The sequence below is a fragment of the Toxotes jaculatrix genome, chromosome 15, assembly GCF_017976425.1.
Source record: "Toxotes jaculatrix isolate fToxJac2 chromosome 15, fToxJac2.pri, whole genome shotgun sequence".
In the NCBI taxonomy this organism is placed as follows: domain Eukaryota; kingdom Metazoa; phylum Chordata; class Actinopteri; family Toxotidae; genus Toxotes; species Toxotes jaculatrix.
The window spans coordinates 3,740,246-3,884,424 of NC_054408.1; the positions used below are offsets into that span (position 1 = coordinate 3,740,246).

Sequence of the window (144,179 nt, forward strand, 5' to 3'; positions counted from 1 at the left end):
ACAGGGTTGTGAGAGCTAAAGGTGCGCCTCATTCAGAGGATCTGACACTGGGCCCCCTCAGTCCCTCCCCACTTGGTCCATCTAGTGACCCTCCAGGGTGACAGGGTTACTGTGAATCTGCACTCTTCTGTTTGTTTACTCATATGTATTGTATATCACATATATGAAACAACAGTGACTGAACTTTGACAACTCTGTCTTGGCAGAAAGATGTTCCCAGGTAATATGAAACAGCATAATGCTAATGTAATATTGGCAGGGGTCACCGCTGTATAATTTGTGCTTTTACTTAAGTCAAAAATCTGAATGTTTTTCCACCGCTAGAAAATTCTGCATTTTCAGCTGCACTAAGGCTTTACAAATTACTGTCACTGACTGAAGGGGAAGTACAGTTGGTCCCACACCACACTGGTTACAAATTACATTATACATTAACGGTGCCTAACGAAATTGGCAGACGGTCCCTGAGTCGGCAGGCTGAGTAGTTGATGCTGGATCACCGAGCAGCAGCAGTTCAGTCAGTCCGTCGCTGCGGTCCGACACAGCGGCCAGTCGTCAACATCCCCCTCCGCGTCCTCGGAGCTGTAACGCTATGTGGCTTTGAACTGACGGCGGACGGTTCAGCCAAAGCGGGGTACGGCGGTGTGACATCCGTGGACATGAGGACACCTGCCACGGGGACTCCTTCCAAAAGGCGGACCGGGAATCCTGACTGGCATCGATTTTCAGCGTCCAAATGAGAAAGGTGGTGATGCAGCACAGCGGCGTCCACACAAGAGACCGCCTCTGTCACTTCATTACCAGCTAGCAAGCGCTAGCAGCCTAGCCTAATAGCTAGCATCTCAGTGGGCTATAGGTTTCAAAGCCCAGTCTTCATCAGTTGGATAGCTGAAATGTCAGCGAGCTCAGACGCATATTGCGGAATATTTTTGATTTTTTTTTTTTTTTTTTAAAACCGATGTTTCTTCCCGAGCGCTGCCTGGCTGTTTATTTACCGCAGCTTATTTTTTTTCTGCTAGCCATCGTTAGCCGGATAAGTTAGCCTCTCGTTTGCTTGTTAGCTAGCATTTTGTATCGGCTAATCAGCTCCACACAGACTGGCACTGTCAGAGAATGAACTTGGTATTCAGTGTAGAGACGCCGACACATCGTAGCTCCCTACAGACCCGATGGAAAACTACTGGATCAGACACATTGGCTCAGACATTAATACATTAATATAGGCATTAACACGACCGTTTTTTGTGTGTGTGCTTAAAGGGGCTACTCGCTTGATTTCCATCCATCCTACACATTAGCACTGGGAGCAGCTGCTGAGCGGAATCAAACGTTTGCTTCGTGTTTTTCTACATATGCGGCCACCGGGGAATAAAGCCTGTGCCGTTTTAAAATACATCCACATGCCATAAGGATTCGAGTTCAGATGTGATACGGCACAGGATAGGGTGCACGCAGTGTATTTAGCTTTCGAGTCCTGCCCCTCTTGCAAAAGGTTTCCACACAACTGTGAATTGTCATTTCAGTCGACTTCGATGGATAAGGATGGCAGGAGGGTGTTTGTATGTTGGCTGATCTTGCTCTTCATCTCTCTCATTTTTTCATTCTATCACGATGTATAGCACTCATAGGAAAAAAAAACGTAGAAAGCTGGCTTCATTCTGCAACGTTAGTGCTGGAGGAGATGCCAGAATACACAGAGGGCAGTTGTTTGGTGATGGTCAGAGATATTTTTTAATATTTTCAGCTTTGTGATACCTTGTGTTTGTCATTTTTCTCATAACCAAAGGATTACGTGTTTTATGTGTGTGTATATGTGAGAAACTGAGTGAGATTCTGAGGTGTTTATTCCTGAGATGACATGATGTTAAATTTACCATAGCATGGGAGAGGATTGTTTTTTTTTTTTTGCTCTTAATATTTCAGCTATCACTTGATATGTGACATACCAGTTTCTTGAGTTGTCAAGACGTGCGTGTGATCGTAATTCACCGCTTTTAGGCTCAATAGAAGCCTGTCAGAGTGCTTGGCGAGATGATACTAGTGGTTACAAGGGACATGCTGCCAGGGCTGGAGAGATGACAACTAAAGGAAAGACTATAAAGGGTACCGGCTTTTCTATCCTGAAAGAACACAGAACACTGTCTCATTGTGGAGAAAGGGTGGTTAAAATGAAGGGAGGAAAAGATAAGATTCTTGTAAAATGGTGGCAAGTCTCTTGTAACTACACTGTGAATAGGTTTCTCTTGACTTTGTGACTTTGTGGTAAGTTGTCAGCTATGTGTTCAATGCTAACTCTTTACCCGTTCTTTGTTTTTTTTTTCTTCCAGAATCGTCATGATCGTTTCCCTGCTGACTAGTCACTCCTTCACTGAGGGACCTCAGCCCTTTTTGATTTCTGGACTTACCAGGGATGCAGGGATGAGATAATAAAGTCAACTGGCTGGTGCATGCTGCTGCAACAACTCTTGTGGCACTTGTGAACCCACCTCTCCCAGCCCCCAACCCCTCCCCAAGCTAAGTTAATCTCAACAGACAAAACATGACGACACCGGCTCTCCTGCCGCTGTCGGGCCGCAGGATACCCGCTCTGTCACCGGGCGCCTCCTCTTTCCCGCACCACAGAGCTACGTTGAGGCTCTCAGAGAAATTCATCCTCCTCCTCATTCTTAGTGCCTTCATCACTTTATGTTTTGGGGCCTTCTTCTTCCTCCCGGACAATTCCAAGCACAAGCGCTTTGACCTGGGCTTGGAGGATGTGCTCATCCCTCATATTGACTCGCCCAAAGAGGGGAAGCATGCTTCTGGACAGGTGGTCATACATGGACAGGGAGGACATGATGAGCACAGACACAGGTAAGGAGTGTCTCTCATGTCTTAAGATAATTTATTTCCTAATGAAAGATTGACAGGTTGACTTAATTGATAGTGAATATGCAGAGAAGAGAATTTTGCAATAAGCTTTGTTAAATGTTAGTAATTTCCAGATTTCTTTTACCAGTTACATCACATTTACACTTTTCCTCGAGACCTTGAAGGCAGGTGTTCTGCTGTTCATCACTTCATCATCAGTCTGATCATGTGACACCCAGGGGTGGGGCAGAGTTTGTAGAGTGATGTATGCTCTTCTGAGCATTTAGGTACACGTCAGCACAGGTGTTCCTTCCTTCCTTCTCTTTTTTCCCCTCATCGTCGCTCTGAATACTCCTGACCTTTGTGTCTCCTTTGGGTGTAATTGTTTAAGTTCTTGTACAACAGAAGTTTTTATCACCTTGGCTCCTGTGTTGTTGTACTGTCCCACGGGCAGACATGGTTGAACTTGATGATCTAGAACACACTGGCTGTTTGAAAAGCTTTAGTAACTGCTTAAACTGGCTCAGAAATTACTGCCTGCTGTGGGGCCAATACCAGTAGAATTTGGCTGCAGCTTCTACATTTGTCATTTGGTGTGTCCATCCTCTTTGGCTGGTAGCCAGCTGTCGTCAACTCCTTTTGTACCTTCCTAAATCATATTCATGCTCTAAGTGTCTTGGAATCCACTGTGCTGGGCAAGTTTCATGCCCTGTTATCAAATATTATTCTTAACTGAAGTCCAGTTACTTTAAAAGGAATTCTGCCACAGCGATTTTTAAACAAGCAACTGTAAGCCAGCGAATCAATAATGGAAGCTGTTTTGTAATGTAGTATTTTTAATTTTGCGACAGTTACAAAATGTTGACCTCATACTGAGGAATCATGAAGTTTTTGTTTAATTTGAAGGAGATTATTTCTCTAAACTGTTGAACATTATTATTCAAAAACACAGTTTTCACGTTTTTTTGATTAACTGCACTTTGAATGTCAGGCTCTGTGGGTTTTCTGACCCTGTCTTTATTGTTAATCAGTGCGCTACCTACGCATTGAAGGATTCAAAAATAGTACAGTCATTTGTTTGCCTTAACTGATACATGTATAAATTGCGTATTATTTTGTGGTGACAAAACACTCGGCTGAAATGGCTGAAACAAGATGCACAATATTCCAAAACAGTAGGTGGAAGGGATAACTTTATAGAAAAGGTCTGCTCCATGCGGGTGAAGGAGGTCATTAGTTTTACTGAGTGCTGGGCAAGGTGTAAAAAGCAATTTCTCAAACAGTTTCGCAGTGGGGACCATTGAGTGTTGCCTCCTTGTCCCCTGTGGTGCTTTTTCTTTTTTTTTTTCATCCTGAAAGCCTTCAAGGGCTTGGGATGCTGCCTGCTTGAAATAACATAATTATTATTGTCCAGTGACACAGAAGAGCAAAACGTGACTAGGCTGCACTTTGGACCCTTTTGGTCTTGGCTGGTCTTTCCTTTTTTTTTTTCTCTCTTGATGCGTATTAGTTTTCAGTAAATCCAAGCCAATGTCAGAGCACATTTTAAGTGATCTTTTATTGTTCTTGGCTAATGCATCTGAATTTGTTTAAATGATGTACCAATAGGTTTTGACACAGAGGCGTTCCTCGGGGTACAGCAGCAGATAGCAGAAGTTATTTCTTCCTTTGCGATAAACTGAATCATAATAAATAGGCTGAGTCTGACTCGTTTCATAGCCACTTTTCATTACTTCCAAGGACATGAGTGTGGGTCACATCCTTGGAAGTAATGACATGGGTTTTTATGAAATTCAGCCTTCAAAATTAAAAAAAAATAATTTAGCTTTATTAAAATAATGCAAGGATGTACATAGTTAAGAGCATATTCATTGGTGTCCATTTTCAAGAATGTTAAAAGACAAACATTGGGTGTAAGGGTTATGGACCAGAGGGCCTTGTTAAAGTGAGATAAAAGAAGAAGCCACTGAGATGTCCCTGGGATGACAAGCTAAGGTTTTGAGCAGGGAGAAAAATACATTTGAGATCACTTCAAATTAGTTTTATGCAAATGTCAAGTCTCAAAAATGCTCCCTGTGCATTTAACCTCACATAAGCATTCATGTGATGTGATTTTTTACTTCCCTCCGCTTATATCAGCTTATGGAAATGTGTTCCAGTTGCCTTTTGGTATGGCTGCCTCAGCTGATCTTAAAATCATCATAGTTTTGCTCCAGAGGACCAGGGTCCAAACAGTCGTTGGGAAATGATGTGCGCTAGCATTTAAAGAGACCCCCAGGAACCGAAGCAGACTTGTAATAACTTCGCCTGTACTTTATTTCGTCACAGAGAACCCCACAGAGCCGGTTCTCTGTTCACAAGTTCATCCTGTTAATAGTCTTAGAGAAGCTTTTGAGAGAGCAAAGGTTATTATTCTGTTTGCCATGGGGTAATCCATCTGTTCTGGTGAAATTTTGAGATATTGGCTATAATTCAAAATGCCTGAAAATATAGATAGAGGTCTCACTCTTTGGCTGTACTGAACTATATTCTCATTTTGCACCCGACTCTTCACGTCACGTTTATATTATTACAATTTCAAAATATACATCAATGATTATGTACATAAGACAGTTTCTTTTTACAGCTCATGTAGATATTCAGTTTCACAGTCATATCCTCACCCTCTCTCCTGTCAGGCTTCTCAAAGTCAGGTTTACAACCAAGAAAACATTTTCTTTTTCTTTTAGCATTTCAAGTCCTCCTCTCAGTGCCACTGTATATTTTGCCTGCTCGACATATGACTTTGTCTGGTCTGTATTTGTGGTAAAGATCGTTGAAGATGCTCATCGGGAAGTTTTTGTCCTCTGTAGTAGTTATGTAGCATGATCCAGCAGATGGGTTAAACAGGTTTTCACTGACAGGGAGAAACTTACTAACCTTTCAACATTTAGAGCTGCTTCAAGAGCTGCTACTTGTGAGTACATACATATCTAGTGCTTGATATACTGTTCAACCTTTAAAAAAAAGGTCAGGTCACTCGACTTAAGTTCCTTTGGGGACGTTTTAAAATGTCCACTGCTGAGTTTCCCAATGCAATACAATCAAGGTTTATGTCATTTGGTTTGTGCGCTTGCAAGAAATTCCAGGATAATCCTCAGACCTTCATGCCAGCCACCCGTATCACTGCCAAGTGAGTATTTCTGCGCAGAATGAGGTCTGCTAGAATGATTACTGGAAAGTGATTGTCTGTGCAGAGATTATTACTACAGGCTTGTCTTATTTTGTCTCGGTCTCCTCTTTTGGGGTGACAACATAAATCTTGGCAACAGAGATCTCAAAACCTCATTAATCACAGCTGAAACTATCTGTATTGTTAGATACCACAAGGGGTAACTGGGAAAATGTACAGTAAGAATGATTTTGCAGTATCGCTGTCTCTGATTTGACAATAAGGAACATCCATTGTGGAACACCTTAACTGGTTCACTGGAAGTGATTGAGGAGCAACAGAATGATAGATAGAAGATGTGATATCCATTCAGTATTGGCTCAGACAGAGTTATAGATATGAGGTAAATCTCTTACAGAAGTTCCACCTGTTACCTGAAGCACATTTATTAATTAGTTATGAGGGAAAACCTGTAATTTGTATTCTTTCTCCATGTCTCCAGACAACCATGTGTTGAATGACCAAAGCAAGAGCATGACCGGGTGATATTATGATATTATTATCATTTGCTGACTTCCAGTGGAACTGCATTGTAAATATTTCTGAGCAAACTGTCTGAGTTATAGATGTTCTGTCTGATGCTCACCAGTGAAACAGTTATTAATAACGTCATTTTGCAGATTATGTGATGTTGCACGTATTTGCCTAGAGCTGAAGTGATTAGTTGATTAATTTAGTCAAATGACAGAAAAATAATCAACTATTTTAATAATCAGTTAATAGTTTCAGTCATTTTTCAAGCAAAAATGTCAAACGTTCACGAATTCCAGCTTCTCCATTGTGAGGATTTACTGCTTTTCCCTCTGTTTTTTTAAATCATAGCAAACTAAATTGTACGAAATTGTGAGGACATTTAGAAGATTGAACAGTGGATCGAAAGAGTAATTGTCAGATTGATAATTAAGATAATCATTAGTTTCAACCTGACGTTTCCCATAATTTGATGTTTCCAATTTGGAAAATATTTTTGTAATGATATCAATTTAAACATATCACCCAGCGTTACACTGCAGTTGGTCTGACAATCCAAATCCTATATAAAACATTGTTTCTTGTATTCTGTGGCTGTAGAGGCGTGTCTGCTTAGACTTGCAGCAGCCAAGTGAAAATCTCTGAATTGTGTTGTTCTTCTCAGGTTTGGAAATTACAACATGAGCATTCACGCTGGGTTCTTGACAAAGTGCCCAGTAGGTTCGACAGGCATGCCATCTGCCACCAGAATTAACTAATATTTTGCTGTGTACTTGTGTTTTTCAGTGAATGTCCAGTTGCCGGTTAGTGCTGCGTAGTATTTTGTGTTTTGTTAGGACAGTGCTTTTCCCCACATTAATTCTTGTGGCCATGACAGGAAAATTTGCAGTTTTATTGTAATGAAGATTTTCTCTGCTGTGTAACTTCATTTTAATGTCCAGGGGTTTGGTTCAGCACCAAAGTACCAGCGTGAAGATTCTGCATCATCTTCACAGCAGAATGAAAAAAAAAACCCCCCAAAAAAACAAACAGCCTCTTGTGGTTTAGGGATTGCTCAAGTCAATACTGCAATATCCTGTTTTCTGAATGATTCTTTTGCCCCATGGTCCAGTAAATAACAGATCATCTATCTGTGGCTCTTCTAGAGGCTGAGTGAATGCCCGGACATCCAAATGGGTATGAATTGCTCATTCAAGATGTAATGGTTGCATCTCTGCTTCCTCCTGTCCTTTGTCATAAAATATTATTTGAAAAATAATAAGATACTGAAGGAGGCTCCTGTGTTTGGAGGGTTTGAAGGAACCATCAGTTGAAGGAACCTTTCATTTATTCCACCTAAAACCTTTGTACAAAAAAGTCTTTACCCACATGTCTAACCTCATACATATTGTGGGTTCCGCCCACATGACACCCAACACCTAAGTGATGGCAAGAGAGACTCTGGGGGAGCCCAGACTCCATCATATAAGATGACCAATTTCAAAAATTGCTTTGAGCAGTTTGACATTTAATACTGGTTAATCGATTTTTTTTTTTCAAAATAAAAGCTGATGGCACTTGGCCATTAAACAAATTTGGGTGAGCAGTACCATCAAAAGAGACGAGCGGAGCTGTTGCTGATCATATTTAGAGCCATCGTATAAATGTGCTTCAGCAGCTTATGTGCGTCCATGCTGCTGGCACAAAGTACAAAATCTGCTTCTATCCCATTCATGGCCATGCTGTCATTCATTTTCCCGCTGTGTTAACCCATGTTTTAACCGTGTTTGTTTGTTTACTGTGATGACACGTATTCACAAAGTTAGTCATATAATGTTCAAACGCTGCCAAAGGTAAGCACAACCTTTTCACACAGCATCCTTCTCATAATGGAGTTTAGTGCTGTGACCGCAAGTAACCTGGTTGCACCACTTATTGCCTTGCCAGTTATTGTTAGAGTTGCAGGGCTTTGCTTTGGCGCTCTGATATGGCCATAAATCAGCATCACAGCCCTCCGGATCATATTTAAGGCCTGGGCCAACATCAAAGTGCGATTATTTATCATATTTAGTTTGATCTTAGATATTATTTCTATGTTTCTACGCTTCATTCGCCTGTCAACCACAAAGTAAATCTAGGTTGGTGTTTGTGTGTGTGTGTGTGTGTGTGTAAGAACCTCACTTCTAACACAGGAGCACCAGCTTGTACGTGCAGCTCAGCCCATCACACACTCGGGCACACACACACTGTCAAGCTGACTCAACCTGGAAAAAATACTAAGGTGGTGCAGTCGGTGCAGAGGGCTCCTGAAACCGTCCATTCTGGTTTGTAGATTCAACAGGGGTATAGCCATTTAATATCAGCCTCTGTTGTTCAGAGCAAATGGAAGAGTCACCGACATAAAAGGGGCTTTTCACACATCCATCCAAACTGTTGAACAGCTTTCAGTTTTATGTCTAAAGCCAGACCGTGCAGCCGAATGCATCAAGCTCGAGGTTGGATTTTTGTGAACCTAAATTGGGGCATAACATCACTGCAATTTTGGCTTCGTCCCATCACCATGATTGCTTTTAAAAAGCCTAACCACAGTGGTGCGTTTACCTCAGTCTGAAGTTCAGCCGTGGGTTTGTCTTCCATCCCTGAAAATCAAAAGGCATCTGTTGCCTGTCTTGACACACAGCGTGAAAAACGCTGCCGGGCCTGATTGCTGCCACTGTGGGGACCACCTCCCTGCCCACGTTTGTAGCTCACTGTAGTTCATTGGGCAAGTCATGAAAGAATATACATTTCCCCAGGGTTGATAAATTATAAAATGCATTGTCCTTTTACCAGCCAGCTAGACTTTTTGAAGAGTAGAGCCCCTCAAAATGATGTCTGGTTGCTTGCCCAAGTGGTTGGCAGGGTGCTCTAAATTTCCAGCTGGAACAACGGCCTGGCATGGGGTACTTTTTTCTCATTCTGCTGGTGGTTTATTGTATTTTTCAAACGTGGTGTTTACTGCAGTAGTTTTGGACTTGCAGCCGGGGTTCTGATTTCCATTAAATTGTTTGAAAGGACTCCATCTTTGCCAACCAATGCCCACAAATTGTCACTTGTTAGAGTCAGATAATTATATAAGAAATGTGCAGTTTCAGCGACTGTCCTCAGATGTGACCTTCTGAACAGACAGTGCACTTTTAAAACCTTGTAAATTACATTGCAAAGTAAATTTAATGTGTGAGTTGGAACTCACACATTAAATGAAGAGTATTTTAGTCTTCTCAGCGGTATAGGGTAACCTTACCTTATTAGCCGACATTCATTTTATGCGTTAAGGATGATCACTGGTTGAAATAATTTTAGAACATAACGAGTTTAACACTTACAACGTCAAATGCAGCTTCAAGAGTATAAAAAATTATATATATATACAGTAATAAGGACCGGTATATAGTTTTACCGGTCCTTATTACTGTGTCCATTTAATCTCTGTGTTTTTTTGGGGGTTTCAGAATAGATATCACTACACAGAGAGTAAGATATCAAATATAAATTAATCTCTCAGATCAATGTTCATAGTAATTTCACTAAGACTCATCCTAATTAATTTGTCTGTTGTCAGGAGATTTCATCTGGTACAGTTGGTATTAGAGCGAACAGCCTGCAGAATGAGGAGTGGACTTCCATCAGGCTTAATCTCCTCATTAACACTGCTGCTTTTTATCAGATCTGCTCTCTCTGTGTCTCATTTCCCGTCTTTCTTTCTCTGGTTTTGTTTCCATGTTTTTCATGTGGTCATAATGTTGTTCTCTCTGCAGAACACAGCTGCAGCCTCTCAGATTGGCCGAAGAGGGGTGTGTGTATATGTGTGTGTATCTGTCTGTGATAGAGACAGAGAGAGTGCATGTTTTTGTGTCTGGTTTGTGAACCCGGGTTTTTACTTAAGCTTTCAGGGGCTGTGCCACAGGTTTTCACTCATTCTGAGCTTCCGTGCCAAATAGCACACACTCTGGTTTCACTGATTAGTCTTCATTAAGTAAACAGGAGGTCAGCTGTTGTTCAGTTCAAATCAAAACCTGCTTTCTTTCATTTAACCCTTCATGACACATTTTAGCACCTCTTTTGAGAATGCAGCTTCATAGTAGCTGAAGTGTGTCCTTAGCACTGAGTGGTGTAATGTTCTTTATCAATTAATCAGCTCATTTCTTTATTTTATTGGTTGATGAAATGGTTAATTGATGATTGAAACGGTTGCTGATCATTTTTCCTGTGAAAGGACTTACTGCTTCAGTCCTACTATCGCGTTTTCAGTGTCGACAATAAGTGCTTAGTCAGGTTCTAAGCCTTGGCACTTTTTTCATCAGATATCATCCAAATTAATTCATAGTTCTGTTTATTTTACACTGTACTATTTGTTTTAATAGTAGTGTATTGATAAAATGTACAATGGCCTTTACTTATGAATGAAAACAAGAAGGTCTTGGTCTCAGCAAAGTGACAAGTCAGATAAAGTATAATTTTGATATCTGTGTGTGTGTTAAAAGAAGTTTAAGGGTGTGCCGATGGCTGACGTCATTAGGTTATCACCGTGAGGCAGCCGCATTTTAATTCCACAACTGGCCTGCGCAGCCTGTCTTGTCCGGAGACTCAGACATAGGTGGGTGCTGCCATTCTTTTTGAATTGACAGCAGTGAGTGATGTGTGTCAGAGATCTCAGGGGAGCCGTCCAGATGATACTGATTCATATACACCACATTATCATACAGGAGATGTACTTTTAAACTGTGGGATTGTATGACTTCCAGGAGGTCAGGCAAAACTCCTGTGTAACAGACTGTAGGGGCTTTGATTGGAGGAAATAGTCCAGATATTTTATTGGAAACAATTAAACAAACTGTGCATGTTTGGGTGAATTGGTATTTTAGTCATGTTGAATGACTAACAGTGGCTTTTGTCCTGATTTTTTCCTCAAGTCATCTTTGAACACCCAGAAGTGCCAGCAGTCATATTTGTGCAGCAGAGGATCAAAAAGACTTACTACCGTTTATACCTGCATTCAGACTTCCCTTGAGCAAAATGAGGAATATAGCATTTAACATGTAATTGAAAATGGCAGCCATTAAGACCTGGCATCTCTTCACAAAAAATAAAATTAAAAAAATTTGTGACATTTTGAGACCTTCAAAGTTTGACAAAATAAATGAATAAAAAATAAAACAAGAATGCAAGACTGAAAAAAGTAAATATAACCAAGGACTTGTGACTCACGTGACCCATATCATCACAGACGACAATCCTGTAATTGATTTCCAGACTAACTAAATCCATGTGACTGGAAGTGCAACAAGTGTGGTTCTGTGTTACTGTTGTGACAGCAGCAACTGTAATCTCATCTCGTGTGTGTGTGTGTGTGTGTGTGTGTGTGTGTGTGTGTGTGTGTGTGTGTGTGTGTGTGTGTGTGTGTGTGTGTGTGTGTGTGTGTGTGTGTGTGTGTGTGTGTGTGTGAAGGAGGTGTAGAAATGTCTGTTTGCGATATAATTTGCTCTTTGAAGCTGCCCTGTGATCACTGATAGATGCATGCAGCAGAGGGAGATGTATCCAGAATTCTGAAGGTAATTGAAGACTTTGCAAGGCATGATGGGATAGAGGCAGATGTAATGAGCCAGTGCTCCTATTAAAATTACTTTTGAAGACGAGTTTCCACTTCTGTGGAGGAAGGGCGGCTGCATGGGTAGCACCTTGACGTTAGTCAGAAGTGGTGACTTACGTGGGAACCTTGTGTGAAAATAGTGTAAGGACAAACCCAGAGTGGTAATTTATGACTCTAAAACCTTGACTGGAGAATCTCAAGTAAATACTGATTAGCCTATAATCTCTGGGAAGTAAGTGATGGAAGAGGCTAGGTGGGGATGACAGATGGATGAGTGGAAAGCAAAAGAGACAGGGAAATGAAGGACTATGGTGTCCAGGAGTAGTGCTGAAAGGACTTGCTTTGGGTACGTCTTATTGTTTTTGACACTACCAATCAGCTGAAAGTAAACAAGTGAGTACAGGCGAGTGTCATCAAATGAGTAGCGCCTATTAGGAGTGTGCCTCACTCTGTCACCCATTTGTCATCTCTCTGGAGTGCGGCAGCGGTGACAAGACCTCTTGAAAGCCAAAGAAAAGGAAAAGAGAGACACTTGTTTGAGTTGGTTTGCATGAGAGCAGCACAGTAGGTTTTAGTGACAGATGAACAAGAGGAGACGCTGCCCAAAAAAGGGACAAATTCAAGAACAACAAAGTGGAAAGACAATCAGAGAGAGGAAGAGAGAGAGACACAGAGAAATACAGGGTGAGAGAGGCTCTCGGTCTTCAGGGACGATGTGACCGTGGTTAACTACAAAGCTTCTCACTAAATCCCATCCCTGCCAAACACTGGAGCTGCAGCCCTGCTCCACAATGGCTCCCTGTCAGTTAAAGCACGGGGATCAAAGGGAGATCCCTCAACGCCAAATTAAGAATTGGCCCTCAAGTTTCCGAGGCTTGAATTTCAAATAAACCTTTCTGAATTCACTGGCAATTTCAGCCCTCCTGCTCCATAATCAGCACAACTGCACAAGCTGCATCAGAACCATACGGGCCTAATAATAAATGTTCCCTGTACCAGAGCTGTAACACACCGGCTGGTGGATTTATGATTGGCCTGAGGATGGGAAATGAGATCTCTGCTTGTATGTTTTTTTTTGGTTTCTCTATGTCAGTGTAGATCCACCAGGAATGTCTGCACGATGGACAGAATCAGTGGGTATAAGAAGGTCGAGTTCCACGATTTTGGCTTGATATCGTGCCATCTGTTATTGGGAGCAAAGTGTTTTTTGGCACTTTTTAATGTCTTCACCTACATTTGCTCTGAATGGTATCTACTGAAATATATTTAAAATGTTTTTAAGTTGCTGAAGCGTTTGATGATTGTTTAAAATTTGCATTGTCATTACGTAGAACTGTTTGTGCCACTGTAACGCCATAAAAAGAAAATGAAAGAATGAAAGAAAGTTTGTTTTTGCAACAGCAAGAAGTTACAGAATATAACAAAGAAAAAAATCTGCTTGAAACATGTAGTTTAATGGAGGCAGCAGCTGCAGGTCTTCCATAGCCATATACCACAAGAGCCACTTTCAGCTTGTTCTGGCTCACTTCTACAACCATTCTTACCTTTTAGTCGGCTATAACCGAAGGTAATGCAAAGAAAAGAAAATCGTTTGCTGACAAAATGGCTTTTGTGCATTGTTTTTGCCAGGATAAAAATTGGAACAATGGGAGCATCTTTAAGAATTTTTCCCTCTGAACGGTTGGTGATTGAACCTTTCAGTCATCTCTCTTTTCCACACGTGGAAAAACCTTATCCAGCTGGACAGAAACCAACCAGGTTTAGCGTTTATTTGTTTCATGGGCGGCCTGTGCTAGCTGCAGGAGATGGACTCCTGTGTTTTGATAAAGGCATTAGTCAGCCAGCCATAATGTAGGTCAGAAGGGCTGGATGTCAACGTGGCTACAGCCTGAGGGCTCTCTGGGCTCAGGTGTACATCTGAAACATACAGCGAGAAAGGTGGATGGGTTATGTATGTTGTTGTTGCACACAGCAGTGACAGAAATGAAAAGAGGTCATCTTTCATCATCCATATAGATACTGATTTACAGATATAGATAGGATTATATACTGTTGTGTAGTACATGTTTTATTGTCATGTTATTCAGCCTGGTATTGTTTAAATTTAGGGTTTGATGATTTCATTTTTGTAAGACGGATAAGTAAAGGATCGTTAATTGATACACACAACACTTGACAAGTGGGAGAAAGGAGTATCGGACAAATGATTTGTTTGGAGAAAGGAGGACGGGTGCTGGGATATGCAGAGGTGGATGAGACAGCTAAGAGCAAGAACAGGAGAAGGAGAGATTGTGAATAAATTTGAGAGAAATGGGTGTGTGTGTTTGTAGCTAGCGGGAGGAGGTTGTTGGGGTAGAGAGAGAGAGTTGAAAGAAGAGGAGGAGAGAGAGGATGCACACCCACAGTTCAGCTTTGGAGAGCGGTTACACATACAGCATTGCAGCTTCCATTTGAGCCAAATGGGTCATGGGAAAAAGCATGGAAACCGTCTGATAGGTCTCGTCGAAGGGAACCCCAGGAGCTACAGGTCACTAGAAACCAAAATTCTGCCGCCCTACCAACCTCCAACGTGGTCCTAATCATTCCACTTATGTTCTTTATGGGCTAGCAGGAGGCAGACTTGTCCACGTAACTTGAAACTCAGGAGGACGGTTCCCAGGAGAGCTCTCTGGCGTAGAGATGCTTGACAAGAAGCAAACACTCTGTACTCACATGTCAGAGATAGAGAGAGAGAGAGACACTCCACAGGGAAAAGGGAAGACATTCTTGACTTGAGTTGCCCACACAGGGATAAACTTGATCAAAAACTCACATTCATGCACTTGTCCTGAGTACGTATGCAGTGGTAGTGCTTATTTTTTGCAAACCTTCATGCATTTATATTGTATTAAGACTGTATACAGTGGAAGCTTTTTGCAGTTCCCCTTAGACTTTATCTGTCCTGCATAATGCTGCGGACTGTTGTAAAAAGAGAGGGCAAAATTAGTTTCACCTTATTTTGTTCTGGAAATAGAGGTCAAGTGTTTTTCTTTTATGCTGAATTCTATGCAGCAGTGCTGAGCAGTTTTATTCTCGTACTGCATTCTGTGTAGCAAGGATCGACAAGGTGTCATTGATTATAGACCGTTTATTATGGACGGTTATCATGGCCGATCGTTCTGTATAGCTAATCACTGTTTGTAGTGCCAGTTTGTTAAATGTGAATGTTGTCATATTATTCAGTTAATGTTAAAGTTAAAAACTGGGGGATGTTTAAATGGTCTGCGTTTTCAGGTAGTAACCTAAGAAAATGGAAAAAATATAATGAATACATTTTTTTTTTTGTTTATATCTCAGATTTGAAACCTCTGGGAAACAATCAACCCAGAACCTTTTTCAAACAATTTGATAGGTGACCATTACTTTTTATTTCTAGCAGCTGAAGAGACAGTAGCTCGTACTCAACTTACTCAACTCTATTTGAATGATAAGTTTTATTTTTAGCTTATTTTTTTGCTAGGTTTTTTAATTGGATAGAGCCACTGTGTGGGTGTAGTTCAACTGTTATGTTCTTAAAAGTGGGACTTGTATGCTGGCAACAGACTGGCAGTTAGGGCAGTCACTTTGCGTTAGCTAAATGGGATTATAATGAAAAGAGCCTCTTACAGTTTTGTGTAGTCTAAACCAAATCCTTTCCAAATGGTCATAAGCTGCATGTTTATAAAATAATTAATTTTTCTCTAACTTTAAGCATTCCGCGTGTCATGTTCGTACCGTTTTGTCCCATCCTTTTGTCCATCTGCTGAGAAGTGGACACTGATTAGCCTGCAGAGCACCTCTCAGCATTTTTTAAAACGTCCGTTACTACCACTAGTTTTTATTCATATATTCTCCTTGATGTGTGCAAATGGCACCAACAGCTCCCTGCCTTTTGTACACAAAGACTCTTTCAGATGAGTGAAGAGGTGAGCTCTTGGAAATCAGTGGTTGAGCCAAATTCATTACTTGAAATCGACTTAAATGCTGAGTAGATTGGAAGTAAAATGAGTAAAAGTGAATGAGGAGGACACCATACCCTAAAAAAATAAAAAAAATAGATGGTAAGTTTGTCTCCTTAGATAGGACAGTGGTTTTCAGTCTTCATGTGAGCCGAGTACAAGAGGGAGAAAATTATATCACGGGCAACAAGGGGACAAGGTGCTGCTGAAGAGTGAGAATCAGAATGACCTTCTGTGATGGGGTTGAAATGGGTCCGCTCTGGTCAGGTGTATCCAGAGGCATAATTTACATTATCAAGATTGTGTTTCAGGTTTATAAGGGGCCCCATCAGCGTTCTTCACACTTTATACATTTTATTTTAGTAAGTTAGATCTTTCTTTAAATACTGTTTATATACAAAATTTCTCTAGTTTAGCACATGTCCGTGAGCTGACCGAGCGATAATCAGCTAAAATATATCAAGCTTTTGTAGAGCAGCACCCTAAAAATGGTGGAGACCCAAGTTGAACTGTAACAGAAATAGAGAGAAGGTTGATGGAAATGTATAAATAACTATAACATCAACACTGTGCTTTCTTCGTCCTCTTGAACTATAGTTGCAGACTCTAACCAAAGATAATGACCAAAGATGAACCTGTGACAGGTGTCTCATGTGAAAGTGGTTCAAAGTGGGTTGGACACGAGTTGGCGTGGAGCTGGATAAAATGGTCTGCTCTGAGCATGAAATGAGTCACTGTCACTTGAGGTAGCTGAGATGCTAGGAGATGATCACGCTTCAGCTGAGAGGGTTTCAATCATCCCTGCAGCACAAGGGTTTTGCAAGTATGCTGTTGTTTGCGTATGGTGTAGCGGTGGATGCTTTTTTCCGCTTTAATTGCTTAGATTCACAAATACACATTCATTCACATTTTCTATGCATAAACGGTCCGCTTGCTGTGATAAAAACTGATTTGCTTAAGTAACCGTAAGAGTCCAACACTGTGCCTGGGAACTTAGATCTTATCTGAACCGCAGCCTTCATGTCTGCATTTCCCCCTGAAGTTGGAATAGCACTGCGTTCAGACACTGTGCATCACTAATAGCCCAGCGGTCTTATTCCTTCGCATAAATGAGTCAATTAGGTAATTAAGATTTGACTTGCTTTCTATGACCTCTATGAGTGTGTGTGTGTCCCTGTTTGTTACCATGGATACATGGCATCCAGCCTGTTCTGCTTTCCCCAGAGCCTTATGTTTCCTCGGCTTCAAAAAACCCTCTCTTAGATACCCTGCCAGGCAGTCAACAACTGCTGCTTCTCTCCAGTTGCCATGGAAAGGGCTGGTCTTTGCTGAGCAGCAGATTTCATGACAACGCTGAAGAAGAAATTCCAGTGACAGGAGGGAAGGAATATATAAAAATAAGGAAATTATTACTGGCAGCGAGGCATAATGAAAACAGACAATCAGGGAGGCGGGGCTCTCCTTGCTTTAGTCAGATTTTGGGGCTGTGGGGCGGGGAACATATTAGTAAGCTAAAGGTGAGGGAGGGGCTTGGTGTGGTCACCTCGGTAAACAATAGACTTGGCCCACACTTGTCTTTGTCAAGGTAATTGAGTGAGGCAGCTGTTGATGTGCTCTTAATTGCGTGTTTGACATTATACGAGAGTCGAAGGGGAATCACTGGCAATGTTGAGTCTGGAGAGGAAAGAGTGACGTTGGATAAAAGACGTGGGAATGAGTTTTCACCAGATTTTCTGGCGTGTACTGTTTTCAAACCTGTGCATTTGTGTGACGGTGTTCGTGTTTCCGTGACACCACATTTCCATGTATGCATATACATACATGGAGCAGAATCAGCAGCCATTAGAAGTCATGGTGTCAGCTCAACCTCCTGATTTTCCTTTGTCACGCTCCCTGGCATCTCATAAACGCACACACACGTATGTGAGCACTCAAACAGACATTACGCAGTCATCCAACATCAGCACCATCTAAATATCACATTTAAATGCATGTTGCTGAGGGCACCGTCATTCACAGAGGCACAGAGGAGGTGTGTAGACACACATACATAGAGACACACAAATCCAAGAGTGCAGCCACTAAAACATTGCAACCTCATCACGCACCTCGAAATAGAAGACGCAGATACTGTGTGTGTGTGCATGGACATGCATCACAGAGTGGAACGTGTCACACACACACACACACACACACTGAAATCCACACACAAGCGGTATCACATAGACACGCAGTCCCCACCAAATAAATTACAGCACATTTGAAATATTCTTACAGACGCATGCATTCACTGGCACAAACATATACACACTAACTGCCATCTTGGTGTTGCGAAATATGTTTTCTATCAATTAAAGTCAGACACACACACACACACACAGTTGCGATATGAATATTTATGAGTTATTTCCAGGGCGATGTTGCGTAACTCGGAAGCTGTTTATTTTGGTCTCTGTTGGCCCCACATTCAGCGTCATGATAGAATTATAAAATGGATGCACATTGTGTTGTGTGAAGGATAATTAGTATAAAACATCTGTCTCCTTCCTGTTTGCCTTGCTCAGTCGTTTCTCCGTCCTATTGGCACATTTTATACCATACTTATTCTTTGTGCGTCTCTTACACATTGTTTTTCCCTCTTCTCACACGCTGCAATAGACCGGTGAAATGGCCTTGGCTTACTTTATCTCTTGCTTAGTGCATGCTGGTAATGTCTGGATAGACAGTAGATGGTTGATGGATGCTGATCACACACACGCGCACGCAGTTGTTGTCACACAGACGTATGGACGCACTCAGCCCTGAAGTCCTTTGGAGACTTATACTCTCTCATAGGGTTCTGTCTGAGTGCAGATGCTTTGCCACTCAGCAGGAGCAAAGCCAAGTGTCTTTTTTTCTGAGGTGCACTGAAATTTTTCCCCCTCACCTGTGCCTCTTTGTGAGTTTGGTGACTCATGATGCACCTTAGTGGAAAGAATGAATTTGTTCCCCAGTTTGCCCGTTAGGAGCAGGTCAGTCGAGGGCTGCCCAGGGTGCAGCCACAGGTGCTTCTCATTACTTTCTTTCATGTCTTCTTGCTCCTCTGGTAACCTGGAAATCGAGGAGAGAGGAGGCTGCCTGAAGGCGGCTTGAGCGATGACACACGAGACCATCCTTTGCAAAATATTTTATGTTGATGTTGCTTGAGATGACCGGTCTGGTGAAAGGGCATCTCCTCTCTCCAAAAATGTATTTCCTCTATTCTTCTCTCCTCATAGATTTTCCTTCCTAAATAATTTCTATGAATTATGAGATGCGTCTGACATGGGAGGGACTAAGACGCAAGGATAGGATGCAAGGAAGAAAAACACAGAGACATTTAATAGAAATGAGAAGCACCCCATGTCTTTTGAGGATTTGTAGACCACACCCACCCCTTACACCTTTTCAAACTTATAAAATCCCCTTATATTTATGCCTTGCTTTTATTTTTCATTTTAATTATACATTGTTCAATCACTGACTAATTGCACAGACAAGTGTAGTTTTATTATGGCAGTGATACCAGGAAGCCAGAGCTGACTTCTCAGTCGCATCTCTCATCCACAAGAACTTTCAGGTTATCAGGTGACTTTCAACTCCCTTTACAGGCATCCGAAGGTGGCAGATATATTTAATCACGTGAGTCATGAGCTTCTGTGTTTCCCTCAAACACTCCCAAGCATCCCTTCTATTTCAGGATCTGGAAGTGCTTCCTCGTTTTCTGAAGTTGGCTCAGGTTGTACCATATGGTCTTATCGTCCAGGTCTACAATAAAGACATCTGCTCTAATGTAGGCTAAGTCATGCCTCGCTTTGCTTCTCAGAGGGTGAAATATATAACTCCTGACCTTAAATTGCCACTGTACAGGTGGATAAACTATCACATGCAGTGGTTAATAAATAAAGAATCTTGTTGAGCCGTTTGGAGAATCTCCTTTTGGTCCACGGTGACAGGCTTGTATTAGAGGCAGAGGCATTTCTATTTCCCTCTGTTTGATACTAGGATAATTGGTCTGTGTTACTGTATCATTCTTGTAATACAAGAGTAATGTAATGTAATAAGGAAATGTAATACATTTCCTGAAACTGTTTCAAATTAAAAGCCAGCTAGCATTTTCAGTGAACAGAAAACCTTCATTTCTTAACAGGAGCTTTATTGTGACATATATGCGGCAACAGTTGCACAAGATTATAGGACGACAAATACAAGTTGGTCGGATTGAAGTGGAAATGCTTTGGAAACAAAGAGTCGAAAATGACGTGATTATATTGTTGAATTTGTTAAAGTGGTCGAAATGTACATTATGCTTACCTGGCATGCACGTTATATGACAGACACCAGGAATTTAAAATGGAGAAAACACTGGTTCCAACAGGCTGGAAAGGAAGGAAGGAAGGAAAGCTGACCAGGATTGCGCAGTTAACAACGATGAGGATCGGTGACATTCAGGCCGATCGAATGAAACTCACCACTTAAGACTTCATGTGTCAAAGTGCTGCTAATTTAAATCTAAATATGACCATCTTCTGTATTGATTCTTTGAAGTCTTTATTTTTTTTTTGTTGAAGTTTTGTTTATAGTGATTTGAGCCTGAATATTGTTCACCACACAGTAATCTCAGCAGAAGGAGTTGTTTTAGTTGTAGAATAGCCATAGCAGTTATTGTATGTATTGCAGTAAAAAGTAATACAATATAGTGCTAAAGGCTAAAGGTTATGATTACCATTTCTTTTAATCTCATGGCTATGGAACTACACTTCTACAGAGATATGTACACACACGCACATTCATTCTCAGTATTGTGTTCTCCTTTTCCCAGAGATGTTGTAGGGCTGTGGAGGCTTGCAGCTGAGTCCACAAGGATCACAGCAGGTCATCAGTTCCTCCCACATTTCCTGTGTTTATCACACGGAAGGTCATTAATAAACAGACTCGCATGTTTGCTCTCACACTGAGCACAGAGTTATTTTCAAGATTTCTCACATTTATTAAACTCGAACTCAAACACAGTTTAAGTAGGTAATTTACCATGACAGCTTAAGAAACACAACAGAACTGATGAAAAACAATAGGGACTGACTCAAGTGTCAAGGGAAATTCTTCTGTTTGTGTCCTTTTTTTTTTAAGTTTCCTTATACCTTAGTCAGCTCATATCATCTTGATGTTTGGTAATTTATTATGCAGCCTCGTGCAACACTTCAAACAGGGTAACATTAATATCAAAATTATTCATATGGATTTAAAACGTATTTAAAGCCGTAACAAAGCTGCAGTTTCCACAGTTTGCTGTTATGACCAATGTAAAGCAGACTCTTTATAAAACCATGTTTAAATTCACGTCCTTCCTCCCACACTTCACCTTCACCCATCTTCTGAATATCATTGATACACAGGGCATGACCCATACATGTGATGATTAGTTGGAGCACAGATCATCTGGAGCTGGCCTTGTGTATAATGTGGCTGTAACTGTACTTGTGTATGCGAGATTTAAAGGAGATTTATTTATTTATTTTACTTTATTGGCAGCATGAGAACAGAACAATGTCATTGTCCTCCTGTTGCCTCTGCCTCATCACCCTGCTGTGTTTGTTTTTCATTACTGACCCCATCCTCGTGGGACAGAGTTGCGTCAACACCCTGGGGTTTGTACCACCAAGTGAAACCACAGATGATGTTTCCATTTCATTCTGGCTTGCCTTCTCATTGTGTTTCTCTTCAGAGAGACAAATCACAGGTGCACCTGCACCAGATGCGGGACTGTGCTTGGCCCAGTGTTTGTCGTGCAAACTGCTGTTGGTTGCTATTACTTAAAATGTTGCTGTTTATTATTATTATTTATTTATTTATTTAGTTTATTTTTTGGATCAAATAGTAAAAAATGTCCTCCATAATTTTCCAGAGCCCAAAGTGATGTTTTCAAATTGCTGAAGATTTTTGAGTAACAAGGATACGAAGCACATTTCATTGCCAAAAATGATGTACCCTTGGACCCAGGGGGGTACTCTCATTCCTTTTCCTACCCACTTCAGTTTGCAGTTAAAATAACTTTTCCCAGGATTTATCTCTGACACAGTTGAATATCTGCTTCTCAGTGGGGTCAGTGTTTGTTCTCAAAGTTCATCTTTTATTCATTTCAAACAGAAAACCCTCTGCACACCTTTCTTTACCACACGTTTCTGCTTTTTTTCTGTCAGCTTTGGTTAAAATTACTCTGTATGTGCTGCTTGGGAAGACTAGCAGCCGCTTTGTGGAAGCTGATAGGGATCTAGAAAGACCAGGGAATAAACAAATCTTACCCCCTGCCTTTTCCCTGCCCCCTACAGGGAGGAGGAGGAGAGCCTGAGGGACAAGATTCGGGCAGACCATGAGCGAGCGCTGCAGGAGGCAAAGGAGAAGCTGAGAAAGTCACGTGAGGAGCTGCAGGCTGAGATTCAAACAGAGAAGAACAAAGTGATGGAGGACCTGAAAAAGAAGGACACGGGGCCTAAACCCTTGCCTCCAGTCCCCATGCCAAAAGTGGTGGGCGTCAGCGATGGAGAGCCACCAGAGCCTGACGCCAAAGAGAAGCGTGACAAGATCAGAGAGGTAAGATGACCTTTGACCTGTTATCGATGGGTACATGCGAGCCCATGTACTTGTCATCTGAACTCCAGACCTTATAAACATGTAAACTTTCCTTTCCTCAACTACTTCTGCGTCCTGATTTACATATTTGCATGTTAAGCAAAAGATCTAATTTGGGAAATTGATGATAATTAATGGCTTTTATTTAGTACCACTGGCACTCTGTGGATTTCATGAGAAAAGTAAGAGCTACTTTTTTTGTGCACACGGGATTTTTGGGAGTGAGTCCACTGTGATTGTTTGGCAAACCTCACATATAACCCTGTGAGGACCATCTTGCAGTATACTGTGGTGAGACGTTGTAGCCACAGGATTTCTGTTTGGTAAAAATTTAAATACCCAGCGTGTGTGTGCGAGGGCCAGTGTGTGCTTTATGCATATACTGTACATCTGAGTGCATTTCTGTTGCCTGCTCTCTGTCTCGGCGCCAGGTTTTTATTGAAGGCAACAGCGAGCCAGACAGACAGTGCCCGTGCAGAATGCAGATGGTGCTATCTGGTCCCGCTCTCTGTGGACACTAGGCCAACCCCAGCCTCCCTCCCTCTCCTTGCTTCTCACTCCCCCACACGCAAGTTCTCCTGCATAATTACCTCATATCGTCTCTCTTGAAACAGCACTTGGAGTCAGACCACTCACCGCGCACGGGAGCAGGCCTATTCACTCCAAACCCGCCTTTGTCTCTAAATGTCCCTTTTGTTCCCTTCATAATTACCATTCTGAGAGAATGCCATACACTCCCAAATGAGCAAGCAACTAGCAGCTGTATGGGCTACAGCACACTCCCCTTTTCCTGATTGCCTTGCGATTCCAAGGAGAAATCATAATCGTGCACTGTTGTGCGATTGTGACTGTAAGACTGGAGCTGTTTTTTTTTTTTTTTTTTTTTTAAATGCGGGTTAAAGGCAGCTATTTGGCCTGAATGTTGATGTCGTTAAATCAAGTCCAGAGAGACGTATCAGCATCCATCTTCCTGTCATTGTTTATGTTTCATGTAGACAATAAGTAGTAATTCAGGCAATAGTAGTAGTTGAGCCAGTATTGGATTATACCATCAGTCTTTACAGCATTACTTTTTAGGATTATTTTCATTTGGATCAAAATCAGGTCCCTGCACAGTTTATGACTGTGAAGGATCAATGATTTAAATCCTCTGGTTTTAATAATCAGAGCATGGCCAATGATCAATTTTGATTGTTTTTTCCAACTTTCTAGCTGTGAAGGCAGTTTTATACCGTAGCTGTGTGGTGGTTCTGTCATTAAAATGGTAAACCTTTCACACCAGCTGCTCCCTTCTCTTATTTATTTATTTTTTAATATATGTAGCGATTTCAGTGATTGATTTTTTTTTACTGTGCGGAGCTGTTGCCACATTTTTGTCAAGTTCTCCATATTTATTAGGGAACCCACGTTGGGCCCACACTTATAATTCTTTGGCAGTTTTTGGTTGTGTATTTGCTTCCCATTAATTGACAGTCCTGACAAGTAGGAGGAAAACATTTTATTTCTTTCTTGCTAACCTTGAGTGGATGGACAAAGAAATAGAGGAGAAACAGACTAGAGCTAAAATGTCTTTTGGTGCTGTAATACATAAAGATATCAAGCATGCTGGATATTTCTTGCAGTTTTCTGAATATTTCCCAATATTGAAACTGACGTGATGCAGCTGTGTAGACATTTTACCTGACTGCTTTATTTAGCTCGGTGTGGTCGCCATGATAGGTGAAAGTACTTATGAGTCTCATAACACAATCTCAGTACGCTTAAGCATCTCTAGATCATCGTCTTTATAGTCTTCATCTACACTGGGGCTTGTAATTGAAGTAACTGCTGGTTGCTGACTGTGTGAACTGTGGAGACAACAGTGTGGGAATCAGGGAAATTGATCAGATCAAGCAGAGAACGTTATGTCACTTCCAGAAACAGAAATGAACCTTGTTTTCATGCACATACTTCATTGACTGTACAGAGCACAAAAACCCTCCTGTTTCACCGCGTCCATTAGCTCAGAGCTCTGTGCTCTGTGGGTATTCTGCTAATTACACAACCCGGACATTAGTGGCCATTAAACCTTTGTCTAGAGATAGAGAGAGCTTTAGGGCAATGAAAGAAAAGAAATGGAATGAATTTGACTATTAACTGTTCCAGTTCTATTCACCTGTCACATCATGAAGTATTGTTAGCCCAGAGCTATTTAAATAAGCTGGCTGTTGCACTTAATGGGCCGTGGTACAAAGGCACAGTTCACTTTCAGTAAAGACTGTTCATCAATAATGTTGGAAAAACACTCGTTAGTCCAGAAAATAATGCAGAAATCAAAAGAATGTTTAACCTGATAGTAGAAGGTAATGCCCCCCCCCCCCAGGTTTTCATTATTGTTCAGTGATGAGTTCTCAATACAGCATCATTATTTATGTTCTGTCCTCTCTGATTTATTAAAATATCCTCTTGGATTTATATGTTAGATTGCTTATTGAAAGCACTCACTTAATGTGTCAGTGTCTTCTTAGTTATGCTTACAACAGCAGTTGAGAACCATTTTTTTTAAAAAATCTCGAATCAAAGAAGATAATCCACACAGAAGAGAAGTGGATTCCCAAACAGATCCAGATCCCTTTCTAATGGGGCTTGTTTAAAGTACGTTTTACCTTGACTTGACTTGAAGAAATGCAATGATAAAATAAAAAAAAAAACATTTAAGTTGTCACCGTTTTTTAAATAAATGTTTGTTGTTATAGTTTTGATCATCAGTAGATACAATACAGTAGTTAATTCATTGTACATGGTTAGTATGGGCAGCAGCAGCAGTGTTGACTGAGGCAGGAGGACCACCTTCAGAAGCTCAAACATCATTAATGACTTATCGCAGGGAAATGACGCAGACTGCCTTCGGTTGACAGCTGATTAGTGGTAATTGCAGCGCAGAATCACCACAGACTTGAAAAGGAGAGAAGAATCTCTCAGATCTAAGTCTCATGGCCTACTTTCGCTCGTCTGGAGGCAGTACAATGTTTGAAGGCCGTAGAACTGACTGCCGACTTGGCTCTCCAGTCACTCAGCTGTGACTGTTTGGAGTGAAAAGCAAACGATTACAGATTTGTGGCTGGCACTGGAGAGGCTGCGTTTGTGTTTCCCTACAAAGTTATGGACTGTGCCGGAAAAGCCCGGATAAAACGGCGGCCAAAGCAGCCATCTTTAAGTCAAGTTCAAGTAAAGTCAGATTTTATCTATATGGCCCAATATCACAAATCACAAACTTTCTCCAGGGGATTAACAGTTTATACAGCATACGACACCCAGCCAATCAGCTTCCAGGAGCAACCTCCTTTACACCTGGAAGACCTGGAAAGAGGACAGACATTCACATCATTCACCTTCCCAGGAGATTGAAACAAACACAGATCCAGATACATGAAATGAAAGAGACAAGGACAACCTGAACACAAGGGAGAGAGTGAGACAGGGAGGAGGCTGGGACTCCTGGAAGACATAGATCCAGATCTGGAATGAGGCACCGACAGCCAGGGGAAGGAGGGAGGTCCCAGGATGGCAGAAGGTCCAGCACAGAGAGCCTGAGTGAAAATAGAGGACAGGGAGGAGAAAATAGGGAGACGGAGAGAGGGAGAGGCACATGGTCTGGACGCTCATGTGCTTGAGGGAATAAACAAAAGGAATTAAAGGAATTACACTCATCCAGCCGCTCTTACAAGGCTCATAAAATCATCTCTTTTCTTAAGGAACGCAGTATTGATTTATGCGGAACATCCTCAGACAGTGCAGTATATCACTTGAGTCTGACAGAATGTCTGGAGAATGTAAATGGGTAGGTTAAAAATGTCCGTGGTCCAGATTTGGAGATTTGAGGAAAGAACTAACAAATATAATTCAATGTTAAAACTAAAACAATAAACTCTGGTTAAACTGTGGGCAGTGATCATCTCTCAAGACAACATTCCCAAGCTGGAACAACCGGAGTTTTTTCCAGTTCTTCCCATTCTGTGCCTATTGCGTGTATGCGGCATCAGAGCAGTGTTAGAGTGTTGCTAAGAAATACTGCATCACAAGTAACTAAAGTAATTATTGATAGGTTCATAGCCATAGTCAGGGACTACTCTTAAGCACAGCCTTTGTGATGGTTCAAAGACAGACACGCTTACGGCAACGAGAAACTGTGCAAATGTTCTGAAAGAATAAAGAAATACAAGCCAAGCTGAGAAGCAGAGCATATATTGAGACAGATTATAGATCTTTCAAATGCATTAGCACAATAAAGCTTTTTGAAGGCTTTTTCCTGAACTTTTCAAACTCAACTGAGCACATACTCAGCAGTCTCATCAAATTATCATCCGTATGTTTGCACCTGCTCTTTTTTAAAACGCATGTTTTTTTCCCTTTTCTTTTGGTGAATGGACAAAATTACCTCAGCTACTGTTATTTCCTCCTGTTTGTTTACCGAACACAATCAAAACCTCTCTCCGATTAAAAAAATAATAAAATAAAAAAATAAAATTGGCCTTGGTTTTTCTCAACTACATGATCATCTTAGGGTAACAGGAAATTTGGTTTGATGAAAGTATGATTAAAGCTTGAAGTTTGATTAAAGTACCCTTAGGTTCAGTCAGCACCTTACTGACACAATGAAAAAAGCCATAATATTTCTAATTGGAACACCCGAAGTGAATGGAGCTACAAATAATGTCATGGATTACACTTGTCCACAGTGAGAAAGACATGTTGTTTGGGATGGGTTTAGCTGTGAGTAGGGTGTGTGGCATGAGCAAAGCAGTGCAGCATGAGTCGTCTTCCTCAGCTGATTTCTTTTCTCCATTAAGAGGAGAGAGCTCGTTTTTCACTCTTTCTTGTGAATGCACCTCCGTACACACCAACAGTGATGCTGAAGCTATAATAGCCTCTTCAGCATCAGTGCCAGATCTCTCATAAGGCATGTAAATGTATATGTGCGCGCTCCTTATTGAGCCTGATTTCCTTCACAGTTTCTCAACCACGTATTGATGTGTGGAAAAAGGGCTGTTAGAAGGCAGCATTTCTCTGTAAGCACAAACCAGCTGTGTACACAGACATCAGCAATAACCCACTGTTTAACATATCTGAGATCACAGCCACTGAAAAATTAAATAATATGCTGTGATTATTCTCATGGGCTCTCTAAATAAATATTTCAGAGCAATATACAAGCCAAAGCATTTGTATGTGTTGTTTATTTGATTTTACCACGAGAGCAGAATACACCTTGGACAGGTATAATTCAATGCGTATTGTATATACACACACAAAATTTTGTTGTCCAACCCCATGGCAGTAGCTTATGTTAAGGATTTCTCTTTAACCCCTGATGAACGATGGTTGTTTATACCCTGAAATATTTGTGGGTGAAAGAAATGATCCAGTTCAGAGTCACGATTCCTGTCTTCTGTGATTCTGAATCGATTTGCAAACAGATTTTTGTAATAACGTCACATTGCGTTACTATAAAAATCTGTTGGCTAATCTAAACCTAACCTTATGTTGATAGAACAAAATAGATTGAACTCAACCACAAGGGCACAGTGTAGCACCTGGTCGGTGTACAGCATACAAGTATTAGTTTAAGTTTTAGTATTAGTGTAAGTCTAATCTTGTAGTTTAGCTTGAAAATAAAAAAAAATTGGGCACATTATGGATTTAATGACTCAATAATTAACTTTGCAAGACAGAGGTGAAGTGTTTTGACTGTAAGATGCTTCCTGGTTAATGCCGTTAAGTGAAATGAGTAACTTGAACGAGAAAGATGCTTACTCTCACAAGCTTTTCTCTGCTTTTTCTGTTAGTGTCAGAGACCAGTCACCTCAAGTTAAGCTTCATTAGCAGCTCAGAGAGCCAAGCACAAGAGTCACTAGTTTGGTGCACAGGAGTAAGAGCCAAAATATAGTGCCCCCCATTTCTTTTTTATTGACTCAAGATTCATTTTGAATCTGGATCCGACACTGAATTAAATTTTGACACCAAACTGAAGAGCTTAACTGTGTTTGAGCGGAGAACTGGTGGTAAATTCCTTTATTGGGTGGAAGGCAGAAAGCATCCCAGTCACTTAAAGAATAGGACAGGCATAATGAACCTGACCAATTAGATCTCAGGTGATGGAGAGGGAGTGACAGTGAAACTGGCAGAGGACGAGATCACCCTGTCCCTCTGAGCTGCTGCTGCTGCAGGCGACCAGCTCTGTCTCCAGCTTTGTGTCTTTTTCAACTGTTTGCACCTGCATTAAGTTGTGTTGAAAGCAAAACTTTTTACTTTCAGTGCTGATAAACACATATTTTAAGATTCGTCAGTGCTTCTCCCACCATAACTCCACCAAGCACCCACACATCTCCGTCAGCAATCAGAAAACATAAATACTGGAATCAAACTTGCCATTTTCTTTCCCACCCAGCTGTAATCAAGCGAGTGTTGAGCCAGTGTAAACATAACACTTCGATGTTGCTTCCTCACAAACTCACCAATTATTGCAAGGGGTTTATTGTGAAGCAGCTACAGCTTCGTCTCGCCTTCATTAGCAACAGCAAAGACTTCTTACTCTTTGGTGTATAAAAATAGCAGTGGAAGAGAGTGGATAAACATTAAACCTCCACCACATCGTCATGCTGAGCAGCACATTTTACTCTTTCTGTTGTGTGGAAAGTTTTAGCCACACAACATTAGGTTTTTAAAATTGTAAGCGTGATACATGTTTACTGAAAAGTAAAGTGAGAGTGAAATATTACAAAAAAATAGCTGAAAGAAATGTGAAAAGACACACAAAAAAACTTAAAATGAATGCTGAAACCCTCAAACACTATTTAAATCAAGGTGGCTGTCTATTTTTCCACCTTAGGCAGTAGTCAGGATCTTAAAAAACAGTGACGAAACAACTCAAAGGAACACAAAATTGTATCTCTGTGGTTTATGAGCCCATTGTGCAGTGAGTATACAGCCTTTACACTGTTCTGCTCTTAATCCTTAAGATGACTCATCATCTACCTTTTAAAAAGGGTCACTGTGAAAATAGGATCTTTTAGCTTCTAAGCAAGGTAATTGATGTTACACAGGGAGTGGATGACTCATTTATACTTTATCATCTCAGATAAACAGGATAGAGAGAGAGACCTGCTTGTATGAAATTCTTAAAGACACAGCTGATGTTCTTTGACGACCAGAGAATGTTAACATACTGTGTTTAAAGACCTTCCCACGATCCTTCCCACAAAACTGTGGGCGTTGTAGTTTTTGTAAAGAAATCAAAAGAAATTAATCATCAGTAATTATCAATTGTTAATAGAAAAGTTTTGCCTGTTTGAACCCCAAAGAAAAAAAAAAGCATATTAAGTTTGCATTACAAGGTTTAGTGCAGTTATTGTAAAAGTTATTGATGCTGTGAATCCAATATTGCCATAAAGGGGTCTGATTCACAGACTGGAGTGACCGTTATCCAGTGTGACAGAGATACTTTATTGTAGTTCACCAAATTTATCCTTGTTTAAAGATGTTTTTAGTTTCTTATCATCATCTCTTGGACTAAAATGTGGCTTTTTCGAGACGCTCATGGTCTCTTGAAAATACATGAACATGTTTTTGTTCCAGACATTGATAGAACTGACATCATGATGAGAGTAGAGAACTGTTAGATTTGTATGTAGGTTCCATACATCACACTGAGGGAAACCGTATCTTAGACCATTATCTAGAACTCTTGGCTTTGGAGCTGTATAAAAACAGCCTATCTGGACTTTTACTGTTGTGATTTCATGGGGAATTTATTACCACCCTCTGCCTAAGTGCCATGAATGTATTTACTGCTAGAAGCAATTCAGATGTCACATTCACACCACCCTCGTGCATCTTCTGAGAGGCCCTCCGTTAAGCCAGATAGAAAGCCTCCATGGGGTGAGTTGGAAAGAGACGAGAAAGTCGAGGGCGGGCAGACGGGTGCCTTAAATCAGTCAAACTGACTGTGGAGGTCGCTCAGAGCTCAGCTCTCCAGCCCCCCAAACCTCCAAAAGCTTGTCGCTGTGTGCCTCTACTGTGGGAGCTAAGCTGATTTTAATTTTTTTTTTTTTTTTTTTTTTCAAACAATGGCAAAAGTAATGGCCTTGCACTCAGCTTCTGGCTCGAAGGGGATTTATGAATATTTCAGTGCCCTGTGGTTGCCTGTGTCCGTACATTGTGATTGTGTGTGTGTGTATGAGACCATGGCACATCGGGGATAAGGCTGCATGAATCATAGCCGTTGGTCCTTTGGGTGGGGGTGGGTGGGGGGGGGGAGGGCTGGGGGCAGATTGTGCTACTTTTCTAGAGCAGGTAACAAGCAGGCAATTGGCTGGCACTGTGAAGGTCACAGCTCCTGATAGACTGTGCAGTCTTGTTGGGCATCAAGACAGAGGCCATCCTGCCAGCTGTCAGCTGATTTTATTTTATTTTATTTATTTATTTTTTGTAAGTTAAAGTAAACGATTCGAGCACTGTGCATATCAGAAATGCAGGAAGGCACTATGTCCTTGGCTTTAATGTATAATTTCAATTACAGGTTCTTGTGTGTGTTACAGTATGTTGTCAAACTCTGTAAAAACAATTACTGAGCAGTCCTAATGAAGCCTGCCTTGAGTGTTTACCACAGGTTGAGTCTTAATTTGTTGTGGCTGACCCTGGGTCAGCATTAAGCATAGAGAGATTTCTGCAAAGCAGCAGTGCAGTAAATATGGGACTTATCTCGCACCGGCACAAAATTGCACCATTCTGGCCGACTTTTAAATCAGTCAGACGCATTTAGAAATTTTTAAACCGGGGAAATGGTAATACAAACAAACCGTTTCCGTGGGCCGACCAAATAAAGTCATCAAATGAGAGACACGGCGGTCTTTCTCATCAAACCCAGCACCATATTTGAGGTTTCACTTTTCATTCTCAAGCTTTTCAGTCGACAGGGAGAGGGAGGGGAAGAGAGGTTTTTAATCTCCCTCAGACTCTGACCTTAATAACACAGGGCCACTCTTGGGCTGCCAGTTCATTCCGGAGCAAGCTCGAGCGTATAATGTGGCATGATTAATAAATTTACAGCGGCAATATAGAGACCGGGCCACATAGAAATAAGCAGATCACCGTAAAAGGAGGTAATGGACGTCTACAGTGACAATCTTCCCACGGGATGAGACAAGGCATGATTTATTAAGTTGGTGCTATGGTGCTCAGACACAGATTTGACATGTGATTGTGAGTGTGAATATAGATGTGTCTGAACTGGGGGACAGGACCAGTTGAGATAAGTCTGCTGATTAATGATCATACAATGTGTGACTCTGGGATCACCTCCAGATACCGAAGATGGCCTGGCTTTACAGTGACTCAACGAAATATCCATGTGTCTTTTTGAGTCAGTCTAACAAATTCCTTCTGCTATACGACATGTCATGTATTTACCATACAACTGTACGGTGATTTACTGCACGCTTTGAATACAAAATTTGATCCGCTTACACAATAATAGTGATTGTTATAAGGTTTATAATATAATAGCTGGTATGAATTGCAAACCAGTAGCAGTACCCCATGATTTGACCATGTGATTTTTTTTATTGGTTTAAAATGGAGGCTAATTATCGTGCACACAGCATTTCTGCATGTTAACCGCAGAGTGTTCTCGTCCCTTTATCATGAAAACAAGTGCACGAAATGAACAAAAGATCCAGAACATTGGGGGGAATGTGTGCTGCACCCATAGTTACATGCAGATAATTACACCTGCAGATACAATTATCTGTAGACTGAATGGTGACAGATTTTGCTGGAGGTTGCAATCCAAGCAACCTCTCTGATCACTTCAAAACAAAACATGTCCACAAATATGGGGAATGTCTGATACCGCGCCCCGGCTTCAACACAAGTAGCTCTTGTGGTTGCCTAATAAGACCCCAGTAATTAACAGGTGGCTCACCTAATGAGAAAAAACCAGCAGTGACTTTACACAGCCAGTAACTATGCTTCTATGTAAAGACATGGTGATCTAACCCAACTGTAAAAACAGTACTGCAACAGTCATGACAAAGTGATACTAACTTTAACACCAGGCAGTAAATAATTGCTGTTTCACAGACTTGTGCTGCATGTAAATCACATCCTATTGAAATTATCAGGGGAAAAGAATATACGCAGAGAGATACAGTCAGTGTTTACCATCCAATATTCAAAATATACTGTATATAATGTAGAGTTTAGGCCATGGTACCTAAACCTAGGATAATGTTTTATAAAATAATTTGTTTTTTATTTTTATTTATTTTATATGTGACAGGTACAGCGGTATTTTCTCAGCATATCTAAAATGTTTGTATTGATTTCTCTTGTACAGGGTGCAGTGTTGGGCATCGTCTTGCAGGTTTCAATGATCCATATTCTGTATGAATCAACAAAAACATTTGTCAGTGTTGTACCAAAGTAAATGTTGCTTATTTTTCCATTTGAAGTAGTTTGTGCCTCAGGGATTGGAAGCAGTGGAATGTTTAGCAAAGCAGGACAGGTACTGATGAAGCAGTGTTTTTAAGACTTTAAAAGCAGCAAGCACCAAGTTAGACTGTAGAAATACAAAAACGGTAAACTCCAAGGGAGAAACTAAGGGTGTTTGGATAAAATGAAAAACCTCTGTACCAGTATTAATTAAAGAAACTGCACACTGGGCTGTCCATTTATGGACAGTATGCAAGAGCCCATGTCATTGCAAATTGGTGGGTTGTAATTTGAAAGTAAAAAGTGGTATTTTACTGTACTGCCTAATTAATGTAAAGGTATTAAGGGGATGTGAGTAGCAGAGAAATGTGTTTTCAAAGTGTGTATAATAAAGTATATATTTGTGGAAAGGATTACAGTGATTCCAGCCTTACCAAGCAGCTGCCACAGAAAAGATAATGAATCATGCAAGGGACAGACTGTGACTGTGTGTGTCTGTCTGTGCTACTTTGGAGAGTTGTCAGCGCTGAACAGGCTGTCTTCATCCTACACCACAAGCTTCTGGCTACTGTCATGCTCCACAGTCCCAGATGTAGTAATTCATGGTGCGTTTTAACTGACATGAGCAGTAACCACCACAAGGACTCACCGGGAGTAAGAGCTGAGTGCAGCTGAGAAGCCAGTGGAGCACAAAGTGAACTGGGATGCAGGATAGGAAACCTTTGACATGATGTGGGTGAAACATTCCTATGCTGGGTTTAGATTTAGATTTGTATTCTGTTTAGTTTAAATTTTATGAGAAAAATAAGAGATATTTTTCTTGTATAAAACTAGAGACAATGTTGGCCACGCACTCTCACGGGGGCCGAAATATTTTCCAAAGTTCTTCAGCAGCTTGGAAACTCCTCAAAGGGAGTTATTTTCCACGAAATACAGGATCTTGAGTAATTATCTGTTTTTTGGAAACCAATCGAAAAACATGATTTCACTGTTACAGGAACTCGGGAGGTGAGCGAGGCCGGGTCTGTCATTGAAATGTTCAAGTAAACATGTTGTGTGATGAATGATGAAGGAGGACCACAACACCTCCAGGCTCAAAAGGCTGTATCATTTGGGTTAGATCATTTATCAAAAAAAAAAAAAAAAAGAAACATGCAGGCTTCCATACCTTTATTTCCTTGAGTCTATATTGACATGTTGCTACATGCTCCATAGTTCTAGCTTGATCTTAGTAACTGTGTGTGTGGGCAACATAAGCCTCTTGAAAGTAAAATAGCCACGGTTATTAGTCTTTTGAAATAAGTGTTATTGGAGTGTTCGTCTTGCTGACACATTTTGAGGTGTTTCCTCCGCTCAGAGTGATCCATGAACCAACCCCTCATTGTCATTGCTTCTGCCGAAAGCTTGTCGCAGGGCAGCAGTTTAATAGCACTTTAATTTATGGCTTGTATCTCAAAGTGTTGAACAAGAATATGCATCATTTAACAGAATTTCCTAACTGCTCACATCTCACCATACAGCGGGCTGTAAAACCAAAGCACTGAGCTAAAACACAGTTGGGTAAGAACTGTATGTGGCTTTAGCCATGCTAGCGACCTTTTGACTTCACACATAGCCATTTGATTTTGGGGAAGGAAGCTCCCGGGTTTTTCTGTGATGCTTATGCAGCCAGTTTCGCAGTAATTGCTGATGAGGTCCAGTTCTAATTGTGAAATGAATCAGCCACTTTTGCCAACGCAAACCAGTTTTCGCCCTCCTTTCCTCGCGGTTCTCAAGACGCTGTGATGGCAAGAGGTGGCTGTCAGAATCAATCACAGAATTTTGTAGCTTAATGTCCAATTAGTATTCCAAGGTCCTTTAAACAAGCAGTTTGTCAACATCGTCAAACACCCCGCACTGTTGCACTTGTCCTTGGCATATGGGGCAATCAGAATCTGATGAAGCATCCAATCAACACAGATCAGAGGGAGCCAGCCAACACTTAAGTGTCCATGTCATGGTGTGTATTAATTTGATTTATAATCCGCTGTGTGTGCATGGCGTGCGTCATGGAACGCCATGAGGCCAAGAACACAATGAAACTCTTGGCCCTTGTCTTTATTAGCTTGGCTGCCTGCCTGCTCCAAAGAGAGAGAGTGAGGGGGAGAAATGAAGGAGGCTCTGGATGCTCATCCCCACATGGTGGCATAAAGAGGCAAGCAGTTAGGCAGGCAGGGAAACGGGCATAGCTGGGTAGGAGAGAAATAAAAGGTGGCTGATCGGTAGGTCGTCACCCAGCTGCCTCCTGATATGCTGTACAGTATAGTATACTAGCCTCATCGTTGCAGATGGATTGTTAAAGCAGTAATGAGCAGTAACGTTTGTGGGCATAAAACTATTTTCCCAGAACTCAATTTTAGAACCTGGTTGCGCCGGTGGAAACGCAGGTAGGGGAACTGAGCTCCTCAAAAGATTCCTGTTCTTGTGGGAAGTTCCTGTGGTGGAAACATACCTTTTGTTTCTACAGTACTGCCCGGGGCAGAACACAGAACTTCTCTGGCACTGAGCTCTTTGCAGCTCGTACCATATTGCAAAATGAAAAAAAGTTACTCAGGAAAAGATGCACAAACACATAGAGCCGTGCTGTTACAGAAACGGTCCACCTGACGGTCCACTTCATAAATGAAATTAAAATCATATGACAGGACCGTCATGTCACTAACTGCAGGTACCACACACACTGACAGACTTAAACAGATGTGCATACATACACACTCGTGCTGTGCATTCTCCACTTATTCTCCACTCTCCGTTCTTAGTACGCTAAGTAAGTAATCCCCGTTGCCGTTATCCATCCTTTGTAGCGGTTAAATAAATCAGCTAGGTCGCACACTTTGTAGTTCTGTGGTGCTTTACTCTTACAAACACGCACACTTCACCCATGTACTGTTACTTATTGTCTTCTCACCTTGCTGTATGTTTGTGGGCTCCTCTGATGTAGTTAGTGTCCAGCTCGATTGAAAGTTATATTTTCTGTTTAATGTTATATTGTATGACAGATCAGTTCAGTCCGCTGTGGGGGAAAGATGTTTTAGAAATATGAATTTATGTGTATTTGGGAAACGATTGAGTGCACTATGAGAGATTGTAAATAATTTCAATGCGGTATGTAACCCGTCTCTCTGGAGGCTTCCTTCTCCTCTGGAGAACTGTTCATATTTTTGCACAAAAGCTTTGTTTTTCATCTTTTTATATGTAGTTTTAGCCCTTTCTGCTGCAAATTCGTCATGATCACTGTTCCCTTTTGAAAGGGTCGAGGTTGAACCTGGTAACAGCCCCACAGTATCAGGCCATCGAGGGAAAACGAGCTTTTTTAAGAGGAAAAAAAAAATTGAACGTAAAGAAAATCTAAAGTTGATCAGGAGCCATGTAGAGAGGAATGCCAAATAATGATGGAATACTGGTAACAGTAATGCTTTAATTAATCAAAATATACACAATAAGAACAACTGTGTGATAGTGTGATGCAGGGCATCAGTGCCAACTTAGCAACCAACATCCCTGTCATCATCAAGGTCATCGCAAAATTGATATGATAAGCTGAAAGCCATGTAGAGGCAGGGAGGCTGGCAGATGGGAAACCTGCCAGGTACGCAGACAGAGTAATACAGAGAAAGAAAAAAAACTGATGTCCATAGAACTGGAGAGTGACTGACATGACCACGTAGACAGGAAATGCACTTCGCTGAGGTTGTTGATGCCACTTGAGTAAGGTCTGCGGAGGAGGAAAAAAAAGGTTTGAAATTGAAAGACAGCAGCGTCGCTTCAGTAAAACCTGGCACTTTTTCCTTCCGCGGCTGTGTCATCCTCTCTGTTTGCCCTGGAGCGCCTATTCTCAGCATCAACCTCCGTGTCAGGGCTCATCTCACAATCTCTTGCTCTTTTTATCCTCGTCCCCCCGCCCCGTACCTATCTCTTGCAGCCTTCTTTCAAAGGTCATGTGAAGAATAGAATCTTATTTTGTTTGACCTGGTAGACAAACGTCTACAGATACAAGGAGGAGGGAGAGAAAGCAATGTTCTAAATCAAAAAGACAATGTGCGGAATGTGATTATCATCATACCTACATTTGTATGGCTCTCTCCTTCAAACCACAAAAGGATTGCGAGGGTGTGTGTGCGGAGCGAACCTCAATGCGGCAGCATCATCTTCCAGATTAAAATCTTTGGGGTCGTGACCTCCCTTCAGCCCTGCCAGATCGCCAGTGATTTTGTGTGTGTTGGGTTGGACTGTGGTGTTCAGAGTCTTCCCCTATGAATAAAAGAAAACATGAATCAGGTTGACTTTTTTTTAATGTTTTATTTTTGGAATTTGCATAGTGTTAATAATTAATTAAGGATTGCTTGATTAATTATTTACCATTGTTTGAGTTAGAGTGCACCTGTTGTTGTAGGCAAGAGGTATCTCATTTTACAGCGACATGTATGTACAAGACATGTTGCAGGTGACTGATTAATTGAATCGGGAGTAGCTCTGCCCTGATGTGTGGATCAGTTTAAGAATGAAAGAAAGCAAAGACTTAAACCAAAATAAATGGTTTTTTAACAGGGTAGAAAATAATACATTTGTTTCTGCCTCATCAGTAAGGCTTCATTATCATACCTAAATGTATTTTCTGTCTTATTTGGCAAGAATCTGTGATCACATTCAGTTCCGTTTTTCATCTCGATGATTGAGTAACAAAACTATACGATTATGTTTTTGTGTTTCTCACTGAATTTATTTGTTGGTCCACTTAGTTTCAGTGACAGTTTGACTAACACCTGTTATGATACCAAAATTATATTTTATAATATCAGTGGAAAGAAAAATGATGGTGCTAATTAAAACATCATTATCCAGCCATCACTCTCGAGCCATTAGTTGGAGGTGTTTTTATATGAGTTGCAGGATTTGTCGCTCTCGCCAAGTCAGGAGACTTCACATCTTCTAATGTACTGTTTGTTTGTTTTCAGATGATGAAGCACGCGTGGGACAGCTACAGACAGTACGGCTGGGGTCATAATGAGCTGAAGCCCCTCGCCAAGAAAGGACATTCCACAAATATCTTTGGTAAGCCAGACAAACCCCTCCATCCCACTGCTGTCTGTGCCCATTGGCAGTTTGCTCACACGGTTGTAAATCACACATGGATGCCTGAATAGATGCAGACACACTCTGTCTTGCTCGTACTCAAGACACGTATACACATGCACACAAACGCCCTGTCTTTTCTCCTGTGGACAAGGTTATGTGATAACGACTCCGGCAGGATGCATATCACTTGGGGAAGAGGGCTGGTGAACAGAAGCACAAGCTCTGTGAAACACACATCACTGAAATGTCAGATAAAAGAAAATCAGAAAATGCATTTGAGGTATTGGTAATACGTCACCAGTCGTTATCCAGTATGTAAAGCTGTGCAGCAGTTTTCTAAGCACACAATGATACCAAGTTACATCTTAATGAAGGCGTTCCTATTACAATGTCAGCAACGCTAATGCCTATAATTGAAATAATCGCATTTTCAGGTTAACAATATTTAAACCTGAATAAATCTGTCACACAGTGAAATGTGTTAATGTGATGTTTTGCATTAGACAGTGGGAGTTAAAAGACTTTTTGAGGTCTTTGTCAGGGTCCAGTCACAAGGGAAATTCCTGTTTGCAGAGAGAGAAATTTTTGCCGTTGGCAGCGCTCATTTTTCCCACAGTGAGGTCAGTCCAGCGCAGCCTCTCCTCATCTGTGGTTTGTGTTCTGGAGGCTGTTTTTCTTTTTTTTTTTTTTTTTCGGTATCCACCTCTGCAGCTGCCATCTATGATAACACAGACAAGATAACACTCTCCTGCACTTGTCACTGCAGGAGAGTTTTCACACCTTTGCGAGGCGTCCCAGGACACTTCCAGATTGATGACAGTGTTTACCGACTTTTAAACAACTCTTACTTACTTACTTACTCAAATCAAGTTTTATTCAGAGAAATGCACGTTACTCATAGATCGCTACATGGAAAAGGAGACTCTAAATACCCTATAACTGAGTTTAAAGTGAGTGTAGAACCAGGGGCCTGCACCACAAAGTAATCTCAGTGAGTTAACCAGCTATATTTGGGCTTTACTATGGTTTTTCAGTATCATGAAGCTGAATGAGGTAGATCACCTATGCTGCACAGCTAACCTGCACCACCAGCAGGTACCAAAAGGCCGACTACTCACCAATCAGATCACAGGAATAAGTGAGCCGTCGTTCCTACAGGATGCCTGTGGGAGTTTGCAAAGTGACAAGAGCGTTTTTAAAGTGACCAATAATAAAGAGCAATAGATATTTTTATAGATCAGTTGAATCGTTGTGCTGTTTTCCTTGTGTCACTCTGGTTTTGAAACAGCGCTTCTAACAAACACAGTAATAAGTTTATCACACTAAATAACTACACAATGACTATTATATTTGTATTACATCTCTTTTTTAATTGAGCAAAATTCTTTAATTCCCGACAGGATTTTCAACAGGGTCGATGCTTTTGCACTCTTACACCATCGCTGCAGCTCAGAATAACAAGGCTTTGTGATGGCGATTGGAAATAAAAACTAAACTCTGTGGGCTTTTAATAGAAAAGTAATTCCCACACAGTTAAATATTGTTCGTGATTATCAATGCAACATGTCAGATTGACCTTTTCAGGCATTTCTCCCTCTTTAGCAGCAATAGTTTGTTCATCATCAGACAAAAAAATACACACTACACTTTATAATAATTCCTGCAATTGTTTACAGTATATCCTTATTCTCATTTTAATATTTGGAAATCATTTATAGTGTTTCTACAGCTTCTTGTTTTATTCTATTTATGTGATCATATTGTTTACAGTCATTAGTTTGAAATACCCGAGTTGAACCTCATGTTGTCAGTCAAATCAAGTTTTTATTTATTTTTTTAGCAGCATCATTGTACGCAGGGTAAAGCAACATGGCAGCATTTTTTTCATCATATTCCAGTGTCGACATTACCAGCACTCCAGAAAATCAGCTTTTTTTCCCCCCCACACTTACTCAGCTCCGTGGCCTGCTCTGCTACGATGCCTTCGTCTCTCCTCTTCTGTGGTAGCTGTCACAGTAGATAAGGAAGGTGTATAAATATCCAGAGATCTGTAGGCCACGGTTTCAGCTTTATAAAGATGATATTATATCTTAGCTGTAGGCATTGAATGACAGGTGTGTGCTCACCTTTGCCATTGTATATTCTTCCCTTCTCATGATTGGAAAATTATTTGAACTTCTAAATTAAATGCAGAAAATAGAAAGAAAAATATAATATAATAATAATTATAATAATAACATGCATATCAACAGATGTATTGGTTATTGAAAGTTCTGAATAATCAGTGCTTATATTGATGTCAGAAACTCCTGTATTAGTCTTGGTCTTGTTTGTGAGTGTGAATTTATGCATGTGAAGATGTTGCTTTATGTTTGTTTATCTGGCTGTTTATGAGTTGCCAATTCGCCTTGTGTGTTTCCCTGGGTTTCTGTGTGTGTGTTTGTGCCTTGGGTTGCTGGATGTGTGTGTGTGTGTGCGTGCGATGTGAGGATGCATGCTTATGAGGCTTTTGTGTCAAATTGGAATTTTCCGTCTGGCAAATTGGCCAGAGGCGCCTGTGTTTTTTTATGAGCTGCTGCTAAATGGTAGACGGATGCTGTTTGTGTGTGTGCTTCCATTTGTTGGTGCTCTTGTGTGTCTGACTGTTCATCTGCAGCAGCGTGTTCCTGAATGTCTGTGTGTGTTCTGACCGGTGTTGTTGTTGCTGTTGTTGTTGTTATTGTCGTTGTTGTTTTCTCCTGCCTCCTTGTCATGGCTGAGTCGAGTCTGGGTATCTGGCTTGTTATTAGTCGCAGGGTGGCCAGTGAAACAAAAGCAAGACACAAGGCAAAGAATCAAACCTCACACTCTTCACACCTCCATTATTGATGAGGTGTATCCTGTCCTCCTACAGAACTTGGTTGTATTGATTGTGTGTGTGTGTGTGCATGTGTCTGTGAAAGCGGGAGTAGTACAGAAAAGAGAAACCAGTATATTGGAGATGCAGCAGACTGGTTGCTGTAACTATCAGGAGCATTGACATCTTGTACCAAGGGGACCCACACGTGGACAAAGGCTGGATGATTGCATGGAAACAGGGATTGCTGACTGTGAATTACAGATTTAAATCGCTTTGATGTTTTGTCATTTGAATTGAACCCGACTACTATACACTCTGAAAGTAAAGCCGATCCAAGGCGAACATTTTAATCATGATACGTGCAGCTGAAGAGACAGAGAAATGTGGAAATTCTTCCCTTTGCTGACCAGTGTTGTCCTGCGTCAGGCTGGAACTGAGCGGACTTCGTGCCTGACACAGGCATTACAATGGTTTGCATACAGTTTGCCTCCTTTAAACATGCCCTCCATGCAGCTATTAAAGAGACAGAGGGCAAATCGTTGTGTGCTCACTCCAAACCTCACAGCTCAGTCTTAATCTGTCCAGAGAGAAGACGAGAGGCCAGAATGGTAACAAGAGGACTGGGGCTCTCATTGTGGCACCAGGCTCAGATAACCTTGAGTTCACTGCCTGGCCCTAATATTTTTTTTTTTTTCCTTCTGCTCTGCGGAGAATGATTCGAGCTGATTTCGAGTACGGATACAAACACAGCCTTTGTCTCGAGGGTAAGCGGTTCAAGCAAGGATAACGAATGGCCTTGTAAAGGAAACGTAGTTCAAGCTGGGTTAAGACAAGCACAGTTCAGGCAGCGTCAGACACACAGCCAGCTCGCTACCTTAGACCCACACTCATTCACAAATAAAAACACACACACACACCCTTGTTTTACTGTTTTTGTGGGGACCTGCTGTTGACATAACAGATTCCCCTGCCCCTAACACTAACCTTACGTCTATTTCCACTACTTCTGGACATTTAATAGACTAATTGAATAAATAAATATGATAATATCAGATGATTAATTGATAATAAAAATAATAATAGTAATGAAAAGTACCAGGTTGCAGTGGCCTAGCGGTGAGCCTGTTCAGTCATATGATAGGCAACTCTGTTCATCTCTGTGTTACTCTGTGCACAAGCCTCCTACCCCAACACACACACACAGGGCAGGGATACCCATGGGTAATTGTATGAGGAGCATCAGCTTCCATTGATTCAGGCTGAAAGCATTTGACCCTTGTTGACGTTGTGAGTCAGGCAAAGCAAAGGCCGGTGGGCCTTGTTTATTGTGGACATTATGACAGCACAGGCTCAGATCTTTAAACACACTCCTCTGCGTTTGCTGGAAAATGCTCTCAGGGGACACAGGTCACTTTACATTGATCAGGACTTCACTGTGAGTGTCCACACCACTTTCCTGTCCCTCTGGCATCAGAGTAGTTTACAAACCCAAAGTTCCTCCAGTTTTCTGAGTTGGACTTGTCCAGGCAAAATTAAAAAAAATAGTATGAATAATAGGGCAGATTTGATACTGGATATATTACAAATCTTTACCTGAGTAATGCAGACTGATTAATCAACAGACAACAATTTTAGAAATCAATATACATTCACTCTTTCTGTCTCCAGAAATGTGTGTAAATATTTTTCAGCATATAAAAGAGGACCAGGGGTGATGTTAGTTTTGTGACTTTGAGGAACCTTACTGGAGTCACTTGTCTTACAGCACTCAAGGGAACCTGGTGGTGAGTCTGGGGCCTGGTTTCCCAGAGACCTCTCTGTCTGATGATTTTAATCTAAGCTTGCAAGTGGAGAATCTCTCAGTTCTTGGACGCACGGCTTTCTCCAACTGGCAGTTTGACATGCTCACAGTAAATGATATCACAGGCTGCCTCAGGCATGTAGTTGCCTGAAGCCTGTTAGGTAGGAGGCAGCAGAGATGATGCAAAACTGGAGTGAAGTTTGGACACCTGGCCCTTCTGTCAGTCCAGTACTGGAGAGAGCTTAGTCATTATTCATGGGGACTCGCTTTATCCATTATAGGATTGCTTTGGTTGTTTGTGCATCACGTTGCCCATAGAGATGCGACCTGTCAGCTTAGACTTAGTACAAGTTTCAAGTTACACAGACATGCTGTTGTGTGGTGGACATCTTTTATTGCTGTGCCAGCTTGTCAGGAAATCTGTTATGCAGTTTAATTTTTTTTTTCCAATGGGTTTTGTCTTTAAATCACATAAAAACCTTGGGAGTCACCATGTTGGAGCAAAGCAGAAATACTTTGTTGGGCAAGAATCTGCTCTTCTTCTGCTCTTCAAAACTTGTTGCTGTGGTGATCACTGGAGTCAGCGCAGTAAAGATTGTGTTTGAGATAAGGCCTCATCCAAAATCCCATACATCCACAATACCGGATCAAATACTGCTTTGATTCCAGCTTTTCTAATCAGTAGACACTGAGGAGCGTAATCTTCTGTAGAGCTATTGGATATTAATTCCCTCTTGCAATATCTCTGCAGGGTCCATGTGGATGCCGTGATAACCATGAAGTCAGAAGGCCGCTCTTGCTCACAGCCATGCGGATTTACTCTTTTTTTTTTTCCCTCCCAGCATCTAGGTCATGTCTTCACATGACTGGCTCCCAGGGCGAAATAGTGCATTGCATCCTGGAAAAGGGTTGCACAGTGGCACAATGGCAAAGCACCCATGGGTGAAGACCAATGACTCAGGCTCAGCAGAGGGAAGCAGCATAAATGCGTGGTCTGTTTGTAACCCCCTTCTGACGCATTGCAAAGTAGCTGTTAAAGTACTAATCAGGCTTAAGCATTCAGTCGCTGTTCTGAAGGACGGTGAATAAACAAACTGCAGAAGGCTGGGTGAGATGGAGTGGAATGGAAAGGATCCGTTTCTCTCACATAATGCAATTATTGTGAGAAGTGAGAAAAAAGGCAGCAGGAAAAAGTGAGGGAGGAAACATGGAGCGCAGAGACACTGAGGTGTTGATCTGCTTATCTGCAAATCAGCAGTCCAGTGAAAATCTTAAAACCTAAGAACTAAGCACAACCCAGTAGTTCGATCCATTTTCTACTGTGTATGTCCCAAAGCTTGTAGCTTGTATTTATATCTGCTATTAGTGGAAGTGTGCTTCCAGTAGTTAATATATTTTCTGCAAAAGAAAACACTGAGTTTTAGTCTGCTATGTACCAACATCTACCATCTGATCTATCTAGGTTAAAGAGATTCCTTTCCCCACAACCCTCAGGGATTTTGGGTTGATGCAGCTAAACTCCACCCCAGGAAAACTTCCTCATCACTTTCATATTCATAATCTCATGGCCACAGGTCAGCCCTCTGATTCAAATCTCCCATTACGCAAATGTACGTTTTCACAACTAATGGCAAAATTGTGTTCCACTGGTTAATATCTACTTGAATGCGTGCAGTGATTTCCCTCGTTGGAAGAGAAGCAAAACGAGATGCTGCTAAACCGAAAACAATGACGCATTCAAGCTTTCTGCCCTTTCTTTGTTTCAGCATAACGTGAGGACTCAGATGTCTTAATGACTGTAGCAGGAAAGGCAGTATGGAGTAGGGTGAGAGGTTTCACTGATGATCACTTAATAATGATTGCCTGAGGGCCCAAAGCTGCTTTCTGTGTGAGAGAAGGAGGGTGGGTGAGGGGGAGGGGGGCAACAGTGATGATGGTTGAAGATTTGCTTGTATTTATCACATGTATAGCATCTTTATACACGGGACAGGGAATCCCTCCTCTGGTTTTTTTGTTTCTTTGTTTTTCCTCATCCAAATTGAGGTTGTGTGGATACAGGTTTTGCAGCCCTCTGACGCAAATGATTTGTGATTTTGAGGTATATGAATAAAATGCTATATCATCAGAAACCCTCATATCATCAGAAACCTACACAAATGTGTGTTTTAGACAATTATATCATTTTTAATGCAATTTTTCAGGGTTACGGGGACCCTCCAAGTCCAGTCCAGGCCTAATCTGTGCCTGTTAGCAGTAACTGGTATTTCTCCATTTAGATGAGAGAACCTACCTACATTATTTCTAACTTTGCAGACCTTGGTTTGCACATTTGCAGTGCAAAATGAGACTGAGGAGAGGACGAGATTCTGCTCCCAACAATACATCAAATTTCCTTCAGAACTCTGCGACTTGGCCCACCCTTTCTCCCCCCTTTCTCCCCCCTTTCCTTTCAGATTAAACTTTCAGCAGGGCTGCCGGTGCCAAATTGGACAGCAGGAAACAGGAGGATTTGCCTGCTGCTGAGTCCAGCAGGAATGTGCATAAGCCCTTCAAACAGAGTAAAAAATAAAAAAAAAAGGGGGGGAAGTTTCATGAAAAACATTACCTTTTAAGTTCTGACCTACAGGCATTAGGTTTTTTTTTTGTTGTTGTTTTTAGGGTCTTTAAATGATGATGTGACCAAATGATGATAAGTGCTGCAGTCTACAAAGTGGTGCCACTGAATAATTGGATGAGTCATTTTGGAACCATTGTCCCCAATGTAGCTCGACATAATACTGAACAGTTAGGGTTTGTATTAATATTGATATAACTAGTTATTACAGTTTGTGAAGGAAAATTTTTTGTTTTGTTGTGGTTCTGCTGTGCTTAAAGTGAATAGTGGAGGAGACGGTGGCACAGACCAGATTGTGAGAGGGTGAGAGTGAGAGGTAACAACAGCAAACACCCGAGAGAAAAGCCAGAGATGAATTTGGCTCCGAACATTGAAAGCCAGGACGTTGATAAACATTGTCATGTAAGGACGATGAAAAGTTACGACGAAGAACACTAATCTACCTTTACACTGGTAGTCTATAACAGTGATCCGTTTTGTACCTTGGATTTTTTTCTTGTTTTTTAACTTTGTGATGTGTAATTGCCTCTGACCAATGGATGTAATTAGGTTTGTGAATATCCCAGTCAAGGGCCTCGTGTATATACTGCTGGATTTTGAGGGATTTGCTGACCTTTCTCTGGCTAAGCTGCTGAGAGCATGGAACACCCTTCCCTGTACTCCATTCTTCAGCAACTTTCACTGTTCTCCCAAATGACTTTGCTCAAGTTACTCTTTCTATTAATCTGTCAGCTACGTAGACCTACTTTTAAACGTCTACATGTAAGGGAGCACAAATTGGACATTTCAAAGGCTGGTTTGAAATAATGCAGTGTGTGAAAGGAAACAAGAAAGCAATTACCCCCCTAGTTACCAGCTCAAAGCCCACATATTTTCTGTCACAGTCGTGCAGATGGATAATTCAGATGGCTGCTTTGGTTTCTTTTTCACAAAGAGGTGAAGAGATGGAGTGCATGCTGGAAAACATTCTTTGTAGACTTTCACTGTCCCTGTGTCCTTGTAGGAGATTGTTGCCTTGAAGAAATATATGATTTTAAGTTTGATGGCAGTGCTACGGCGCTCTCATCAAACCTTTATGCTTTTTAGATCTTGATGCATAGAACAGTGCAAGGACCATAAAAGCAGGCAAAAAAAGAAAATCATACTCAGGGGTGAGAGATGAGAGATGATGTCCATCATGATGTGTTTTACATCTCACTATCAGAAAATATAGCGATGTTACAAGGTAGATCTATGTACTTCATCACATTGATTCAGAAAGTCTATGAATCCATTATTGCCCCAGAACAGTTCTGCTGTTTGATTGCAACCTTTGTTTGCCTGGTTCAGAGGAACCACAGCTGTATTCTGAGATGGAGAGGAAACATGTCTCGTTCTTTGTCCTTGTCCAGTCTTTGTTTAGCTGGTCTGTTTGTCTCAGGTCTGGAGATAATCGTGCCACCAGATCTATTACAAGTATGTGTTCAAAGCAGACTCTGCAGTGAATAACTATAGAACCATAGATGCATTGGATGTATCCCTGTAGAAATATTGTATGAGTGTTATATATATTTACCCTCGCTGCATACAGCCTTTGGATTTTGTGCTGTGCGATTGAGTCTAATCCCAGCTTGGCCTGTAGTATGGGCATTTAGTTGGACATACATACTATACGCCTACCAAGTGAAATTCAGAGCTCGGTTGAAGCGATCCTTTGATGCTTCAGCTCTCCATCTTATCCATACATACATATGTTCTGTACCCATAGTTTTAACAATAGCTTCATGTGTCCGTTTGCTTCAAAGTTATTTATTTCCTTTTCTGTGCACAGACAAGGGAACGCTATCAAATAACTCTACAATGAAACCAGTGCCGACTGAGACCCTTTGGCACCAGGCCTGGAGACAGGCAGTCAGGCTGGGGTCTAGTCAGGGAGCTCATGTTGAGCGGAAGGCCCGGTCTGACCAGTAACCCTCTGAGGCAGAAAACAAAACACAGCAGATGTTTCAGTCTGGTGCCAAATAAGTTGCTAACCAGTTGTCCACTACCAGCCAGACTGGCCTGAATTGGCCTGGGGACTTGGCTTGGCTGTGTTTATCGCTGCTGGGCTCATTACAAAACAGGCTGAAATGCCACGACGGACCTGGAGAAAGAGAGAAGGAGGAGGGGGAGGAGGGGGAGATGGGGTTGATGCCTGCAAAACAATTTTGACAAAATTGTCTCGCAGACTGTGACAGCGTGCAAGTGCTCTCTAATCTGACAAGGGCCAACATGGTGGAGCAAAGGCTAAAAGGCAGGAGCTGAATACAAAAGAACAACATGGCGAACTTCATTTCGTAGATAGAAGTTGTTTATGTGAATATTAATAAAGATAATTTTACTTTGTGATTTTGTTTAGGAGCCCAGCTGGTATATCAAATCGCAGGTCATTTCAGCTGTTTTTTATTCTTACAGATACTTTTAAAAAATGGAGGTAATGTTTGTCAATATTTGTAGTTGGCAGAGACCCATGACAGCTGAGCTGATATTGGTGCAGGTGCCATTAATCCCCAGCAACCATTATATGTTTTAAACTGCTCTTTGACAATTAAATTTGAGGACTGATAAACTGATAAAACCTGATATATGAACCTGATGTATGAACTTAAAAGGCCAGTTCACCTAAATGACTAAAACATTTTTTTTCTCACTTACCTCTACCCATGCAGATGGTCATGCTTTTATTTCCTCAGTTAATGTGACACACATTTACAATGCACAGTTACAATTTAGTATTGTTGGATTTAAGTGTGAGAGACGGAAGACAGGAGGAAGAACAGCAATGTGGACAGACTGAGGCCTGTGCAGATGGTTGTGCAGAGGACCTCAGAGAGAGCACAGTGCTACAGACTAAATGGGATGGAGGAAGAGGGTAAAAGCAAAGTCCGAGAGGCTGCCAGAGAGTAAATACAAGAGAGGGAGTCCTAGAAATGCAACAACTCCAGGGCTCGGTTCAAATCAGTGTTTTTGGCAAACAGAAAGTCCACTGAATCTGATCCTGCAGAGAAACACACTCTTATACACTCTCACTCTCTGAACTCTCCATCATCTCCCACTCTCCCAGAGCAAACAGTTTACAGGACAGAGAGAATGGAGGCTGAATAATGTCATCACGTTTTCCTGCCTCGTGTGAATTTATACCGGAGAGCTCTGAAACCTGTCGTCTAATGAAACTGGCACAGGGACCAGGAGAGGGAGCGTGAGTGCTGGGGAGGGAGAGAGGTGGATGAGGTCGTCATAGATGGAGAGAGGAAGTTGGAGGGTTTGAGAGAGTTCAGTTGAGGGAGAACATATGTGGCGTGAATTCAATCAAAGGAAAATGATCGCACGTGTAAGAGGAAGAGAGTTAGACTGAGAGAGTGTGAGAGAATTTTCAGCTGAGTGTGTCTCTGTGTGTGCACGAGGCTGTGGCGATAATTCCCCAAATAAATAAACCTCATCCTGGCCAATTTGTCTCAGATAAGCAGTGCCTGGCAACCCCAAACCCACCTCTTGGAAGTGCCAATTCAGCTTGCAGTTGGCGCCGTATGAAAGGCTGTACAGTGCTCAGATGTTGGGAGGATGGAGGAGACCGACAGTAACACACAGTGTGTGTTGACAAGATTGAGAGTGAAACAATACAAGCTGAGATATGAAAACAGGCTCCAGGTAAAAGCAAGGTTGAGCCAGATTAACTGGGAAATAAGGAGATTTCGTACGGGGAGAATGCTCAGCAGCAATGAATTGGATTCAGAAGGTTAAAGGAGAATCCCTGCATCAGGGTGTGAATGGAGCGATGAAGGAAAGATTTAGAAAGAAAGAACATGAGCAAGGCAGTGATGAATGAGAACAAACAGATGGTTAGTAGACGAAGGGGCAAATGAAAAGATGGAGGGTGTGATGGAGCTGAAAGGAGATGGAGGGGGGAGACTGTTCAGGTGTGATCGCAAGGTTATAACCAAACATCAAGGTGAGCTGAACATCCTGAGGTGTGGGTTAAGAGATTTTCACACCAGACAACCTAAGAATAAAGCAGTTACAGTTCTGTGAGGAAGAATGAGCCAACATTCCTCCTGCATGTTGTGCAGCCACAGAGGTTATTGCTCCCGAAGGAGCTTTGACCAGTTATTAAATCTAAGGATTCACTTATTTTTTCCACCAGTACTGCAAATGTTTAATGGTAGTCAGTAAAGACCCCAAAGGTTATTATTGTTTGTGTTATGAACTTAAGCACATTGCACATTTAAGCTCATTTTGTCCATGACTTGAAGGTCAGATCAGATTTTATCACCAGTTAATGCAGAATACCAGGTAATTCCAAAGGATTCACATGCTGTTAGGTAGGATGCAAATTGTTTTAAGAACATTTGTGTCCGTTGAGGACATTGCTCTCTGGTTTAACATGGAACATGGAAAATCTTACATCCCTATAGCCTAACTTTAAATTATTAGGGTCCTTGTGAATTGGACATGAGTATGATCCTCCAAGCTGCATCAGGTACGGGAGTATTTGAATAGTTAATGGTCTAAATAATTCATCTGTGAATCAAAAGATGAATTAATAATGAAACTTAAACATGAATGTTTATTTTAACGAACTAATAATCAGTCATTGTTAAATTCCATCTTAGCACACCAATAAAAATAAATTGCAGTTATCTCAAAGGATGGCTGTTAGAGATATTTAATCAGATTTGCTTTAAATATTTAATATCTGCTCTAACTTTAGTCTAAACAAAGTAGACAGTGTGAAGTCATCTATGGACATTTTGACGCAAAAATAAATTTTATTGTAACTTCATATCGATAATGTATTGTGCAGATAGAACATAAGTTTTGTTCATCATAAGTCATTGCACACCAGAAGGAAATGCTATTCTTAGGACACATGATATGTGTATTTGAACTATTTCACGTTTATACTCTCTATACTTTCTTCTGTATCTATACAGCTAATCTTGAAAACAGTGTCTGAACATTTTATATTTATCTTACGGTGTCAGTTTTGCAGTGAATCTGCCCGCTGGCCAGAATGCACGCACAGAGTTAGGAGAAATGATGAGTGGGATTTCTAAACCAGTTAGGAGAACAGCTCTCGGTATTCGAGAAGGAAGAACACAGTTGGATTACATGATGATAACATCACATTTTCATTTTATTCATAGCAGTGATGGTGATTTCTCGCTGTCATGTATTGTGAGCATAGAGGAAGTTGCATTGCATTCGGGAGCTGTTGGAGAAATCCTTGACATCAAAGGAATATTCTCTGCCTCGAGACCTTTGACAGGCCTCTGTCTTTGCCTCACGTTGCTATGACTGCCGAAAGGGTACCTGCAGGTGATGGAAGTGACAGAAGGGAGGGAGATAGGGGTTGTGTGGTGCAGCAGAGGGGCTCTGCTCCACCAACAGTCGGGCCAATCTGTCAAGATGCGGCAGACGGCCAGGGCATCTTGCTATCGGCCGTGCCTGCCCGGCTACAGTGTATTTTTAGAGTGATTTAGCGCTTCCTGTCTATAATGATAATAACGCTGCAGCTCCTGCATGAGGCCAGACGCTCTCCCTTTGAATGGAGTCATAGATAAGAAGGGATGGCTGGGAGGCTCAGGAATCCCAGCAGCGCACATTGTAGCTGATACGAAATGAGAGCAGTGACTATTACCACTGAAATATGTTGTTAATGTATGTGCATCAACCTGGACCAAATACGGCGAGCAGTCAGAGTATGATCTGATGAGATCTCAGAGCACCTTGCTGCATTGTTTTACATATTAATGAGATTTCCTTTGAATCCGACATGACTCCTTAATACTTTAAGATATGTCGTTGGTTTGTTTTAAGTGTCAGTGTGTTGATCTAAAATTATTCTTCTAATAAAAAAGGAATTAACGATCCATTAAGACTATGAAATAAATCTTGTCTGCATCCATTAACTGACGCCTAAGATATGCTTCAAAGTGTTTTCAGCTGTAGCAAATTTTCGTCTGTAGTCAGAGTAGAATTAGGAAGTTGTGATCAACTAATACCCTTTTAATAATATTAACTTGGGTTTCACCTGACTCGTACGAACCCATTTATTTCAGCACACAGCACTAACTTCCTGTCCATCTGGTAAAAGAGGGCAGCGTGGGGATTGTTAGGGTATTTTTATTATACTGTAACATGCTCAACTGTCTTTGTGCATTTGTCACACAAAGTGATTGCTCCACATAAACATTGACATGCTAAAAGTGGTGGACTGCAGTGGTTTAGTACAATACAACATTCAGTAGTGAGTGCTTTTAGAGACTGGCCTGGCTGACCTGAGCTGACCTGCAGCTGCGTGCCATCCCCCCCCTCTTTCCCCTGCCTCTCCTGTCTCTCTCTCTCTCTACTGTCACTATCAAATGAAGCAGAAATACGAAAACAATCATCTATATGACATTACAACAATACTGCACAGGTAACATCTGTCAAAACATCTGCAGTACTGAGATCAGTATCCTATTTGCGTAACTCTTAATAGACCATATAAACCATGTGATGATATAACATTATCTGCCTTTGTAAAGTGTGGAAACAATAAGAACAAAAATAATGTAGATACACATCACCAGGGAGAGAAAGGACAATAATGACAAGCTGCACAGAACGAAACTTTTAATCAAACATTTTAAACAGCAAGGTGAAATAGTTCCTACTCACTGTGTCCACAGGGCTAACGAGGACAACGAAAGGAAAGTCCAAAACAATAAGGATTAAAAAAAAACTCGCCAGGCTAAAGGACAAGGACTGACTGACCTGTTAATTACTTATGTGCTCCCCGTTCTGTCAATTAAGGTTAAATCCCCAAGGGGATGTGTTTGTGACGACACCTTCAAAGCCTGTCGTATTTAAATAAGCTCAACATTAATGGCTGTGCGTTATTAGGAGATAGCAGCCCCGAGCTGGAGTTAGAGAGCTGCTGACCTCAGCTGTAGTAGTATTACAATGATGAACTGTATTAACAGTGAAAATATAACAGTGAGTTGAACCAACTGTATTTGATAAACTGAAAGAGGCAGTAGGTAGCATTTCATTTCTGTGGTGCACAAAAAGACCATAATATATTTGCATGGGTTTATGGGCTGGTTGATCAGTGACAGTGAAACAGCAGCTACTTCTCTCTCCTGTTGTCAGAGAACTGTGTTACACGTTTGTGACCTGAATTACGATGCATTTGAGTCATAATGTCCTGATCTCCAAACCACGAGTCTCAAGTGAACGATGCAAATTATGATTTTGTGATGATATGACACGTTTTTTTCTCTGCACAGATTAGCTTAATGCCCCATCTCTGGTGCAAGAGATTAGTCTAATAGTTTCACTTGCAAGCTACTGTAATTAAAACCATTTTCTAATATGAACTCTGGACAGTGTCTGGAGAATCCGGTCTGGACTTTGTTCGGAGTTGCCCTTTCACACAACAGGAGATTGTCCGTGTCAGACACATTCACACCTACTAGAAAAATACCCCATTTGGCTTAGGTGAGGGATGGCGCCTGGAGAGAGAGCGCGTGCAAGAGGCAGGATAGAAATGTCTTCAGTGTGCCCACTCACTCGCTGAGAATTCTCCGGACAATGACCGGCTCTATTCACACATCAGCTCAGTTGGACATTATTGTACGAGGGAGCTGGCAGGGTAAGGTCCATTTAACATCCGGTCCAGCTGATTCGAACATTTGCGCTCTCACATACGGCTCCTCTGTGTAATGTCTAGATAAACTCAGCAGCTTATGGGAGTGTAGATCTGTTGAAGCCCAACGATGCTGAAGCAAATTGAGAGAGATCATTTCAGTGAGATCCATAAGAGACAACTGAGCACAGCCATCTTTACTGTACTTTACAGTCGAATGGCTGCCCCCTGAACTTCCAGATTGAGTTCACACAAAGAAGTATTGGACTGCTGCACACATCAGTAGAGCTGCTGCATATTAATTATATAAAATAGATTTTTTTTAAATTACTTTTTTCTTTGAGAACTCGATATGCTCATGTACATGTGCTCCTATGAGGTGGAAATATTGATTTGACTAAAGTGAGTAAATAAAGTAAATAGTATAACTGCTGGGAGGCTTCTTTATATTTCTCCTCTCTTGTCTTTATTGGTATCTCTTATTTGTCCTCCCCCCTGTTCACCCACTTTCTGTCTTTAGCCTGTTGTTCCATTTGTACGCCCACCATATTTCTCTTTTTACTTCCATCTATGAGTACTTCTCCCTGGGTGTCACCACAAACCCGCTCTGGTCTCTTCATTCACCAGCTCTCTGATAATACCCTGATCAATAGACAGTCCATTAGAAAGAGGAACAGGAGGAGAAAATGTTTGGACTGGACTGACCCATTCACAGCGCCTCATACTGCTTGGGGGGTGACATTGCACAGATTTCATTGCCTGGTAGGAGTGGCTTTAGTCGGTTTGGCATGTACACAACTGAACCTCACTGTCAGTCAGTGATTGTCTCATCACAACAACAGTGTGCTGTGTTTAATTTACAGATCTTTCTGTGTGCATTTGAATTTTCTCCGTTTCCATAGCTCTGTTTCCGACGGACGTGCAGCTGAAGCTTTAATGGTTTAAAATTTTTTATTTTTCACAGCAACAAATGTGCAAGTTTCTCCCTTACAAATTAGGCCCGTTGTGTTTTGTGATTAGTTTTCCACACATAATTCCCAGAGGTGCAGGGTTTTCTTATGAAGCAAATTGGCCAGTGCGTGACCGGACAAATTAATCTAATTTTCTTGTTTGTTTTACAATGTGTCTTGTGCAGGTAATTCCCAGCTAGGGGCGACCATCGTGGACGCCTTAGACACTCTGTACATCATGGGTCTCCACGAGGAGTTCAAGGACGGCCAGGAGTGGATCGAACAGAATCTGGACTTCAGTGTGGTGTGTACATACCTTCCTTTTACACAGTAGTAACACAATCAGGAAATCTTAGGGTTTAAAGTTTGGTCCTGTCGATGATCCAAGAATTATTTCCGCTCTGTTCTCACACTGCACTAGAATTTGGAAGAGGACAGAGACTCACATTTTAAGAAGTCTCAGTATCACTTGAGTGGCTTTTTTGCTGCGTGGTTAAATGAACCTTGCTCTGGGATTGAACACGTTGTTGTTGGATTACCTGCTCCTGGTGTGAAAACACTCATTACATTCATTTGGCAGATGCTTGCTTTTAAACCATACAGGAGCAAGAGCTAGATAGCGGCCAGAATTGGGAGCGTATCCCTTCTGAACGAATGAACAGAGCGCACGACGGGCATTGACTCCGCCGTCCTGGTTTCGGTTCAGAGCTCAGAGCGTGGGGGATGGGAACGGCTAGAGACGTCCAGAGGCTTTTAGAAGAAAAAAAAAAATCACAATTTCTTATCTACTTCACCATCCACTTTGATAGTGTATCCTCCCTGAATGTTTCCTGCCTGATAAGGAGGAGTTAATACTGCTTAAATTCAACGGATGCAGTTTCCTTGACATGGTTTTCAACATGCCATCCAGCACCATCAGACCATAGATAACTGGCAGGTGTTGCTTGTGTGGGATGAAAACCTCTGACCCTGTCACCAGTGAGCTGCACTGGGCCAGTCGAATCGTATCAAAGCTGATATAAAATACAAAGGAGAAGCTGCACCTAATTTACTGTTTCTGTATAATTCCCTTGTAGGTGTTAGGGTTAGAGTAGGCTTGTACAGTTACCTGTGTAATCTGTTCTACGACTAAGCATCATAGAATATATTCATATTTTTAGCATTGTCATGTTTTCTTACATTTAGAACACCTGCTTTTGTTTAATATAGTCAAGAGGGTTGTATTTAATGGAATAAGAATTGGAAATTACCAGTTAAGTTACAATAATAACACTTCATTTCTTAGCTTGATTCCCTGCTGAGAGTCGTTTTTCTCTGTGTCCATTTCTATTTATTTTTCATTTCCCTCACTCTCCTCTCACCCTCTGTTTTTAACAGCCTCCTCTCTTTTCAGTCTCTCTTGTCCATCACATCTGCAGCTCTGCTCGTTTATTTCTGTTTCCATCCTCCTCTCCCATTACCGGCTTCCTTCTCTTTTTCGCCCGTCAATCATCTCCATCTACCCTCCTTTCACTTCTGTCTTCTGTTATTTTTTTTTTTTTTACTGTGCTCCCTGCATACTCTTACGACCCCCATCTTCATCCGCTCTTACTGTTTCATGATCTATTTTTGTCTTTTCTCTTTCCCTCCATCTAGTCTCTGGACTTGACCAGTTTATTGTCTTCAGTCTTTCCTCTTTTATTACATCTAACAACCACATTTTTTATCTGTTCGTCTGTTCATCATCTGCCATGTCTGTCACTACTTTTTATCTGGCTCATGCTTCTTTTTTTCCCCCTTTAATAATTCTTAGTCCTTTCCCTCTGTCTTCTATCCATTCACTATCCCTCTTTATCCTTCACTCCATCATTCTCCAACCTATTTTTTGTCTTTTGAATACGGTTACCAAGTTATATCCTTCTTTATCCTTTCTTTCTCTCCTGTCTTTTTTCCCAGTGTCCTTCAATGACTTTACCCTCGTTCATTCACACTTTTTGTCGTTTTCCCCTCCACCTGTCATAGCTCTCACTCCCTCCTCTGTTCTTTCACTATCCTTACATATCCCTCTTGTATTTGTTCTCCATTACCTCTTGTCGTTTCTCCCCTTTTCTCTCTACATCGCGATTTTGGTCTAGCTGTCATCCCTGTCTTCTTCCCCTTTGTTCTGATGTGTCTCTCCTAAATTTCCCATGAAATCATTATTCTATCCATGCAGGGCTTCTTGCTCTCCCACTCGTCTTTTTTCCTTTCCTTACTTTCTGCCTGCACCAACGTGTGACGCCCCAAGCTTGTTAGTCCCCCTACTGAGGCAATCACAGGGCAGCTAGCAGGTAGGCAGAGGGGATCTAACAGTCTGACACTTGGAGGGCTAATTAACCTCAGGATCACTGTGGTCGAGCAGTGGAAAGAGGGATAAAGGGAAGAATTGTGGCTGAGGAACTGTGGAAGAGAGAAAGAAGAGAAAGACTTAGATTAAATGGAGGATGAGGGGATAGAAAGAGGGAGCAGCTTACAGAAATTCTTCTGATACTGAAGCCAAAGAAAACTGCAATGATTTTCAGGTGAGAATCTGCAGTTAGGCTATAAGGTGCATCTTTTTTGTATGATGACTGATTTCTGAGAGTCACAGATTATGGAGTGTTATTTGGGCACTAAAGATTAGAGTCTGTGGAACTTTACAAAGTTTAAAAACCTATCCAAAGTGTCTTACATTTCAGACTAACCTTACTGAAAATATCATAGAAGGTTGGATTTGCTCCACGGTTCTTTTGAGATGAACGAAAAGAGACAAAATACATGAGGGGTTCCTAAAATAAGGCAGACAAACAGGGACAGGAAACGAAAGCCTGGATGAATTTTTAGACGTGAAGAGGACAAAGAGTGGACAGGACAGGGAGAAACATCCAGGTAGATTACACGTAATGGGAAATTGAAGTGAAAGTTAAGCAAAACGAGAGGTCGGTATTCTAGCACCGAGTGATAAGCAAAATATCTGCAGGAGCAGCCTTTGTAATAAAACCTGCTCTGGTAACAAACAGTGCGAGCGCCTTATTAAACAAGCAGAGAATTATAAAATGTATAAGGAATGCAATTACAGTGACAGGAATATGAGACAATGAGAAAAAATGTGCTCCAGTAGAGTTTTAAGAAGGAGAGGCAGGGGAGAGGAGGGGAAGCCTCTCTGCTTACACAAGAGGGGAATGGAGAGGAGAGATTAGAGGGTGGAGAGGGAGGAGAAGAGAGGGGAGGATGAGACTTGGAGCTCCTGTTAACGGCGAGAGGAGGAGGAGGAGGAGGAGGAGGGGGTGTGTCGCTATGTTTTCATTAGCAGCTCGGTTTTATGCTCTTATACCTGCATGCATTAGGCGAAGGATTCAGGCGTCAGCTTCCAGCTACTGTAACATTCAGGAAAGGCTAAGCTAGCTTAGGCTCAGTCTTAGCGGTATGGCCGCGGCATTACTCTGGCTTTTGCTCAGGCCTTTTACAAAACAGGTAATTCCCCAGCTCATAGGGAGCAATATATTTCAAGCCTGCAGAGGCCCGGCAGCATAATTGGCAGCAAAAGTGTTATTAAGCTTGGCCCTTGTGAAAAGCAAAGATTTGCTCAACCTGAAGGGTGAAGCCATTCCCAGCCTCTCCAGTCAGAGCTCTGGAGCTGGAATAAGGGCATAGTCTGGATTTCCATTTAGGAGATTAAAAACATCACTCTTAGTCAAGTTTAATCACTCTCCTGTGCATGTATGTGTGAGTGCAAGCTCCCAAACATTACACTGAGCTTAACTTCTGCCGTGTGTGCACGCCATCCCTGTTAGAACCAGTATGACCTTTACAATGAGGGTGTTTTCACCCCTTTTCGCTTTATCAGTTCATCGTTAAAGATGGGGACTGACTTGTGCTTAGGTTTAAGCGTGCGATGAGTGTCGCATACGTTTAAAGGAGCATGTGTAGTTTATACGGCCTCATTAAATTCTGGTTTATAACTTGGGTGTTACAGTTTTGGCCGTCATTTCTATGAGTTATGATAAAATTACACGCATCAAAGTCGTTGCTGAGATCTAGGAACGTGGCAACATCGCTACAACAAGGTCTGACTCTCCAAGCAATGCAAACATCTCGCATAGAAAAATCAAGCAGGTTGTGAACAAGCCAGTGTGAGGAAATCATTTTGCTATTCACTTTACTTTCTCTTCCTTTTAACCTTGTCTCTTCTGTTTTTTTTTTTTCCTATCCCATCAGATTTCTTTTTAGTCATGTTGCCTCGCTCTTGGAGCCAAACCAATGCAAACTGGAATTATATATAATTAAGCCAGTTTGGTGTTAACTCCAAGTGCAATTTAACTGACTTACTGAACATGAGCAAGCAAGTTGTGTTGTGAGACATTTCAGCTACAGTTTAAAAAAAAAAAAAAGGTGTAATATTCTCATTCTCATGCTGGGAAAGTGCGAGTGCATGTTCGTGACATTATTTCCCTTTGCTTGATTTTGCATAAACACAATAATAATAGTTCTCTGTCAGTCAAATGTTCCTTTCTTAAAAACATTTAAAATTTTATGGTTCTGATAAGGCTTTAACAAATGTACGCACATTTTTATTGTGTGCATGTGCGTGCGTGTGTGTTACACCTCCGCTCCACCACCTCTCATTCCAGCCACCCACCTGCCACCACCAGCACATCCACCAGCTCCAGCACTTAATGAATGATTAAATAGCTGCCATGTCAGGTTGAGCCAAGCAGTGAGTCATTGTTTGAGTCTCCAGTGTCCTGGTGGGGCCCCCGCACTGCAGCTTGCCCTCAGATGATGAATGTGTCGGCATGAGGTCCGCATCCATCGCCGGGCTCAAAGATGCACCAAATTAATGGACTCCGTTAACTGATGTATTAATAACCCTGGTCAAATCGAAGGTTTGATCGGGATGATGCGGCAGAGATGGGGAGATAAATTAATGCTCGCTGTCAAAGAGTACGTTCCAGCCCGGTTTGATTAACCAGATTTAATTACACAAGAGGAAGAGTTCCTTATTCAGATTTTTTTATTCATGTGGAGAAAGCATGAGCAGTTAGATGATACGTGCGACAGCGTTTTATCAGATGCGAAAAAGTGCAGAATTATCTTTCACAGTGTTTTGAAAAGGCAAAAAAAAAAAGAAGAAGAACATTCTGCTGTTTATTTTTCATGACATTGCTGAGGTTTCAGGGTCCTACACAGTGAAAGCTGTCGGGTTTGTCATGTTCAGACGTCCCCTCTCCTCTAACGCCCCCCCACCCTCCCCCCAGCGCTTTGCTGAAGGTGAAAGACATTTGACAGTGACTTCCCCCCATCCTCCTCGCTCCTCTCTCGTGTCACCTGGATGACAAGTCGTTGGAAAATTTAGCGTTTCAGCCGAGACACGTGGATGACGTGTTTTGTTTTTGTTTTTTTTTCCCTCAGACCTGTCGAACTATCATCCCATGTTTTCATGCTCTAGCGAAAGGTTTGAGCCAAACCGTGTTTTAGACTACAAGTTCACAGACACAGATACACACCGCATCTTTAAAAAAAAAAAAAAAAAATCATGTTATATGTATCCGGAGAATTTCACTTATTCAATAGGCTTTTGTGTTGCAACATACCAATCAAGTCCAACTGTCTGCTTTGAAAATACAAGGCAGATGTAGGGTATAGTGTATGGAGGAGAAGAGACACACACACACACACACACAGTACATACAAGCACCTAAAGGAACAAAGGAAACGTGCTGCACTTACTAAAGGGGAGATAATGAAATGGAAACTGTGCTGAAAGCAGCGCACCTCACCTCAGCTGCTGATATTGACTGTTTGAAATACCAAGCAATGCATCAGTTAGTCATTTAGGGTAAATTAATTGGTCAGGTGCTTGTGGTTGGTTTTGTTGGTTCGTGCCTTCTTGCATGTATAATTTTTGTTCCTATAAACACTCCACATTATCACCTCTGTCTTTTCTTCATCACGCCTGATCTACATCTAGGAGTTAATGTATGATTCAGTCCCCTGCACATGTAGTGTCAGTTCAGCCATTCCAAACCACACTCCTGTACATGACTCACATTTTAATGTCTTTGTTCGTCGTGTAGAAGGATCGTCAGATTTCCCCAGAGACAGTCAGAGACAGTAAAAGTTACCGTCTTAGTCATTGCTCAGTTATGAAATCCTGCCGCACCCCGGAGCGTCTCTCCTGCTGGGCCGCTGACAGCGTCGTCAGCCCGTCACTGGAGCTCTGAGTATCGTGGGCAGCCAACAGAAACAAGCTGGGCAGCTCTGCCTCGCACTGTCCTGCACTGAGTCGCCCTCTGTCTCCTTCAGTTGATAGATCAGCTAAAGTAAACTCGTGTAAGGAGGGCAAGAGTCAGAGCTACAGCTGACTATACATTAATCGAAATATTCCCATGACCCCCAGAGTGTTGACCTGAGGAAGAGACACCTTTGCAGTAGAGACAGGATCTAATTAAAATAAACAACGGTTATTATCTGTGTCAGGAAACTGCATGAGAAGAAATGTGTTATGAGATGTCTTGACAAATCTCTTTTTATACTGGGACAGGATGGATATTAATAGAGAAAGCAGTGAAGGTTGGAAAGTGGATGGAATTCACAGGGGAGAGCGAGTGCTGTATGTCTTTAAGAGCTGTCTAATGATAGAGGATCAGAGAATGAAGCGACTCTGCTGTCCTATTTTGTAGCTTCACACCAAAACAGTTCATTAAAATCCCACTTTTCCTCGATATTGCACACAACCTGCGTGATTCCTCACAGTCCTGTGTTCACTGCAGGTACTTTTTAAATCAGGGCTGGTTTGTAGCTCATTGGGGTTTGTGCTCCACAACTACAGTTGTAAATGGCTAACAAGCAAGGCCGACTGACAGACAGGGACTTAGATAGATGGCTGCTGCCGAACAAAGCTGGCCTTCAGCTTTACGAGAGCTTCCCATCCCTTCATCACCAGGTTCAGCGCTGCACCTGCTCCGTGACTAGCAGCCCCCACTGTTTTGATGTGTGCTTCCTGATCAATCAATCAATCAATCAAGAACTTTATTTCTCCCCTGGGGGGCAATTCAAGGCACGTGAACAGTTTACACACAACACAATTATAGCATAGAATAAATAGATAGCAAGGAATAAAATAAATAAACAATAGAATCAAAACTCTTCTGTGATAGCAGGTATGGGTTGATGTGTTGTTGCTCCGTCATTGTTCGGACTGTGTTCTTCAAAAACATTTCATCTCAGCTCGACAATATAGATAAATCTGTAAAATAAATCTGCATGAGAAATTCATGTTTGCGTATGTCTTAAAAAAAGATTTGGAAAAGTAGAAAACTTATAAAAATATTTGTGAACATCACTTTACAAGGGGGGCGGGGGTGTCAGGCCCAGCTGCAAGTGACACCGGTACATTATCACACATTCTGACAGTGTACAAAACCATTTTAACTCAAGGTCGATTGCACGTGCTGCTACGTCCCTGCCGTCTTTTGCTGACGTTAGAGTAAAAGGCAGAAAAAGTGAGCAGTCTGTACAGATGCAGGTAGAGCAGCCTGCTCTGTTTCAGGAGGGAGTCGGACCGGTTACGAATACAACGATGCACAGATCATGAGATGGGAGGTTCAGTGTTGGATATTCACACTGCATTATTCACCTAGACATAATGCTGTGGCTCTCAGTAGATAAGAAAAACATACTGCTGGAAATTATAGTCCTGTGGAACGACGGATGCCAAGAAGACTGGCCATTCCCCATATAATTCTATTGCAGAGGCTTCCCAGCAGCAGCAGCAGCAGTAAGAGAATTTATGACAGCTGTAGATGATGACAGAAAGGGCAAAGAAGCAAAAAGAGCCCATGGGGAGGATTCAGAGTAGGTTAGTGGAGGGTAGCTGGGAGTCAGGGGCAAAGATGCAGCCACGGCCACCATTGCTGACCCGAAACTGGAGGGTGTTACGGTCGAGTATCGAAACGGGTTATGAATGTTGTCTGTGAACACCTGCTCCTGGCTAAGGGCTGCGGTTACCTCACTGAGGTTAAAAAAAAAAAAAAAGAAAAGAAAGAAAGAATCAATCAATGTGTGAGCCACAATAATGATCCACAATAATGAATAATGAACATTTTCCACATTTAAAGCCACATTTTTAAGATTCAGACAATGTGTCCCTCTTTCTTTAATGTCTAGATGGCATTTACTGTAAATCAAGGTCGCTCCGACTCTTTAGAGAAGTGCAGTCTTCATCTCTTGTATATTTTTATTTCTTCTGAGAAAATATCAGAGCAGATTCACTCATTGTCGTTTGCAAATCGCTCTCAGCATTTGAATGCATGGGGCTGCAAGGTGTTCCGAGCTGAGTAATGCTGCTGCATCAGAGCAGCCTTGGCATCAAGAAAGGTGTGAGTCACAGAGAAATGTCCCAATTTCACATGAATTTCTTTACTGTGACAGTTTAAAGTGTTTTTGTGCTTTGTACCGAGTTGCTAACGGCTCGCATGCTCATCAGAGGCCAGCGAGGCTGCTGTGGTGTCTGGGAAAGCTACGAGACTAGCCAGCAGTAGGGTGATTATTCTTTGGGGTATTTTCAAATGGAAAATTAGAAGATTTTGTTGAGAGTTAGCCCTAATTAAACTGTGTGCTGCAAACAAGGAATTTGGAATTACAAAACAATGGGGTGAGGGTGACACCCTTGGGCTTAATTAGTGTAAGAAATATGCATAAACTGTGAATAGTTTATCCACACATAGTTGACTTTTGATAAATGTCTTGCTTAGTTTAAAGTTCTTTAATTCTCAGGAGCTCTAAAGGCAGTTTCTAAGGCTCTCTGATGGTTATCACACATCTTTCATTTCACTTCTACCTGTACCTTTTAAGTAATCTTCTTGATTTAATACAGTCTGTGGAAACCTGAGTTGTTATTAAATAAAAAGCTGTAGAGGTGTGTGACCTCCCTGTGATTTGGTTTATCTCTGTGGGATAGCCTGCTTTGTAAAGAATGCAGAGCTGTGTATTTCAGATTTTATTATTATTATTTTTTTTTGAAAGTTGTACAAACCATCTGATACAAACACTGTAGAAAAAGATGAAATGAAACACAGTCTGTGCTGGTAATCCGGAAACATCCGAAGAGCTCATAAGAAAAAAAAACAAACTGCAAAAGAAAGGAAGATGAAAGAAAAACTAAAAATGACTGACGGTGGCATGAATTCAATTAAAACTTACTTTGAAAGAGAACCACTGAAGGGAAATGTTTTTGTTATCCTATCTTATGTTTTTTTTTTTTTTTTAATTTCTGCTCCCTTATTTTTCCCAGAATGCCGAGGTGTCCGTGTTTGAGGTCAACATTCGTTTCATAGGAGGACTTCTGGCCGCCTACTACCTCTCTGGACAGGAAGTAAGTACTCACCTACATGTGTGTGTGTGTTTGTGAGGATACGAGTGAGAAGTGTTTTGCAAGTCGAAGGACCTTGATGGACTTCAGTGGTTTGTCCGGGCGAGAATTTAGCTTTATTAAGAAAGCAAAAAGAGTGAAGGAGAAAAGGGTTGAATGGTAGGGTCAGCTGTACTGTAGGGGTGAAAGAAGGAAAGAATACAGAATCCTCTCCTTCCTTCTCCTTCTGTCTTTTTACCTCAATTTCTCTTTTTCTCCTCTACAGTACCTCCTCTCATCCATCCTCTAATCCCATTAAGGTCATCAGGCAGATTTCGGTTCTTGGTTAAGTAGCTTGTTTGAACTCGAATACATCGATGCGTTTCTCTCTTTCTGTTCCGTCTCCCTCTCTCTGTCCATCCCATCCACCCCAGCTTTCACGCCTAGCCAAGCAGCGTTCCCTCTGTAATGGAAGCAAATACATCAAATATGTGCTCAGTTCAACGCCCACATCCGTTGTGCTCTCTGTCATAATTTTATGTGGTCTTTGCAAGTGCTGGCCAACCGATCTCTGAGCAAACCTATATTCATCGTTGTCCGACATTTCACCTAAAATACTGCCTGAAAACCCATTCGCTGGTTTTTAGTGTGAGGCCTGATCCATTTCCTGTGCTGGTTTGTTTATTCTGGGTACCACAGCTGTCTGAGATGCCCTGTAGTGCACCCTTTAAAATTCTGAGGCCATGCAGTGCTGCGTGCCCTAAATAAACAGCAGTATCAATTAATGATTCAACCGTGTGCATCAGCGAGTTACGCCAGCGGGACTGTGTCCTTCTACACTGTTTGCACACCTTTTAAATGAATGCTGCCATGGATCAAAACTATATTTGAAAATGAGAATTATGTCAAAATATTAAACGTTGTTCAAAGCTTCCGTCCACAACAGACCCAGTATATAAAGTAATAAGTAATAAAATGAAGTAATAATTTAATATCTTGGATGTGACTGGGAATAGACTGATACTACAGGGAACAGAAATCTTAGCATTTTAAAAAGCTTCATCATTCAGTGTTGTATCTGTGACACATGGCCTTTATACTGTCTTGAAATCTTACCTATGTATCTAACTAAAGCTGATTCTACTGAACTTTGTTTCTCTAAACAATGTAGATTAGTGACAAATCACCAAGAACTTTATAACAGCCTCAGTTCTTTGTGGATTCCACAAGATGTTGGAAAACTTTTCTGTTGTACCACATCCCAGACGTGTTCAGTGGTTGGTGTTCAAAGTGTATGAAAACGGTTTGAGACGTCTTTTGCTTTTTGACATGGAGCCTTATTCTGCTGGTAGTAGCCATTTGAAGATGGTAAACTGTGGTCATAATAGTTCTTATCTGACAGGAGTGCAGCCTGACGGGGGTTTTCTGCTGTTACAGCCCATCTGCGTCAAAGCTGAAGCAGAGAACCAATAAACATAAAAAAAGTGTTCATCATAAAGTTTGTGACAGTTTAGAAAAAAACATTTTCAGAGTAGCTGCAGCGTTTTCTGGTTTGAAAATCAGAAGCTCAGTAAGTGACCGGCTCACTTTGTGTCAGGTGATATAACAAGAAGAATAAAATGATTAGTCATCTGTCAGCTGGTGAAAAGCTGATTCAACCATCTGCAGCAAAGAAATAAAATAAAATAAAATAAAATATAAGTTTGACCTACTCCCACTAATAACGCCCCTAACATTGAAAATGCCCATTAAACTTTGCCTGACCACGGTGAGTGATACGGAGGTTGTGGGTTGGCTTTTTTTTTTTTTTGCAACTGATGATCTGTGATTTCGTTAAATCGCTCTGAACAACAACACAGAGCTAAAGTGCCTTACAAGCAAAGCTTAATGTCACTCCTAATGTCCATCCCCTCGCTCAGTTCCACCTCCTCCACCCAAATCAGACCCAGTCAGTCATCTGAGCCCACACAAGTGATAATAAAAGCAGTGGGTGGTGGGGAAGGAGGGAGATGGAGCATGGGAGGGCTGAGAGGAGAGACAGTGATGGAGGGAGCAGGGGAGAGGGTGGAGAAATCCCTGTGATGGAGCAGTGAGGATGAGCGGAGGGTGTTTGTAGGTGATGGTTACAGATAAAGTGATGGGAGTGGAGAACACGGATGATGAACGGCTGATCGGGGAGAAAAGCGAGTACGACTCATTCTTCGCTCTCGTTGGATGTGTCCTTGAGCAAGGCACTTATCTGCTCAACTGCTCCAGTCAACCAGCAGCTGAATAAATGTTTGTTACTGGGCAGATCCCTGCGGGAAATTGTGCGTAACAGCGTGAATATGAAGCAGCGCCCTCTCCCTGGGTAGATAGAGGTTAAAATTATTAGAGCTGGGGAGTGAACGGGAGGTTGAGGGTGAGATTTTCAGAGTTTTATCAGCATCTTTCCCAGTTGGATGTTAGCTCGTCGTTGGGGATGAAGCTGCGACTGTGGGAGGGAGTAAGTGAGTTGCTAAGAGTGAGCGAGGGATGGGTTGGAGAAAATGAGGCGAGGAGGAGGGCTGAATTAGAACATGAGCACCCAAGACAACTGAAAGAAAACAGGAAGTGGGGAATGAGCAACAATTAAACATATGTATGGACAGATAGGATGCACGTTAAAAGGAGGGAGTGAAAAATGATAAGGTGCACAGATAAATCCAAGAGGGGCTGAATCGAGGGCAGCTGGACTTGGCTTGAGATCTTGAAGTCTTCAAGATCTATAACCAAGTCCGGTTGATAATCACGGTCTGGATATTTGAGAATCTGCACAGATAAAGTTTTACTTTATAAGGAATAAAGCCAAAGACAGCCTCGTCAGGTGAGGTTTTGTAGTCATTGGGTGTCTTTGGCTGCGTCTGTCAGTCACTATCAAAACATAAAAACACAAAGAAGCAAAGTGAAAAGAGAGAAAGAGAAAAATAAGGGGAGATCAATGAACATGAGGGAGAACACTCAAGGAGATTGAATAAAGGACAAAAAAGAACAGGAGGAGACTGATGAGAGACATACAGAAGAGGGGACGGGAAACACAGGCTGAGACAAACAGAGGAAAAGAGAGAGAGAGGGAGGGAGACGGTAAATCAGAGAGAACGGGTTTAGAGAGAGTTTGAGATCAGCATTCAGGAGGAGGAGGAGGTTCTGGTCTGGGAGACCAGCAGAGCAGCAGTGATGGATTGTGTTTACTCCTCTGTCTGTTCCCACCTTTATTCTTTTACTTTCTCCTTCTGTTTCTACCTCTTCCTCCAACATCCTCACCACCCTCTCCTCCCTTTTCACACTGTGTCTTTTGTTTGGCTCTCCTTTCCATGTGTCTTTGCTGATCTCTGTGATCCCTTTGCGACTAACTCTCTCTATTCCACTGTCCTCTGTTTTGTCTTATTCTTTAGTTTCTCCCCCGTGTTCCTCCCTCTTGATTTGTTCATCCTGCCCTCTCCTCGATCATCCTTCTCTCATCTGTGCTTATTCTCTTGTTTCTTAAATCTGCACTCCACATTTTTCCTTTGTTGCCCCCCTTTCCTCACTTTCTTTTGTTTTCTTTCTTTGTCTCTCTCTATTCCTTCATGCCTGAGCCTTTTTAGACTTTACCAGTGTTCCTGCCTTGTTTATTTTCCCTACCTTGTCATTTCTCTGCTGCACTCCACTCGTTTTTTCTCCTTTTTTCCCTCCTAATTTCTGCATTAAGATTTTATCCTCTTCCTTTCTAAAAATTCACTCTGTTCCCCAACCGTCTCTTTTGCCTCTTGCTTTCTTCTGTTGTCCTTGTCTTTTCCTTTCCTCTCCACTTGCCCCTCTTTTCTTTTTTTACTTTATCACATCTCACCAGTACATGCTTGCTCTCACACCCTTTAATCCCTTACCTCCTTTAATCTTAAGAACATTAAACAGCTCTCTTCTCTCTTCCTCCCTTCTGTCTTTCCTGCTCATCTTTTTTTTTTTTTTTTTTTTTTTTTTTTTTTTTTTTTTTTACAGCTTCTCATCTCACCAATGTCGTTCTCCCCCTTTTTTCTCTATCACTGCTTGTCCTTTTCCCTCCTCTCCGCTTGTTTGTGTCTCATCTCGTCTGGTCTTTTGCCCAAATGTTCCTTATCATCTTCCTCCTCTTGATAGTTTGCTTTTTTTTCCCCCTGTATATTTATCTTCTTCTTCTTCTTTTATCTTCTTTTAGCTTCTTTCCCCCTCTCAAGTGAGCGGGCCTGTTCTCTGTTTTGTTTCCCTGCTAATGAGTAATTTATGTGATGGGCAGGTACACGAGACAAGAGCTGAGTTAGAGCTGGTTGGGGATTGTTTAAATAAATATGACTGGCTGAAAACTATGTAGTTAGTTGCACTGAAATCATAAAGAATATTGCATCTTATAATAACCTCTTTATATTGTTGAGGTTGTTTTATCACCAACCTTCTTCTTTGATCTCACCTTATATTGCGAGAATAGCCCTTAATTAACTTTGAAAGCAGTGGGGGGTAGAGGAGAGCTTGAGGATAATTTGCTCCTCTGCAGTGTACAGTGATGGATGAATCTACAAAGCCATCAGCTAGTTTCGCTGGCAAGAAGAGAAACTTGACAAGAAGGAAAAAAAGAAAAAACCCCAGCTCCAGAGGGAAACAAAAACTCTTGTAATCAAACACAATGTTTTGTCCAGATTGCTTTTTTTGTTGCAGCTATTTTGTTGTGTAGTGTTTTGTTGTTTTTTGTTGTTTTTTTTTCCTTCTCTACTCGACTTTGTCGTGCCAATACCTGCACCTCATTAGCACTCTGGTATGTTTACCCTCCGTTTTTCAAAGTAAGAAAAACAAAAAAAAAAACTTGTTAGCTGTGGTCACAGTATACGCACGTCTAGTTGGTGTTGCGCTTCCGGCCTGACACACTTTTTTCTAGTTCTTACAATAAATATGATGATAACACTCAGAAGAGGCAGGTGGCCATTAGAGTCAGTTAAATGGATAAATATCCTACATGTGTCACAATAGTGTAAATAGAGAAACACTGGTACAAGAGTCTTCCTCTCTGCATTGCTCGTACAAACAAGCGTTTCACTAATGTTACAGCCAGTTCAGTAAATGGAACTTAACTGTGAAGCGGCCGAGAAGTTACCACAACAGTCCTTGTAATTTCTTACCAACAGTTAGATGAGAAGATTCATGTATTTTTAATCTGTACGCAGCTCATACAGGAATACGTCTGGACATGTTTAGCCCGTCTTAGAACAGAAGTCGAAGCAGCACAGTAAACATCACAAGGAGTACTACTCCCTGCACTGCAGACAGGTTTATAGTGTTTTATGTGGCTCAGGAGGAACTTTTTCAGATATTTAACAGAAAGCCTGCATTACAAAGTGAGGATGCCGATAATGAGCCATGTGGACGTTTACCAGTCAAGGAGGTTTGGAGGAGTTTTGAAAGAATCAGGGCCGTTGTTTTGGATTTTGGCCCATACACTTTAATGTGTCTCTCAGTTCATCTGCAGGTTGAAACACCAATGCAACAGTGATCCAGGACTTGTAGAAGGCTCCATCTGCATGTCCAGTTCACTGCTGTTACTCATCCCTTAACCACCGAAATGTCTTTCTTTCTTTTATTATACCCACTGTGCTTCATTCTCCTCATGCCCTTCATTATTCTTTTCTTTACCCTTTTTTTTTTGGCATACATTCGCTTCATGGCGCATTTCCCCGCATCCTTTTCATCACTCACCTTACAAACATCTTTCCTGCTGTCTCATTCTGTCCCACCATGTTGCAGCCAGAGTGCAGCAGCAGCAGTTAAGTGAGCATGCAGTATAAAAATGTAAACTCCGAGCAGGCATTCAGCCGGTTTGGCATACTTAGAGTCATATACAGTGTGTACCTACCATAGATATGTATGGATCTGTCATGGAGGAGCGAGTCGCTGAAGTGCCTCTCATTAATTGTTAACAACAGATGGATCTTCATCTCTCGATTTGTCAGTCACAGGCAAAATTTCCGACTCTGGATTTCCACCACCCCCAACTTGGCGGGTGGGGGGTGGGGGGCATGAGGTTAGGGGGTTAGGGTATTAAATTTTAGTGCGGATCCAGGAATTCTTTTTATCACTTCCTTGAAACATTGTGAGGCCATTTTTCAACATTGTTCATCATTTCCTCAGGAAATAATGTTTGGATCTTGACGGAAGAAATCAGACATATTTATGGTGTTGAGATCTATGAGTTTGTACAGTTTGGTGCAGATCCTGATAATAATCTGAATCTGGTGGAAGAAACTGCTGAATCCACGTTACACACAGAGTTGTACTTACTATGTTTTATGACAGTCATTCATGTTATCAGACTACGTCCTTTTTCACTTTATTTTTCTATTATGAGAACCAGACAGACGTGTAGGACTGTTTGTCCTTGGCAGACTAAAGCCATTCTAGTTTTCACATCGGTTTTTGATTCACGTCCCTCAAAAAGCTAAACGTGTAATGGTGAATGTGAAGGAAGGCTTTTACTGTCTCTGCCTTACACCTGTTATGCGTGTGAGAACGAGAAGAGAACTGGTTGAATTTTTCTTCTCCTTGTTCCTTTAGACAAAAAAGAAATCGGAGGACAAGAACGACAGGGATGATTTGAGTGAGGAACAGCAGAGTGCTGGTCAGGGAAGCAGGCCGAGCCCTGTCATGTCGGATAATGAGATGAGAGCATCTGAAAGAAAAGCTGCAGACTCTGCAGGCATAAACGTTACAGCACAAACCACCCTGTGAATGGATGGATGTATGGAGGGAAGGAAGGAAAGAGATAAAGAGGTGGAGAATGACAGGAATGGAACAGCAAATGGAGGGGAGGATGCTGGAGAGAGACAGAGGGACAGAGATAATGATGGCGATGGGAGAAAAACAAGAAAGGAAGGGAGGAAATTAGAGGGAGGGAGGGTAGAACAGAGAGTAGGACTTAAGTGACCAAGGAGGGAGGAGAGAAAGAAGGAAGGAAGGAAGTGGGGAGCAGAGGAAAAAGGTAAAACAGAGGGAAAAGGAAAGAACGAGACAGAAATGGAGAGATGGTGAATCAAAAACGTACAGGTGGAATGAAGAGGAGGGAGGGAGATGACAGATGGAGGTGAAATATTTGGATGGAGGCAGAAACAAGATAGCAAGAAACACACAGGGCAAAAGAAAGGGAGCGGAGAGGACAGACAAAACAGGCAAGAACGGAGACGGGGAAACGAGAAGAAGACGGAGAGATGTAGATGTCAGGAGCCAAATCATGTTGTGATAAAAATCTATTTCCATTCCTTTGATTTCGCCTCTGCCACCAGCAGTCGTCATTGGAAACCTGTTCCTCTGAAGTCATCCGGTATTTTTCTCCCATTCCTTCGCTCAGATTCTCGCCAATCTGGCTCATTCATCGTCTCGGTTCTCTCCCCGTATCTCTTCCATTACCCCAAACTTTGCCGCTTGTTCCTCTCGCTGTCTGTCTGCCTGTGCTGTGATATAGCGTTAAGCTGTCCCTTGTCCAGGGATCGGTGACTGCAGACTGCAGTATATCCTCTGGCTGTCTGTTTGATCTCACTGGGGAGCATTTGACTCCCTCTCAGTTTTTGTCAAACACCGAACCCGTCAAACAAATTCAGGGCATCGTACCGCTCTCTCACCGACTGCCGCTGCGCCGCAGACCCAGCAGGGGGGCAGGGAGACGTGGGATGAAGGGAGAGATTTGCTGGCATTGTTAGGAGCTGGCTTGGTGATTTTAAATATTACTGTACACAGAAAGACTGAGTCGCAACACAAACAATTGAGACAGTTCAAACTTGTAAGGAAGTAAAAACATTTTTTTTTTTGTCCTGGTAAAGCAAGTCAAGTGAAAAAGATCGGAATACATTTAAAAATTGTCACGGTGTCCTAACAGCCTTCGTGGATTCAAACAACAACCTGATGCTTTCCCCCGGCAGGTCTATGAGTGTAGTCACAAACAAATCAGACCTCATGAATAAGATTCTCCTCATTCATTAGTTTTAAACACGGAGGTTTGGAGCAGCTGATGAGCATGGCAAAAATAGAAAGCAGGTGTCTGTTGATGCTCGGGGAGAGACGGACCTCTGCGCTGCCCTCAGACACTTGCAGCTTGTTAGGAAAACTTTACAGAGAATAATGAGGGTGTTGCGATTTTGTCGACAGCGCTCACTGGCCATGCTTACAGTTAGGGTGCAATGAGAAGAATAGTTCTGAGGAATGTAGACTGCCCTGCGATCTCTCCCCTGATAAAAAACAGTAGGTCAGTGTCTGATCAGAGGGTTATGTTGCAATTAAAATACAATATTTTGTTATGAAGTTCAGTGCCTTTGTTGACTTTGCCTGTTAAGGGGACTTGAACTTTTATTTTCCAGTTAATCTCTGGTAATTAACTCGTGATTTGAGTTTTACACTTTAATTTCTGAAGTGCTGAAGCTACAGTTCGTCAGTTTTTCCTTCAGTTACTGAAAGTATTAAAACATCCTTTCTTCTACATTTGCTTCAATATGTGCTTACCTAATACAACTTTACTTACATATAATATGTTGTGTTATGCGTGAATACACAATACAAGATTATAGCATACATGGCCATAAGTATGTGGACAGCTGAATAAAGTATGCAAACACCCAAACATTAAATCCATACGTGGCTGTCGAACATCTCATTTCAAAACCATGGGCAGTAATCTGCTGTTTCAACAGCTTCCACTCTTCTGGTTTCAGGTTTGTACAAGATCTTGGAACCTGGATGCAGGGATTTGCTTTCATTCAGACACAAAAGCATGAGCAGGGATTTAGACCAAAAAACAGTCTATGTGTTAAAACAACGCAGGTGGCTGTGTTGGTGGGGGATGTGTTGTTGTTTGGGTACCAGTGATACAATGAAATGCAATCCAGGAGCCCTGCAAATGTGTTTCCACACAGGGCTGCTGTCGACCATAGCGGCTCACAGTCTGCGGTGCCGTTCATCCCAAAGGTGCTGGACAGGGACGAGGTCAAAGCTCTGCAGCGTTCCTCATACATAGGTTCCACAGTTCCACATTCTTGCCAGTAAGAGAGCAGCGCATATTGAGGACACCCCGGTTGTTTCTAGCAACAGTCGTGTGGTTTCTCCGGGGAATCCTTTTCCCCTTCTGCAGATTTTGCTGTGATGACATGCTCAGTAACTGGCTGACACACACACACACACACACACACAAAACCAAGATGGTGTAACAGACAGGAGAAAAATTTTAATTTCATCACAGCTTCATGAACTCCACTCTGCAAACAAATGACTAACCGGTCCCACGCAAACTGGGGTAAAATTACAAGGTGTATGTGCCCTACTTAAAATTTAATGATGTGATCCAAGCACAATGCAAAAGTACAAGCTTGCATAGGAGGGAGAACTGGAAGGAGAAAAAGGTTGAAAGGCAGTCCAAATGAGATTAAGTCAGAGAGCTGTGAAGAGGAGAGAGAGAGAAATGGATGCAGAGGAAAGAGGACGGAAAAAGAGTGAGAGATTTTTGTAACGGAGATGACAAGCAGAAAGATGTGGAGAAATGGACCATGCACTGAGTACAGGAAAAGAGAGGGGATAGAGACGAAGGGGATTAATTTAATGAGGGAAAGAGAATGATGAAGAGTGGCAAATGAAGGAAAAGATACCTCCTTATGAATTAATAGTGAACAAATTCAGGTCTGCGGTAGTTCATGTAAAAGTTGTACTTTTCATTTGCCAAATTTCTGTACTCGCTCTCCATCCCCGAGAGAAACTCAGAAATTTCACCGTTAATGATGAAGCATAACAGAATTCCACTGATAAACTTCAGCTTAACACCATGTAACCTCAACATCCAGCTGCAAGACGTACCCCACATATTTAATTTTCTTGATGTATTCTTTCATGGGAAAAGAAAATTCAGCTTTGTTCTATGTCCACCCCTCCTCAGGGGAACAGATAATAACCTGAAGGACTAACCATCAGGTGCGAACCAGCCACATTTGTTTCAGTCAGAAGATCAGAAGCTAGCGGCAGAGCAACACATCAGTCATGTTCGTCTTCAAAGCTTTGCGAGTCAATCGTCTCCACTCGTGGCTCAATGCAAAATATCTGTCAAAGCTGACAGCGGTCAGTGTGACACGCTCTGATGGCAGCAAATGAAGCGATCACACACCTAATTTGATGACAGTCTTTGGGTCTTCTCCGTGGCAGCTCATCTTCGTGCCCCCTACATCCGATGCAGGGCCACTGGATACCGAAGAGTACGAGCAAATGGATGAGCTGATGGTGAAGTGGCGTGGCAAACTATGGAAATGACACAGTAACCACACACACACACAGTGGGTGACTTAATCCTGTCTCTCCTCTGGGGCCTCGGGGTCCTTCTTACCAAGCAGGCGCATTCAGCACATTTCACAGTCTACCCCTTAATCCCTTTAGGAGGCTCCATTACATGTCAACAGTGGCCCACTGCTTCCACCGGAGACTGTGTGTGTCTGCATGTGTGTGTCTGCATGTGTGCGTGCAGTGTTTTGTATGTATGAGCAGATTCTTTATTGCAGTGTGAAAATGCTGATCTTATTAAGTCATTTAGTCAAGTACTTAGCATTAGTGCTTTTCACACAGTGTATTTGTTACGGGGACTTTATGGTCTGGAGAGACTAAGTTCGCGATTAGAATAATTAATTTTACCTGTATTTTTGCATGTTAGTGTTGTGTGAGACAGATTTTTTTTTTTTTGGCAAAAGAACGCAATGAGGGGTTCATCATCGTACTCCAATACACAAATTCTTCTCATGAAGTTAAAGCACGCACACAAGAAACACATGGCGTCTGCTGAGCAAAGAGACGTCTTTGTGGACTTGATCTTCATTTGAAAGGATGATGATTGGGACCGGTTTGACTTGGAGTAGGATTCCTGTCGATGGTGGGGTCGAGCTGGGAAAGAACCGGCAGGTGGAAGCTGCAGCAGAGGGAGCGTGTTTAAAATCGAATGGAAGGGAGATGATTGATTAAACAGCGGTGTCAATGCAACCTGATTATACAAAATGGAATACAAGCAACGCCTAAGCATTGCTGACAGGATTGAGCTGACAGTTCAGGATGTCTGTGCAGAAACACGGTTAGAGAATTTGTGAGAGAAGAAGGACCGGATGGATCTAAGCTCCGTCACTAGTAGTTCATTTGATTGTGTTGTCAGCTTTGCCCCGTATGTATCTACAGTATCAGCTGCTTTACCTTTTCCATTCAGAAAACAGTCTTCAGTTGGCTTCTTAGCTCATCAGCAGTACTGTAATTAAATAAATATGTATTGCATATGTGTTAATGGTTTATGTGCACACTTTGTTGTGTGTGTGTGTGTGTGTGTGTCTACGCTCATATCTATCAGTGCCTGCTCTGGTTTACAGCGATTCCAGGCTCTCCCAGCTGCTCGCAGCTTACAAATTATATCCTCATGTGTAATAACTGGATCATTGGCTGAGTTTAGGACGTGTTTGAGTGGCGGATTACAGCTCTCCCTGTCCCCGGGACGTAACATTGATGTACCATTTGGCAGATGATTTCATCCAAAGCGCCTTACCGGAGCGCGGCACGCATTTTTAGCATGCCTGGTCCCAGGAGGAATCAAACCCCTTCACCCCTGGCAACGCTAAGGTCAATCCTCACCATGAGGGCCGCAAAACTCTGGTCTGTGTCCCCTCTATAACCGTCCCCCGCTGTACTCTAAATCTGCCGGCTGAGAGTTTGACCCATCCAAACAAATCCAGCAGCTTTCAACCACCACTAATCCTGAAACAGGGAGAGAATGGAGAAAAGAAGTGATAAGAAAAGAGAAATGGAACAGAGACTGTTGAAGGATTGTTGTAGAGGACACTGCTAATGGCTGAATAAAGAAGAGGGAGATATAGACGGGTAACAAATTAAAGGAAAAACAACGTAAAGTGTCCTATTAAAGCTTTAGTGCGCCTTGGCATTGATTCTACAAGTCTCTGAATTCTGCTGGAGGGATCCAACACCATTCCTCCGAAGGATAGTGCCTGATTTGGTGCTTCGATGATGGAGGTGAAGAGCGCTGTGATCTCCCAGAACAGCTTTGTATTGATTTGCAGTGACCCTTCCTCCTAAAGTGGACCAGTGGACCCAAACCATGCCAGCGAAATGCCCCTCACTGATCATAGAGTTTTTTTGCCACATCTCTGTTGCCAGTGCTGATGGTTTTTGTACGACTGAACTCTCAGGTGTGCGTTCATCTTTGTAACGAGGGGCTTATACACTAAAATGCTGCTATAATATCCCCCCACAGACTCGCTGGCGCAGTCTGATCACGTCCTGCATTGACATTCTTAGTCACCTGAGGGAGAACTGCTCTCCTTTTTTTCCTTATATTTCACCCTAATGCTCGAGCATCACGGTCATCAAACGTTCGCTCTCGCCCACAGTTTCCGACCCTCTTCACCAACGTTTTTCCTTTACCTTTAGTCACTGTTCCTATTAAAGCACCAGCCAAGTTGAGCAGTCTTTGTGACTGAAGCTCCCGCCATCTGTGCCCCAACAACAAACCCTCTTTCAAAGTCACTTAGATTTTTTTTCCTCCAGCCATCTTCATACAAAATCAGAGTCAGCCGGGCCTGCTCAGCATTTTTATAGATGCCACGGAGCTTAATTGGATGCTAATTACGTAAGTGTGCCATGCAGCACACCTGTGTGGAGGCATCTGCATTTGCTGTGTCTCTCCGCTCATTTATCCATGTGTGTATGTGTGTGCGTATATATGTGTGTGTTCACTGAGAGGGTACATCCTCCAGTGATCGATTTTGAAGTGTACTGTAATGCATTTTAAAAGGCTGAACACTAAAGCTGTCAGCCCTGGAGGGAGAATGATAGAAACAAGTTAGGAAACGCCAGACAACAAACTGTCTGGGCTTGTACGTCTCCAAGGATTTTTACCTCAGAGCTCACAGTGTCCTAATCTTGCCTCTTTGCCACAGTAAATATCATGTCAACAGGATAGATGCACATAAGCCTTGTCGTTATTTTGCTGCAGTGATTTGCAGATGTGTCAAGGAGGAAAAGGACGCAAACGTAACTCTGTTTTGTTGACAATTTAACAGTGGTACATTTCACAATTCAGTGGTTACTGGTAGAATAGGACAGTGTCAGAGTGAAGGTTGAATAGCTTTCATTTTTCATGAGGGTATGCTGTAGGAACGACTCTCCCCAGCCTGTTTGATGGTAGTCTGTGTCTGATGTTGTCAGTTCTGAGGCATTTTTACATTATACATTATTTCTCTTAAAACTGTAGCTGCAACCATCTGGTGAAGTGGTGAATAATCATTGGATGCAGTCCTACGCACAAAACACAAAGTCATACAATTTTCCTGAATAACAAAGTCTTTTTTTTTATTATTTAAATCGAGAACTATTTGATGAAAAATACACACAATTATAAACGTGACCGGACAGTCGCCGCCACTTCAGCACTTAACAGCAACTCTGTGCCACACAAAGAATTATTGTTGCTTGGTACAAACACTTATCCGGTCGTGTCTAAAGCATAGTACACAGCTAAATAAAATCAGTCAATCTCTTTTTTTTTGGTTGCGTAACAAATTGCACACAACCCTCAGTGGATGGCCAAACCTTTGCATAAGCCTTGTAGTTTCTGGAAAAGAATTACCGCTCACTGACAGCGTCCGCTTAGTTGCCATATTCGCTGCGACACAGTGATTGGTCGGTAGACAAACCAAACTTTACCTGTATTTATGTGATGCAGCTGGCAGCGTATGTTTACACCACATGCTAAGCACTGAGTTCAGCCACTAGGTGAAAACAGAGCAGCACTTAAGTGTGATAATGCTCTGTAGCAATACAAACAAGATAAGGAAAGTGTACAGACACTAATTAAGCACACTCTATCCTCCTCCTCCTTCTCTCAGCAGGTTTACTTCCTTCAATATCAACAACACAACCCTTGTTTCCTTCGAAGGCCTGGCTGCTTTTCCCTGAGAGCAGCCTCTTCTTTTATCCCTGCCTGTAGATGAAAGCAGTGGAGGAAGATGATTATCATAAACTGTTTTGGTTTTTATCTGTGAAGGCAGCTGGCCGTCTCCTCTGATGGGTCGTTTGGATCGTGTCCCTGCTTGATGACATCAGCAGCGGGACGCACAATAAAAGGCAATGGAGTTTGTTTAGGGCCTCAGTGGAGCCGGCCGGAGACAGGCCGGCAAATCAGTGGAGGCGTTTATGATGACTGGGCATACACGAGTATACACACACACACACACACACTCATAACCTGACACATACAAGCTTACAGGCCAGTCACATATGCTTAAGCCTGAGATGCTCATATATGCTTCCGTCTAATCTCTGCATGAACATTGTAATCAGTAACAGTACTGCCAAAACGTCCTGTTGCCATCATTACAGTAACTGCATTTATATTTTTTTGCTCAGCTCAGTGGCTCTGCCTTTATTGCGAGTTTTATTTTGATTAGGAGTTCCTTTCTGCTGGCCAAACAGAGGCACGGGGACCCCAGCAGGGTCAGAGAACCCGGCTTGTTGTTTATCTGGCTCGAGCTTCTGTGTCCGTGGCCACGGTCTGCTGGAATGAACCTCGTTTGCTGCAGCTGAGTCACAACCCTGCACCACTAAAGATGCATTTTACGTGGCTGACCGAGGAAATTCACTGTCTCAGCACCCACATATTCGTGCATAGACACTTATATACAGACACATCTACACATAGGATTCATCAAAGGGTTTCGTTTAGGGCTGCCATGCTAACTTTTAACAACCATCCTGCTGTAGTTTGTGGTGTTTTAGGTTTATTTTATAATATTTCAGCATATTTTTGCCAGAATAGTTTTAAAAATGTGACACCAGCAGCATCTGGGGCAGCATCCATTCTTTCACTCTCTTTGATTCCCTCATTTTTGCTCTCTCCTCTCTCATTTTTCATTCTTGCTCTCCATGTCTTCTACATGTGCAGGGCCTATCTGTACATCAGTTAGACCGCACCATTCTGTCGCTCGCTCTGCTTGCCTCTGTCTGTATTTGTCTCATGTTTAACTCCACAGTTTGACCTCCAAGTCTTCTGTAAGATGTCCCACTGGCTTCTTAAGTATTCTGCAAACACCAGCATGTGTTACTGCTCCCTCTTCCTCAGTGAGACAGCAGGAATTTTCCATAGATCTGGTCTCGGTATAAAACTGCTCAGCCCTGACAGATTGTGTTGATGAATCAGCCTGTGTCTGCCTCACAGTGAAGTGCATTTCTCTGTGGCTCTCCTCTGCCTGACTGCTGTCTGGAAGTTTCACATCTCCCTCTTTGTGCGTTTATCCCACAACTGTCCTTTATAAGGAAACTTTTCTGACAAACTGGATCAAAATTTACGTAGCTGTGCATACAGGTTCTGAAGTGGTATACCTATCCGAATGCTGCCGGCAGTCTGGTATTCAGAATGTAGTCAGCTTTTTCTTACATATTTTAGAGTGAAATTTGTAATACTAAATTTCATCGTGCCTCAGCCAGCTCCATATGTACCATGATTTTTTTTTTGTCATTTCATTGTCAAGAAGTGAGAAACAGTCGGTGACTTTTATTCTCCTGAAACACTAGTGCAGCATAAGTTTGGCAGGTTTGCCCTTATTGCTTTTTTCATGATAGAATATTAGCACAGCAATAACTAATAAATAACATTGATAACCGATTTGTGTGGGTGCCCGTCACCCGGAGAGTTGAAACAAGTCTCTTGTTTCACCAAAACAAATCGTAAAACTCTTTGTCTCTTTGTCTTTTATAAGAAGCAGATTTGCCATTGCATGAGAGTTGATAACACACTAAGTTTTACATCTAAAAATGTTTTACAGCTTCAGTACTGGAGCAAACATGATTAAGCATTGATTGGTATGTCGCCATAATGATGTGGAAAACTCTTTAGCGACTTGTCAGCAGAAGTTTTGGTGGCGGTTTGGTGTCTGTCGGCTCTGTGGGATGTAGAACGGTTCCGGTTTTGTCAGCTCTGTGTCAGTTGTGTCAGTTGTTTTAGGTGGATTAAGATTTTCTTCAGCTCATGGTTCATTAATGCCTTGTTTTCATCCATGCGGCTGCTGTGGGCTACGCAACAGAGAAAACCCAGAATGCAGCTCTTACAGCCCATGTCCTGCTGTGTATGTCTAGTTTTCCTTCATTAACATTTGGAGATCATGCTGTTAATAAATTGGCTTTTTAAAAAATGATATTTTATGTTTTATTTGGACATAAATGTAGAAGCTTTGTAGGGCAACACATTTTTCGGCTTTTAATCTTGTGAATGTTCTTTTCCTCGTCCATTTCACCAGTAACTCTTGAGGTGCCACTGAAATGAAAACCTGGCTTGAATAATGCAAACTGTCTGCTTTCTGTGTATGGAGATAATGGTAAAAATGTGAAAGGTAATACAGAGATTAACAAACATTAACTTACAATGAATGCAGGAACTTTGAAGAAAATAGAAACTTTATAAACTACTGAGCAGTTTTACACCATTTTCAGCTTTCAGCATATCCACCTCTCCTGTTAGTTAGCTCCGCAGCAGGATAACCTAAATGTCCTTTTATCATTTTGATTGGCATGCTGAGAAAAGAACAAGGGCTGCAGCAGATTTTTCTGGGCCTTCATCTGTCAGACGGAGTTCAGGAACTTGTGTAATCTCAAAACGAACATGTCCATTCCCCCACATCAGTCTGTTTAAATTAGACGCCAGTCACGATAATAGAAATCCAACTCTGGCTGTGTACTTTGGTCTCTCGCTTTGCTCAGTTGATGTAGTTTGACCTTCCAGGCTTTTCTTCTAGACATCTCTGTGGTATTCTGCAACATTTCATATTACTGCAGCGTAGTTTGAAGGCAGCTTTTGCTTATATTATGCTGCCAATTTCCTCCATAAATCTGTGCAGCTCTGACATCGTGTAGCCATCGTTTAGCAATCGTCTGTCTCCTGACATCTCACTCTGCCTTATTTGCCTTCATCCTGCATTTGTTTTGGTCGTTGGCAGTTGTTTTATGCTTGTACTTGTCAGCTGTTTGAGGAGAATGTTGAGCAGGCAAAGGGGATCGACTGCTGAATTTTCCAAAAGAACACAATAAAAAGGGAATTTTAATTTACTTTACTTTACTTCTAATTAACTTTAAGTTAATCTTAAAGTTGACCCTCTCTGTCCTCTCTCTCTCTCTCTCTCTCTCTCTCTCTCTCTCTCTCTCTCTCTCTCTCTCTCTCCCTCCAGGTATTCAAACTGAAGGCGGTCCAGCTGGCCGAGAAGCTGCTCCCTGCCTTTAATACCCCCACAGGAATCCCCTGGGCCATGGTCAACCTTAAGAGGTTAGTGATGCCGCCACTGAAAACCATCCCCCTCATCCAGTAGCTAACCTGAGGCAAATACAAAGAGAGATGTGTCACTCAGAATCAGACATGGCAGTTGACTGATGAGCCACGAACAATCCCGAGCGTGTGTGATTTGATTGGCGGAGTGGCAAGTTTTTTCTCTTTTAACCAAAAGTTCATCGGACTGAAAAGATATCAATGTCCAAAATATATTTATATTTAAAAATATATATATATTTTTTTTTTTTACAGTTTTCACTTGTGCAATTTTTGTTGTTTTGTTCACTTTTCTATTAATTCAGACCAGAGTAATATTCTCATACTTTGTATCTGCCTCACAAATAGTCATTAAAACTCAAAGCTCCATGACAAATCAATCTGTTATCCTTCTACACTTCCCCTTTCCAATGCTGACTTTAAAATTAGCCCGCATATCTAACCTCTGTCAGGGTGTGACTGTAGGTCTTTGAGGATGAACTAGTTGTTGTATTTCCAAGGAGCAAGTGGCAGCCGATATGAAGAACTTTCCATTATCATTGTGCCACTTTTGACAACTTTTCAATTAATAACCAGCCCTACACGAGTGTTCACTTCTTCATCATTATTGATTTCAATTAAAACCTTGTTAAGTGCTGAAATGTAGTACAATATAAATCCTGCTTATCTGGCTGCATGGTTTTCCAGTGCACATACACGCTATGTATGCTGTCGTATAATTACTATCTGTAAGAATCTCTAATTACGTTTCCAAGTCTGAAACTGTAACAGCAGCACAAGCAGACGCACAACAGTGATCCACACTAGACTGACACACACACACAGTGGAGTCATACACACGGTTAACCAAACCTGTCATTTTATCATTTTATTAGGGAAAGTCAAGGCTTCTAAAGGTCTTTAATGCTGTGAAATAACGTGTTTGAGTCCTGAATTAATTTTTGGAGCTGCTATGATCTCACGCAGCCCTGGCCCACTTTTTAAAGCTCCCACACGTCCACGGTCCACCCACACAGGTGTTTTCACTTTGCCTGATTAGACCTCTTCACATCGGCTTTGTGGGCGTTTACAAACTGAGCTGTAAGTGCAGGAAAACTTACACCTTCTATCATTCTCATCACTGCACAGAGTTTGTTGACCCGGTGTTACTCCCATCGTAGCTGCTTCTTCGGCTTCCGCCTGAAGAAAAAAAAAACTCTAATCGGTTTAATTAACTGAAAATAGCTATCTGTGTGTAAGGGAGAGAGAGAGCCAGGCTATAAGGCCTGTGTATATCCTGTGTAAATTTATCAGTTAACAGGCAACATGCAGAAACTCAGTGTGAAGTGGCATTACGTTTTCAGGTTGTCTGTACATACGTCCGTCCATACGTCCCCTTTCTCACGAACGTGATATCCCAGGAACGCCTGGAGGAGGTTTTATTGCATCTAGCACAACGTCCGCTTAGACTCAGACTTAGAATTTGGTGGTCAAAGGTCAAAGGTTAAGGTCATTGTGACCTCACAGAACACGCTTTTGGCCTCAAAACTTGACTCAAGAATTCAAACGCTAATGTTGATAAAATACACGTAACACCTTTCATTAAATTTCTTCAGAGTTTTCACTGCACGTGCTGTGTGAGCCTGGACACCGATGGAGTTGAACTTTAATTTCGTTGTACCTGTGAACAGAGTGAGAAAGTGTCTTTGTGTTCCTGCATGTGTGTTTGTTTTTTCTGTCTCCCTCCACGCCTCGCTGCTCTCTGTGTAATCAGTTTACTTATTCAGTGAATGAAACAAGGAAATAAAATAAAATTACCATATTAACCTGCGGACTGCTTTGGTTCTAAGCATCTTGGCTCTGTGTGTGTTGTGTGTGTGTGTGTGTGTGTGTGTTGTGTGTGTGTGTTTGTGAGATCAGCATCCTGTTATATGCATTGGCAGGTTGTTGGGGATATGTGTAGTACAAGAGAAGGCCTCCTTTTGTCAAGGTAATTCTAATTCATTAGAGAGCGGACGCTTTGTGTTGTGCTTTAATCTCCAACGACACAAACACACACAGAGAAAACGTTTCATACACACGCACATACATACGCACGTGTTCGTGCATACGCAGCTACCCACAGGAATAATTGCGGACGCAGGAGGTTAATCCAAACAGAAAATACAGACAGGTGACGCGGCTCTCTCTCTCTTTTTTCCCGCTTGATTGGATAAACAAGGTGCCTCTCGCATAAACTCTCCACAAACACAGGAACACACACTCCCACAAGTTGCAGCCTATTAATGTTACATGCACTCATGTAAAATTGAAGCCGTTCCAGATGCCACCTGTGTCACACATGGTCATGTGTAAATGTCATTTTACCTGCTGTGAACGAGGCAAACTCCCGTGCAGGTGGTGAACCTGTTGCTCAGACTGCAGCCAATCAAACTCCAGACCTGTCGTGTTTCACTCAGCTGAAAAATATATGTTCTGCTTTGGTGTTGTTATGAACATGGAGGACCATGAAGATGAATTACTTTTGCATTCTAAAGCATATTTATGTTGTTAGCCAGCTGTTATCATTTTGTTCAGCGAGCCAGTTAAAATCTTAATTACTCCTTTACATTGGTTTTTAACCTTTGCTTGTTTCTTTGTCCAACCCTCCCTCTCTTCTTCTATATGTCCCTATCTTATTGTCCATTACATCAATCTCTCAACCTCCATGACCATCTCTCACCTCTCTCTCTCTCCCTCTCTCTGTCTTCACCATCTCTGCACCTCCCCCCACCCGTCCCTCCTCCACCTTTGCAGTGGCGTTGGTCGTAACTGGGGCTGGGCGTCAGCAGGCAGCAGCATCCTGGCTGAGTTTGGGACTCTTCATATGGAGTTTGTTCACCTCACCTATCTGACAGGGAACCCAGCCTACTACCAGAAGGTAGCACTCAGAAGTAATATTATCTACTGTGTGTGTGTGTGTGTGTATCTGGTTATGCTTATGTTAGCATACCTGCCTCGCTTTCTGTCAAATACGCAAATAAACAAATATGGTTAAATCAATCAAGCCTCTCACTGTACAAAATTCAAATTATGAACGAGATGTGTCTGTTGTGTAAAGATTACTGTAACTTAGCCTTTTTTCAAAAGGTGCATATTTTCTATTTGGATTAAAACTCTCGTGTCTGGTGATGATCACAGGTGATGCACATCCGGAAGCTGCTAGCCAAAATGGATCGACCCAACGGGCTCTACCCGAACTACCTGAACCCCCGTACGGGCCGCTGGGGCCAGCGTAAGTACACCGTTTGACCGATTCAGAGGAGTGGAAAGTAGACGAAAGTGTTTTGATGCTGAGTTTGCATCAAAACATTTTAGTCAGCAGTCACTGTGGCATTAAATCACTGCTTCACGTTATAGTGCTTCTAGTAGAAGTGCTGTGTCTAATGCCTAAAATTGTTCACAATCTTCTTTAATGAAAACAAATTTAAGCAGGTAGGAGAGGATGGAGGAGAAGGAAGACAGATTCCCCAGGATATTTTTTAGATTTTGGCCGTTGGCGCCAGGAAATTAACAGCTCACTGAGTGAAGGTGGACGTGCAGGGTCACACTGAAACCTGTCATCTTTGGTTAAAGTCATTTTTGACTAATATAATTAAAGTTGGTGAGAAACAACGTGTTGGTCAGCTACACCTACGATAATTTAGTATTTCACCCAGCGTGGGACAAACAAGTGGTGTAGCCATGGTCACACTGAGGAACTGCCAACGCTGACTGAAAAGAGATGCAGAGGTAAAAAAGCACTTACCAAATGTTTGCAGAGTACGCCTAACTTAAGGCCTGGTGTCAGTCCATTTATCCAGAATATTTAACATTTTCTTTTTTACGCATGCCCTCTGAATTTTTCTACATTTTTTCCCCCAACATTTCTTGTGAATGATTTAAGCTGTCATCCAGGCATTTGCGAGGAAATATCAAATATTCCTTTTTGTTTATTTCCAACGTTTCAGTGCGGAGAGTTTTGAACCTGAGAAGGCATTTAACAGAGACTGAGATGCTGGATGACAGATATGTAGAAGGGTCGCAGTTTGTTATCTGAACATTCCAACAGAATATTAAAACACTGTGGATATTAAAATATTCCTTTTTTGGCATGCACTTCCCTTGGATGTGTTTTTTTCTTTTTTTTTTTTTTTTACTGAACGCTGTAATTTTTGCCCATCGATCAGATATGACTATCTGCTCAGGGTTTGCTCTTTAGTGAAAGGAAATGAAAAGATGAAATCTCTTTAAAATTGAATGTTTTGTTGTTTGTTTGGGTTTTTTTTTTCCAGAGAATTGAGTTGCTATGGTACAAGAGTGCCATTATAAGTCTATTCACTTTCTCAACATTCCCAAGTAAATGGGCAATAGGTAATACACATACACTATGCACAGAGGAGAAAATAAAGCAGAAATTACACTCTCAAAGCAAAAAGCCCTAATTTTTAATAACATCTGTGGCCCTGCAAGATGAAATCCCTGTTTTATTTGTTTTACTCGTCGACAAAACAAATGGAGAGCACTCATGGATGGATGGATAAATGGAGACGCTCATTAATGGATGGATAGGTGGCTTGACAGTCAGACTGATGCACTTGTAAGTGCACAGACTTTGGGCCAAAAGCAGGAAAAAATGAATGGGCTGAAGACGGAGGGAGGGCAGATTGATGGATGGATGGATGAGTACATTAACAGATGGATAGTTAGCTGGCGAGCTGCATGACTGGGCAGGTGATGATGGATGTTTTATGTTTGTTTCTCTGTGAGTGTGTGCGTGTGTGTGCGTGTGTGATTCAGTGAGTGAGACTTTCTATGAGTATGTATTTTAATAATAAAAATATACTTTGTGTGTGCATGTGTTTGTTTTTTTGTGCATTACTTGTGCTTGGCAGTGTGTGTGTGTCATTATGCGTGTCTGTGTGAGCACATGAACAGTGTTTCCGTGCACATGCACCTCTCACACATCTCTTAATATACTTGCATGTTACTGTATGTTTATCGTTCTCCTCGGCTTGGACACTTTAATTAGCTGCCTTTCAGCCTTGTTGCCTTAACCAGCTGTTGATTGCATCTCTGCAGCACTGGTTTAATTAAAATTCATAGCTACTCCAAAACCAACCTGAGCTGTTGTAATGCCCCCCTGAGCCCTGCGTGATAGAGTTACGAGGGAGGGAGTTAGATGAACATTAATTAATGTGAAACTCAAAGCGGCTCAGAGCAAAAATGCCCCTGAATGTTGATAAACTCTTCCAAAATCACAAATAACGATGCAAAGGTTCGCTGGATGATTAGCAAACCTACTGTACCTCTTGTCCTCTGTAGATTGTTTGTGGTTGCCCACAGCTGGATGAATCTTTGCAGTGCATCCTGGGAAATGAAAATGGAGCTGCCTGAAGCAGGGGGAGAGTCGTCTTTAACAGCATCATCAACCAAAAAACAGCAAGGAAATAAAGTGTGTCATTAAAAAACAAACACCAAAGAGGAGGCGTAAAATGTGCTGGTCAGTTTCTCTAAGGGTTTGTTCAAACTGAAAACATAACGGAACTGTTGAAACTGAATTTTACATGTTTTCACAAAAAAAACTTTTTTTTTTTTGGACATATTTATGAAAACACTGTCTCAGCTTTCAAGCCTCTGGGTGGACAGTTCCCAGGCAGCAGTCGACTGGCTTTTCATAGCTGTTGCTGATGGCGATGTGCTATTAACTTCTGTGTTGTGTTACTGACTGGAGCACGTCATAGCCCTGTAGAGCCTACTAATGCTGATACAAGGCTTTTTGTCCCTGTTTTTTTTAACAACCCCATATTGCGCTGGTTAAGTACCATAAGTGATCATCTGCAGGCTCCACACAGTGGAAGTGATGTGCTCTTCCCACGTTGTGAGTCCAGAGAGTCCAGTTGTGGTGATGGAAAATGGCCAGACTGTCAAAACTTACTGAATGAAATGTGAATTTCTTCTTTTTGGTATCGGCAGTTAGAGAGTATCTAAGTTGAAACAGCAACGACTGAAAAAAACAGTTTGATTTGAATTTCACTTTGACTTTAATGTTGTTTATGAGGAATCAGTGCATTGTCTTAAATGTTCACAGTTAGATTTGGTTAGATTCAGGGCTAGAAAGACAAACATCAGCATATCATTTGTGTTGTTAGACCCATTTTGTAATCAACAATATACACATCAGTAACAAAGACAGGACAGTAGCTGCTCATTGTCATGATGCCGTGATTATCATTCAGAGATTCAGGAAATTAAAATGCATTTGAAGTCTCTTTTCAGATAAATACACAGTGTGCGTAACTTGTTGTTGTGGTTATTTGCATGTTTTTGAACACCTGTAGCTGAGTCAAACAGGGACACGCACGTCCATTTAAATTCATAACAGGACCATTTATACGCAGCTTTCTAGAGAGGAGAGAGAGGCAGTGAGGATGTCTCGCATCAGATTTATGTGCGCCGGTGTCTGAGCACAAAATGAACACAAACAAACAAACACTGTATAAGCTGCTGTGGCAAATAAGCAACTATCGACCGGAAGTTCAGTAAACTTCTTAAACAGAGTTATTGGTTGTTAAAACAGTGAAATGAATGGTGCATGTAATATATGCGTGGGTGTGTGTGGAGAGTTTTGTCTGGTGATAGTGTATTTGAATTATGAACATTTGAATTGTGAGCTGCTGTAAATATTAGGTGAGAAATATATGTGAATGTGTGTCTGTGTCGGAGACAATGTGTGAAACGTTTGAAGCATGTGTCGAGAGTGTGTGCAGATGCATCACAGTGTGTGTGTGTGTGCGTGTGCGTGTGTGTGTGTGTTCCTGCTTGCACAGTGTAGGTGTGTAGACAGTAGTTAAGCCAGACTAATGAGGAATGAGGCTGAGCTCCTCTGTCTTAATGAGATCCTGCTGTGACTGACAGCCTTATTACCACACACTCCTCTGTCTCACTATTACACTGTGCTGCCTGTACACACACACACACACACACACACACACACACACACACCTCCTACTCCCTCTTTTTAACCTACTCACCTACTCACTCGTCTTCGCTCTCACAGGCACATACACGACAGTCTGTCACAAACTCCTTTCTTCATCACCACATTTCCATCTAGTAAAAGTAATAATGAAATTAAATGAAACTGAATTTTTAAAAAAAAATCTGAGTTGTCACATTGTGTTTGTTGCAGAGATCGACTTTATGAATATACAGCCTGGGAAAGTTAAAGTTGGTAAAAAATTTTTTCCTTCCTTCTGTCTCCCAGCAGCAGCCACTCAAGCACAAACATACTGTGTCATAGAAAAGAGACTTTGCTGTAATTAAAGTTTAAGCGTTTGCTTTTCTAGCGCATGGATGTGTTTTTGTAGCCTGTTAATCAGAATTTACATTTCGTTTCAGTTCATTACTTAGTCTGACTGTGTTCATGTTCGCCCTCTTAGTGTTCTGAGGGGCCGTTATTTTGTCAGTTTCTCGTGGTTAACTAATTCTGTCAGTCGACTTTCAGCAGCTGTGTTGTTCTCGCGCACACTCGTCGTCAGTTTTGTGGCGGCTTTTCTGTTGACGTTTTTCTGGCGCGGGCACAGGGAAATGATGTCCCTATTCTTAATCCTGTCTCCAAAGCTTTAATTGGCTCAGTTGATTTTCCAACGGGGGAAACAGTCAGTGAACACAACAGCAGACGTCTGATTTACTGAAAACAACCAGGCTTTTCAGCATTTTTGCTTTGCTTTTTTTTTTTTTTTTTATTAACCCTTTGCTTTTCTCTCCAATAGGTTGAATCAGTCATTAATTACAGTGGATTTTTATTTTTTTTTCTTGGAAACATTGGTTTTTAATTAAAATACATTTTTAAAAGTCAACACACACGTTTATCTTATGTACCGCCCTACAGAACTAGTAAACAGTGATTTGTTATCTGTCAGAACGATTAGTTAATATGAAAAAACATATTAAAAACATGGCTGGCCTTTGCTGTGTACTGCATAGGAATAAATGATGTTATCGCACTTGATAACATGTAGATGTCTTTAGCTTTACCTCAGCAGCCTGCGCCCTTGACCTGTCCTTAAAGTCTGAGCGTGTTTGAAGCTTTGTGAAGTCGTCTCTTTGCGTATGTGCGTCTTTGTGTCTGCGGTTAAAGTGTGTGTTTGAAGCCACCTCCTCAGCTGGCACTGCCTTTGATTGACAAGCGCACCCCGCATGACCCGGATCCTTTGATTGGCAGGAAAATGGTGTAGAGGAGAGGAGCTGGGACGGGGTGGGGGAGTGTGTGCGGGCGGATGCTAAGTTGAAGCAGTGTGGGAGGTGATCGTGAAGCAGAGAGAGAGGTGTGTAGCGGGATAAGGAAAAAAGATCAGGCAGAACTTGAATGAGCACGCTCTGTTCCAGCCTGGATTTTAATCTGCATTGCCTTTGTTATTCTCCTCTTTACATTCAAAAACTTTCTTGTGTGAAAGGGCAATTGGAGCTGTGGGTGGCGTGTTATCTCTCCTGACGCTGTGTTTTTTACTTCCTGTGATTTCACTCTGATGTATTTGTGTTTTGCGCACCTTTCGACACACTAGGGCCGTCGCCTCAGATGTGTTTTCACTTATTTTACTGTAAAAATTAAACTAATAGTTCAGTCAGTCAAAAGAGACAAAGGTCGAGAGAAAGCACAAGATCAGCACAGCGTTTCAGAGCCTGAAAAGTAGACGAGAGTCTGGTTATTTAGAGGCTTAAATGTAAAAATACTGCAGTGAAAGCCGGTGGTGACTTTATTACCTTTGTGCGGTTATTTCCCACTGTGAGGAATGGACAGTAACCATAGAGGAGATGCTAATTATTTATGGCATTCAGCACATTGTTATCCATCCATCCATTCAGTTTTCTGCTGCTTATCTGGGTCAGTTCACCGTGGCAACAGGCTAAATAAAGATGCTCAGATGGGTTTCTTCCCACCCATGTACCCCAGCGCTACCTGCTGGGTCCATATATGAGATAGAATATGAAATCAGATTAGTCGGGTGTCCAAACTGCTTCACACAGCTCCTTTCTAAGCAAAGCTCCAACGGATTCGACAGTAAGCTGATCTCTTTGGGATACCACAGCCGTGCGTGCCCACATGGCTGTGGTATTTTGGCGCTGGTATTACTTGACCAGCGGTTGAACTGATTTTTACCTGAAAGAGAAGCTCAGCTCTCATCTCATGCGGTTAGACACCTGGTTAGACACCTGTCGGAGCTCCACAGACACGTGTTCTTTTCCAGCCGGGGGCGAAACAACAAAGATGAAACGCTGTTATAATCAGGACACAAAAGTGTTTTTCTTTCTGCTACCAGATTCAAAAATACCCACACTTTCAGTACTTGACCAACCAAGTATGATAATTTGGGATGGAAGAGGGCTGGTGACCTGCCAGAGGCTGGCACAGCAGAGAGGTCTGAACAAAATATGCCAGCGTTCATCCAGGTCTGGTGGTTCTTTCCCACCCAGGACAAAAAAAAGTGAGTGCTGCATTTGAAGCAGGGAAAATTTTGAAATACTATTCTTTAAGCTACGTTGAAGAAAACATGCATCATTAACTGCCAAATAAAAGCAGAGAAAGTCTGTGTCATTGCGAGTACAATATCTCCTGCATACAGTATCTATTCTGTTGCCATCATAACTGTACGTGAGTCTCTTTGGTTGGCTCAGCAACAGTAAAGCCGTCTCTCAATATGCTTTTTCTTACACACCGGTGCTCTTCGTTCAGTGATGTCTCCGAGTCTGTGACAGAAGATGATAAATCTCTTCCACAGCCTCTTCATCTGTCTCGTTCCCTGTCTTGTCTTTGCGTATCCGTCCACTCACCTGTGGACATGTTGACCGCACACAGAACCGGATCTGCTTAAATGAGATGCAGTGAGATAAATGAGATATTCACAGAAAACAAATTGACAGGAGAAATTTTAATTTGCCATGATGGTTTGGCAAATGCTAGATACATAAATCTCTTTTCTTTTGTAATATTTTACCCGGTGTTTTACAGGTCAGTGAAATTGCCCTTGAAACAGACCAAAGTGCCATTAAAAATTACATAAAGTGGACTCAGAATGCCCTCTGGGGAAAAGAATTCATTTTCTTAGCGTGATCAGAGTGACTGCTGGCCAGCGTCCCATCTTCACTGTGTGGCGTCCGGCAAATTAGGACAGCCAGGAAAGCTGTGTAAACTTCCAAGAGGACGATCGGGGACAGCGAAATGTGAGCACATCAGGGAAAGGGTAAACAAAATGGGAAAAGAGAGCAAACATGCTGCCAATATATTGTGGGTGAAGAGAAGAGAACCCACCCAGGGCTTGGATAGATGCTTTTCATGCCATATGTTGAGCTCTACCAAGGACTTTGAGGCAAAGTCGAAAAATGAATAATTCACCCTGGCTTTCTCATTTGTCTGTCTCGCAGTTTTTCCCTTTTTCTTGCTCACTCTCTCCTTGCTCTTTTTAACTCTTTTCTTTCCCCCCTCTCTCTCCAGACCACACGTCAGTTGGAGGACTCGGGGACAGCTTTTACGAGTACCTGCTGAAGGCGTGGCTCATGTCAGACAAGACAGATACAGAAGCCCGCAAGACCTACGATGACGCCATCGAGGTGACGTCCAATCAGAAATCTGTCTCCACGTGTCATACAGTTATTGCCAAAGAGACGCTCCCTTGTAACACAGTGTGCATAATCTGATGTATTTTAAAAAAAACTTCCTTCACACAGTCAGTGAACAGATGTCATCTATTTCTGCTCTGTATAAAAACACTATATTAAATCACTGTAGAGCAAGATAAACCATCACAGTAAAGACAAACTCAATTCAACAAATTTAATTTGATTACATTTCATTTGGCTTCTTGGCAAATCACCCGGCGCCCACAGAAAGACTAAAAATGTGTTTTTATTAAAAAACAATATCACAAGTTCTTCCTAAAGGAGCTTTACAATCTGTACAACACCTGCTAACCTTAGACCCTTAATTCAGATAATGAAATACTCCCCTAGATAAAGACACAAAACCAGGCCCAGCTAGTGTCAATGATCCACACAGCCACAAATCCATCGGTTTCAGATCTGTAATCCCAGCCTGTGCCGCCTATCGCAGCAACTCACAGTAACTGTGAGCAGTTATCCTTTATTTTAACAACCGCTGATTTCAGAACACTAACCTCACTCACTGCTGACAGTCTTTAATGCCCGTCTTTACAAAAGAGAGATGTCCTGTTGTTCTTTTTTGGTTTTTTTTTTTTCAAAGAAAGTAGTAGATTTAGCAGGAAGCAGATGTTAGCGGTCTGCAGCTGATGAAGATGTCTGTCAGTCAGTGTGAGTGTCACGACAGATGCTGTGGAGCAGAGGGTGAAGGATGTGGCTGGATTTTAAATTCCTCCCTCACCACTTCGTTCTGTTTCATTCTGTCTGACCCTCACTAACCCACACACACATGCGCTCAATGTCAGTGCCCCATTCATGCAACTTAACCCCATTAATACGTTCACACACACGTGCACTTAATATTCCATTCATAACCTCTATCCATGTTCCTGCTATGATAAATGCTGTGTCATTCGCCCTTTTCTGAACTTATCTGTTTAAAACATACGGCTTCTTTCTACTTTTTCAATGACACCAATGTCCATTCTTTTAAATGCTTAAATCTCTTACATCCTCATTTACCGTTTCCACAAATGACCTCACACTCCCTGCCCTCAGGCCATCGAGCGGCACCTGATACGCAAATCCAACGGCGGTCTGACGTTCATCGGCGAGTGGAAGAATGGCCACCTGGAGAGGAAGATGGGCCACCTGGCCTGCTTCGCCGGTGGCATGTTTGCGTTGGGCGCCGACGGCTCGCCCGACGACAAGGCCGGACACTACCTGCAGCTGGGAGCCGAGATCGCACACACCTGCCACGAGTCCTACGACAGGACGGGTGAGAAACACTCATTTATCTGTCAAATAATATGTTTATTTAGTTAAAAAATAAGAGAAGCAGGCGCTGTTTCGATTTATAACCAATTAAACACTGTAATCTAAAGGACAAAAAATTCACTACATCTCTGAATTATTGTTTCATAAGAGAGTGGTAGATCAGTTGGTCAGTTTTTTTTGGCAGGTTTTACATTTTCATCGGCTGGAAGCATAAATATATCATCTGTTCCACAGAAACCTTTAAAAATACCTGCTCGGGAAGTTTTCCAATAAGCATCAGTAGTTGTCAAGAAAGAAACACCAGAGTGTGATCTTGTAGCAGGACTGTGTGTGTAAGTGCGTGTGCTTGTGTGCGCGTACTCAGAATATGTGAGGTCGCTCTGAGAAAGAGGAGAGGTTGCCGTGGCAACAAATGAAGATGGAGAAAGGGAGGGAGAGGGAGGACGGCAGAGAGAGAGAGAGAGGGAGAACTTTCTGGTGAGGTGGCAGGGAGTTTGATAACAACGGTCAGGCTGTCTAAAGTTGGCCTTTTGCTTCTTAATGAGCATTCATTCAGGGAAGGCACCGTGTGTGTGTGTGTCTGTGTGTGTGTGTGTGTGTGTGTGTGTGTGTGTGTCTGTGTGTCTGTGTGTCTGTGTCTGTGTCTGTGTCTGTGTCTGTGTCTGTATCAGGGTGTTTTAATCCTTTCAGAGAGACAGTCGTGTCGCCACTTTGAGACACATAAAGACAAACAAGGAGTAAAGGATGATCTTTATCTTCTCACTCCTGTTTTCCTGTCTTCACCATTCTTTCCCTGTTTATCCCTCTCTCCTGTCTTCCTCCTCTCATTTCCTTCATTTACTCCCCCTCTTCCATCTGTCCCTCATCTCTCCTCCACCATCTTACTCTTCCTTCTCTTCTTTGCTCTGCTTCCTGTTTGCCTCTGTTCTCCTCTCTCCCTCTTTTCCTCCTGTATTTCTTGTTGCCTTTTCCATCTTTCCACATCACCTCTTCTCTTCTGTGCATTCTCCTCTCCCTCTTTCTTTCTAACTTGTCCTCTTCCCCTCTTTTATTTCTTCTCATCTCCATTTTCTCTTCTTCCCTCAAGTGCTGAAGCTTGGCCCGGAGGCCTTCAAGTTCGACAGCGGCCTGGAGGCAGTGGCTGTGCGGCAGAATGAGAAGTACTACATCCTGCGGCCGGAGGTCATCGAGACCTACTGGTACATGTGGAGGTTCACCCACGATCCCAAGTACCGGCAGTGGGGCTGGGAGGCAGCACAGGTAAGGAGCTTACCTTTGTGTACACTGTGAAACAGCTTAGTCATGGTTTGGGAAAGATTTTTAACATCAGTAGATAAAACCTTTGTTCGTTTTGAGTTTAATGGCTGTAAACTGTTTTTACTGACCTCGTACAGTTTTCTTACTGGTTGGTGGCTTGTGAAGGAAGAGTAAGATAGAGCATGAATTTCTCCTTTTCAGTTTCTGACACAGAACAAGAGGACAAAAAAAAAAGAAATCCAATTTATTTTCACTTGGACTAATTTTTGCATCTTTACCCAGGAAGTGTGAAGATCACTGAGCTCAGACTTTAGTCCTAAACTCTAAATTATTTTAAATTACAGCTGTTTGTACTTACATGATCACTCTAAGTGGGAGGTGGTTTCGAAGTCCAGGATAGAGAGTATGCTGCATCTGTGATTATTACCTATGTGAACGGTTTAGGAGCGTGCAGGCAGTGATGTACGGCATTATGAGAACATTCAGGAGTCTCTGTGGCCTGAGCTGATGCATTCACAGCACCGTTATGCAATCACACATGAAATGAAAGAATCTCAGTTGGTGGCACAAATGGCAGGTTCAGGGTTTGTAAACCCTCTCTTTAGTAATTGTGGTTGTAGATAAAAATCGCTTAAAAAAAAACACTCTTTATTTGATTTGGTTCCTGTATACGTATTTTTTTTAAATATTGTGTTATCTGCTCTGTGTCCATTGGAAAGTGAAAGTATTTAAACGCTGAGCTGAGCTTATTTCACTGCACATGAAACAATTTAATCTCTTGTTATCATCTTGAGTCTTGATTTGTCGCTCTGCTAAAATCGTGTCACCGGCAAATTATAAAGAGCCACTTCTGCTATTCTTTATGCTTTTAACTCAATATTATTAACAACCTGTGGAAAGGAGTTGTTTTAAAGTCTGTGTATCATGTAGACGGTGTCGGGGTTTTAAGGGCTGAGAGGTTTCCACCTCTGTTTTTGTGTCCATAATTATCTCACTTGCGAATGTTTGATGGCTGCTGGTGCAAATAGCCAGTAAAACCAGAGGACCACTTTTCGTGTGTGTGTGTGTTTGCATGTGTGAGAAATCTATACCTGTAGGTGCATGTGAGGAACTGTGAGTCTTTCAGGTGTTATTAGATATTTATTCCTCCTTTTGTGTTTTTAATATGAAAAGCTTTATGAAAGTAGAACAGAAATGAAAGCCCTCTCTATCCTTTTCACTCCGTTGCTCCACTTCTTCTGACAGAGGATTAAAAAGCTCGTCTTCTCTGTGTCTTCTCTGTCTAAATCTGAACCGACCTGCTCGTCATCCAATCTTTTTTTTTCCCCTATCACGCTCTTTTCCTTACTTTCCTTTTTCTCCTGTCAATCTTCTTAACGCTTCTTTTTCTTCCATTTTAAGCAGTGAAACTACTTCTCTTTGTTTTTCTAAGTGGGAGTAAGTGCATACAGGCTTTTGAACCAAGTAAATATACTGGCAAGCGTGTTTATGATGTGTGATTGAACTGAGTATGAGTGACACTAAAGAGAGCTGGTGGTGAAGGGCTCATCCTCGCCTCATCCTCGCCTCATCCTCGCCTCTCTTGCATTATTTAATATTGCACATATACAAACATACTAATGCATATGACAGATCCTGTACTCTGTGCTGCTCTTATTTAATTTGGCTTTTCTGTAGTTTTAGTTCTGTTTAGCATTGTGATATTCAGAACTCACAAAGTTTAAGGAAAGTTTTTAGGGCAATAATCAAAATAAAAGAATTTTAAAAAGTGTTTTTCTGCCTGATGACGATTGGATATCGTTTTGATCCAAATCTTGTTCGTATGACTGCATATTATTTTGGGTGAAATGAGAAAACTAAATATGTTTTACTTCTTCCCGGCATGAAGTCAAGTTTCTTGCTGTTATTACAAGTTTTTGTAGCTTAATTGTTTTCCTCATCCATGTGTGTCACTATACACCTGCACTGCCACGTACATAACCAGTGTGTGCAATCAGTATCACAGCAGGTTGAAACACCATTTTACAGGAATTAATAGCCCTGAAAATCCCAGGGTCATATAAATTCTAACTGCCTCCAATTCAGAGCCAGTTGTGGTCTGTATTGCTGCGTCCCAGTTCCATACTACATACTAACAATATGGTTTATATGCTACTTTATAAAGTGCATTGTTTTTTTGCAATTAGTTCACAAGAAATCAACATAGTTATGTTAACAGGAAATGATATCATACCGTACGCGTGCCATCAGTCGCTCTGCCAATTTCACTTCACAAACATGAGAAAATGCTTTTCCGGATATCACATATGTTATCATTTGTTTTCTGAGATCTGTCTGGAGCTGTCTCATCACCACCACCCACAATTTGTTCAAATGTCTTCCAGCTGTGAGGAGTTCCCTCCGTTTTCCATTTGGATTGCGTTGCTCAAAGATCAAGCTTTTTTTTTTTTTTTTTTAAACTAATCTTTTACTTTCTCACTTTTCCAGAATGAACAGGCTGAAAACCCCAAACCTGCCTCAGATATTCAGTATGAAACTCCCCTTTTCTTGTTTTTACACTTTCTGCTTTTTTTTTTCTACTTTGCATTTCTCTTAGAATTTTTTCATTTTATTTATTGACGTTTTTTCTTGCTCGTTTCTTACACACACACACACACACACACACTCGCCCCTGTGCCCCAGCTGCACCCATCTGGTCCTCCAAACCTGCCTCTATTTGTCACGCTTCCTCTTTTCACAGCAGCCATTAACACTGGCTGGCTTTCACCTGTGTGCGTGTCTAGGTGTGTGTAGTGCACACAGACCGTGCCTGCGTCACTTGCGTGTTCTCGTTTGTGTGTGTGTGCAACTTTACCCTGCGTGTGTCGGAGTGTGTGAAGGTGAAGCCCAGCTGCTGTAATGTGAAATGTGTCCTCACTTGGCAGCAGCACAGAACCCTCCTCTTCCTCCTCCTACAGGTAGAGTTTTTATCAGATAATTTATTTAGCACAGATGGTCGTTGTGTATGTGTGTGTGTGTGTGTGTGTGTGTGTGTGTGTGTGTGTGTGTGTGTGTGTGTGAATGTGTGTGCATGTGTGTTCTACATTTGTACCCTGAACGTGGAATAACATCCCAGACTGTCGATTGGATTGAGTGTCGATGTGACTTGTGTTTACATCCATCTTTTAAGCATTCAGCTTGATATTAGTGTGTGTGTGTGTGTGTGTGTGTGTGTGTGTGTGTGTGTGTGTGTGTGTGTGTGTGTGTGTGTGTCATGTGATGTGCTGCACAGGCTGTTGCGAGACACTGCAGTGTAGATCCAGAAGGGCAAGCACACGTCTGGCGCAACAGCCCATGAATAAAAGGATTTACGGTCGAAACTCCTCGCAACGGAAATGTGCTGACAGCAAAATGGTCACTCGAGGACATGATGGAGGGAGAAGACGCACGCACACGTGCACTGACGTGTGTGTGTGTGTGTGTGTATGAGTGAGAGAGAGACTGAAAGACAAGGACAGAGATAATGCTTTCAATTACATGCGTTAATAGTGAAAGTCGATAAGGTATGAGCAGGAGTGTGATGCAGCCAGAATTTTTATGGAGGCACCAGATCCACTGTAACAAGTCCTCATTGCAAATCAATAGAGCACACAGGTAACAGTGTGTGTGTGTGTGTGTGTGTGTGGGAGTGTGTGTGTGTGTGTGTGTCCCAAATGTGACTGGTTTTTAATTAGAGGATACATTTTTATTCCTCAGAGCCGAACCAGCACCTGACGTTTGCGGCGGGGCATCATCGAGGTGTGCTCTGTGGGGGAAACATGCCATTATACACAAACACTGGCTCGTTGATTTGCTTCCTTTGGAGAAATTAAACAAGTATATGGCAGTGAAGGAGGGTGCTGTTCATCAGAGACGGTGCCAGAACTGTAAGACTAAAAGTAGCTACTGTTTTTCTTCATCTCTTTATCAGAGATGTTAGAAACAGATATCTCACATTAGTTATTTGCTATCACGGCAGCGTTTTGTTGTCATAGTAACGCAGAGGTGACAGAGTTTTGCTGCATCCAGCAAAACTGGATGCAGCAGAAGTTTTGTTGTTGCTTCTCCTGGATGTTTTTCTTAGTCGCAGAGCCCAAAGTGCAGACGTCAAACCGTATAAACGGTCCGCGCTCTGCTGTTATCTGACCGGCTGTCCTCCACGTTTGTTGTTTTTGTTCTCGTTGAAACGTTGACATCACATCTGTCATGTGTGGAGGATCGGAGATAAACCTTCGAAAGCCACAGTGAACAGATAGAGAGAGGATTTACGTCACAATTCAGAACGCCAACAAATGTGTTTTCACTTTGTCCTGGAAAGACTGGACACGTCTTTTTGTCATGACTCAGGGAAAATCTGTGTGAACGCATCTTAAAATCCAAGCAAACATTTTCAATGGAAATCAGCAGACGAAGGCGATCGATTGGGAGACACCAGCACAGGTTCTGTGTCGCTTAAAGAAGAACTTTTACTTTGTCATTGTGCACCAGTGTTCCCACCTTATAGAGCTGTTTCCTGTGTGAGTCTTCTCAGGACTCGCTCTAATCTGTTACAAGCAAAGAAATTAATTATAGCATGCTTTTGTAAGCTTATTAAAACTGTGTTCTCTTCCTCTGTTCCCTTCCTCCCCCCACCTTTTCTCTTTTCTCTTTGCCCTTTTCCTTCGCCTCATTCTTCCTCCTCTTCCATGTGATCTGTCATTCTCTTACCTTTTTTCCTTCTTCCTGTTTTTGCTGTCCTTCATATCTCCTTCCTTCCTTCCTTCTTCTTCTACCCTTCCTCCTTATCCTTTCTCCCACCCCTTTTCTTCTTCCTTCCTCCTCTCTCCCCTCCCCTCCTTTCCTTCCTTCCTCCCCTCTGTCCTCGTCTCCTCCAGGCCATTGATAAGTACTGCAGGGTGAGCGGAGGTTTCTCGGGGGTGAAGGACGTGTACTCCTCCAACCCGACCTACGACGACGTGCAGCAGAGCTTCTTTCTGGCCGAGACACTCAAGTAAGCTGACGCTGTTTAATTGGCTCCATGAATCATCAGTTGTCGTGTTTTTTCCTTTTTCATTTCTTTTTTTTTTTTTTTTTTTAATTAATTAATCACTTTAGTGATTAATGCAATTATTTGGTGGGTGGATGGTGGGCCTGGCTGATTGAAAGGACTTGTCAGCTAAAAGTGATTGCAACAATTACTTGTTCACATTTTATAGATTTTTTTTTTTTGAGCACAGAAATCTGATGCAAATCCAAAGGTTTTGACATGTCAGTCACAGACCTTCATGAGTCAGTCTTTTAAAGGACAGGTCCACATTTCTTTTGAAGTCTGTCTTAAAAAACAACACTCGCATGCTTATTGTGTAGATTATAAAACTTTAGGTCACTGTAATTGTTCCTCCTATCCATACTGGTGTCCACCTAGAGATACATTTCTAACGATATGGGACAAAATCCATGGTTCCCTTGCTGAATTTCGTCCTGAGAGGACTGAAGACGGATCTGTCTCGCTCTGCTGAAGCTTCATTTTAGCTTCAGCTGAACTTAAGAATTCATTTATGCGCAGAAAGAGGAGTTAGTTGCTGCTTTGTATGCAGCCACAATATATGTTAAAGGCTGACTGATGTAAAGGCCAGCTCTCATGTCTCTGTGGTTCTTCATTATCATCATCATCATCATCATAATCACTGAGAAGAGGCACTGAATGCAGGCTGTGGCCCAGAGGGAAAGATCAAGCCTCAGGTGGCTCTCTGATTCCCCCTGCTGGCGGCCCGGTGAATGTTATCCCCTCCGAGCAATGCTGTATTTGTAAACCTCACCTGATTTGACGAAGGTGTGCGCAGCTGTTACTGTCAGTCAAACAGTCCGACGCAGCACACCGGGCTTTGCTCTGCCACTTTAACTTTCAATGTGTCTGAAATCAGCAACCACAAAGCATCAAATCCCAGTAAAATTTGTCTTTAAAGGTCACCCGCCACATTGGCAGGCGACTCTGAGAGACGATGGCATTTGAACGGCTCAGTGTTTTTGCAGCCTTTGTTGTGTATCTGTTCTCAGTCTTTGTCACATCAAAGCTCTGTGTCAAACAGGCTGCCGATCGGCCGCCTGTCACACTGATCTGCACAGAGATGCAGCGCCCGAACTTCTGTTCAGGCGCATCAGTGAAGATTATTGCTAAAAATGTGTGTGTGCGTGTGTGTGTGTGTGTGTGTGTTTGCTAGATTTATTTTTATTTTAATTACATTTCACAAAGAATTACACATCCAATCTGTTACAGGCAAGTGGTTTTAAATTAAAGCTCTAAATCTTATGAATTTTTCATTCGCTGGAGTCTCTGCACAAAACGTATTGAAAACTTCAAATGTTTTTCTTTTATATCTGTAAGTAGAAATACATGTGATGTACATAAAACATGGAATAACATCTGGAAATCAACCAGAGCTGCTGCGTTAAATGGTTTTGTACACACATCTCGGTATTTTTAATCACGTGGAATAATCTCTGTGGAAGTGGAAATCCCAGTCCTGCACCGTCCAGACGTTTTTTCCCGTGGCAGTAATGGCACTCACTTCTCTGTTCTTCCTCACCCCTCTCACCTGATCCCTCTCATCCTCACCCCCTTGACCTCCCTCCGTTCCCCACCCTTCCCTCCCACACATCCCCCACCTGCCCCTCCCTCAGGTATCTGTACCTGTTGTTCTCCAGCGATGACCTGATGCCGTTGGAGAGCTGGGTCTTCAACACGGAGGCTCACCCGCTTCCTGTCCTCCACCTGGGCAACATCACCCTGCCTGGCAGCGAGCCGGCTCAGCGGTAGACAGACAGGCCCTCTTCCTCCACCGCAGCACCAGGGGGCGCCACATGGCTGCCCGTCTGCCTGCCCAAAAACCCACCCTCCAACACTGGACAAACTTACATTCAGCTCTACGGACTCTCAACTGCTTTTGGACTGCGGACATCAACCGGAGGAGACGGAGAGAGAGTCTCCAGCACAGACCACTGCAGAGTGGAGAGGACTTAGTTGCTGACTCTCCCTCTCTTCTTCTATGTTTTACTCTTTGACTCTCTCTGTTGACCTCTGTCTTCTCTGCTCTTATCAGAAGGACGGTGGGTGTGCTGCTCAGCCTCACGCTTGGCGTGAATGAACTCTTTACTCTGAAGGACCGAGCTCCAGACCTGGAGGCGTGATTTCGTTTTTTTGTTTTTATTTTTGGTGTTTCATTTGACCGAACCTTCCTCCCGTACAGACTCAAGATGAGGCACTGAGAGTGCACATGGGATTTTGGGAAGGATCACGCAGTCAGTTTGACACTGTACTGATGGTTTTTCCAGGCAGACAGACTTGAGGACTTTACAGGGTCTGTTGATAAGGTGTGTTTGTTTTTGTTTTTTTGGGGTTTTTTTTGGACAAATCCTAAATGGGGACACAGGGTTCAATCAGAGCCCTCCGCTTCTCCCTGACCCAGCCCTTCCCCAGTCCACTCCCCCAGTTTAATCTTCATCAGATGAACTTTGACCTGGAACTGTTAGCAGCATCATCAGTGTCAGAGTGGGTCATGGCAACAGTCCCCACCTCCTCAAATCCTCCTTTTTCAGAAAAGTGGACCATTATACGTGGAACAGAAACTACACAGGGACAGCAGCAGGCCTCCTCATCTTCTTCATCACCCCCCACCTCGACATCTTTCCAGTTTCTCCTCCATTTACAGACTTTTCAGAGCCGCAGCCCCCAAACCATTCTGCTGCTACTCGAGCGGATGCTGCTTTTTCTTTTTTTAAAATCTCTCTTCTCCACATTTTTCTGTTCGCATTGTCGCATATTTTCTCCCCAGCTTATCAACCGTCCTCTCATCTCTCACATTCGCTTATTTTCATATCGTTCATTGTGAGATGAGGCTGGAGCCCAACAGTGAGTGTGTGTATGAGTGTGTGTGTGTGTGTGTGTGTGGTGGTTAAACTAACCCCTGCTGTAAATCATTTTTTGTGCACTTTGTATGGGAAGACTATGAAGAAGAGGAAAATAGAGGTGTAGCACTGAAAGAGCTGAATAAATGAAACCTCCTTGTGTGTCCCCGCTGAGCTCCTCTGCCACGTTTTCTCTGTTGGACTCTGCCTCTTAACTCCAGGCTTCCTAAACTCACTGTGGTGTTAGAAACCTCCAACACTCTACCGCTTTTTCCAGGATCCCTCTCTTATTTTCTGCTTTCTCCTCTCTCCTCCATTTTACCCTTTACTTCCCCTCTCCACCATAAAAAGTCCAACAACTTGACGGCCTTTAGTCTCAGGGTTCCCGCATGACTCTGAAAAGTCTGGCAGAGAATGAAACCTTATGTCGTGTCCAAGTTTTGGATAATATCTTAAAAATGTCAGAATCGCAAAAACGTTTTGGATAATGTGGAAGTGTTGTTTTCAAACACATTGACCTGATAGATTTACAGCATTTAGCTGTGAACCTGTCCCCTCTGTGTTATCATATTGTCCAACTGCTAAATGTCGACGTCATATCATCAGACAAACGTCAGAATCTTCTGAGTTCTGGGGAAAAAAGTCAGGAACAGAGAAAAGTTTTCAGCTAATTTGTGAACAGTTTCAAAAACACACATCCTCTCCTGGGTCTTTCTGATTTCTCTTCGCTGTATAAGAGTTTGAAAGTCGGAATATTGAAGTCGCTCTGCGTGGTGTGAAACACCGAGAGCTCGGCCTTGAAGAGAGAAGTCAGCCCCACCACACACCATGCTGTCTGCTCCGTTAGCAGCGTGGTTCTGCCTCCAGTTATCGCTCCTGACGCTCACACACTCTCTGTTTCAACCGAAGCAGCATGAGGGATTTACTGCCCGGGTTGTTCAGATAATACGATCTGCTATAAATGTTTTATTTGCAAACAAACAAACAAGCAAACAAATATCGACTGAAACTGTTCTCCCTGACGACTGAATGCTGGACTTTGTTTAAAGGATTTAAACTTATCTTTTTAATGTGATGTAGTGATGTAGTATCAACACAGGATTCAAGGACTCAGTAACAAATACAAGGCAAGATTATGTGAACATTCATTTCACTTACTGCTTCAAATCTCATAATCTAAAGAAATCAAACAAAAACACGAGCACATTCATCCTAAAGAAAACACTGCGAGCGACTGGTCAGTGTCCAAGAGTCAGCTTTGTGGAAGTGTTTGCTTTTTCTTGCAGCTGCGTTCAGTTTGTAACTTGACCACAAGAAATATTAACCAGGGGGGGAAGGAGAAATGGCAGCAGAGTGGAGGACGTGATGTTGATGCTACACCCTCCATTAGCCACAGGCTTCCACAGTTTAATTTATTTTTATTATTTTTATTTCAAACCTGTCAAATCCACTGTCCATGTCCGTAGGGATTTAGGGATTCATCCATGATTTAAAGCTATGATTAAGTAAAAAGCTTAATGATCGGCCCCATAAACATTTGCAGCGACTTTGTGTGAGAGAGAGAGAGAGAGAGAGAGACTGATAGTTGTGTGTTTGTTTTTTAATCAGTGTCTGTGGGCTCATTAATAAGCCTTTTGGCTTATTTGACATGAATCTCTGATATTTCCAGACTCTCTGTCTGTTTTCTGTTTTAGGTCAAGGTTTAGGAAATGCAGCAAACCAGGAAGTTTTTTTTTTTTTGTCTGTTTCTGACTTTCTTTTTCAAGCCTTATTTTCAAACGTGACACCTCGGCCAACACTGTGCTCTTTCACGTTCTTTGTTTTGTGTTTTGCAGTACGTCGCCATGATATAAAATGCTTTCATTGTTTTTGTTTGCACAACAAACATTGTCCTCTGGCGTGCAGGTAGATTCAGAACTGTGACGGAGTAAAAATAAAGTTGACAGCAGACTTGACACCAGGCTCCAAAGACAAAAGAAAAATGCTGAGAGCATCAAAACCACCAGAAACCAGAAAAAAAGGTTTTAAATGTTTTGTTTACTGCTCAGCCACATAACTCAGATGTGTGGATACCTAATAACTCTGCCCGCTGCTCATCTCTAAAATGCAAGCGATGAAAGCAGATATTCCCTCTGTGACCAAAATGTAATTATCTGACATAGGCAGTAGGTGGGTTGTCTGTAGGTGGGTTGTCTGTCATTAAAGCCGTACGGTGTGATACAGTACAGATAACCAGCAGCTCCTGCTGCTTTCACAGCACATGTGGACAGTTTTTAGCCTCAGGATGTGACCAAAACCACTGAGAGCAGATGTGGAAGCAGATAATCAGGTAGTTAGACAGATGTGATTATTGATAAGCTGTAGTGTCTGGTAACGTTGCGCTTTATCGTTCCACCACAAAAGCTGCTTCTGCAAAAAGAAGTGAAGATCAGAACCAAACGAGCACAAAACGTCTTTGGAAATCATTTTCAACTGCTGTTAAAAATATTCATGACCTGATTTGACAGAACATCGTGTGTGGCAGTGACAGGAAGGAGGAAATTGTCTCAGCTTTTACTCCAGCTCCACAGACGCTGTTTTTCAGCCTCGTTGTTGATGATTTCACTATCTGAAGGGTAACTTCTCGTAACACTCGGTCAGTGTACGTTGACAATATTTCTCTGTGAGCACACGTTTCATTTCCTCCACGTTGGTCTCCATCAGTCGTCATTAACAGTTTTGGCTCTCAGCCTCCCCCCTCCCCCGTCTTTGACATCACACTGACACCACACTGACATCATCATCACCACCTACATCTGATAAGGAGGAAGCCCGCGGAGAAACCGGGGCGGCCACCGAGTCGCTAGGAGCGAGGTCGCTTTTGAAAATTGAGTGTTCTGTATTTGTATTTTTACTGAGCTAAGAAAAAAAAAATAAAATTAAAGTATCTGTAAATAAGTTTAAAAACTGAGACACAAATTCAATAAAGATGTTATGAAAAGTGAATAGACATCAGGGGGATATTGTTCGTTGTTGCTTGTTTTTTTGCTGTGCTGGCTCCGGGTATCATGATGTCAGCTGGTGGGTCCACTAATTTGATCCAGACCTGAAATATCTCAACAACTGCTGGATGAATCGCTGTGAACGTTTGTACAGACATTCATTTCTCAGCAACTATCGGATGGATTTCTCTTTCCTCTCAGTCCTGAATTTTAATTTCTCCAATACTTTGTTTTGTGACGAAATAGCTGTAAAACCTCAGGCCGTTCTCTTCAGCCTTCGGCTGCAGACTCTTAGTTTCAGTATTTGTTTGTATTCTTTGAAGCTGAAGTTGAAAATCGGGGCCATATTAATACAGAACGTTGTCTGATGGACCCACAGGAGCTCATCTAGTCAAGTCTGTGAAACATGTTAAATCCACAGGTGTTGTTATTGAGCTTAGAGTCATTTTCCACTTAACTGACATGAGGTCAGTATTTCACAGTAAAGTGTGAGCGCTTTTCTTGCCTTAGATAAGAAAGATGCTCAGAGAACAGAAGGAGAACATACATTGGTTTACATTTACAGTGGTAAAACTTTGTCCAGTAATGACTAAATACATACAGAACTAAATGACAGTCCCTTCAGCCTCAGCTGTAGCTTTGTGTTTCCTGATAACTAGCAAATGTCACCATGCTAACACCCTAAAGATGGTGACAGTGGTAAACATTAGTCATCAGCATGTTAAAGCAGGAGTTGTGACAAAGTGCAGTCTCACAGAGTTGATTGTGTGGATGCAGACTTGTGTTTTGCTATAAAAAGCTCATGACTGTATGTTTAAAAACTGATAAGAGTAATCAGAAAATATGATGTTAAAAAAAGGAAAGTCACACTGAATAATCTGAAATGGGAATTGAAACGCTAAAGTGGAAAGACTCATTCAGAGCTAAGGCTGGAAATAGAAAGTAACACGCCTGCATTCTGCTTTTTGTTTCAGTTTTTTCCTCTTTCTCTCTTTTCCCATTTGCCGTTTGGCTTTTGGATTGGCGTGTCGAAGAGGAGGCGTCGCCCGACAGTGGTCAGAGTGCAGGTACAACAACATGCTGCGGTGCCAAATCACAGATAACATTGGCTTCTGAAAGAAAAAAAACAAACCGTAAACACCTGGAACTGCTAACTAAACTTTTGATCCAGTTTCTTAAGGCAATGATAGATTACATCATAAAGCTCATCATGTGTTTTATTCATATATATATACACACTTCTTTACTTACGGAGGTTCCAGGAAAATCACCCTGCCCTCATGCTGAGTCTGCAGTTTAGCATTAAATTTAGAAACTACAAAACTCTTTCATCTACCAATATCAACAAAACTGAGTCAGATTTTCAGTAAAGCTTTGAAGTTTCTTCGCTGATATTCTCTTCTTTGCTTCCCAAACATCAGTTTCACATTTCACACACAGATCTCAAGGACAAACGCTGGAGTGTGCATGTCAGAGTTAGGTTTTTCATCAATGTGACAGGTCTGCGGTCTGTTTTACTACAAACTGATGGAGGTAAATAAACCAGGCCCTGTTTGATGCCTGCAGATGCTTCGAATTTCCTTATTAATGAAGGCAAATATTTGGATTGACAGGTTGTTCTGTCACGTACTGCTGCGAGCCAGCATCCTGAAAGTGCGTGTGTTTGTCCTGTTTCATATTCATGAGAAACATGAGTTGATGTCTCTTCACAACCAGCAAAAATAAAAAAAGGAAAGACAGAGAAACAAGAGTGACGTCTGTTTGCGGGTTCCACACAGGAACCCACAAACACCTGACTGTTGATATCAGACGCCACCACTCCAGACATGATTATCTGAGTTTTTTCTGGCTGTTGAAGCATCATCATTTTCTTATTCTTGTACAGGAAATTACATGTTTGACATCCTGTTTAAGTTCTTTTATCAAAAGTTCTTTTTTATTTTTATTTATACAACTTACACAAGAACAGTGGTGGAACTTAATGTACAACACTGAGGGAATTTTTCTGCTACTTTATAGTTGCACTGCTTCGAAATTTTGTCCAGGTTCAAACAATATCTGGTGATTCCTTGATTTTTCATTTAGCAATATCATCAGGTCAAATTTGTCCAAAATATTTGTTTATGACATATTCCTGAAAAACTTGTGACGTCTCCATCAGTTTCAGATCAAATTTGTTTTCTGCTAATTAGCAAATGTTAGTAACACAACATGGTAAACATGGTTAACATGATTAACATGTTATCATGCTAACATTAATACAAAGCACCACTGTGCCTCACGGAGCTGTACATGGATGTCGAGAACGCCACACGTCACAGTTTCAGATCTTTCTTGTTTTAATCTTTTTTTTTTTTTTTTTTGAGCAGTGGGGATGATAACTGAAAAATTAAACATGCTTCTTCAGTCAGGTTTCGTCCTCTTTGTTTGAGCTGAGTCATCTTTACCTGTCGCTACATGAGTAACGTTGCTGTAAAATGTGTTTTACAGTTTTAGACGGTAACTTTTCACCAGATCTGTCATCTAACTCAAACTGTTTCCAACCTGCTGCTGGAAAAGATGTAAAACTCTCTGAGTTAAACCATTCCCACGTCCAAGTTGGCAGTTAGCAGGTCTGAGTCATCAGTGAAGTCTGTTACTGACATACTCGTCAAAACCAGACTCCAGAACATTTCAAAACTCAGTGTTTTCAGTCATGTAGTTTACTTGGAGGCCGAAGCTTCATCACGTTTGTTCCTGCAGAGTAAATTACGTTCACTCTGACTCTCAGGGCCGACGTGGAGCTGAGACGCAGGCCGACAGAGCTGATTCAGCCGAAGTATTTGAATAATTCTGAATTTATTTAATACCTGATGGCAAATATTTAGCTTGTACACCTGCCAGTGTTACGCTTTGCTGTGCAGCCTCACACTTCCTCACACCCAGGCTGTGGTTGAGAGAAGCTGAACCTTCATGCACGGGACAAAGACGTGTTCATGGTCTGAAGATTGGGTCACACTGTGTGTGTGTGTGTGTGTGTGTGTGTGTGTGTGTGTGTGTGTGAGAGAGAGAGAGAGAGAGAGAGAGAGATACTCAGAGGGAAAGTGAACAGGTGCTTGCTGTTGAAAAGGTCACTGTGAACAGCAAAGATGTTATCCCATCACACACACACACACACGTCCCTAACAGGTCCAATATGGACCATGCATATCGTGGACATACAGGCTAAATGTTGGTCATTACTTCAGTGTGAGTGTGTCTGGGGGTTTGTCTTTTCTGTAGATTTGAACATTTGCTTCTGTCGTTTGCTTTTTGCCGCTCATGGTTAAATTTTCCTCACAGGAACATTTTCCATAACAAATCCACAGTTTTTCTTTATACTTTTATTTCTTTATTCACATAATAAAATAAACAGCGCACACTCCTAATTGAGTCGAACAGTGAGAAATGAAAACCGGTTGCGACGTGTGTGAAGAGGAACAGCTTATCGTGCTTTTCCATTGCCCACTATCATTGTTGCCTGCTTACTTTGTTTAAACTGCCACTGGCTCACATTTACATAACCACACTTATTTCAACGTGTTAAATTGCTTCTGTCATATCAACAGTTTTTACAGTTTCATTGTCTGTTTTTGCGTTTTGTCTCTTTTCTCTCATGAATTATTTTTGCTCTGCTGCTGCAGTGACCTGGTTCCCTGACTAAAATTTAGATGGAGTCATCTTATCTTAACTTCATCCTCGTTCCAAGTTTTCAGTTCCAGCAAGACAGAAAAAAAAAACAACTGTCTCTTAATCCTGCGCTCTTACACCTAACAGCATATTTCATTTCATGAATTCAGGACACACACAGATGTGGATGTGGGCCGTCTGCTACAATGCCTGAGTAGATTAATGTCCCCTGAATTTCCATCTGTCACCGCTGTGACCTGTTATCCAGCATAAAAACAAACACTGCTCTGTTTAAAAAGTCACACTGTGAATATTACTCCACATGGTTAAGATGCTGAAATGCTTTGTTGCAAAAGTCAATCTGAAAACACAACTGTTTCGTCTCAGTTAAAGCTCTGACCCACCACGGTATGATACTCGTAGGGAAAATCTGCATCATAGGTTTCACAGTTTTCAGTTTTGACAGGTTTACACAAGTGCTACATGAATGTGTTGATAAGGGAAACACGTCTGCAGCACTTTGACGCCAAGCTTATGTTGTACTTCCACAGGACATGCAGTTCAGAGGAATTATGTAATATTTGGCACTTAAATCACCACCACAGTCATCCAAACAGATGCCACAGAAAGTGTCACAGAAAAACCACCGGAGCATTTCCATCCATCACAGGAAATTTCTGGTACTAACCACAATTTGTCAGATGTCAGCGAATCCCAATCAGTTATTTCCTCTCTGATAATTAGCTTCCTCTTTATTTATTCCCCAAATGAGAGGCGTGACATGGTGATGTTCATGGCACATTAATAACTCAAACCGTTTCTGTGGTGATGCATGGTTTTATTTTACGGACATGTTTGCAATCAGGGACATCATGGGCCTCGTAATCCTCCCCATCCCCTTCATGTCATTTCAACACATGCCCGCTTCGTTAACGCAGCGAGGCCGATTTTCAAACACTTTATCCTGCTGAACAGCTGCTCTGTTTATAAAATTACTCATACCCTTGTTTTATTTGGCCTTGCAGCAGCAGCTAACAGTGAATGGCCTCAGTATGTTCAGAGAAAGAGGGAATGGACAAGACACGAGGAAGACTGAGGTTAGTTGTGATCCTGTGTTCGCACAACTGTTTACGTGAAAAGCAGCTCTGAAAGTGAACGGGTACTGATGTGGTGATGAGTCAGGGGCACCTCCCAGGTCAATTTTCACCCAGGTCTGGATGAAATTGGGATGTCTTGGCCGAGTCCTGATCCCAACAAGTCATCCAACCGAAACAACGATAATATTCATGATAATATTCTTCAAAAACGAGACAAAAGACAGTAGAAGTTATTAAAACAAGCCTTAAGTTAAATTAGCAAAGGTCTTAAATCTTGTTTCTTGGCTGTAAAATGCTTCTGTATGCGATTACAACTGTCAGGAGACGTTCTACACATCTGACCTGAAAGTGGAATCTCTGTTGAGGCAGTGGATTGTGCTGCAGGAGGATTAAACAGCCCGTCATTACTGCTACACTCAGGGGCAAAGGAGCCCATCCACTCATAATAACCAGTGAATATTCCAGCAAAAACCCATATTTACCTAAATTAACCGATTATTTTTTTTCATCAGCTAATTCATCCATCAGCTATGTGTCACCTATCAGAGTCCGGGTCACATTAATTGAATTAAAGTTAACAGGACTTGTTGTCTGAAACGATTTCACAGCACATTTTTGAAGCAGAGTCTTTCATGAACTAAAAGGGGGTTGAATCACTGTTGTAGTGCAGACCACAAGAGTTTCGAAATCTCAGGCTTACACTCAGACATTTACGTCCAGCGTTGCCGTCATGCTGACGTGCAGGTGCACAAACTACACAGCGATCCCAGATGATGTTCATTTCAGTTGTAGAGATTCTCAGCTGAAGCGAATGATATTGATGTGGTGATAATGTGTCTAGAAACAAGACTTGAGGACCCATCCTGTTGTGCCGACTGTTGAAGTCTCTCATAGGTCAACGCGAAGGCAGTGAAACACACATTTTTTGATATTATAGATATTTCTTGATAGCCTAATAACGTCTATTTTCTCATGCCTGTTTCATGTCTGTGCTCCCCTCAGTTCGATTTAACCGATGATTAAAGCCACATTAGAATGACCCCGTCCTGTTTCCACTGTGCTCTTAATGGTATAATTATTAAAAATAGAACAAATAACTGGAGTGTGCTGAGTCAGTCTATTCTGGGACAGATCCCTCTCTGCCTCTCTGCTGTCCAGACAGACAGAGGGAGGCTATTGGAAAAACTGATTGTTTGGGGGTTGCTGAAGTAAACACAGCGAATGAGCCAAGAGACAGGCAGGCTCTTCTGAACAGCGGTAAAAGCTTTGTCATCTCTCTTCTGTCTCTCCCTCTGAGATTTTCAGTCCATCACTTCACAAAACCTCATCTGCTGCGAGGGCTTTTCTCTCCGTCCTTGGCAATTCTGCCCCAAGCCACTGAATTTCTGTCTCTCTCTCTGTGGTTTGCTGTGGTTTCGGAGGAAAGCAGCCCCTCTGTCAGTGGCCACTCTTAGCTGACAGATGGGGTTTCCCTCCATGGGGTTTGGATGGCGATGTGTCAATACTCTGAAGAGTTGTCTTCTTCGTACGAGACAGGGCCAAACATCAAACTTGCCCGAAACGTTTCATGAGATGTTCTAACAAATTGCATAGAGCGAAGAGGAAGAACACCAAGTAACATTCAAATCTCTTTCCACAGCTGAGTCAGCCCCAAAATTTCTTTTTTTCTTTTTATTATTCTTTTATGCACATAATATATTACTTGGGGAGCAACTCTGCAGGACGACATAAATCACTGTTGAGGAGAGGAAGAAGAGGAAACTTTTTCTTTTTATCTGTGGTCTAAAAGCGTCGTAAAAGAGCACCAGCCTGAATTTGACCTTTAGATGATCATGTAAGAATGTGCACACGGAGGGGAAAGTGGTCCTGCCCTCCGATAACCAGCAACGACTAAATGATGTCAGATGAAGTTCAGGGCTTTTAACCGTCCGACTGAGTCATTCTGAAAAGATTAGCAGATGCTTTCATCAGCAGACGTAGTGGAACCTTTAATGGCTCTCTCCTGTGTGCCAGTCTGTTTGCTTACATGGGTAAAATATGTGTATCCACGTACATGCAAATCAATTGTGATTGTGCGTCTCGGTGTGTGTTTAATGTGTTAATGGCCAATGCTGTTTACCCATCCGTGGCCTGGACACTCTGAGTCACTTCTCAGATGGCACGGTGAAGCAGGACAGGATGAGCACACACACACACACACACACACACACACACACAGCTCAGGTAGACAGGAACTGCACACCTCACAAACAACACGAGTATCATGATTACATTCTGTCGTCATCTCAGAGATACTGTATTCACAGGGCCGAGGGGGTGTCGTTCCACACATACCGGATGTTTTATCAGTCTAATCCTTGAATTTTCAACAAAAAATCTACCAGGAAACACTTGTTCCACGATGGAGGAGGCAGAGAGCTGTCTTCACTATGCTCAAATGATGTACCACTGTATAACCAGCCATTTGGGTTTTAAAGGTTAAGGTTACATTCATTTTTAAGTTGGGTTTAGGCAATTAGTTATGATGGTTATGACTAAAACCTGGAGAATGTATTATTTCAACAATAAGGGTTTTTGTTTGTTTGTTTAAAGCTGCACTAATTAATATTTTCATATTAACAGCAGATCAAATGACAGTGTGTAATGTGTAATGGATCACCTGCAGTGACAAACCCACAGGTAATTATTACCTGGCTCTGCAGCTCCCTCAGCTCTGTGGAGGCTTTTAGTGTCTCTGAGCTCATTGTTTTGGTTTCATAGCCGTTGTCTCAGAAACTGACCGACTGGCATCAGTCCGGTACAATAATTTCCCAGCACCAAACAGCAGGGAGACAAAGTTAGAGACTGGCTGCTGAACATGTCTGGAGTGAAAATTAGACTTGCTCATCATCAGGGGGGCGAACGTGATTCCAAATGAACGCTGATGTTGCTTCGTGGCCCCATGAGAAACTCATTTTCCTCTGTTAATGACTTACTAACATTTATAACTGAGGACCTGATGGCTTGGAGGGGTCTAGCTTGTGAATTTAAATTCCAATAAAGTGTCTCACTGGATGAGGATTTTTATTTTTAGAAAGGCATTTTAAATGGTGCCTTATCAAAAAAGTGGCTGTACGGTTGAGTTTAGTCTGTCCTTGCAATCAGTCGATATAAGACCTCACATGTATAGCAAAATTAATTAGTGTGTGTGTGTGTGTGTGCCTGGCAAAGTGAACACTTCCTTCGTCCCAGTAAAAATCCAGTGACTATATCATTCCAGCCTGTTTCTTTCCCAAGGAAAATGTTCTGTGGAGAGAGGAAATGTCACAGTGTTATTGGAAATCCAGCCTTGATGCTTTCTTTTTTTTTTTCTAAGTACAGAGAGCAGGTCATAACTCAGAGTGCAGCCTATTTATCAGATAGCGGATCTCTCCCAGTTGTAGAGGAGTGACTCCTCAGAAGCACATAATAAACTGTCTGTGACTCCACACACTGTATTTCCTGTGTAGGTGTTTTCCTGTTAACAGTAACTGACTAGCTAACCCACCACGTCCACCAAGTCCTAGTCTCTAGTTATCTTGTGTCTGTTTCTCCATCCGTCCTCCCTCTACTCGTCTGCTGCCTCTCATTATACAGCCAACAAATCGTTTAAGGATCGTTTCGCCCCAAGTAACAAAAACCCATATTCCCTGAATAAACATCCAGTGGTTTCTAGCCTTGCAGGTCGTTTGGTTTTTGTCTGATGAGGTTTTGAGATGTCTGCCGTGGTCTAAATGATGTGAATGGACTTCAGGTGGTGCTCACAGCGTTTGACAACAACAACCAAAAAAATTCATCAGCAGCATCTCAGACTTCTGTAGAAACAGTCTCCAGGAAAACAATTGACACCATGAGGTAATCCAGGGTAACATTGTACTGCATGTTTCTGTGTGTCTGTGTACAGGGGGTAGGTGGTCTGTGTTGGTCCCTTTCTTTTCAACATGTTCCCCTGAGAGAACACTCGAGACCAGGTTCAGCAGAGCGGCAGATTTCCATCGTGACACAGTGGGAAAGCTTCTACCACCGGTCACTAATACAGCCACATTCACTCGCCCCCCTCCCCAGCCTCAGATGTGCTGCTCTGAAAGTCAGAGCAACCTGCTGCCTGAAAGCTGCTTCTGCTTTCTGTGCCTGTCAGCCCGCTCAGGTCAGCTGGGGTTCAGAGGTCAAAGTTCAGTGCACATCCAGACAGCTCTGAGGCCATGTGTTGACAGCTAGCCTCAGTTTACCCATGAGTCTGGTGGGAGCAATGTTTTGTCCCAACCAGGAAATATAAATAAACCCAGTACTGAAAACAGGATAAAGGTAGAGGATGCATATTCGTATATGTCTGAATCCGCCTTTGTACTTTTTAAAAATGTTCTCCTGCAGAATGTGCATTTCATGTTCTTGTGTATATATAAATATATATATACTACACAGATGATCAGTGTCTGATCTCAGAGCTGTACTAAGAGACTAAGTATAAAAATCCATCTGTCTCATCAGTCTTCATCACCAGCTGACACTCTCTGCGTCTCCCTCCTGTTTACTGAAATAAAAACTTATTCAGAAATGTTGCAGAAGTGATTTAAGCGAGAATGTGATGTAGACACATGCAGATGGAGGGAATCCCCTCTCTGGTCTGCTAGTTTCCTATTGGTGCTGCTGCCAGCTCATCGACACTGAGCTGATGTACAGCGTACTCCATCTGGGGCTCCCCCACAGCACTCGCACACACGACACCACAACTGTACAGCTAACACAGCTCGAGCACCACGCTGCTGGCTAATGATTTCATTTCAACTCTAGTGGTTTTCCAACCCCTGATGCTGTGGTGGAAAGGTGATAGCTCTTTGCGAGAAACTGCATATCAAGACAAATATGTTCACTGTAACTCCCAATGCTTCTGCTCACAGACTCACTGACTGATCGGTGTGTTTCCCTTAGTTAAATCATCATACTTTCTAGTCAAGCATAAAACACTTTTTGAGCCAGTTACAAAGAAAAAAAAACAAAAAACAAAAAAAAAACACACACACACAAAAGAAATATATTCAATATAATCATGTGGAAAAAACATGGGTCCTGTTTAATGTTAATGATCATGAGATTGAATAGTTTAGATCAGTCCCACTGAGCACTTGCAGAATAGACGATTATAGGACAGATGTGCATCTGGCAGATCACGTTTTATTGGCCTGACTTCTCCATGATTAGTCATGCTTTATTTTCAACTAGTGGGAGGTTTCTTGCTGGGATATTAGTTGGCCCAAAAATCACTGCATCATCTGAATTAAATGCAGTGCTTTGTGTTGCCTTGTGTTGTCAAAAACAGTAAAGCCACCATTTTTGCCTGTGAGAACACACAAATTGTGTTTGGTGTGTACTAATGAGTAAATACATTTCACATGTGCTTTTAATTCCTCTATGAGCTGCTTTGTTTTCTATATTAGCTTTGAGCTGTTTGGCTATTGTTAGTTATCAAATGTTCTGTTTCAAAATGAAATCACCTCTACAAGGCAACAAGTTCTTGCTGTCATAGGGATACTCTGTGGTTCATGCAATTGCGTTTTCTTACTTTCACAAGAATCATCACACTTGTGTGGTTTCCTTGCGCCATTCACAATAATGCAACTCTGTCTTAGTGAAGGAAGAATTCCCTTCCAGAGTGTGTCACGGGGGCTTCTACAATGCAGCTGTGCTGTTCTCATTTTAGATTGGATGCATTTATGTGTGCAACAGAAAGAAATCTGGAAATGATTTTCTTAGGTGTTCCAGTGAACTAAGAAAATATGTTCATCTCCCCTTGATTTCTAGGGAACTCTCCCCTAGATTTCTATAGAGATTTCCATAGAAACTGAGGGGAGAACAATTTTCTACCAAGAATTAATCTCACTGCAGAATAGCTTGAGCATATTTTCAGTCAAAGGGTGTTACAGAAAATAATGCTTTATAATGTTTTAAAAATGTGTTAGTTCAACTTTCTGGTCAGTTTAGAGTCTGTAGTAGTTTTTTTGAGCTGCGTTGCATTAAACTGAGGGGTATTCCTAGTATCATCTGAGTGTGTTTAGTGTTATGGATGCATTTACCATAAATTAATATTTACCATTAATATCCCCCAGGCCCCCCTAAAGCTCTAGATTCACTCCATATCATTTCCGTATTTATAATTTGATGAACTTAAAATTTGCTCCACTTAAGTACAATATCCTCTCTCCTCCATCTTGTGACCCTGGTCCTGTATAGAGAAAATCTCGTTCAAACCTTAACTCTTACTAACAACAACAGGTATTTCTATTATTTTGTCTCTGGAATTTATATCAATGGGTGAAGGCTAAATAACAGAAACACCTCTCTGTATAATGCAATTCAATTGAACAGCACTGCACACAACATTCTCCAAAATGATCATAAAGCTAAATCAACATCTTTCTAAAACAATTTCAACAAAAACTCAACATTATAACCTTCATGAAGGGAGGATTCATTGCATGACTGTTCTATATAGAGATAGAGATCTCTATATAGAGATTTTTTTTTTTTCTTTTCAAAGCAAAACTTTTCTTATGTGTTTGTGGCAAAGTCCAGATCAGAGTGTACAAAGGGCATTTTAAAGTGCGATGAAACCGCCCGAATCTCAGCTGAATGTGGAACAGCTTCGCTCACAGGGACCGTCCACTGCCTGGAGACGCTCCTGGTTACTTAGCAACGCAAAAACCTCGCCGACCAATCAGACGCTTCGCTCGGCGTATTGGTACAATCGAACTCGACGGTTTTTACCACTGTGTCCTCCGCTGACGATGAAAGTTTGACTTTTGGGTAAATATATAAAGTTACTGTTTTACTTTAATTAGACCATTAAATATATTACTTGTTCCGTACGTTTAAATCGTAAACGCCTCGCTTACAGAGGGACTGAGTCGCTCCACGGCTGTGCATATGATTCAGTGGGCTGTACTTCGGTTGTATAAAACAGGCGTGTCCTCAACTGGGAGAGCGATTCAAATGCCGAGTAGCTAACGGTGTGTGTCTGTGTGTGTCCTCTCTCGGACTGTGGATTATGTGGAGGCGTCTGCACGAACGCCAAGTTAAGATCTTATTTTTCGGACCTTGAATGCCCTCGGAGCTCGCTTTTGGAAACGTATGTACCGATTTTTGTCCATCGTTTAGCTATTTCTGTCAAGGAATCGGCATCAGGAAACCGTGCTTTGACTTCGTAGCGAGGAAAGTAACGCCAGGTCAGACAAGCTAGATTAAAAAAAAAGAAAAAGTTTACCCAAGCCGGAGCCATGATTCAAAGTCTTGACAACAGTTACGGTATTTTAACGTACCGCTTGGATTCTTTAAACTTGCTTTTAAACATATGTTGGCTTATTTAACTGAATTTACAGAGGGATTCGTCGCCATATGGATGGATTGATTGAGTCAAACTTAACGTTATATAACTAGCGAAATGGAAACATTGGTTAGTTTTAAAGCCCTGTCTGTTTTTAAAAAAAAAAAAAAAAAAAACAAATAAGGTTACTACCGAGTAAGTTTTGAGGTAACAGCAAATGTGCTCGTCGCGGGCAAATCGATAAGTCAGCTGGAGAAAATAATTCCTGCTGCTTTTTTGGTGAGACGTGTGTTAGCTGTCGTGTTGTTAAAGTTAATGTCGGTTGTGGCTCTTTTGTGTAGGAAAACGCCGGCTTCGGTGCACTTGAAGCTGGCGTCGTGTTTGTGTCTCAGCGCTTCTGGAATAAAAGCCAGGCTCGCGCAGTGAGCCTGTTCTAGAAGCCTCACGCGCTCTGCCCTTTTCTGTGAGTGTTACGGAGAGCGAGCAGGTTGCCTCGTGCTCGCATTCTGCCCCGCTCGTGCTGAATGGGGGTCCTGATGCTGCTGCTGTTTCCACGAGAGGTTTTTAACGCTGGCGAGCCAGTTGTTCTTGTTTATTACCTGAATTTGTGGCCGTATCGATATTCGACAATCGATGAATCGTTTTGAGTCATTATTTAAAGACAGGAATGTCTATACCAAAATAGTTAAGTTAATATCTCAGGGGTTTGGACTCACTATTGGAAAAAAGACATCTAAAGACCTCACTTTGAAGTTTGGGGATTTGGACATTTTTCACAATATTCTGACATTTCGTTGACTAAACAACTATTCGATTAATCAACAAATTAATCAGTAATTAAAAACGGCCGTTAGTTGCAAATCAGCTTTTGTAATTTATTTAATTGATTTGATTAGGTTTGGTTTCTGTCACATTTAAAGCCTTAACAAACATTTTTTTTTTTCCATCTTAGTTAATCTAATTCTTGTGAGAAGATGGACATCAGGGAGGAACCAAAGAATTGTTCTGTCAGTGTCCTGACCTGGGAGCAGGTGAGTCGGCTGAATGAAGTCCTGACAGAGGTCGTGCCTGTTCATGGAAGAGGGAACTTCCCTACCTTAGAGGTACGGCTGAAAGACATTGTGGCATGGGTCAGGGCCCACCTGGAGCTGAGTGGCATCAGAGTAAAGGACATACGGCTCAATGGCTCCACAGCAAGCCATGTGCTGGTGCAGGATATTGGCTGGAGCTACAAGGATCTGGACATCATCTTCAGGGTGGACCTGCCACACGAGGAAGAGTTCAGGCTCATTAAGGACGTTGTGCTGGGTACCTTGCTGGACTTTCTGCCTGAGGGTGTGAACAAAGAGAAAATTACACCCATGACTCTCAAAGAGGCCTACGTGCAGAAGCTGGTCAAGGTCAACACAGAGCAGGACCGCTGGAGCCTCATCTCCCTTTCCAACAACAATGGCCGCAATGTGGAGCTGAAGTTTGTGGACTCAATACGCCGGCAGTTTGAGTTCAGCGTGGACTCCTTTCAGATTGTGCTGGACTCCGTGCTCGCCTACTACGAACTAGCAGAGACCCCCATGTCACAGACCGTTCACCCTACTGTGCATGGGGAGAGCATGTACGGGGACTTCAACGTGGCACTGAGCCACCTACGGAACAAGCTCATCGCCACCAAGCGGCCTGAGGAGATCCGAGGCGGCGGCCTGCTGAAATACTGCAATCTGCTGGTGCGGGACTTTCGGCCTGCCAGCAAGGAGGAGTTCAAAGGCCTGGAGCGGTACATGTGTTCACGCTTCTTCATTGACTTCCCTGACATCGGTGAGCAGCAGCGTAAGGTCGAGGCCTACCTCCAGAGCCACTTTATTGGTGAGGAGAAGAGCAAGTACGACTACCTCATGACCCTGCGGCAAGTGGTCAACGAGAGCACGGTGTGCCTCATGGGCCACGAGCGGCGGCAGACCCTCCACCTCATCTCGCTGATGGCCTTCCGAGTGCTGGCGGAGCAGAACGCCATCCCAGATGCATCTTGCGTCACCTGCTACTATCAGCCGGCGCCTTATGTCCGAGACCACAACTTCAGCAACTACTATGTGGCTAACCAGAACATTCCAACATGGCTGCCATGTAACTGACAAAACAAACAAGTGGAGGGATGTACAAGAGAGCACTGCCACCGCTGCTGCTTTTGAGAACAGAGAAGGAATTTAAAAAAAAGATAACAAAAAAATGTAAAAATTAGAGGCAATAAATGCTAAGTTCCTCTCAAGGCACAATGATATTTAAGTGGACAAGTGTTTTGCTTTGTTTTCTTGCAATCCTTTCTCATTCCTTACATACAGAGGTGTTGAGGTCATTGAATAGAAAGTGATATTTTTAAGTGTTATTTAGATTTTTTTCCCCATCATGTTTGGTTGTCTCCCTGTTTACCAACCTTATTCTTAATGGAGTTGTGTTTTGTGCCTTAACCTCCAGATTTACCCCCCAGTAATTTATGTATGGGCTTGTTTTTGAAGAAAGGGAATAAGAAAAAGTTATAGCCCTAAATTTGGTTTTCTCTTGTGATTAAAAAAAAAAAAATGTGAAAAGGCTGAAAAAAAAAAACAAAAAAATTTGAAAATGTGTTATTGGGGAAATGGTAATATAAAAGGTTTTGGCTTAGTTCAAAAAAAAAAAAAAAAAAGCGGAGCACTAGAGTAAAATGTTTAGGTCACTGGGGAGGGAAGAAAGGTGGTACATTAACTTTTGGTCACATCAGAAATGAAGCGAGAGGAATCTGTTTGTTTTAATTCATCCTTGTAAATATCTCTCACAGGCATTGGTGCCCTCCCTGATACGCCGGCAGTGCCCGTGATTTGTAAACAATGCAAGAGAAAGTGTGTGTATTTTTATTTTCCACTGTGAATTTCAGTATAGGAGGACCCCCCTCCCCCCCCCCCCCCCCCTTTATCCAGTTCACTCAGCCCTGTACTTTTCAGTCGAGACCGGCTTTGAGTGGAAAACTACAGGGGGACAGTTCAGGCCTCAGATAGATGGGCTCCTGGTGTGTCTGAGGACTTTATTATCCCCTAATTTTAAGTCACTTTAAGAGCCTCGCCAGTGACCTCCAGATGTCACAGTCCTCTGGCTTTTCTGGGGTGGGGAGGGCCGCTGACAGGTCAGAGTGAACATGGGCCTGTTGAGAGAATGCGGCTGGCCTCTTTGCCCAGAGCGAGAGCTGGCTGGGAGTCCTGGAGTGACAGGCTGACTGGCTGTCCCTTCCCTTAAAAGGAGCAGCACATGGTGGGCCCCCAGGGTCGTCCCTCACAACCATTGCAGGCTCTAGAGCAGCCCTGAAATGGGATCCTCCTCTGATGCAGCTCAGCGACTGGCTCTCCAGCTACAGGCCGTCTATAATTATCCTCTTTCTTTTTTTTCCCGGGGGAGGTACCTTCAGAGCAGGGAACCAGGGATGGGTGTGCAAGCAGCAGCAAGTCGCCCCGCCACCTTACATGTGTGGGAGCTGAATCACTTCCTGTCCTCTCCTTTCTGGCAGCTGCTGGGACCACGCAGTGTTTGAACCCCTTTTGTGGTCATGGGAGGACACAGAGTTTGACTGGTATGTTAAGAGAAACGCCAGCATGTCTGCTAGAGGGATACTACTCCCATTTCGGACTAGGATTTTGATTTATCATGGAAACTGCAACTGACTTGAGCCACGAGGTGCCCCCCTACCCCCACCCCTCCCCCCTACCATGTACCCCCGCACTATATAAATTTCTATTTCTAGCCAAGCCTATTATTAGCTGTGAATTTTGAACATTTGCGGTGTGGCATTACGAGCAGATGGGCTAAGCTGTGACTTAAACCTGTCGTCTCTCCCCTTCCCTCTCCTGACATCATAGCATCCAGGTCTGAGAGGAGAGAAGTTGTTTGTTTGTTGCTTATTTACTTCTTATGTAAGTGGCAGCTGCTATCTGTCAACCCCCCCCGGGTTCTTCAGAAGCCCTCACATATTCCTGCTCTCTGCTTTTCTGCTTCTCGTCTCACTGTGGCTCATGTTTGTACCAGATAACCAGGAGCGTCTCTTATCTGGCCGGCTCACAGCTCGTGGCTGGTTGGAGCGTAGTCGGAGGAAGGTCAGCCCGGCCTCTTCCGCAGGTCACACCCGGGGGGTCAGGGCATGATGTGCTGGCTCAGCTGCTGAGCTTTGGTATGGGACCTGCCACAGCCTTTTTAACAACAAGTTGAGGTGCCACACACTTTTTCACTCTGGACCAAAGTCTGCTTTACAACCAGCAACTGAAGCAATCAAGTGCCTTTCACTTTTTGGAGAGTGATGTAGCGTTTTAAAGGTTTTTTTTTTTAATGGTGATTGAAAAGGAAAGAAAAGGGTTGGGGATTTTTTTTTTCTTTTCAGACCCTGTGAAACTTAATTATGATATGAGACTGTCATCACTGTATTAGATACTAGTTTATGGGAAAATGCAAATGGTTTGGGGGCAAAATAACTTTGGTTTGAATTCAAAGTTAGATTTTTCGTTTGTTTTTTTTTCCTTTCTTTTTTTTTTTTGTCTCAGACCCAGACCTCACCTTGTGTCTAGTCATTCCTGTCAGTCTTCTCAGCCATTTTGTTTTACTCCCATCTTTGTCTTTTCCTACAAGTTCAGGCCTTGCTGTCTCCGGCAGCCATGTTGACTTCAGTCTCACATCAGTGCCTTTTGAAATTTAACTATTGATTCTTTCTGATTGTCTGATCAGCTGTTATACATTTACAACATTAATTTAATGGACCGCCAAGCGTTGCAGCTCCGCCTGCTCCGATGGAACCAGGCTAAATTTGTTCTGCTGACAGCTCTGTCCCCATTCACACCAAAGCAATACCTGAAGTGCACTGACGAGCCATACAGTGGCACAGTAGCTGGAGGTCACCCAGCAGAGACCCCATACTAACAGAAGCACTTTAAAGAGGCCTTGTTTTACTCCAAACCCAGCCACCTGAGAGGAATGTAAATAAGCTAACGTTGTCAATTGCTGAGGGAGTTGAGCTGGTTCTCAGGGACATACTGTGCTTTTCAGGGCTTTGTTTTGTCCCTTTTTTTTTTCGGGAACGTGAATCGGTTTAATCTCCCCCTGACATTGAGACATCACCTCCTAGTACTCGCCTTCATCTTGTGTCTTTTGTTCTCTCTGTGTTACTTGTAACTCTGACTCTCCTCTTTTTACCCAGACTGTAGGTTCTTGTTAGGGTAGGTCACACCTGAAGGTGGAGGGAGCCAGCAGACTTGAGCTTGCTGAAGCCTGACAACAGCGCTGGGTTTTATCTGTGCATCCATATGCTCTGAAACCTTATCATCACTCAGTGGGTAGTCCCATCCTTGTTTAGTGCTAGCAGCTGGATGTAACACTGTACTCCTTAGCCTAAGTTGATCTCAGTCTTGTTTGGAAGCCAGAGAAAGAGCGATTTAGTGATAAAATCCCTTTTATGGAACGGCACCCCAGAATCTCTGACTCTTTCCCCAGTTTAATTATCTTCTCTGAGTGATGATCGATTCGTTTATCAGCGTTCGGAGCCTCATTCAAAGCCAGATGCCCGGTTAAGCTTCAGCTCACTGCTGCACTTGGCGAGGACGAGTCTCTTCTTAGGCCTCTTGTTCAGGTCGCGAGCGAGGTCAAAGAAAACGCAGCAAACAGAAACTCGTGTTTCTTGACAGTCAGTAGTGAACGTGGCCTGGAATGTAAATCTGGGTTTTTTTTTGTGTGTCCACCTTAACTTCACACGTTTACGGTTATGTTTTTTTTTTTCCCTGACGACTGAAAAATGTGTTCCTGTTAATCAAAGCTTTACCTTCCCTGCTACGTGAGAGCGGGACGCCGCAGGGCTCAGACTAAATCACATCCTTCGTCAGGGATGACATATGTATGTCAGTGTACAAAGATTTTGTGAAGTACAATGTGGAAAAAAAAAAGGATGAAGTGTATTTTGCTTTTTTTTTCATTATTAATTTTCTGACCCCCACTTTTTTTTTTTCTGCTGTAAACTTGTCAGTGTTATTAGTCCTGTTGCTTTTCAGTCACCTCGCCTTTGGTAGCCCCACTCGTTTGGGCCTTTGTTTATTGGTACAGCGTGTGTGTGTGTGTGTGTTTGTTTTTTTGTTCTTCTCCTTTATGACACCTGTAGATGTGTTCTTAGCTGGCAGGGGTGCAGAGAAAGCTGTGGATTAGATATTTAGTGGTTAACTCTTGTCTGATGTTCAAGTCTTAAACCATGGAAATGTGATGGAGGCCCTCTGGAAGCTCTCCTACAGTTTCTGTATCAAGAGTTGTGAAGTCTTTTTTTTTGCAGCAGCAGATTTTGTGTTTACGTTATTGTGTGGAGGTGTGTGTGTGTGTGTGTGTGCTTGTTTGCATGTGTGTATGGGATGCCTGTGGATATACAAGTTTAAAAAGTGGGGAAAAAATGAAATTCGTGGCACTATAATTTTTTTTTTTTTTTTTTTGAAATAGTTAATGCAAAAGAGCTTTTTTTGTCAGCTTTGTGATTGTGACAGTGACTTTGATGGTTACATCCATTATACTATTTCATTTTTCAGCACTTTTACCTCACTTGAGTTTTTCCTTTGAATGGAAATGTACATAAGGAAAATGTGTTTGAAGAGGAAATATTGAATAAAGAGTATTAAATGCAAGATCTGCTTCATTTATTTCTGTTTGAGATTTATCTCATTTTTGATGAGTTTTTTTATTGTGCCTGGCAGGTACTGAATAAAAGGCCCGAAACTAATAAGACATGACGCCGTGCAGACCAGAGCACACAGAGTAGCAGGAATATCCCCAAGAATATGGCACCGTGGTTTGCAGAGGTTGACCAGGAACCATGGAATCCAAATCCAATTATGGATGCAAACTCAGCAGAAGGCAGGACCAGGCTCAGGCTCAGGGAACCAAGGGGTCCAGGGGCCCGTAAGCCAGAACATCTGTGACACGTTACTCTCATCAATTCTCTCATCAGGATGTTTTTGGTTTTTTTTTTGTTTTTTTTAAATTTGGGTGAAGTGGCACTTCAATAAATAACCACAATGTCCTCATTGATAATATTCATTCAGCACATGTATACACTGATACCACAGTAAAAGTGGTTTATACTGATTCCTTGTATGATTCATTAACCTAAACTGCTTCACCTGAGTTAGAAGGGATATTTAATCTCTGAGTGCGCTCACATAAAGTGGTGTTAACATATTTCCTTCACCATCCAGTGCAGCTTTGACTTCCTGACTCCTTCGCTTCAGTCTTGTGGGCATCCCGATGGTGACTTTAACCAGAGATGTTTTCCATCTCCATCACTGGGGAAGCGGTTAGTGGGGGAGATCAGTCAGCTCAGCATTCAGAACTTTAAATCCTGCTCTTGCTGATCTGGGCACAGTGGAAAACACTCTCCCGCTGCCAGAGGTTTTATTGGGTAATAACAGCCTGGACATGGCTTTTTGTGAACACAGTGCTGCAGGAGCACTTCAAAGTGCGTCGGCCACTCTGTACATTTACATCGCCGCACGCTCTGCGGAGTCGTCGCTTGTAACTGAACATGAACAGGAAGTTTTCACTGCAAATGGATTCGAGAAACAAGAGAAAATGTGTTTTCCCTATCACACACTCATGTTGTGTGCTTGTAGCCCGCTCATCCATCCTCTGATGCAGGCCGCTGAAGATCGCTGTCTGTTATGTCATTTTCCTCTCAGGCAGGAAGCCCCCCACCAGCTTTGAGTCACCAGCTGCCATTCATAAAACGCATCGACTTATCTACAGGCAGTGACTCACTGTGTAGAGTTTAGGTGACGCAGAAATCTGCCCTCACCATCTCCTTTTTCCATTCCCCTCTGTCCATGAGCTGATGCTGCTTCATAGATTGTATTAACCTTTAACCTTTTTTTTTTTAATCCAACCCTGACTCTCCTCCTCTTCCTCCTCCTCCTCCTCTCTCATCTGGTTTGTGGTTTCATGTGAATAAAGCTGCAAGAAACTCTCCAGAGAGTTTCCTCTTTATTGTGAAAGACAGTAAATCTATTTCACTGTAGAAAACACTGAGCTTAATCCCTGGTATGTGGTGCTCCGAGCCTGCTTCGGCGTCTCTTTCACAACACTGCAGCTGGACCTGGGCACTGAAAACACTCTTTTCCCAAAACCAGCAGTTGTTAATACGACTTGCAAAGCAGCACCTGGCCCCTCACTGCTCCCAACTGTCTGGCAGGCAAGTGTTTCAGGCAGCCGCACTGTTTTTTATGAAACTATCGCCAGAAGAGCCACAACGTGCAACTTTTCCTTTGTCACAGCTCGGTTTTTCACGTCCACGTCCCAAAGCCTGCGAGTCACTGTGATGAGCGGCCTGACGACAGAGTCTCGTTTCCAGATCTTTTTAGTCCATCCGGCAACACTGGTCGATGAATAAGGTCTATGAAAGAAGTAATAAACTGATGCAGTGACACAAACAAAAGATGTGGTCGTTAGGAACCACACTGATGGTTTTGCTTTTTTTTTAAAGAAGCCTTTCTATTTCAAAATTTAGAAGGATTTCTGACCTTGTAGTCTCTTTTTCCTCTTATAGTCATTTTCAAGTTAGACCACTGTGTCCATACAAAGAATTCTTGTTTTAATGTGAAATATTATAATTGTGAATTGTAAGTTGCTGCACTATAATGACCTTGCATGATTCATAGGCCCAATTTAACATCTTAAACTCTAGATTTTTCCCTTTGAATTACACCACGTTTCTTTAAGACAAAAATAGTGAGTTGGAAAAAAAAAAATAATAATAATAAACCACCGTAGAGTTCTTGTAAATTGTTGGTTTAATTAGGAAATAGAGACAAAACTGCAGCACTGTTATCTGTCCAAACAGTAGCTGGAAAAAGTAAGAGAAGGGTTAAAATACACAGTCAGATCTTCATCTAAGTTACAATTATGAACAAACACCAGTCTATTTTACCTAATAACACACAAATAATTATGCCCCTGAGCCCTCCCCTGGCGCTGCAGCAGCTGTGTGTGTTCACTACTCACTGATGTGTGTAAAAACATATTTGGACAAAGGAGATGATTTCATACTGTGGCTGCTCTTCCTAGAAGTGGGCGTCCAGCTAAGATGACTCTAAGGACAAAACACAGATGAGACGCGCACTGAGGTTAAAAAAAAAAAAAAGAAGAAGAAGAAGCTCAGAGCAACAGCTCAGGGCTGTTTAACATCTCTGTTCGTGAGTCTACCACATGCAGTTCATGTTGTATGTTTGGATGGAGCATGGTGTCATGGCAGGACACCAAGCAGGAAGCATCACTGAACCCCTGAAGTTTGCCGAGGAATCAAACCCTCCATGAGATTCAGAACTAAAACACATGACCCCAGATCAAAGCTGTCAGCCACAATTAGCTGTAAATATTTCTTTGGTTCAGAAAGTCATGTTGTTGCTTAATGAGAAACAGTGAGACTGAAACATGACTTTCAGACACTTTTCCTCCTGTCCCTCCTATTTTCCTTATTATTTCCCTTTTTCTCCAACTTTTTTTCTAATTTGTGTTTCTTCTTCCTGCCCCCCGTCTTAAACTGTACCCACAGTCTCAGTTCACCCAAGTTACATAAGTGAACTAGTTTCAGTTGTTACCTCCATTCGTATCTAGTCATGCAGATATATATATTTTTTTTATGTGAGTCTGTTTCTGACACCACGCAAATACAAATACAATGGAAAAGAATGAGAATGGACTCATGAGATTTCAAAACTCATTTAGCCAAGACTATTTATGTGATTAAGGTGGGAAGAAGCTACTACATATCTTAACCAAAAGGAACAATGCAATGCACCTCTTTAAAAAATAGGAACAATGTGCAATAAACCCTGTTTACAATAATGTGCAATACCACCTGTGAAATATACCTCTGTTATCACCATGTGCAATATGTCTTTACAATCACTATGTGCAATATCTTTTTATCTGATCAAATACCACTAAAGGTAAGAATAAGTTAGCTCTAATTTTTTCTGTAAAAACGTTGATTGAAAGACTTACTCCTCGCTCTCTGAGGTGTTTTTGAGCTCCAGCATCAGTACAGATTTGTTTACTTATGAGAGGGTCCCAGCTCTGTTTGTCTTGTACACACAATGCACAGTGCTGCTAATGGTTCACACTCTCCCACTGATCAACCGGTGGCAGTAATGTGCACAGACAGAAGGGATCAATAAAGGCAGCAAAGAAGAAGAAGAAGCCTGCGAGCCAGTAGCTATGGATGTAAACAATACAGGATTTCTTTTTAAAAATGGCTTTGGAAATGTTTTATGAGGAAGGAAATGCATCCATCACATTTGTTGGGCCTCAGGGACACACACACAATCCACTTTGGTGAGTAACACTGAATTTTTATTTGTTTCAAAGAAAACTCCACAGGGAGGCTTTAAGGAAGCTCTGGAGATCTGGCACAGGTGGACACAGGGTCAGCAGGCTGATTCTCTGGGATACAGATCAGTTTCTCCTGATCGGTTGTTCGATGTGTCAGAGAGTTTGATTTTTCCTGGTTGTTTCCTGGTTGGTTGTCAGTTTCTCACTGACGTGCAGCATGTTTTTTTCTTCCTGGTTGGCAAGTTTATTTTCAGAGGCAGGGCTAATCTTTTTGGCAGGACAGATCATTTTTCAGACTTCCTCCTCTCTCCTCACTCGTGTGTGATGGCAGAGACTGAACACTTTATACCTGATCCCTTTTCTGTATTTGTTAACATATTAAAGTTTCTACGTGTCTAATGTGAACTTTACGAGAGAGAATCGTTGTTCTTATACCTATAAGTGATAACCCAACCATACAGAGCAGGTTGTGTGAGAGCTATCACCTTTTCTCAGTCACAGTTATGTGTCTCGTTTCCTGAGTTTCAGGCAGAAACAGAGCGAGATGACAACTGGTCTCCACGAGGCCGTTTCAGGGCTTCAACAAAACCTCACAACCCCCCCGACTCCACCCTCCCTATCCTGTACATGCAAACACAACTGTGTGTGAAACACACACACACACCCACACAAAAAAACCCTCCAGCAGCGTTTGGCCAGCTCAAACAATGCACGATTTCTGGAAAAATACTGACACAAGTATGCTGGGGAGAGTGAGACAATGGATAGTTAACACAGCAGAGAGCGTGGGGGTGGGGGCAGTCACCGTCCATCTTTCTCTGATTCACACACCTGCCACTGGTCTCTAATAGCAGCTGAATTTGTCATGTCCTGAGTTTCTCTTCTGTGGTTTATGAAAGGTCACGAAAGTAATTTTTTTTTTTTTTTTTTTTTAAATGATGGCAGTAAAGTATTGTCATCTTCAGCAGAGGTGTGGAGTAACCTGGAAGTTTGTGATGACTCATTTGGAAAAGAAAGAATTATGCGATGGTGTCGTGGTGGTGGCCATGAGAATTTTCTGTTTCCGTTTTTCTACCACCTAATGCAACACAGCCGAGCTGAGTGGAACTTTGTGTGTGGTGGTCACAGAAAAATGATGATCCACAGACCAGCAAAGTGTCAACAGCTTTTATTAGGTTTGTTTAATTAGAATGGCAGAAAGTGGTGGATGCCAGTGTTATTTCTGTAATACAGATTTTGAATCAACACAAGGAAATGTTGTTAATGAATTTATCTGTTGATGGACAGTGTAGTTAATTTGTTTTCCCCGTGAAACCTGCAACATCTGCTCACATCAACTACACCATAATTAATGTTTTCATGTTTATATTTTATTGAGCTTTGGTTTCCTGCACTAAGGGTTTGTGGGTTTGCACATGATGACTCTGACAAATGGTTAGCCAGTCACAGCACTCGGTTAAGGTTAGAGAAAGATCACGGTCGAGCACAATACGAGACGTGTCTGCTTTTTCAATATTGAACCAAACCCGTGACCTTTAACTTGTCATTTCAAGGTCTTTCCGTTGCCTACATGTAACCGCATGTGGACATAAACCCTGCGGTCACTCCTACACTTTGCCCACCAACCATCCACCCCCGCAACCTTCATACGGCCTCTGTGCAGCACAGGAACATGGTAACTATGTAATTCTGCCTGACTGATTTTTAATTCAGGTGTTTGAGTGAGATATTTCAACTCTTTTCCCACAGAAACGCTGAAGAGACAGCAGTACCTCACCAGGACAGTCGAAGACAAGTTGCATGCAATACATACTGAATATATATGTTCAGTGTAGACTGACACTGAAGTGACGCTTTATTGACAAGATTGCTTTCCAAAGTCCAAAAAAATAAACTGTCTTTTAAAGAACAAAGATCATGACTCAAGTTTAGCCTGTGAATCAGCAATATTTACAGAGGTGATGTGTTTTTTTTTTCCCACCCCAGTTTCACAACTCCCACTCACTGCTTGGCTGCGTGGGGACAGAGTAAAGTTTGCATGATTAGCCATTACCAGAACTGACTGTGTTTCAGGAGTAATCAAACTGTGATGCCACGGTGAGCCAGAGTACAGTAAAAAAAAAAAAAGAAAATGTGGGAAGCAGCAACAGTGTGGGGTATTTCAGCATGCTGTTGTGTTGTGTTTACACTCCAACAGGCGCTAAATGTTCTACAGCTGCTGATCGTTGGTATCGGCCTCGCAGCTGAAGAGTTTGTTGCCACCAGTTAAATGGAACTCATTTGTGTGGTAATTAATGTTGAAAAAGCTTTCAGACCCTCTCTGCTCCTTCCTGTTTTCGATGGGACTGTGCGGGGTCCTCAGGGTTACAGCGGATTAATTAGCACTTGGCTCGATTAAGGCTAATGCGCTGTAGATCCCTGAGAAACCTCATCAGCATCCATGCGAACGATCCAAGATTAATGAGCTGTGGCACCGATAGCATCTGTTTTCTGAGATGATGATTTTGCTGATCGTGTGTTGTGTGTGTTTTTGTGCGCTCTCATGTGTGAGTTAGTATACTGTGGTGCGGCCAGGGGAGCGTGTTGACAAACCTGCCCATTCATGTTTGACTCTCCTGGCACAGGAAAAGCTGCTGTAACGCAGCGCGTCTTTTTGACTGTGAGGGATGAGGAGCAGGACTGTTTCTGTCCTGTCTGATGCCCTGTCTTTTTTCCTCCAACTGGTATCATCCCAGGTCAGGTCTGTAGAACACACCTGTCTAAGTATCATGTTGTGTTTCTCTCCTTAGAGCAGAACTTCAGTGAAGGGCTTTGCTGGTAGCCGTGGCTCATTAACTACAAATTGAATTTACTCTGCATGACTTTTACATTGATTCCCTGCCACCAATGTAAAACCATTGGTTTCTATTTAAACCTCATGTTCATGTAATTTTTAGTGATATTAAAGAGTTACAATATGTATTTAGTTTTTACTAATGCAGTGAATCTTAATGGAGCGAAGCTTACAGGCAATTAATTCGGTCATACGTGACACACTCACATTTAAACACCCCTTCTTGGCAGCGTCTTCAAACTGTCAAAATGTCCTCGTCCTCCTCTGCCAACGCTGCCGCAGCTTCGTTGCTCTGTGAATATTTCTACCGCCATCAGTGCTGCTGCTTTCTCAGCTTCGCCCACCACCACAACAGCCTGCACCTGTACACTCTGGCTCTAGTCTCCAAGAGGAAGCTGTTACCTATCAATATTCCCAAATAGCTGTTTCTCTGCAGGATTACTTACTGTAAGTGTGCACTGTGGGGAGCCAACTTTTCTAAAGTTCAATAGTTGACTGCAGTTTGGTTTATGTTAAGAAAACGGTGTTGGCTAATAAAGATCAGGAGCAGTTGCTTCAAATCTCAAAATCTCTTCAAAAAATTCCTTTCAAGCCTCAGTTTAAAGGTAAAAATGTGAGTTCAGAGAGTTTTATCCCCTTGAAGTTGCACTGTTTAATCTGTGTGTGACTGCAAAGACAAGAGTATCATACCCCTGTGAACTGAAACTCCAGATTCACCAGAAGCTGCTCTGTAAAGATATGAAAAGCACACTCCTCTGCCTGTAGGACATGCCAAATAAAGACTAAAGAGCAGAGAAGCAGCCTTTGATATGTGTGATTATAAAGACTCACAGCCCGGGTTGTAACAGCAAGGTGAAGTTTACCGACACAACCTTAAAGGATATCGAGGTTTTTGTCTCGTCTCGAGTAAAGTTAGGACATTTTTTTACACAGCTCCAGATCTCTGAGGTGCCTGTCAAATGCAGAAAAAAGGGTATATGTAATTGCTATGATATCAGACCGATGTATTATACTTATAGTGTTTAACACTTTACAGTCTGAGTTACATTGAATGAAAAAACTAAGACTCCCTCAAGGATAGCACAGCACCTACAGCACCTAAGAACTATCCATCACAGCCTGGAGGTCCATTAGACCCATTAAACTTCCTCTCCATGTGGCAACTGCCTGGACTTTGACCGGTGAGGGAAACAAACGAACATTAAAAAAAGACAAAGTGTGAGAAGTTGAGCAGCTCATGTAAACTGTCCACCCTTCTCAGGAATCAAGCAAGCTGTGCAAACATCAGCAGCCACTTCCCCTACCGCGCAGAGCCACAGACAAGTGCCATATATAGGAAGACACCAAGGTCCCGAGAAACAGGTGATGGGTGGCGTGTGGACGTGACCGATGTGTGGCTGAAACAGAGAAAGAAAAAAAAGACAGTGAGAGAGAGAGAGAGAGAGAGAGTGGGGGTTAGGGGGTGGGGGGACTCAGCATGTTCTCATGTACCTTTCCACGCACTGGTGGTTTGTTTCTCAGAAAGACTTGCATTAAACCCCTTCAGCACCACACACACACACACACACACACACACACACACACACACACACACACACACACACACACACACACACACACACACACACACACACACTTTCTACCCATCAATCAATTTACATACATCTTACCACCAGACTCATTTTGACATATGTGTGCTCTGCAACCTGTAAATTTCCGGCAGAGCAAGGACAGTGCAGCATGTTTTGAAATGCTGCTGAAGAGGCTCAGAATCTATCTGACTGCGTTTGTGTCCATCTTCCGTAAACAGCTGTTGGCTGTGTGTTTGTCTCTGTAAATTTAATGTACTCTGAAATGCTATTTCCATCATATCCCTCTAAGATATATCCAGATTCCTTCAGGGTGTCTGATCTCCTTCCAGGCAAATGAGAAAATGGGCCTTTTTCTGTGCACTCTATCAAACAGCACGTCTCTCACCCCATGCCTGCACAGTGAAGAACAGGGTTTGGATAAAGTGAGTACTGCTTTTATATTCTGCCTTTAAACTTTCCAGTTGAGGGGCTGTGCCCTTTCAAAGGGTCAAAAGATAAATTTGAGGGTTTGTGAAATGATTAATGGGAGAGGAAAGAGGGAAAACAAAGTTCTGATCCTTTTTTTTGTGAAACGTTGGGTAATTTGACCCCTTTGAGGCTTGAACAGTCACTGAAATGAAACCATGTGAGAATTTTAGAGGGGAAATGTCTCTTTGGCGCAACCGCTAATAACTCATAGACATCTGAAACGTCACACAGAGCCCCACTGGTTTTTATACAACGGGTCACAAACGTAAAAAGGGACTGGAAACCACTGGTTTAAATGTAAGATCCAAAAGTGAAAAGTAACCAGTAACTACAGCTGTCAGATAAATGTGGAGTAAAAAGTGCACTATTGCCCTCTGAAATGTAGTGGAGGGTAAGTATAAAGTAGCATAAAGTGGACATAGTCAAGTACAAGTTGATGAGAAGCATCCAGGAAACTAAGCCATATGTTTAACTCAACTCTTATTTGCCTCAGCATCCAAATGATTCCTCTCATTTCTGTTTTCAGCACAGGTGCATCTGCTGAGTCAACACCAAGCTCAAACAGGAAATATGAATTGGCTGGAATCCAACAACTGGGTTTCACAGTCTCTACCCGTCACTGCACCCAAACCTGAACTACCAGGAAGAACATGTTTCTCTGTTTGTGAGTTTCTTTTTAAAGCAACGAGAGTCGCGTTCTTCTCTGGCAACTGGAAATTTTGCAGAAGTAAATCAAAAAAGCCAAAACTGAACCAGGAAACTGACTCTCACTACGCAGTTCATAATTTTTCAGCTTGTTCACTAAATATTTTTTGATGTGTAGCTGTAGACGTTATACCACAGGAAGCTGAGGTTTATTTTTATATCACACACTTTGTTGGAATAAAACCCATGACCCCGCACCGAGACAAAATAAAATACATGAAGCATTAAAGCCTTTCCTTAAGTAAAACAGTGATGCAGTTTCACTCCAGGAAGATTTGAACTGCTGTCAGAATTTTCTCAGAAGGTTTGAACCTTTTGCTTTTCATAACAGGTGTCCTCCAATCAGCTGCCAGAGGTAAAACACCTGCTGTGACATCACTGGCTGAGCGTAAAGCTCCTGTTTGCTAAAAATGAATCTGAAATTCGACAGGTGTTCACACGTAATACAGCAGAATGGGAATCAAAACAAGCTTGCTTTAAATTCTTCACTGAGAAATGGATCAATTGGATCAATTAATCAACAATGTTATGACACCAATAAGTAAAAACTGCTGATTTTCACTGAGAAAACAAAAAGCAACACTGACTGTGGTGGAGTAAAAACATTTTCTAATGAACAGAAATACTGAAGTAAAGTCCAGTAGAGAACAATAAAGCTGGGAGACTAATGAGAGATAGATTTTAAAAACAACTATTAAAAGAATTATTTTCACAGGCTGAGTAGTTCTCCTTGTGAAGAGTACTCTGTGTAAAACTGTTGGCAGAAAAAGCAGAAATACTTTTTAGTTTTCTTTTCCTTGTTTGAAGTGCAGTAAATTTTCTTCTCTAAACTTTGTGAACAGCTGTTGGCCGAGCGTTTGTGTCTGTACTTTAATGTACTCTGACGTGCCACTCCTTATACTGTATACATCCCTCTAAGGTATAGCCAAATGCCTTCGAGGTGTCTGAGCACCTTCCAGGCAAATAAGAAAGCGGGCCTTTATCCACTCCGTCAAACAGCACGTCTCTAACACCATGCCTGCAGGGTGAGAACAGAGATTGGATAAGGTAAAGATGGCCTTTAAACTGTCAGGTTATACATCCCCAGGACAAAGAGGGTTTTCTTTGGTAAAAAAAAAAAAAAATCCCAAAACAAAACAAATGTCTAACAACTGGTTTCACTTTAAATTTCAAAAAATGATTTTTCTTGTAAAATTCAAACTGCCCAGGAGTCACATCACTAACTCACAGAAGAATTAGAAGAAAATGAGAAGAATTCTTTGTATGGGATGAATTTGAAGACTGAAAGCGAGGCTCTGTTGTAAACTCAGTCTGTAACTGTGTGGCCGCCCCCTCAACAGCGACTTTTATTTTTATTTTTATTTATTTTTTTAAAAAGAGAGATCCTAACGCCATGACATTTACTGCAGAGTTCTTGAGCCGTTCACCTGATCAGGACTCTGTGGGAGTCCCTGTCTGCAGCTGGCTGGAGTTAGTGTCTGCTGGATCAGTCATTTATGGGAAGTAACAACACATATCCTTCATTCCCGCTCCTGATCTCAGATGTCAAAAAACAACGGGATGTCCTCTGAGCCCCCCACAAAAAACGTAAATTCAGTGTCCATTTACTGTCATAGATGGCAAAGCGAAAATGAGCTGAATGTTTCATATAAGTCTTTATAGTTAAGTCTTTATAGTATCTGCAAAGTAAAGTTAGTGTATCTTTAATCGATCATTGATCATTGCACCACCCGACGAGGATGATGAGTGACAGGAATCAAACGCATTCAAAATGTAACCTTGGACAGGTGCATGCTGGGTGTGACAGGAATGACCATAGTGAATCGTGACAGGTAACTTCCGCTTTACGTGGCGTTTACACTGATCGTGTCACGAATGGCAGTAAATAAAAACAACAACAGTGTGAGATGCAGAGGAACCAGAGGAGAATGAACGAGCCACGGAGACCGTGGAGAACCCCACGCACGAGCGTAAAACTGCAGTCACGTCCAAACAGGTGAGAACAACAACAACAAACTCAATGACCGCGCGGCGTAGCAGTGATTGTTGTGCAGGTGCATGAAGTAGGGTATGAAAATATGCATGTAGTTGGTCTTTGTATATCGCTGCACGCCTGCAACGATTAGTCAGTTAATTCATAAGTCGATCGAAAGGCAAACAATTGGCAATCGATTAATCGTTTAAAGTAAAAAATAAACAGTCCCCGGTTCCAGTTGTCATTTGTGAGGATTTGCTGCTTTTCTTTGTTTTTATGTGACAGTAATTTGAATTTGTTGGTGGAACAAAACAATTTGATGACATGGCTTTGGGCTTCAGGAAACTCTTTAGGACATTTTTCACAAGAGAGAAAATGACTGATCGAGAAAATAAATGTCACGTTGATCAATAATGACAACAGTCAAGCACCGGTATCATCTCATTAACAATCTATAGGCTTGCAGAGGATGTGTTTATGTGGGAAAAGTTGTCGAACATGTCTAAAATATGTATGAACCATAATCTAATATATAATTTAAATGTTCCAGATTTACCTGAATCGCCACACTGCTTAAAAACAGAATGCATTAGTAGGGATAATGGGTTTACATGCCTCAGTGTCTCTGCACATGTTGCACTGGAGTTTCATATAATCAGTACAACAGCTTATCTGCACCATTGATACTGTTACTGCATGTGCACTGCATCCAGATACAGCATGCCGGGGTATCCTGAGTGAATGCCTGTTTACATGTGGACACAGTCAACATGTTAATGGTCACACTGTACACACTAACGCAGGGCATCTCTTGATATTGTTGGTAGTGTTGTATGTTGAAAAGGTTAGAAAAAACCATGAAAAAACATCGATCATAGATAAATACCAACCATGAGTCCGCTTCGTCTCCCTTCTGGCCACACCTCTCCATTGTGTTCTGACCCCATCTTGCCCCCTAAACATTACACACCATTCAGGGAGGCAGACCCAGGGCGGGCGTTCAGTTTTAATCAAGCGAGCACATGCTCAGTTTGAAACGCTGCCACATATCTGGGCTGTGATAAAAGACAGGCCGGACAACTATGTTTACCAAGGCACATTCACACACAGAGAGGCCAGCACCTAGCTGGTTGAACTCCCAGCTCATGTGTTCCATGAAATTGTTTTCTGTGATTAAAATATTGCCTCCAGACGCGACTTTAACACCATCTGGTTTTGATCAATTTCCGTAATAATCGGTATTTTATAGAGTGGCGAGGTGCCATCTTTGATTGGTTCACCTCTTTGGTCTAGACTGAAATATTTTGACAACTACTGGTTGGATTGGTATTTATTACAGGCATTCATGGGCCCCAGGGGTAAGGGTTAAATGTCACCATCAGGACAACTGTCAGTTTGTCCTTGTTTTTGGCCACATATTTGCAAAACCAATAACTTCCCATCAGCCTCAGCTCTACTTTGTGTTCTAGTGCCAACTAGCAAATGCTAGCATGCAAAAAATAAGGTGGTGAGCATGGTAAAGTTTCTTCCTGCCACATGTTAACACTCTCATTGTGAGCATGTTAGCATGCTGATGCTCAAAGCACTGCTGTGCTGAGGCATGTCCTCACAGAGCTGCTAGCGTGGCTGCAGACTCTTTTTGTTTACAGCCATGCTAGCTTGTTCTTGCACTTTGGTTTTGGTGTCACCTCAGTGTGGTATGCATCAGATTTTCCTTTGGTTTTTGTGCTGTTTGCTTCTGTAGATATTCAAGCTCCGTCTAGCTCTGTTTGTGTTTCTTCTCCCCTTTTTATTTTACTGAAGGCCAGACATCTTAGACCAATCTAGGCTTTTCATGGGGTCACAAGAGCTTGGAGTGTGGCTGCCAGTGGCTAAACGGGACAAACCACCACGTTGGACAAGTGACAGTAAATAAAAAACACAAGCAAAGACAATGACTCATTCTCTACAGCAGTATCGGTGTTCAAATCCTAGAATGAGACGGGGGAAAATATCAGCAGGAGAAGAGGTAATGACATTGGAAACCACTCAAGTACTCAGCATTCCCTAGGAGATCTCATTAGTGCGCCCACACACTTTTTATGAGTTTGACCGTGATCTTGACCGAACACACACCCGACAAACAGGTCACATCGTCACACAGCTTCCTTATGCACTTCAGCATGCCAGTGTTGCTTTGTGTACTGCTGCTAATTACAATAGTAAAGACAAGTTTTATTTTATTTATTTATTTTAATCATCTGGAGATCAGACCTGGTTGGATTGATCAAGGGATCACTCGGTTCCCCTCTGAATCTGAGCTTCAAAGCGGATGCTGAGACCTAATGGCTCTGAGCACATGTTAGTCATGAAAACTCATGATTGCATCCACACATGGGTGCTGACTGCATGGCTAAAAGTTTATTATTTCTGCCTTCACTGCGCTGCTTAAGTCTGCGTTTGATTTGATGTTGCTGTTTAGCTACTATGTCATTAGCTTGTTCATCTCTACTTTGGATACGTGTGAATGTGTGAACCTTCTGTGGGTAGAAGGAGCCCACAGGTGAATCATTCTGGTTCACTGCCTTTGCCCTTCTGTCAAACACCCTACAGGTGTGCATGGCGATGTGAAGTTAGAGCTGATTATGGGAAACATTATTGTGTAAAACAGCTGCAAACCAGTCGTTGTTAGAAGCTGAGATGAGTAATGAGACTCTAGGGCTGTGTCTCCAAACATCAAGAATGTTTGAAGAAGTTTGGGGCAGTTTGTTTGACCAGCTGAGAGCAGACAGTCTTTACTTTCTAGTGGTGCCCTTTAAAGGACTAGGAAAAATCCTCCTACTCTGTTTTTGTGTGGAGTAAGCTGAGAAGATTGATTAACACAACTTACATTACAGATCCTCTTAAACTCACACGGTTTTATTGGAGGTTTTTTGGGTTTTAGGTTTTTAACTGTCTTAGACCAGTTGCCTAAGCAATCACTGTGCCAGGCCAAAGAGTAGTCATGCACATATAGCCCCATGTAAGATGGTGAATTGTTATTTTTGGATAGATTAGTGAGTTTTAGTGGTGTTGCTTGGCAGATTTTATCTTCAGACAGCGCCAGTCTAGCAGTTTGCTCTTGTATCCAGTCTTTGTGCTAAGCTAAGCTAACCTGCTGCTGGCAGGTCAAGTCAAGTCCAGAGTCCCCAAGCAAATTGCAGTTCAGTAACAGATCTTTCAGGGCTGTATCTCACACACAGTTCTTTAAATATTGACGTAAATGTACTCCAATTAAAGCTGAGACTTGGCACTTAAATGTAATATCCATTATCAAACTGAAAGTGCTCAAGCAGGGCCTGACGAACAAAGAAAAAAAAGTATATAATATTTACAGTCACTTGTGTGTGTTCATTATTGCCATGTATGGCAGCAGTAATTTACAACCTCATGTAGATGTAGCGGAGTAGATAACAAAGATTTATTTATTTCAGATTTATTATTATTTAAAACAGATATTTGTTGTCACATATCAGTGATCTGCATGTTTCTGTGAAGGTAAAATAATACATTTTACTCCTCAGAGTGTAATTTGAACACTGGCTAAAGGCTACTGATGATGTCCTGTGTTTTCCTGCTCTGTCTGCCTCTCTGTTTTGACCAGCTAATCCCCGCCTGTCACGGAAGGAGGTCCATAAAAGATGGATTTGCTCCTCCACTCGCCACAGCTCTTCATTTACAGAACAGACAGCAGCATCCTTCCATCCTCATCTCCTGCTCAGCACTTTAATCCAGCTAGAACGAATAGAGAGATTAAAAAGGCGAAGATGAGACATGATGAAAGAGGGTCACCACGGTCAGCAGGATGTGGGCAGGTGAAGAGACGGGAGGCGCTGAGGACAGAGGAGAGCGGACATGCACGTTGGAGGTTTTTAATCAGCACAGGGCCCCTTCTTCACTTCCTGGAACACAATGCTGTTTTCTGCACAGTGTTCCAGAAACACTGAGTGCAACACCTGCTGTTCATCCTTCAATTCAGCCACTTATGTGTCTCAATCTTTCCTGTGTTCTTAAAGGGAAAACACTCACACACAGGCTGTGGATTTGATGTCCCTCTAGTCTTTGCAGGTAAATGACTCACACCAGTTTACACAGACACATATTTATAAAAAAAATACTTATATTCTGTGTCTATAAAAAGCATTTAACCATATGTTTTATGGAGCAACATTCCACTTAAAGGATAATGCTGGTGAAATTCTGTATTTTTCCTTACCGTCAACAAAACTCATGAAAAGACCAAAGTTGTCTTTGTAGCTAAAGCCTGATATATCTTGCTCCTCTGTGTCACATCGCTCCATTGTTGTCCAGAAGCTATTACTGATGAACATTTTCCTTAATTACAACGAATACAGCCACTGTAGTTTATTTGGAAGCAGTCCCATATGCACCATCCTGACACTGTAAAAACCACTGTAGCACCAAATATGTATTAATTCATGGCTGAAAATGGTCAACAATTACTCTATTCACTCCTGCTTGAGTCATATTTCTAACAGCTGTTTTAGGAAATGACTATGCCTTTTTTTAAATTAAGGGCATATGTTTAAGACTCATTTTTAAAGATTTAGTAGGAATGAATAATCTTGAGCCACAGACCTTTGTGAAGGACTAAAGGGACTAACACGTTGCTTAATTTGGTCCTTTTGAAGAATTTCTTTACAGTATTAAAAAACACCAGCCTGATCTTTTAAGGTTATTTTACATTTAAAATAGCCAACTTTACAGCCTAAAAAAACATATTTATAGCCTGGTACATTTTTTGTTTTTGGTCTCTATTAATAGTTTCCACCTCTGTGAACACTGTGGGGGGTTTTAGTGTTATTTAGGCTTAAAATTCTTGCATAAATTAGGGCATGGTTACGTTGAGTGACAGCCCCATAGACAGACACTGGCAGTTAGCTCTTTGCTAAAGCATTGGCTCAGCTAGGTGGCTACATCCAGAGGCCTAGTTCAGACTTGTTGCTTTTGTGTGTTTTCTATAGTAAAGGTCCTACCACAGGCATTCCCTTTTATGCCAAAAAACTTCAGCTTCTACCATGTTTGTGCCTCTGGACGTTTGGCTCCTTATCTCTTATTCTCATTCTGACTTTATCTCCTTTAAAAGGACCATGGTTATATTCAGGTTTCTGCCCTAACTGGTGACTGTGAACTGGGTAACTGGAAGTAAACTTTTTAATGCTGGACTCATGATGCAGCGTGCAGACCTGTAACAGTATAGGCTTTTTGTATTTCATGGCTTTGTCATCTGCAACATGCTGCTGCAATTGATAATCATCCCTCTGATTCTAGATGGAGTCTCGATGCTCATGATTCATGACGTGGTTGAGTTTTAAAGAGAAGGATGTAAACGGACATTTTGTTCATTGAGTTTGAAAGGTAAGAAAAGAAAAATCTCTAAATTTGTTTAACGTTTTATCTTGAACTCGTAGTTTATGTAAGAAAGTTTTGGACTTTGGATAGTTTAGTTTTTTACCTCAAAATGTCATAAAAAAACGTCATACTATAGTAAGTCGTCAAAATCGGTCAAAAAAAGTCAAAAAAATTTTTGGCCTCAAAATGTCATAAAAAACGTCATACTATAGTAAGGTGTCAAAATCGGCCAAAAAAAGTCAAAAAAATTTTTGACCTCAAAATGTCATAAAAAACGTCATACTATAGTAAGGCGTCAAAATCGGTCAAAAAAAGTCAAAAAAATTTTTGACCTCAAAATGTCATAAAAAACGTCATACTATAGTAAGGCGTCAAAATCGGTCAAAAAAAGACAATTTTTTTTGCCCCAAAATGTCAAAAAACGTCATACTATAGTAAGGCGTCAAAATCGGACAAAAAAAGTAGTACAGTATAGTAAGGCGTTTTTTTCGTGCAAAAAAAGTCAAATTTTTTTTTTACCTCCAAAAGTCATAAAAAACGTCATAGTATAGTAATGCGTTTTTTTTTCGGGCAAAAAAAGTCAAAAAAATTTTCGGCCTCAAAATGTCATAAAAAACGTCATACTATAGTAAGGCGTCAAAATCGGCCAAAAAAAGTCAAAAAAATTTTTGACCTCAAAATGTCATAAAAAACGTCTTAGTATAGTAAGGCGTCAAAATCGGCCAAAAAAAGTCGAAAAATTTTTTGACCTCAAAATGTCATAAAAAACGTCATAGTATAGTAAGGCGTCAAAATCGGCCAAAAAAAGTCAAAAAATCTTTTGACCTCAAAATGTCATAAAAAACGTCATACTATAGTAAGGCGTCAAAATCGGCCAAAAAAAGTCAAAATTTTTTGACCTCAAAATGTCATAAAAAACGTCATAGTATAGTAAGGCGTCAAAATCGGCCAAAAAAAGTCAAAATTTTTTTTGACCTCAAAATGTCATAAAAAACGTCATACTATAGTAAGGCGTCAAAATCGGCCAAAAAAATCGAAAAATTTTTTGACCTCAAAATGTCATAAAAAACGTCATAGTATAGTAAAGCGTCAAAATCGGCCAAAAAAAGTCAAAATTTTTTTTGACCTCAAAATGTCATAAAAAACGTCATACTATAGTAAGGCGTCAAAATCGGACAAAAAAAGTCAAAAAATTTTTTTGACCTCAAAAAGTCATAAAAAACGTCATAGTATAGTAAGGCGTTTTTTTCGGACAAAAAAAGTCAAAAAAAATTTTTTGACCTCAAAAAGTCATAAAAAACGTCATAGTATAGTAAGGCGTTTTTTTCGGACAAAAAAAGTCAACGTTTTTTTTGACCTCAAAAAGTCATAAAAAACGTCATAGTATAGTAAGGCGTCAAAATCGGACAAAAAACGTCAAAAAATTTTTTGACCTCAAAAAGTCATAAAAAACGTCATAGTATAGTAAGGCGTATTTTTTGGACAAAAAAAGTCAAAATTTTTTTTGACCTCAAAAAGTCATAAAAAACGTCATAGTATAGTAAGGCGTTTTTTTCCGACAAAAAAAATCAAAAATTTTTTTTACCTCAAAATGTCATAAAAAACGTCATAGTATGGTAAGGCGTCAAAATCGGACAAAAAAAGTCAAAAAATTTTTTGACCTCAAAATGTCATAAAAAATGTCATAGTATAGTAAGGCGTTTTTTTCGGACAAAAAAAGTCAAAAAATTTTTTTGACCTCAAAAAGTCATAAAAAACGTCATAGTATAGTAAGGCGTTTTTTTCGGACAAAAAAAGTCAAAAATTTTTTTGACCTCAAAAAGTCATAAAAAACGTCATAGTATAGTAAGGCGTTTTTTTTTGGACAAAAAAAGTCAAAAAATTTTTTGACCTCAAAAAGTCATAAAAAACGTCATAGTATAGTAAGGCGTCAAAATCGGACAAAAAAAGTCAAAAAATTTTTTGACCTCAAAAAGTCATAAAAAACGTCATAGTATAGTAAGGCGTTTTTTTCGGACAAAAGAAGTCCAAATTTTTTTTGACCTCAAAATGTCATAAAAAACGTCATAGTATAGTAAGGCGTCAAAATCGGACAAAAAAAGTCAAAAAATTTTTTGACCTCAAAAAGTCATAAAAAACGTCATAGTATAGTAAGGCGTTTTTTTCGGACAAAAAAAGTCAAATTTTTTTTTGACTCCAAAATGTCATAAAAAACGTCATAGTATAGTAAGGCGTTTTTTTCGGACAAAAAAAGTCAAAAATTTTTTTGACCTCAAAAAGTCATAAAAAACGTCATAGTATAGTAAGGCGTTTTTTTCGGACAAAAAAAGTCAAAAAAATTTTTGACCTCAAAAAGTCATAAAAAACGTCATAGTATAGTAAAGCGTCAAAATCGGACAAAAAAAGTCAAAAATTTTTTTGACCTCAAAAAGTCATAAAAAACGTCATAGTATAGTAAGGCGTTTTTTTCGGACAAAAAAAGTCCAAATTTTTTTTGACCTCAAAATGTCATAAAAAACGTCATAGTATAGTAAGGCGTCAAAATCGGACAAAAAAAGTCAAAAAATTTTTTGACCTCAAAAAGTCATAAAAAACGTCATAGTATAGTAAGGCGTTTTTTTCGGACAAAAAAAGTCCAAATTTTTTTTGACCTCAAAATGTCATAAAAAACGTCATAGTATAGTAAGGCGTTTTTTTCGGACAAAAAAAGTCAAAAATTTTTTTGACCTCAAAAAGTCATAAAAAACATCATAGTATAGTAAGGCGTTTTTTTCGGACAAAAAAAGTCAAAAAATTTTTTGACCTCAAAAAGTCATAAAAAATGTCATAGTATAGTAAGGCGTTTTTTTCGGACAAAAAAAGTCAAAAATTTTTTTGACCTCAAAATGTCATAAAAAATGTCATAGTATAGTAAGGCGTCAAAATCGGACAAAAAAATTCAAAATTTTTTTGACCTCAAAATGTCATAAAAAACGTCATAGTATAGTAAGGCGTTTTTTTCGGACAAAAAAAGTCAAAAAAATTTTTGACCTCAAAAAGTCATAAAAAACGTCATAGTATAGTAAAGCGTCAAAATCGGACAAAAAAAGTCAAAAATTTTTTTGACCTCAAAAAGTCATAAAAAACGTCATAGTATAGTAAGGCGTTTTTTTCGGACAAAAAAAGTCCAAATTTTTTTTGACCTCAAAATGTCATAAAAAACGTCATAGTATAGTAAGGCGTCAAAATCGGACAAAAAAAGTCAAAAAATTTTTTGACCTCAAAAAGTCATAAAAAACGTCATAGTATAGTAAGGCGTTTTTTTCGGACAAAAAAAGTCAAAATTTTTTTTGACCTCAAAATGTCATAAAAAACGTCATAGTATAGTAAGGCGTTTTTTTCGGACAAAAAAAGTCAAAAATTTTTTTGACCTCAAAAAGTCATAAAAAACATCATAGTATAGTAAGGCGTTTTTTTCGGACAAAAAAAGTCAAAAAATTTTTTGACCTCAAAAAGTCATAAAAAATGTCATAGTATAGTAAGGCGTTTTTTTCGGACAAAAAAAGTCAAAAAATTTTTTGACCTCAAAAAGTCATAAAAAACATCATAGTATAGTAAGGCGTTTTTTTCCGACAAAAAAAGTCAAAAAAATTTTTGACCTCAAAAAGTCATAAAAAACGTCATAATATAGTAAGGCGTTTTTTTCGGACAAAAAAAGTCCAAATTTTTTTTGACCTCAAAAAGTCATAAAAAACGTCATAGTATAGTAAGGCGTCAAAATCGGACAAAAAAAGTCAAAATTTTTTTGACCTCAAAAAGTCATAAAAAACGTCATA

General features: G+C 41.7%; 2 protein-coding genes across 4 annotated transcripts; both read left to right on the forward strand.

The window, feature by feature from the left end:
• The first annotated feature begins 529 nt into the window (after window positions 1–529).
• Window positions 530–102,617, forward strand: man1a2 (mannosidase, alpha, class 1A, member 2). 2 transcript variants are annotated; one of them, XM_041057502.1, is made up of 14 exons: window positions 530–745; window positions 2,328–2,853; window positions 22,465–22,726; window positions 38,230–38,326; window positions 54,388–54,506; window positions 63,495–63,575; window positions 80,798–80,892; window positions 83,668–83,791; window positions 84,052–84,145; window positions 91,385–91,500; window positions 92,605–92,824; window positions 93,911–94,083; window positions 98,973–99,088; window positions 100,759–102,617. In XM_041057502.1, the coding sequence occupies exons 2-14, from the start codon at window positions 2,540–2,542 to the stop codon at window positions 100,892–100,894; spliced, it is 1,947 nt and encodes a 648-aa protein (XP_040913436.1). In that variant the 5' UTR covers window positions 530–745; window positions 2,328–2,539; the 3' UTR covers window positions 100,895–102,617. The 2 variants fall into 2 exon arrangements, with proteins under 2 accessions (XP_040913436.1, XP_040913437.1); XM_041057503.1 differs by lacking the exon at window positions 530–745 and adding an exon at window positions 981–1,559.
• Window positions 102,618–116,715: 14,098 nt separating this feature from the next.
• tent5c (terminal nucleotidyltransferase 5C) lies at window positions 116,716–123,703 on the forward strand. Of its 2 annotated transcripts, none has more exons than XM_041057177.1 (2): window positions 116,716–116,849; window positions 117,997–123,703. In XM_041057177.1, exon 2 carries the CDS (start codon window positions 118,019–118,021, stop codon window positions 119,168–119,170), a length of 1,152 nt encoding a protein of 383 aa, XP_040913111.1. In that variant the 5' UTR covers window positions 116,716–116,849; window positions 117,997–118,018; the 3' UTR covers window positions 119,171–123,703. The 2 variants fall into 2 exon arrangements, with proteins under 2 accessions (XP_040913111.1, XP_040913112.1); XM_041057178.1 differs by lacking the exon at window positions 116,716–116,849 and adding an exon at window positions 116,859–117,604.
• The last annotated feature ends 20,476 nt before the right edge of the window (window positions 123,704–144,179 follow it).

Bases quoted from the DNA above. Each gene is read 5' to 3' on its own strand.
- man1a2 (XM_041057502.1), top strand. From the start codon at position 2,540: ATGACGACACCGGCTCTCCTGCCGCTGTCGGGCCGCAGGATACCCGCT. The intron at 38,327-54,387 runs GTAAGCCAGACA...TGTCTTGTGCAG, and splicing joins ACATTCCACAAATATCTTTG to GTAATTCCCAGCTAGGGGCG. The intron at 80,893-83,667 runs GTTAGTGATGCC...CCACCTTTGCAG, and splicing joins GCCATGGTCAACCTTAAGAG to TGGCGTTGGTCGTAACTGGG.
- tent5c (XM_041057177.1), top strand. From the start codon at position 118,019: ATGGACATCAGGGAGGAACCAAAGAATTGTTCTGTCAGTGTCCTGACC.